Below are 144,179 nucleotides of genomic sequence, written 5' to 3' on the forward strand. Positions count from 1 at the left end.
ACTGTTCTAACTTCCACATTATCCGAGGTCTCATTAAAGGTTCATCTAGGGAAGAAGCCTGTGGGACATTTGAGATATCTGGAAGTGGCTAGGTGTCCTTGCTGTAAACCCAGTCTGTGTCCTCGGGTAGAGCCCTCCCCCATTTCAGTGAGGAGCGGAGTCCTTGCTGAGGGCTTTAGGAATGGACTGTTGTGAGCTTTCCTTCTCACTCCCGTTCCCATCCAGCCCCTTGTGCTCCCATTACCAACCACGTTTCTAAATTTTCATTTGGATTGCTTTATTTCTGATGTAGCTTAGCTAGCCATGAAGCTCTGTCTTATTTACATAATTATGAGATTGATTTTTAAAATATATATATAAGAGAAATATGAGTCTTAAATTTTTCTTAAAAATTTTTTTCTAGCTGTTTGTCCACGTCTCCATGTTTCCATTTTCAGAACAAATTAGTTTTTCTTAAGACATTCTCTGCAGAAACACAACACTGCATACTCAAATTCTTTAATTCATTTAAAGATTGTGTGATTCCAGATAAAGAACTTGTTTTTCTGTTAAGAAATAACTTACCTTAAATGAATTCCTTACTTCTCTTAAAGCAGGGAGGAGCCTGATCTCTAATATAATCTGTGGATGTAACATTCGTTAGAACACAACATGGTTTGCTTTCCACTCTTTCATTTAAAGAGTTTTTTATTAGACCTTGGCCATATATTTGGAGAGGAGGAAGAGAACTGTGATAGAGATATGGCCATGACCATCTAGTTTTCTCAGTGGAAAACTGGATTTGATACAAAAAGACCTCAACTCTGAGCCAACCCAAACCTGTAGTACACTGGGGGATAAAAACACAGAAAAGAGCCAGGCGTGGTGCCTCATGCCTGTAATCCCAGCACTTTGGGAGACCGAGGCGGGTGGATCACGAAGTCAAGATATCAAGACCATCCTGGCCAATATGGTAAAACCCCGTCTCTACTAAAGTACAAAAATACAAAAATTTGCTGGGCGTGGTGATGCGTGCCTGTAGTCCCACCTACTTGGGAGGCTGAGGCAGGAGAATCGCTTGAACCCAGGAGGTGGAGGTTGCAATGAGCCAAGATCGCGCCACTGCACTCCAGCCTGGACGGAGCAAGACTCTGTCTCAAAAAAGAGAAAACAAGCAAACAAACAAAAAAACACAAAGAAAAGAGTTCAGAATGGGACTTACCTGGTTTAGATGTTTAAGTTAGTAAATCCCATGTTTTATGCCTAAAGGCTCAACAGGAAGGAACATAATTAAATATGTTATGATATAAAACAATAGTGTAACTATTAGGAAATTATTAAAATAAGATTTTAAGAGAATATTAATAAAAGCCAAATTTTGAAAGTATGTGTATATATATCTAGTATATGTTTATATGGGTACATATATGTATATTACAGAAGGAAATATACAAAAGTATGAACAGCTGTTACATTTAGCAGTATGATTCTTATATCTCTAATTTTCTTTTATTCTTTCTTTCTTTCTTTTTTTCTTTTTTTAAAGAGTCTTGCTCTGTCACCCAGGCTGGAGTGCAGTCACGCCATCTCAGCTCACTGCAACCTTTGCCTCTCATGTTCAAGCAATTCTTGTGCCTCAGCCTCCCAAGTAACTGGGACTACAGGCATGCACCACCACGCCTGGCTAATTTTGTATTTTTTTGTACAGATGGGATTTCACCATGTTGGCCAGGATGGTCTCGATCTCCTGACCTCCAGTGATCCACCCACCCTGGCCTCCCAAAGTGCTGGAATTACAGGTATGAGCCACCACATCTGGACTCATTTCCTTTTTTTTACAGAAATATATACCCTTTTTCTTAATTTTCTGTAATAACCATATATTACTTCTAAAGTAGAAAATTAAATATATGTTAATGGAAGAGGGTTATTAGCTTAAACATGTTTGAAAATTATAGAGAATAAAGGTTTTTTTGTTTGTTTGTTTGTTTTTTTTTTGAGACGGAGTCTCACTCTGTCGCCCAGGCTGGAGTGCAGTGGCCGGATCTCAGCTCTCTGCAAGCTCTGCCTCCCGGGTTCACGCCAGAGAATAAATGTTTTAAAAACATTCCAGGCTGGGCATGGTGGCTCACGCCTGTAATCCCAGCACTTTGGGAGGCCGAGGCAGGTGGATCACAAGGTCAAGAGATCGACACCATCCTGGCCAACATGATGAAACCCTGCCTCTACTAAAAGTACAAAAATTAGCTGGGTGTGGTGGCACACGCCTGTAGTCCCAGCTACTTGGGAGGCTGAGGCAGGAGAATTGCTTGAACCTGGGAGGTGGAGGTTGCAGTGAGCAGAGATCATGCCATAGCACTCCAGCCTGGCAACAGAGCAAGACTCTGTCTCAAAAGAAAAAACAACAACAACAACAACAACAACAACAAAAAAACCCCACTCCAGATATTTGATAAAGCCACAATGTCTCTACCTAATAAAATTCATTTTTCAAGAATTACTAAACTGGCCAGGTCAGCGGCTCACACCTGTAATCCCAATGCTTTGGGAGGCCAAGGCAGGAGGATTATTTGAGGCCAAGCGTTCTAACCAGCGTGGGTAATGCAGTGAGACTCTGTTTCTATGAACATTTTTTTTTTTTTAATCAGCCAGGCATGTTGACGTGTGCCTATAGTCCTAGTTACTCAAGAGGCTGAGGCAGGAGGATCACTTGAGCCTAGGAGTTTGTGAGGCTACTGTGTAGCCCGGGCAACAGGGTAAGACCCTGTCTCAAAAAAACAAACAAAAACAAACAAACAAAAAAACAAGACAATAAAAAACAAACAATCCGATAATGGGCAAAAGATGTGAATACCCACTTCACTAAAGAAGATATATGAATTGCAAATAAGCACATAAAAAGATGCTCGGTCAGGCGCAGTGGCTCACGTCTGTAATCCCAGCACTTTGGGAGGCCAAGGCGGGCAAATCACGAGCTCAGGAGTTCGAGACCAGCCTGGCCAACATGGTGAAACCCCATCTCTACTAAAAATACAAAAAAGTACCTGGGCGTAGTGGCGGACACCTGTAATCTCAGCTACTGGGGAGGCTGAGGCAGGAGAATTGCTGGAACCCTGGAGGTGGAGATTGCACTGAGCCAAGATCGTGCCACTGTACTCCAGCCTAGGCAACACAGTGAGATCCATCTCAAAAACAAAACAAAACAAAAAGATGCTCAACAGTATTAATAATTCATGAAAAGCAAATTAAAACCACAATAAGATGTCACTACATATCACCAGAATGTCTAAAATCAAAAGAGTGACTAGCATTAGGTGTTGGCGAGGACACTGAGTGACTGAAACTATCAAGCATTGTTGGTGAGGATGGAAAATGATATTGGCACTTTGGAAAAGAGTTTGGAATTTCTTATAATGGTAAACATACTCTTGGCTGATAACTCAGCATTCCCACCCTTAGGCATTTCCTCAAATAAAACAACATATATATTTACCCAAAGACCTGTATACAAATGTTTAGTTTTTAAAATTTGTATTTATGAGCCCCAAACTGGAAACAACTCCAATGTCCTTTAACTGGTAAATGGGTTGTGGCAGTTCATACAATGGAATTCTACCTCATAATAAAAAGGAGGGCATTCCTGGAAAAAAGGATGCCTGGCACAAAGGCTCAAGACAAGAAATAGCTTGGTGTATTGATGTAACTACTAGGATTTCAGGATTGCTGGAAGGTTGTGTAAGGGGGTAAGCCATAGTTAAAACAGACTACATACATTGTAGAGTATGCTAAGACATAGGGCTTGTATTCTTGGTGAAGGGCATAACTTCTACAATGGGATTTGGGCAGAATAAGATAAACAGGCAGACACCGAGATGAACAGAAAAGAAAATATTTGTTCAACGAGCATGAGTTAGCATATTATCAAGGAATCCTAACCTGCACAGGTAGGCTAGGAAGTCAAAGACAGGGAAGGGAACAGTGGCATCCTTCCTAATTTTCCAGAGAGTGTAATTTACATATATACGACAGATAAGCTCTACACGTGTTTCTATGTAATTTCTGCATGTTTGCATTAGATTTACAGTTTCTCTTTCAATGTTCAAGTTAACACATTATTAAAATCAGAGTAGTGACTGTATGGACACTATCAGAAATTCAATACTTTCCAAGTAATCAAAAGACTATTGAGGGAAAAAGAACATAATATTTTCTTCTGTCGATAGAGTTAACAGGGCAAGTGCAGTGGCTCACGCCTGTAATCCCAGCACTTTGGGAAGCCAAGGTGGGCAGATCACTTGAGGTCAGGAGTTCGAGACCAGCCTGGCCAACATGGTGAAACCCCATCTCCACTAAAAGTACAAAAATTAGCTGGGCATGATGGCATGCACCTGTAATCCCAGTTATTTGGGAGGCTGAGGCAAGAGAATTGCTTGATCCCCAAGAGGCAGAGGTTGCAGTGAGCTGAGATTGCACCACTGCATTCCAGCCTGGGTGACACAGCGAGACTCTGTCTCAAGATAAAAATAAAAAATAGTTAATAAAGTTGTAATGCTATTTTAATCCAGGTTTTGGCAATAAAATATGTCTTCATAAGATGAAGCTAAGAAGCATAACGCATTTCTATGTAAATGAATTACACAGAGTTTATAGGCCACCATTCAATTTAAGAAATTTGTTGAACAAATAAAGCCCATTAGGATGGGTTGGCCATAGCTATAGGAGTATCCCAGATAGAAATCTAAAATAGGAAGAAGCTGGATCATGGTCATCAGGGAAAAGCTGGAACTAAAGAAGCAGAGGAGCTAGGGGAAGCAGCCATCAGAGCTGTTCCCAGAAAGACAAGTTATAGTAATGGAGACTTCTTGCTACATGTTGCCTTTACACCAAGTTTCCCTGGCAGTCCTGCGTGCTCTGCATCATGTGAACGGAGTAAACCAGAGGGCCATGCTGGAAGGAAAGAATGCATATCTCAAGGAATGAATAAGTAGGGGACTGAAGAGAGAGTGTAAGACAATGGATCAGTTCCAATGGGCTATACCACTTCTCTAAGAATATTTAACTAATTGGACTCATGTAACTTGTGGCTGTGACATGTATGTCTAAACTTAGCTCAAGCATGGCTTTGTCCACCTTGTGTCCCAATTCTGGTAACTCGGTTTCTATTGCAAGCCAAAACTCTTGTGTCCACTTTTACTTAATTCAGATTTAAAAATAGGTCTGCTTTGTTCCATGTGTCAGTGTCAAATGTATTGGTTTTCCTAACAGTTCAGTCTATTTAGTACTTTCTTGGCTTTTGCTAGTCCTACTCTCATGGAATGGAATTCTGACTCTGAGTAATGAATAATTAAATGTAAATGATTCTGCTAAAGTGGTTTCACTGGCTGTAACTAGATGCCAAATAATAATAAAGGTATTAAGTATTATGCATACCAGTAGTGATTTCAAGTTCAAAGTTCTGGCTTGATCCTTTTGGAAAAAAAATAATTTTACTGTGCCCGAGGAATGATGGTCATTTAGAAACCACATAATATTAGACTAAACTGAGCCAACTATTTCAAGGGGGGGGAAACAAAAAATTCTTTACTTATCACCTTTGTATCCATGATACAAGTAAATGTTATTATAATTAATAGGAAATGATTAATAAATCCAATCAGAACTCCTAAGAAACAATAATATAATGAAAGATTAGAAAGACTTGCAAATATTTAATAAATAAGTGAATTGTAGGTTAACATATCAACACAAGCTGATATTAGAAAGACCTCTTCCTCTCATTACAAAAACATGGATCAAATATAATAATGGAAGATTTGGTTGTAATGTCAAGCTTGAAATTGACAGGAAAATCTCCAAACTAAATTCCCTGCATACAACCAGGAGTAGTAAGGGGCTGACCATCCCATGAAATGGAAGAAGTTCAGCCACTGACCCTGCCTAGAAAACTGCAAGTAAGCTTTGCCCCCTGTCTAAAATATTGGGTGGAAAAGAAGTCACCCACTGGAAGCCAGCACCTCTGCCTGCGGGTAACTGTGGAATGATCCTAAACTGAGATGTTTGCATTGTAACGGGTCCACGTATGGCGAAATCCATCAGCCTAGGCAGGGGCAAATGTAAAACTACCCTATGGTTCAGATTCCACATCCTGAGTACATAACAAGAACGCCCAAATCAAACCCCTGCTGGAGAAGAATTTACAGTTGGAGATTATAATCTGCTTCAGGAAATGAATGAATCACTGTAAGACAGTATTAGCCAGACACAACAAATAGGAAAATCCGTAAGCCAAGGAAGAGAAAGAAGGATATAGTTTAGTTGTAAAGATACTTTGACATAAATATTTGTAAGGAAGGAAAGAATACAATGACAATGAAAGAACAAGGCTGTATGGTAAGAGTAGGCAGATTTGTACAGGAGCCAAATAGAATCCTCCTGCAAATAAAATATATACTCATGAGAAAAAAAAATACTTAAATGGATAGAGTTCAAATCTCTTTTCTTTCATTAGTTTATCTACAGCTCTGGTGGTCTTTTGTTACTTAACTCTGGAGATTAACTCTTACATACATGTTTTTTTAAACAGGAAAGACTAATTTCCCCTGCCACCCTGGAATTGCACATAGAAGACTAGATACGCTTTACACCCTTTTTTGGAAATTGATTGCTAACTCTAGTTTTGAGCGCTGGATGCCACACTAAATTTCCAGCATACTTAGCAAGAGTTTTCATTGAATTCTATTAAATTAACATAAAAATACACACAAGCACATTTCTTAGCAGTCTCCCAAAAAGACACACTTTTCAAACATTCTAGTTATAGTAACAGGTAATTAGTTAATCAAATCATTATTTTAACTGTGTTATGACTGGTACATATTCTAAAACAAAATTTTAAAAATAATTTACATTTATAATTAAAGCTATGATTTCTGGTACTTATAAAATCTGTTTTTAGTCTCAGAACAAGGAAAAATATGGATATTCTAGTAATACTATGTAATTGATAATATCACTGTTACATAAATGAAAATTATCTTATTTTTAAAAGAGTTTCACAATTTAAATACCTTAAAATGCCAAGTTAATAATTACTCTCCTACCATAGAAACATATCAAGAATATAATGGTGGAAATTCATGTTTTCTTTGCAAATAACCTTGTATTTGGTATATTTGGCATTACAGTTCCTTCAATTCTATAGAGAATAAATGCAAAATTGTAGTGGATGTTCAACAGGAATGAGAGTCTTCCAATAAGTCACTGTTACTTGTTAAATACCTCTTGTGACTAATATTCAAATCAAGAAGCCATGTAACAATGAATATACATACTATACATATGCAAGAACTGCTAGGTCATACAAACTTTGATTGACTGGGGAGACTAGTCTTTTAAAATTAAAAGAGAATAAAGGGCAAAATAGCAAAAATATACTTAAATGGAAAAAAATAATATCGGTGTCTTTATAAAAAGCATCCTATTCAGTGGCATAAATTTAAATTCTGAAGACTCTGGGGTGAAATGTGGAAAATGGGTCCCTTTCCAAATATAAGTTTGCATCTTAAAATTTTCCCTGATTTAAAGGACAAATTAGCACTGAAGAAGATGATTAGGTAAAAAGAACATCAAAAATACAAAGAACAGTTTTATTCTTTTTTTTTTTTTTTTTTTTGAGACGGAGTCTCGCTCTGTCTCCCAGGCTGGAGTGCAGTGGCGCAATCTCAGCTCACTGCAACCTCCACTTCCCAGGTTTAAGTGATTCTCCTGCTTCAGCTTCCTGAGTAGCTGGGATTATAGGCATGTGCCAACATGCCCAGCTAATTTTTGTATTTTTAGTAGAGACGGAGTTTCACCATGTTGGCCAGTCTAGTCTCAAACTCCTGGCCTCAAGTCATCCACCCAACTTGGCCTCCCAAAGTGCTCAAAGTGCTGAGATTACAGGCGTGAGCCACCGTGCCCAGCCAAGTTGTATTTATTCTAACTTTTTTTTTAAAAAGATAAAACAGATTAAGGGAAGGTAATGTACTTTGCAAAATACTGATTAGATAGGTTTATACAGCACCAACCATACAGCAATATTTAAATCAAACTCTGATTAAAATAAAATGAAAATAATCAATTTTCCAATGGTGAATATTCTTAATAACTTTGCTAATAAAGGCTGAGAGACTGAATATGCAAATGGACAATGGCCAGAACATACATAAAAATCAAACTTTGACCAACAACCTTTAAAAAACCTGTCCAGGGAAGCAAGCCCCTTATCTACAATAAACAGTCCAGAAAGTCAGTCTGATACAAGTCAGAATTGCAGGAAGCCAGGTTGCTCTCTCTAGTGAAAAACCAGGAAGCTAAACAAAACCATCAGTCCCAAATCGTTAGGACTTGATTAATAACTGACAGCTTCCCTAATTGTTGTCCACACTTCCAACGTAGAATCAACTAGAGAAAGCCGAATATGCACCCTAATCAATCACATAGATGCTTTGCTTCTGGTGTTTGCCTGTATCCAGCACCCCCATGCCAACAGTCTCTGATCAGGGCATCCCAGAAGCTTGTTCGCTCTTTTGCCTGCTTCTGAGTGTCTGCCAAAATGCCAGTGAAAATGGCTGACTCCCTTGCTATAGCAAGCTCAGAATAGCCTTTACTTTTCTCATTTAATTGGTCATCATTTATTTCCACAAATGCATGTAAACAGAAGGTATTACTAAAGTTAGTATTTCATAAAAAGTTAACAATCATTTAGCCATATCATGAATCACGCAATGTATTAAATGTTTTTGTACGAGTTATCTAATTTAATTTCATAATAAATATAAAAATTGTTACTGAAATTGATATATTACTATATTCATTTTACAGATGAGGGTATTGAGGCAGAGAATTGAATAACTTGTTTAATACTGAGATAAGGGTCAGCGCAGTGGCTCACATCTGTTGTAATCCCAGGCCTTTGGGAGGCTGAGGCAGGAGGACTGCTTGAGTCTAGGAATTTGAGACCAGCCTGGGCAACACAGCAAGACCCTGTCGCTATAGAAAAATGAATCAAATAAATAAATAAAATTATAGAAAAAATACTGAGGTTATAAGTAGTAAATCAAGGGTTAAAATCAAGACAATTTGATTCCAAAGGGGATAGCTCTTAACTACTGTAGCAAATTGTACTTGAAATATGGAGATAGGTGCATGTTTTAATTGCTTTCAGAAGAAAATAAAAGCCACAAAATTAACATTTTATTGCATTTCAAGCTCATATGTGGTCACAAAGTACTATATAATAGTAGAGGAAAAAAAATTGGAATTCATTTATATCAACCTCTTTCTTTTATAAATAACCTAAGTGACACTGAGAGGAGTGAAGTACTTTGATCAGTATTATATACCTATTTAAACAGACAACATGAGATTAAAGCCCAGATCTTCTGACAGCCCAGATATCCAGCAGGCTTCACAGGGGTACAGAACATTTGCCTGGTGAGATATATAATTCTTCAAAAAACTTTATGGAAGTGTGTAATGCTAGCACATTCCAAACATATTACATAACATGGGTAAACACTTATCTTTCATGGAAATAATGAATTAATGTTATTTGAGAGGTCACTGAAATTCAGCAAGTATTTATTGAGTGCCCAATCATGTTCGGTATTGTTCTAGATACTTAAAGTTTCATCAGTGAACGAAATGAAAAATACCCGATCATATTTGTTTACATTCTAGTGGGTGGAAACAAACATTACACAATAGGTACAAGAAGTGGGCAAATTCTATGTTAGACACTGATAAGTGCTATGATAAAAAGAAAGTAGAGCAGAGTGAGCTTGGGAGTACCATTTTGGGGCCTGGAGGGCAGGTCAGTCTCACTGAGAAGGTGAGGTAGTTAGCTATGCATATAGGAAGGGAAAGTGTCTCAGGCAGAAGGAACAGCCAATGCAAAATTCTAAGGAGCAAGTTCTCTTCCTTAGAATATCACGTTGAAAATCGTTGACAAAGTGGTTCAATGCTCTAATTGGTTTTGCCCAATTCAACCAATTGTGCAGAAACTGCAGGTGACTTTTTTATTAATGATTTGAATCATGGCACTGAGGTCCCTTCACTAGATTTTCAATTTATTTGGTAGTGGTGGGAGTTGGAAGAAGAGCGTCAAAAGGGGAAGAGGTGGTGCCTGGGCACTGATGTTTTTAAAAGCTCCTTGGGTGATTCTAATATGCAGTCATGGTTGAGAACCACTATTCTGGTATAGGTGAGAAAGACAAGGGTGTTGTTTTTGTTTGTTTGTTTGTTTTTCATTCCTGTTCTTAGTAGTCTGCTCAATATGCTCATCAGGCTTGCTGCTCCAGTTGTCACCGTCTGGAACTTCAAAACCACAAATTCCCTTCACAGAAATCCTGGGACCTCCCGTCAACCCCACTGGAGGTGAAACATAGGAGAGGTCATATTTCTCCTTTATGGCTCCACTTGTGAGTTCCCCATAACACCAACAAACAAGACTGTGTATGGGTGTGAGACGACTGAAAAAGTTGTTAGAGAATGAGAATATAAGAGTAACAGAGAGAAGACGGTAGCAACATGGTTGGCATAAAGTGCCTAGCAAAAAGTTTTAAGAACAAGTCTCTCTAATATTCAATTTTAAATCTGGCACTGTGGTGACAGAAAACATCTCATCTCCCCAAATCTTCAGTAGAGTCATTTCATTTACATGTGTTTGGCACATTTTTGGCATACAGTAAGTGTCTGTTAGATGAAAGAACAAATGAACTCAAGGGGGCTGAATGCAAAAAGCAACAGGCCCCCAAGCCATCCCTTTCCATTCCCTCCAAGGTTGTTTCCGAGAGGCAACCACACTAATCTCATTGTTTTTAGTTACCCTATCTGTAAACAATCTGCTCATGCTGTGAATTTTTGATGTCTCAATCTTAGATGTTGCATACTCACTTCCTGCCAAGAGAGATAAAGATTTAACTACATTAAGCCACCACAAATTTTCCCTACTCATAACAGCTAATAAATTATACCACTAGTTAGCATTCCACTTATTACATTTGCAATTTTAAATAATATAACTAAACTCACAGTTCTTGCTTCAACATAAACAATATCTCTTCACTTTCCCAGATAAGAATTTTGTATCCCTTACCCTTGTCTTCATCTTTGGTTCCTTTATCACACTATCATGCTTCACATTTACAACCTGTTGTGTAACTATAGTTAAACAATTCTTGCTTTGCCTATAGGTGGACGGTATTTTTGAAAATCAGTAAAGGATATTTATGCCACATCTGTGAAAACAGTATTCACTGTCCGGGAAAGTTACCTTCTATGTCTCTACTTGTTTTTTTGGTATAGCTTCTTGTCATATACCCCACTCAACTAAATTATAAATTGCCTTTTTACTTTGTCTTGAATTGTCTTCCTTTATGGCATTAGACTAGGTTCTTCTAACATTTCCAGAATACTAGCAAATCCAGGAATTCCTTTTTTTTCTACAGGCAGTTTTTACAGTGCTGAAGTCTTTCAATCTGTATAGGCAGGCTTCCTGTTGCTAACTATCCTGGAAGTTGCATTCATTGCATTTCTGAATTTGTTCCACTGTTTCACAGACCCAATCCACTCCATTTCCTTCAACAAGTCCCTTGTTTGCTTGGCCTGTATTCTCAAGAAGCATCCTAAAAAAGAATATTAGTGAGGCAAAGCTTTCTCAAAAGTTTGTGTTTCATTTTCTTTTTCATTCTGTCCACATATTTTATCAATAGTTTGGCATGGTATAGAATTCCAAGTTCAGGAGGCGTGGTGGCTCACACCTGTAATCTCAATATTTTGGGAGGCCAAGGAGGGAGGATGGCTTGAACCCAGGAGCTCATGACCAGCCTGTGCAACACAGTGAGACCCTGTCTCTAATTTTTTTTTTTAAGGTGGAGTTGTGCTCGTGTCTCCCAGGCTGGAATGTAATGGTGTGATCTTGGCTCACTGCAACCTCCGTGTCCTGGGTTCAAGTGATTCTCCTGCCTCAGCCTCCCAAGCAGCTGGGATTACAGGTGCCCGCCACCATGCTTGGCTAATTTTTGTATTTTTAATAGAGACGGGGTTTCACCACGTCCACCAGGCTGGTCTCGAACTCCTGACCTCAGATAATCCACCCGCCTCGGCCTCCCAAAGTGCTGGGATTACAGGTGTGAGCCACCATGCCTGGCCCTGTCCCTACAAAAAATAAAAAAATTAGCTGGCATGGTGGCTCACACCTATAGTCCCAGCTACTCAGAAGGCAGAGAGAGAGGGAGGATCACTTAAACCCAGGAGGTCAAGGCTTTAGTGAGCCATGACTGGGCTGTTGTACACCAGCCTGGGCAACAGAGTGAGACCCAGTGTGGACAAAACAAAACAAAACCAAAAAAACAAAACAAAACAAAAAAATGGAATTCTAAGTTTAAAGTCATCTCTCCTAGGAACTTTTAGGGTTTCTTGTATCTTAATACTCACTCAAAAGTTTGTTGCCAGCCTGATTCTCATTCCTTTACGGAGTACTTGAACTTTCTCCCTGGAAGCTTTTAGAATCCTCTCTTCATCCTTGCTATCCTTAAATTTCATGATATATCTATGTATATACATATTTTTCTTTTTTCTGTTCAGTACTCAGTAGGTCTTCTACATTTGCAGAATCATGTCTCCCTTTAGTTCTGAAACTTTTTTCTTATTGAGCAAGTTTCATCCAACCACTTTCTCTTTTCTAACTTTCCGAACTTCTACTTTTCTGATGTTGAAAATGTACATTCTTAGGATTTATCTTTTCTTTCTCTGTTGTTCTCTACTTTTCCTCTTTTCTTTAATCTTGTAGTAATGCAAATTGAGCCTACCAACTGACCTTACAGACTATGAAACAGAGAAATAAATCTCTCATGACTTATGTTTATTCCCTCCATTTAGTTAAAAGGTTTATCCAACATCAGCCCTGCTGGGTTTAGTGGGTGAGTGCTACCTATGATTGTGAGTATTCACTCCTACTACAAGTCAAGATTCATTCTCAGTGCTGTGTATACAGCAGTGAACAAAGAAAAAAATTCCTGACTTCTTGAACTGACTTTGTAGTAGAGGGACACAGACAATAAAAAAATTAAAACGTTGCATGTCCAGTATAATTCTGGAGTCAGCAGCTGTAGCTGCAGCTTTCTGATTTTGTAGGCAGCTTTTTGTTCAGAGACAGGCAGCAGCTTCTTTGGTGGCTTGCTCTTATAGTATGACTCTAGGAATTTTTCTCAGAGTTCTACGTTTCTTCAGCCCTCCTATGATTCAGTAGAATATGTAATACTTGTTGAGAAATTCTTTTTATCCTTAAATTATAGAGCACATAGAGTGATTTCTATGAATTCTATTCTCTGTAACTGAACCTGAACCTGAATGCTACAGTAGTCACAAAAATAAATTGTACTTTTCAGCAAGAAGCCTCCTTGGTATTTTTCTGTCTGTCCTCTGAGACCAAACTGTAGGGGCAAAGCTCATTTAAGTTCCCAGCACAGGCCCTGACCTCAATTTTGTATGGACTCAGGGAAGCTTTCCTACTATTTGCCATCTAGACAGATAATTTAGCTGATGAGAATTCCAAGCTGACAGCTAAATGGAATACTGTACCAAAAAGTATCAATGAGCAATCTGGGAGGCTGGGGCAGGCGGATCACAAGTTCAGGAGATCGAGACCATCTTGGCTAACACGGAGAAACCTCGTCTCTACTAAAACTACAAAAAATTAGCTGGGCGTGGTGGCACACGCCTGTAGTCCCAGCTACTTAGAAGGCTGAGGCAGGAGAATGGTGTGAACCCGGGAGATGGAGCTTGCAATGAGCCTAGATCGCGCCACTGCATTCCAGTCTGGGCGACAGAGCCAGACTCCCTCTCAAAAAAAAAAAAAAAAAAAAAAAAAAAAAGTATCAATGGGCTTGAGGATTATAAATCTGAAAGGCATATGAGCTTCCCAGAGCTTCAGGTTAATAAAGGAGAAATATACAAATGTAACCAGGTTAAGCCTAAAATTTGATACACCCACTTTACCATTTGATCTGAAAATACTGCAAGAACACTCAAAATGAAAATGAAGACATCAAGCAAAAATTTATATATGCTACTTATAAACATTCTGAAAGTGTCAGATATTACGTTTACTAGAACCCGCTGAGTTTTACACTGTCAAATTACGGCCTTTTATGACATGGCCCGTTGACAGATTTGCCTAGAATTTATGAAATACAACAGTTTATCCTGAATAGTTTACATTAGATTTGCTTTTGAAAAATGCATAAACATACCATCTTAGTCACCTCAGGCTGCCATAACAAAATACCCTAGACTGTGAAGCTTAAACAACAGGAATTTATTTACTCACGGTTCTGGAAGCTGGGAAATCCAAGATCAAGGATTGGTTGATTGCCAGCCAATTTGGTTCCTGGTGCGTGCTCTGTTCCAAGAAATGGTCAGTTTGTCCATTTCTTGGAGAGCCAGAGAGAGTGAGCGCTGGTGTTTCTTCATCTTCCTATATGGCACCAACCCTATCAGATTAGGACCCCACCCTTATAGCCTCGTTTAACCTAATTATCACCTTATAGTCCCCATCTGCAACACAGTCGACACTGGGGACTAGGGCATCAACATAAGAATTTTGAAGTAGACACAGTTTAGTGCTCAGCACATACTTTCCAGAATTTTGCTTTTAGAAAATGTACAAACATTTTATAATATTGATAATCGTAAAAATTAACCTTTATTTAGTGATTAACATGAGCCAGGTACTATGATGTCTTATAAATGTTTTCTTATTTAATCTTTACAACCAATGAGATAAATTCTATTATCCTCATTTTACAGATGACGAACTGATGCGCAGAGGTGCTAAGTAACTTAACCAAGATCACATGGCTAGTACAGTAAAGATTCCAACACAGAGGATCCTCTTAGCTACTATGCTATAATTTAACGTATAAAATGCTCTTACATCATATATCAGTAAGAAGAGTTGTTCAGTAAGGATTTTACAACAGGTGACACTGGAGACTGAGAAGGTACCATGAACTGCCTCAGTTGAGTGTGTGAGATAAGCCCTACTGTAAATATACTACTGTGGGCACTGAAAGGAGGACTCAGTTCCTATCATGTAGGTATTGGGAGTTTTAGCTTATATACCAATTTGCACTCTCATCAACAGGATCTGAGTTGTTTCTCTACAATCTCACCAACTCTGGGTTTTATATTTAAATAAGACCTTACCTACAACTTCAAAATAAAAATATGAAAATACCGATATAACCCATCTGCTGTAAGAATAATCCTCTATGTAGTCATTGTGGCCTGTTTTAATCATGTCATTATGAAGTGCAAACCACGACAACAAATTCACAAGGTGAAATGCAAAGCTAAGATTAAGGCTAAAATTTGATATACTCGCTTTATTATTTAACCTGAAAATACTGCAAGAACACTCAAAACGAAAACAAAGACATAATGGAACAATTTATACAAAGGTCTTATAAACACTCTGTAAGTGTCAGATATTATTTAAATTATCTGGATTGGGGAGAAGGTAAAGCAAGATGGCCAGATAGAAGCCTCCACCAATCTTCCTTCCTGCAGGAACACCAAATTGAACTACTACCCCTACAAAAAAGTACTGTCATGAGAAACAAAAATCATGTGAGCGATCACAGTATATGTTTTGAACTTCGTATCACTGAAAGAGGCCGTGAAGAGGGTAGGAAAAACAGTCTTCCATTGCCAACACAACACCTTCCTCATTCCCTAGCAGTGGCCCTATGGTGCCAAGAGAGAACCCATGCACTTGGAGCAGGAAGAGTGCAGTAATTGTGGAAACTGGCATGGGAACACAGTGCTCCCCTGTAACAATGGAAAACACCACCAGGCAGAACTCAGGCAGAACCCATGAAAGGGTCATCTGGACCTGCCCTAGCCAGAGGGCTCAGCCCACCCCAGTGCTCAGAATGCATTCTGGCAGACCTCATACCACAGGCTAAAGTGCTCTGGGGTCCTAAATAAAGTTGAAAGGTGGTCTAGGACATAAGGACTGCCATTCCTGGGCAAGTCCTGGTGCTGTGCTGGGTTTGCAGTCAGTGGACATGGGGGGCACGTGACCTAGTGAGACACCAGCCAGGGCAGCCAATTAGAGTGCCTGCACCACCCCTCCTCATAACCCCAGGCAGCAGAACTCCAAAGAGACACCTTCCTTCTGCCTGAGGAAAGGAGAGGGAAAAATAAATTTAGAGGACATTGTCTTGCATCTTGGACACAAGCTCAGCCACAATAGGACAGGCATCACGCAGAGTCCTGAGGCCCCCATTCCAAGCTCTAGCTCCAGGATGACATTTCTAGATATACCGTGGGCCAGAAGGGAATCTGCTGCCTTGAGGGGAAACACCCAGTCTTGGCAAGATTCATCACCTGCTGACTAAAGAACCCTTGGGCCCTGAAAAACCTGCAGTGGTAACCAGGTAGTACTTGCTGTAGGCCTTGGGTGAGACCCAGTACTATACTAGCTTCAAGTGTGACCAAGCATATTCCCAGGTGTGGTGGCTACAAGGACAGACTATTGCTTGAGAAAAGCAGAAGGAAGAATAAAGGGGTCTCTGTCTTGCAGCTTAGGTACCAGCTCAGCCACAGTGGGGTAGAGCATCATGTGGGCTCTTGGGGGTCTCAGATTCCAGGTCTTGTCTCTTAGATGGCATTTCTGGACCTGCCTTGGGCCAGAGAAAAGTCCAGTGCCCTGATGAAAGAGTCCCAGACCTGGCAGCATTTACCAGATTGACTGAAGAGCCCTTGGGCCTTGAATGAACAACAGCAGGTAGCCAGACAGTACTTGCTGCATGCCTGGGGTGGTGGTGGCCATGGGAGAGACTCCTATGCTTGTGGAAAGGGAAGGGGAGAATGGGAAGAACTTCGTCTTGTGGCTTGGGTGCTAGTTCAGCCACAGTAGAATAGAATACCAGGTAGATTCCTATGGGTTCCAACTCCAGGCTCGGGCTCCTACATGGCATCTCTGAATGCCCTCAGGACCAGGGGGATCTTACTACCCTGAAGGGAAGGATATAGCCTAGCTGGTTTTGCCACCTGTTTATTGTAGAGGCCTACGACCTTGAATGAACCCAAGTGGTAGCCAGGCAGTGATTATTGTGGGCCATGGATGAGACCCAGTGCTGTGCTGGATTTAGGTCTCACCCAGTGCAGTAACAGTGGTAGTAGCCACAGGGGTGCTTGTGCAACACCTCCTGCAGCTCCAGGCAGCTCAGCAGAGAGAGAAAGACTCCATTTGTTTAGGAGAAAGTAAGGGAAAAGAACAAGAGGCTCTGCCTGGCAATCCAGAGAATTCTACCGGATCTTACCCAAGACCAGCAAGGCAGTACCTCTTTGAGTCTGCAAGAGCCATAGTGTTACTGGGCTTGGAATGCCCTCTAATCCAGATACAGCTGTGGTGGGAAAAAAAATTAGATCACAATTCTCAAGTCCTTTTGAATAACTGAAAAGTCTTCCCAAGAAGGGTGAGTACAAACAAGCCCAGACTGCAAAGACTACAATAAATACCTAACTCTTCAATGTCCAGACACTGACGAACATCCACAAGCATCAAGACCATCCAGGAAAACATGACCTCATCAAATGAACTAAATGAGACACCAGTGAAAAATCCCTGTCCCACAAAGACAGAGATATTGCAACCTTTCAAAAGGAATTCAAAACAGGTGTTTTGAGAAATCTCAAAGAAATTCAAGATAACACAGAGAAGACATAGAGAAGGAATTCAAAATCCTATCAGATAAATATAACAAAGAGACTGAAATAAGTAAAAGAAACGAAGCAGAAATTCTGGAGCTGAAAAATGCAACTGACATGCTGAAGACAGCAGAGCCACTTAACATCAGAACTGATCAAGCAGAATTAGTGAGCCTGAAGACAGGCTATTTGAAAATACAGTCAGAGGAGACAAAAGAAAAAAGAATAAAAAACAATGAAGCACACATACAAGATCTAGAAAACAGCCTCAAAAGAGCAAATCTAAGAGTTATTACCCTTAGAGAATAGGTAGAGAGAGAAATAGGCATAGAAAGTTTATTCAAAGGTTGTGCAGGATCTGCATTTTATGCAAAAGAAAAAAAAAGTTTATTCAAAGGGATAACAACATAGAACTTCCCAAACCCAAACTTAGAGAAAGATGTCAATATCCAAGTACAAGAAGGCTACAGAACACTCACAGAATTAACCCAAAGAAGACTACCTCAAAGCATTTAATAATCAAACTCCCGAAGGTCAAGGATAAGGAAAGGATCCTAAAAGCAGCAAGAGAAAACAAACGAATAACATACAATGGAGTTCCCATATGTCTGGCAGCAAACTTTTCGGTGGAAACCTTCCAGGCCAGGAGACAGCGGCACGACACATTTAAAGTGCTGAAGGAAAAAAAAAATTCTACCTTAGCATAGTACATCTAGCATAAATATCCTTCAAACATGAAGAAGAAATAAAGACCTTCACAGGCAAACAAAAGCTGAGGGATTTTATCAACACCAGACCTGTTTTATAGGAAATGCTAAATGGAGTTCTTCAATCTGAAAGAAAAGTATGCTAATGAGCAATAAGAAATCATTTGAAGGTACAAAACTAACAGGTAATAGTAAGCACAGAGAAAACACAGAATATTATAGCACTGTAATTATGGTGTGTAAACTACTAATATGTAGAAAGAGTAAAAGATGATCTAATCAAAATAATAACTACAATTTTTCAAGACATAGATATTACAACAAGATATAAATAGAAATGAAAAAGTTAAAAAGCAGGGAGACTGAATTAAAGGGTAGAGTTTTTATTAGTTTTCTTTTTGTTTGCTTGTTTATGCAATCAGTGTTAAGTTGTCATAAGTTCAAAATAATGGGTAATAAGATATTATTTGCAAGCCTTATGGTAATCTCAAATCAAAACATACAATGGACACACACACAAAAAAACAAAAAGCAAGAAATTAAAACATACCACTAGAGAAAATCACCTTCGCTAAAAGTAAGACAAGAAGGAAGGAAAGAAGGAAGAGAAGACCACAAAGGAACCAGAAAACAAAATGTCAGGGGTGAGACCTTACTTGACAATAGTAACATTGAATGTAAAAGGACTAATATCTCCAATCCAAAGACATACAGGGCTGAATGGATAAAAACAACACCTAACAATCTGTTGTCTACTAGAAACATACTTCACTTATAAAGAAATACATAGGCTGAAAATAAAAGGATTCAAAAAGATATTCCATGAAAATGGAAACCAGAAAAGAGCAGGAATAGATACACTTCTATCAGCCAAAATAGATTTGAAGACAAAAACTACAAAAAGAGACAAAGAAGCTCATTATATAATGATAAAAAAGTCAATTTAACAAGAGGATATAATTTTAAATACATATCACTCAACACTGGAGCAATCAGGTATCTAAAGCAAATATTATTAGTGCTAAAGAGAGATGGACTCCAATAGGATAATAGCTGGGGACATCTCAACACTCTACCTTCAGCACTGAATGAATCATTCAAACAGAAATTCCACAAAGAAATACTGGACTTAATCTGCATGATATAACAAATGGACCTAACAAATATTTACATAACATTTCCTTAAAACATTCAAAAATTTAAAGTATAATAATGTAAAATATCTTCTCAGACCACAGTGGAATACAATTAGAAATTAATAACAGGAGGAATTTTTGAAACTATACAAACACACGGAAATTAACAACATGCTCCTGAATGGCCACTGAGTCAATGAAGAAATTAAGATGAAAACTGGAACTTTTTTTGAAACACATAATGGAAGTTCAAAATACCAAAACCTATGGAATACAGCAAAAGCAGTACTAAGAGGAAAGTTTATAGCTATATACTATTATCAAAAAAAGTAGAAAAACTTCAAATAAACTAATGATTCACTTTAAAGAACTAGAAAAGCAAAAGCAAACCAACTGCAAATTAGTAGAAGAAATAATAAAGATCAGAGCAGAGATCAACGGAATTGAAACGAGGAAAACAATAAACAAGATCAATGAAACAGAATGTTGGTTTTTGAAAAGATAAAATTGACAAATCTTTAGCCAGACTGAGAAAAAAGAGAAGACCCACATAAATAAAATCAAAGACAAAAAAGGAGACATTATAACTAATACTGCAGAAATTCAAAGCATCATTAGTGGTTACTATGAGCAACTATATCCCAATAAATTGGAAAACCTAGAAGAAATGAAAAAATTCCTAGACACATACAACCTACCAGAATTTAACCATGTAGAAATCCAAAAACTGAGCAGACCAATAACAAGTAATGAGATCAAAGCCATAATAAAAAACTCTCCCAGCAAAGAAAAGCCTGGTACCCAATGGCTTCACTGCTGAATTCTGCCAAACATATAAAGAAGAACTAATACCAATCCTACTCAAAGAATTCCGAAAAATAGAAGAGGAGGGAATATTTGCAAACTCACTCTATGAGGCCAGTATTACCCTGTTACCAAAACCAGGCAGACACATCAAAATAAATAAACAAATAAAAATAAAAAATAAACCGCAGTGAATACTGATGCAAAAATCCTCAACACGAAATACTAGCAAAGTGCATTCAACAGCACATTAAAAAGATCATTCATCATGACTAAGTGGGATTTATCCCAGATGCAAGAATGATTCATCATATGCAAAACAATGTGATACATCACATCAACAGAATGAAGGACAAACACCATACGATCATTTTAATTGATGCTGAAAAAGCATTTGATAAAATTCAACATCCTTTCAAAATAAAAACCTTAAAAAAACTGGGTATAAAACTCAACATAATAGAATCTATATACAGCAGATCCACATCTAGTATCATACTGAATGAGGAAAAATTTAAAGCGTTTCCTCTCATACCTGGGACATGACAAAGATGCCCACTTTCATCACTGTTATTCACCATAGTACCGGAAGTTCTAGCTAGAGCAATCAGACGAGAGAAATAAATAAAAGGCATCCAAATTGGAAAGGAAGAAGTCAAATTATCCTTTTCAGATGAGGTGATCTTATCTTTGGAAAAACCTAAAGACTCCACCAAAAAACTATTAGATCTTACAAACAAATTCAGTAAAGTTGCAGATAAAAAATCAACACATAAAAATCAGTAGCATTTGTACTGCCAACAGTGAACAATCTGAAAAAGAAATCGAAGAAGTAATTCCATATACAATACCTAGAAATAAAATTAACTACCCAGAAATTAACCAAAGTGAAAGATCTCTACAGTGAAAATTATAAGAAATTGATGAGGACACAAAAAATGGAAAGATATTCCATGTTCACAAATTGGAAATATCCATATTGTTAAACCATCCATATTATCCAAAGCAATCTACAGAGTAAATGCAATCTCTATCAAAATACCTATGACATTATTCACATAAATAAGAAAAAAAAATCCTAAAACTTATATAGAACCATAAAAGACTCAGAATAGCCAAAGCTATCCTGAGTAAAAAGAACAAAACTGGACGAATCACATTACCAGGCTTCAAATTATACTACAGAGCTACAGTGACCAAAATGACATGGTGTTGGCATAAAAACAAGACATAAAGATCAATGGAAGAGGGCCAGGCACAGCGGCTTATGCCTGTAATCCAAGCACTTTGGGAGGCTGAAGCAGGTGGAACCCTTTGTGTCCGGAATTGATGGGTTCTTGGTCTCACTGACTTCAAGAATGAAGCCGCGGACCCTCGCGGTGAGTGTTACAGTTCTTAAAGATGGTGGATCCGGAGTTTGTTCCTTCAGACATTCAGATGTGTCTGGAGCTTCTTCTTTCTGGTGGGTTCGCGGTCTCGCTATCAGGAGTGAAGCTGCAGACCTTGGCAGTGAGTGTTATAGCTCTTAAAGACAGCGCCTCTAGAGTTGTTCATTCTTCCCAGTGGGTTCCTGGTCTTGCTGGCTTCAGGAGTGAAGCTGCAGACCTTCGCAGTATCACAGCTCTTAAAGGCAGCATGGACCCAAAGAGTGAGCAGCAGTAAGATTTAGTGCAAAGAGCGAAAAAACTAAACTACCACAGCGTGGACATGGACCCCAGTGGGTTGCCACTAGTTGACTCGGGCAGTCTACTTTTATTCCCTTACCTGGCCCCACCCATATCCTGCTGATTGGTCCACTTTAGAGAGAGCTGATTGGACCGTTTTGACAGGGTGCTGATTGGTGCATACAATCCTCTAGCTAGACATAAAAGTTCTCCCAAGTCCCCACTAGGTTAGTTGGATAGAGTACCAATTGGTGTATTTGCAAACCCTGAGCTAGGCACAGAATGCTGATTGGTGTATTTGTGATCCCTTAGCTATACATAAAGGTTCTCCAAGTCCTCACTAGACTCAGCAGCCCAGCTGGTTTCACCTAGTGGATCACGCATGGGCGCTGTAGGCGGACCTGCCCGCCAGTCCCTAGTGGCCCCTGCACTCCTCAACCCTTGAGTGGTTGATGGGACTGGGCGATATGGAGCAGGGGGCGGTGCCGGTCGGGAGGCTCGGGCTGCGGGAGAGCCCACTGCGAGTGGGGGTGGGAGGCTCGGATATGGGGGGCTGTAGGTCTTTAGCCTGCCCTGCCGGGAGGCAGCTGAAACCTGGCGAGAACTCGAGCGCAGTGCTGGTGCGCTGGCACCCTCTGCAGCTGCTGGCCCGGGTGTTAAGCCCCTCACCACCCTGGGCCAGTGGTGCTGGCTGGCTGCTCCGTGTGCAGGGCCCACAGGGCCCGCCAAGCCCATGCCCGCCAGAACTCGCGCTGGCCCACGAGCACCACACGCAGCCCCGGTTCCCTCCCGCGCCTCTCCCTCCACACCTCCCCGCAAGCAGAGGGAGGCGGCTCCAGCCTGGGCCAGCCCAGAGAGGGGCTCCCACAGTGCCGTAGCAGGCTGAAGGGCTCCTCAAGCACTGCCAGAATGGACCCGAGGCCGAGGAGGTGCCGAGAGCCAGGGCTGCTAGCACGTTGCCACCTCTCACCTTGATGTCAGGAGTTCGAGATCAGCTTGGCCAACAGGGTGAAACCCTGTTTCTACTAAAACTACAAAAATTAGCTGGGCATGGTGGCTTACACCAGTATTCCTAGCACTTTGAGCACTTTGGGAGGCTGAGGCAGGCAGATCACTTGAGGCCAGGAGTTTGAGACCAGTCTGGCCAACATGGTGAAACCTTGTCTCTACTACAAATACTAAACTTAGCCAGGGGTGGTGGATGCACTTGTAATCCCAGCTACTTGAGAGGCTGAGGAAGAAGAATCGCTTGAACCCAAGAGGTGGAGGTAAAAGTGGGCCAAGATCTCACCACTGCACTCCAGCCTGGGCGACAGAGGCAGACTCCATCTCAAAAACAAAAACAATGGAACAGAATAGAGAACCTAGAAACAACTCCATACATCTACAGTCATTTTTGACAAAGGTGCCAAGAACATACATTGGAGAAAGGACAGTCTCTTTAATGAACGGAGCTGGGAAAACTGGATAGCTATATGCAGAAGAATGAAACTAGACCTCTATTTCTCACCATACACAAAAATCAAATCAAAACGGATTAAAGACTTAAATCTAAGATCTGAAACTATGAAACTACTAAAAGAAAACATTGAGGAAGCTCTCTAGGACATTGTGCTGGGCAAAAGAGATGTTGAGTAATACCCTAAAAGCACAGGCATTCAAAACAAAAATGGATAAATGTGATCACATCAAGTTAAAAAGCTTCTGCACAGCAAAGGAAACAATCAACAAACAGACAATCCACAGAATGGGAAAAAAATATTTGCAAACTATCCATCTGACAAGGGATTTGTAACCAGTATATATAAGGAGCTTGAACAACTCAATAGGAAAAATTATAATAATCTGAGTTTAAAAAGCACAAAAGGGCCAGGCACAATGGTTCACACCTGTAATCCCAGCACTTTGGGAGGCCAAGGCAAGAGGATCACTTGAGGCCAGGAGTTCAAGACCAGCCTGGGCAACATGGTCAGGCTGTTTTTTTGTAGAAACCCCATCTCTACAAAAAAAGAAAATAAAAAAATAAGAGAAAATTTAGCTGGGTGTGGTGGTGCATACCTCTAGTCCCAGCTATTCAGAAGGCTGAAGTGGGGGGGATTACTTGAGGAGTTTGAAGCTGCAGTGAGCTATGATCAAACCACTGCATTCCAGCCTGGGTGACAGAGCAAGACCCTGTCTTAAAAAAAATTTTTTTTAATGGGCAAAAGATGTGAATAGACATTTATCAAAAGAAGACATACAAATGACAAGTATATGAAAAGCTGCTCAACATCACTCATCACCAGAGAAATGCAAATCAAAACTACAATGAGATATCATTTCATCGCAGTTAAAATGGCCTATATCCAAAAGACAAGCAATAACAAATGCTGATGAGGATGCGGAGAAAAGAGAACCCTTGTACACTGTTGGCAGGAATGTAAATTAGTACAGCCACTATGGAGAATAGTTTGGAGATTCCTCAAAAAACTAAAAATAGAGCTACCACATGATCCAGCAATGCCACTGATAGGTATATACCCCAAAGAAAGGAGATCAGTATATCTAAGATATACTTGCACTCCCATGTTTATTGCAGCACCGTTCACAACAGCCAAGATTTGGAAACAACCTAAGCATCTATCAACAGACAAATAAAGAAAATGTGGTTTATGTACACAACATAGTAGCATTCAGCCATAAAAAAAAATGAGATCCTGTTATTTGCAACAAAATGGATGCAACCGATGTCATTATGTTAAATGAAATAGGCCAGGTACAGAATGACAAACTTTGCATGTTCTCACTTATTTGTGGGAGCTAAAAATTAATTGAACTAGCAGAGATAGAGAGTAGAATGATGGTTACAAGGCTGGGCAGGGTAGTGGGGAATTAAGGAGTGGAGTGGGGATGGTTAATTGGTACAAAAGTATAGACAGAATTGGATCTAGTATTTAACAGCACAAGAGTGACTATAGTCAACGATAATTCATTAAACATTTAAAAATAACTAAGAGTATAATTGGATTGTTTGTAGCACAAAGAAAGGATAAATATTTGAGATGGCTACCCCATGTACCCTGATGTGATTATTATTGTATGCCTGTATCAAAATCTCATGTACCTCATAAATATAAATACCATGTACCCACAAAAAATAAAAATAAAAAAAATTAAACGAATTTTGTGGATTAGATTGGCACAACTTTCAGGAATTTATGTGTTTATTTTTAATTTTTGTGGTTACATAGTAGGTGTATATATTTAAAAATATGGAACCCTTTCACGAATTTGCATGTTACCCTTGGGCAGGGGCCATGCTAATGTCTGTATTGTTCTAATTTTAGTACATGCGCTGCAGAATTAAGCACTGCTTTCAGGAATTTAAGTACTTTATTTTATTATTATTTTTTTTGAGACGGAGTCTCACTTTTTGGCCCAGGCTGAATGCAGTGCCGGATCTCAGCTCACTGCAACCTCCGCCTCCGGGTTGAAGCGATTCTCCTGCCTCAGCCTCCTGAGTAGCTGGGATTAAAGACACGTGCCACCACGCCCGGGGCTAGTTTTTGTATTTTTTAGTAGACACGGGTTTCACCATGTTGGTCAGGCTGGTCTGGAACTTCTGACCTCAGGTGATCGACCAGCCTCGGCCTTCCAAAAGGAATTTAGGTACTTTAAAATGCTGTTATGTATGTTAATGGAAAAGTAACTACATGCTTCATTTTCAGAACCAACCACATTCAAATGAAATGAGCGCGTCGAACCGACAAAAGCTCAAAAAAAAAAAAAAAAAAAGAAAAGAAAAACAGATAATTCTTAAAAGTGGTTAATATACTCTTAGATTGCATAACCCTGGTGGCAGTCTGAGTCCTGATTTTCTTTTAAGCTCCCAAGACTCCAAAATACCTGCTCATTACAAGTCTGTTCAGTGACAACATTCAGTAAAACTTAACATTTGTTTTACAAAATTATATTGAAATATATAAACGAACGTGTATTTTAAGCACAAAAATACGGCTTTTTTGGAAGCGGAGCTAACCATTTCCGTAGAAAAGCAGATGCAATCAATCTCTCCTGGGTTTTGTCCTCCCCACCTCTGATTTTTGACAAACCGAATAAGGACACTCACTACTGAATACTTTTCTGACTCCCTATTGCATCACAAACGCCTGCAGGGGCTTAAAAACCAGCAAGCGTTCCCGCCCTTCCCCACAGACCGGTGCGGTCTGGGGCGGGCCTGAGCACCTGGATTTTCACCCAGCGTGCTGGTAATTCCTACACTTGTGTGTGTTTGAGAGACATAAAGAAGAGAGGATGACCTCTTCCCGGAAGCGGGACTTCCATAAAAGAACCGTCGGGGGCGGGTCCCGGGCACCTGTGGTTTGGTGAGTCCCCCAGGTGACTGTGATGCGGGAGTCAGGGGTGGAGGCACCCGGAAGCTCCCGCGGTCTGCACCCCAGCAGCGCGAGGAAATGCCCAAAGGTGGGTTCTCAGGCGTGGGAAGCTCGACCCTTCCTGGGGTCCTCGGCGAGGTGGCCGAGGACGCGCCTTACGCCAGGACCTCCGCCGGGCCGTCTGGGTGGCCCGAGTTCTCAGCAGCTTCTTTTCCGCTCGTCCCTCGGCCCTCTCGGCGCGCAACCACCAGCCTCACCAAGTCGCACACGGAGGCGCGGCGGGGACCAGACCGAGGTCCAGGTCCCGATTGCTGCCGCTGGGTCCGCGCGGTTTGCCGGCAGACCTCGGCTCCCTGCCCGCGCAGCCTCGGCTCCGTCAGGCCCGGCCCCTCGCCCAGGCCCCGGCTCCACCAATCGCAGACTTCGCCCGCCGCCGCCGCACCTGCGAGGAGGGGCCCGCGCGCCGCCGCCGCCGCCGCCGCCGTCGCAGCGTCCCCGCCCTGCTCCGCCCCTACCGCGGCGCCCGGAGATCACCCGCCTCCGGCGCCTGGCTCCCCACAGGCGAGGAGCGGAAGCCGCTATCTGGAGGCGGACTCCGGCGCCACAGAGCCGGGGCAGCCGCGGCAACGGCGAGGTGCGGGGCAGGGGCGCCCGGCAGACCCCGCGACCCCGAGCGAGCGGGCGCCCGGAGCGGGCAGCCTCGCCGGGGGAGGCGGAGGCGGCCACGGCGGCCGCGCTCGGGCGCCCCTCGCGCAGCGCTCCATGCCCGTGTGGTGCTGCCGCTGCTCCCTGGCCGGTCATTTCAGGTGACTTCCTCGCCGAGGATGGGAGGGGAGCAGGCGGGGATGCAGCGCTCTCGAGCTCTTTGGCCTGGCCGGAGTCGGGACTGGGGTGGAGGGCGAGCGCCGGGACCGCAGCGTCCTACAGCCTCAGCCGTCCTGCTGGGCGTGGGGGTGGTGTGGGGTGCGGTGTGGCGGGGTCCTTGCTCCGGGGAGCCTTGCGCTGTTGTTCCCTTTTCTCGCGCTGGACCGCGCGGGTCACGGGACTGCGGGACTGGCTAGGCCCTGGCTGAGTCGGTTACGGCGAGCTGAGACTTCCCAGTAGTGCAAAGTTTTAGCGAAGGTTTCTACGAAGTGCCTACCTCCCTAAAAAAAATTATTTCTTAAAAAGTCTTCTAAATAATGTAATGAGTGGGAGGAAGGTAGGGAACTACATGTCAGTGTCATCTAGTTACAAATAGATTCTGCCTTGGTTAAGATGTTAGCCATGGTAAGTCGTGTGTGTTGTAGAAATTTAAAGAATGAGGCGATTTTACACTCACCTTATGGAGAAAGTTTTTAGGGATGATAAAAGATAATACGTTTCTAAAATAAAAGTATGTTTTCTAGATCTAGCACATTTGGTCAACACCTCAGTCATTGGTGGAAAGACCAGACATTAGAAACTGATTTTAACCCTGGGGTGAAGAATTGTTAAGCTTAGGGAATACCGTAGTACCTTGCTTTACATATACTGATGTTCCAGAATAATTCTATGTAAGACTTCTTTCCTGGCAAAATATGAAATTCTGATCAAGCGTTCCTAAATTACGGGTTTTCTAGATAGAATTTAGGTAACACATGAACTTAGATGGAAAGAAAGGTATATCATTTCTCTAAATTTTAAAAACTAATATTCAGTTACAAATATAAGCAACAAATCACAGTAGTATGTGACTGTCATCAGTAGAGATCATAAATATGTTTATATCACATTGCAGTTGTAAATACAGAAATGCTGTGTATACTTATTCAAAATTATAGTAACACATTACTGAATTTATTGAATGCAGTGGAGAAGCACATGTACATACATATCACGTTTACTTTTTATGATTGTTTTAATAGAATTGGTTTTCTTGTAAATCCTGTGTATATTTAAGAACAGTATTCAGAGAAGCGGTCAAGAAGCGTCATCCTGTAGTAAAAAAGATGTAAGGCACAGAGAAAGTTCGGAACTTCTTTTGTAATAGTGATAATCCAAGCTTGTCTAACCTCTCAGTGAGTTTAGAATGAGTCTTTTAAGTTGTGGATATTAAGGAAAAATAGTTTCATATAATAAACTGCTTGATTTTAACTTTTAGGTGAATTTGTTGACTACTAAGACAGCGGTTTGAGAGTATCAGATTCTCTATGGAAAGTTTTAGGAAATAGGTTCCCCTAGTGAAACTTGTTAAACTAAATAAAGCCCATGAGAAACTAGCATGCGTTTCAGAAAAATATTGAAAGCTATTTGACACCCTTTGATATACAGTGTAGAATTCATATTGTTTTGACTAACTCTGGGTGGTGAATACCATTTGCTTCCTGCTGTGCACAGAAATTTGGAGTAGGGAGTGAAAACCAAGTATTTGCTATGTTTTGGTCTTGAGGGACAGAAAGGAAAACAAGCTAGCTGCCAAAGATAAACATTATGATTAATAAACCACACTTTTTATTGCAAAAACAGTTCTGTTGTGTCTAAAGTTTTGTTTTTCTTTTTAATTGTTTACCAGCCCCTTCAGGAATATGTTTCTGATTTACCAATGCTATTTCTTGAGCAGTTTCAAGTCAGGAGTTCAGGTCAGCATGGCCAACATGGTAGAAATCCCGTCTCTACTAAAAACACAAAAATTAGCTGGGCATGGCGGTGTGTGCCTGTAATCCCAGCTACTCGGGAGGTTGGGGCAGGAGAATAGCTTGAACCCAGAAGACAGGTTGCAGTGAGCTGAGATCGTACCACTGCACCCCAACTGGGTGACAGAGTGAGACTCTGTCTCAAAAAAAAAAAAAAATACAGATTATAAAACAGATTGTGGCATCTGTATTGTCTAACATCTGAATGGATAAGTAGTGAGAGAACTGTCCTAATTTTCCAACGGAAAAATCTTCTTTTGTGTTCTGGAAGATGAAGAGTGTGACTGACTTCATTTGTGGCTTTAGAACCTTCTTTCCATGTGGTAGTATACATTTGATAAGTTTTAGGATCATGGTTCCAAAGACTATAAAAATTCAGTTAGTAAAACATTTCATTTTAGTTTGGATGATCATTTAAACACGTGCTTCTGCTATAGTATGGGAAAAGTCTTTTTGTTGTCCAGATACTATGTCTACACTCTCCTTTGAAATGTTCTCTGAAACTTTGTGCTGTGATGTTTCAAAAACAAAAAATGGAAGGCCTCTAAAAGCATCTTAAATGTCAAATAGGCTTTTAACTTGCTTCCTAACAATAGAATAACTAATTTTGCATGTAAAGTGCTGTTCTTTAGTAGTTGCTAAATGTAATTGTGCATATTTTCCAATTTTAATTTGTGTCTCAAAGAAAAAGTGGATTTTTATTACTCAAAATAAGTTCTTGTTCTAAATAGAATATCAAATTGGAAATCTAGAGATTAACACTGTTCATAGACTTGTGATATACTGTGCATGTACTATAAAACATGTACAGCAATACTGAGTTTACAACTTAAGCTCTGAATTTTTTAGAAAGAATAATTATTAAAAGTCTTGTTTAATTAATGTTTTTTGTAAAACCAGTGAATCACACTTTCTGTTTTTTGTTTCCTTGTTTTTCTTTGTGTTAAACCACTATCAAATAGTAGGCAGGTTTACTACAAATAGTTTATCACACAGTTTATACCAGTGGCTCCTGAAAAATCAGAGCAAATTACCTATACTGTGTAAATTTAGATAAACTAATGTGTAGGAAATTTGAATAAACTAAACTTTGGCTCTTCATTGCTTGAGGGCTGCACACGCAAAAAACTACTAGACCTAATATATAAATGCAGCGATATTGCAGGATGCAAAATCAACATACAAAAGTGAATTGTATTTCTATACATTAACATTGAACAATCTGAAAATTAACAAAGGAATTTCATTTATATAATAGCATCAAAAAAATGAAATACTTAAGAATAAATTTAATAAAAAATGCAATACTTGTACACTGAAAACTACAAAATGTTGAGAGAAATTCCATGCCTTTGCTATTGTGAATAGTGCTGCAGTGAATGTACACATGCATGTGTCTGTATAATAGAATGATTTATATTCCTTTGGGTATATATCCAGTAATGGGATTTCTGGGTGGAATGGTATTTCTGTCTTTAGGTCTTTGAGGAATCACCACACTGTCTTCCACAATGGCTGAACTAATACACTTCCCCCCAACATATAAGCATTCCCTTTTCTCTGTAACCTTGTCAGCATTTGTTATTTTTTGACTTTTTAATAGCCATTTTGACTGGTGTTAGATGGTGTCTCATTGTGGTTTTGATTTGCGTTTCTCTAATGAGTGATGTTGAAATTTTTTTCGTGATTGTTGGCTGCAGGTATGTCTTCTTTTGAGAAGTGTCTGTTCATGTCCTTTGCCCACTTTTTTATGGGGTTGTTTTTTCTTGTACATTTAAATTCCTTATAGATGCTGGATATTAGACCTTTGTTGGATGCGTAGTTTGCAAACATTTTCTCCCATTCTGTTGGTTGTCTGTTTACTCTGTTGGTAGTTTCTTTTGCCGTGCAGAAGCTCTTTAGGTTAATTAGATGCCATTTGTCAATTTTTTTTTGCTTTTGTTGCAATTGCCTTTGGCGTCTTCCTCATGAAACTTTGCTTGTGCCTGTGTCCTGAATGGTATTGCCTAGGTTGTCTTCCAGGGTTTAGACAGTTTGGGGTTTTATATTTGAGTCTTAAATCCATCTAGGGTTACTTTTTGTATGTGGTATAAGGAAGGTATCTAGTTTAGATCTTCTGCATATGGCTAACTAGTTATCCCAACACTATGTATTGAACAGGGAATCCTTTCCCCATTGCTTATTTTTGTCATGTTTGTCAAAGATCAGATAGTTACAGGTGTGTGGTCTTATTTCTGGGTTTTCTCTTCCATTGGTCTATGTGTCTGTTTTTGTACCAGTACCATGCTGTTTTGGTTACTGTAGCCCTTTAGGATAGTCTGAAGTCAGGTAAGGTGATGCTTCCCGCTTTGTTCTTTTCACTTAGGATTGCCTTGGCTATTTAAGTTCTTTTTTGGTTTCATATGAATTTTAAAATAGTTTTTTCTAGTTCTTTGAAGAATGTCATTGGGAGTTTAATGGGAATAGCAATGTATCTATAAATTGCTTTGGGCAGTTTGTATGAATTTGTATGGCCATTTTAATGATACTGATTCTTCCTACCCATGAATATGGCATGTTTTCCCATTCGTGTTAGCTCTGATTTCTTTGAGCAGTGATTTGTGTCATCTCTGATTTCTTTGAGCAGTGGTTTGGAGGTTTCTGATCAAACTGACTTTGATCAGAAGCCTCCAAAGGTACAGGAGAACCTAACCTTTGCACATACTTTGGAGAAATATCAGAGACAGAGCAGAATATAAAACATGTGAAATGCAGTTGCCAAGAGGTGGAAGCAGGCACAGGCAAGACAGCTGATGCATCTGGATCTGATCAGAGGCAGTAGTTGGAATGAATCAGAAATCGATGGATTGAGCATATAAAACTTCCTCCCAAGGGTAGGCTTGCACTGTGAGAAGGGTTTTCCCCTAGTAGCCATGTCTGATTGGTGTCTGTTTTGGTCAAAAGAGGCTATGTAAGAGGAAACCAAATATTTGGGGTACAGGTCAAGAAAGCTCTCAGTGTGTCCTGAGTAAGTCTGCCCTATCCTAGGGTAGATTGGGAACTCTGAAGTTTATAGGGAAGTAGAAATTCCTGTCTCTGCCTGATTCTTTTCTTTGTGTCAACCTCCTCTGGGATCAGTGAGTTCAATCCTGTGAAATAACTGATCCATCCCATGCTTGTTTATCATTTGAGAGTAGTAATAAACACACCCACTAGTAGGTACTTAATTTAATACTTCCAGACATTGTGGTTGTTGCTGACTGTATGAAGATAAAATTAAGGGATTCTATTCTAAAGTAACTGTAGTATAATGCAGAACATTAGCTGTTCAGGAGATACTCCATGTATCGCATGAAAATGTGAGAATGCTAAAACTAATTTCTAGAGAGCCAATTGAGAAAGAAAAATTGGAAAATAACATTAAGATATAATTTTAATATATTTTTGAAATATATTTAATATATTTTTGGTAACATAGCGAGATCCTGTCTCTACCAAAAAATATTTTTAAAATTAGCCAAGTGTGGTGGCACACCTGTAGCCCCAGCTACTCTGGAGGCTGAAGGAAGAGGATCACATGAGCCCAGGAGGTGGAGGCTGCAGTGAGCCATGCTTGCGCCATTGCACTCCAGCCTGGGTGACAGAGCAAGACCTTGTTTCAAAAAATATATATATATATATACACACACACACACACATAGTATATATATATAGTATATATGTAATACTTTTCTGAGTAAAAATGTATACACCTAATTTCTTATACCAAAATGCACAATTTATAATGTATAAATACCATAACTTTTTCTTAAAATGTGTATGACTATATATTGTCTTTAATGCACTCACCTTTTAAAAAGAAAAATGTAGAGGAGAAACTAGCCCTTTCTAGACTAGTTTCAGAGAATTATGAACTCCCCAACACAATGCTGTCTTTGATCTTGAGAGAGGTGCTTATTTCATAGGGACTTGACTACAAGATACTTGTGAGAGAAAAGCAGCTATTAATATTTGGAATTTTTGAGAAAAGCAGCTATTAATATTGGGGATATGTGGCGTTCAAGTTGGTATAGGTTGACATGTAGCGAAGCTATTAATTTGAAAGCATTAGTCGGAAGGATTTTCTTTCTTTTATGAAACGATTAAAATATTTTATGTCAAAATCAACTCAGAGTAGAGATTGATTTTTGTAAAGGCTATATTGACTATATCTCTTTCTATTCCCTTTTTTTAAAAAAGAAACTATAGTGACACTGAAACTGAAGGAGAGATTTTTAATTCCTTAGTGCAATACTTTGGTGATAATTTGGGGCGAAAAGTTAAAGCGATGCCATTAGTTGAAGAAACTTCTTTACTGGAAGATTCATCAGTGACTTTTCCTGTGGTAATAATAGGTAAGTTATTGTATTTTATCTTTTAGAATTACATTTATGACCCTTAATACTTTTATAAATCTACAGTTAGTACAAGTTCTTAAGATTTTATTGAAAAGTGTTCTTAGGTGGTTTGATATGCTAAAAAACTAATAACCAAATCTTTGGAGAGTAATTGGTTTATCTGATTTTAGCATCTGTGTTAAAATGCAGTGTCTTTTTACTGAAGAACTGATATTACTACATTATTTTAAAATACCTCCTACATTTGTATTAATTATATGACAGTGTCATGGTGATGTGATAATATTATTAGAGCTCTGAAGAGTGTTCTATGTATATTATTGGATAATACCTTACAACTTTGTAGACTTCTGATGTTGGTAGGGCAGATACAGAGAGAGAAACTGACACAGGTATTGAGTAACTTGTGCAAGTTAGTAACTGGTGCTCAATTAGCAATGACATTATAGTACTCTAAGGTGATGTTTATAATTACTTTAACCACAACATTACTATTTTATATCCTTTGTGTCACCTCAACAGATAGGCATATAAGATATTAAAAATTTAACTATTAATACAACCTAGTTCAGATTTAGAAACTTTTATAATTTAGTTTTATTGCATGCATTTAATTACTTGTTATGTATATTTTTCATCTAATATACAAACGCGAGGAATTCAGACAAGGAATATAGGGTGAAGCTAACTAAGACAAAGGAGAGAGTTAAGGAATATAGGTGGCTTGGTGGCTTATGACTTCCTATGTTTCTTTGATAGTTTGTTTCAAAGTTAGTAGGAAGGGGAGAAAATTCATGTCTTCTGGCTTGTGGGAGATACTGTAAAGGAAGGAAAAGAGGAGAGCAAGATTGTTCGTCTATACTAGGTTCTATACTAGATTCTCCTCTACAGTATATGATAGAGATGACAGTTTTTGTAATAGTTCTCAACCAAGAGATATCAAGGACCATAACGTTATGTTTCATTTTCCCCCTTACGTCTAACCTTGGTTTTCTGTCCTGAATGAATGGTGGAGGAACCCTGTCTTCTTGTGTGGCTAGGCTGTGGGAAGCTCAGAAAAGAAAAACTTAACCTTCATTTGCACCTGCCCACTCCACTCCCCACAAAACAGCCTATCCCCGTTTTGCCTCAGCTAGCTGTGAGTAGCTTAACCTCGTGTGTATTTATATAGTGTCATTACTATTGACAATGGCACCACCAGCCTGAGCATAAAGAGCTAATTAATATATGTTTTCTGTTGCTGCTGTAACAAATTACCACAAACCTAGTGGCTTTAAACAATGTGAGTGTGTTGTTCTACTGTTCTGTGGGTCAGGAATTCAACATGGGTCTTCCTGGGCCAAAATCAAGGTGTTGGCAGGACTGTGTTGCTTTCTGGAGGCTCTAGGGAAGAAGGTTTCCTTTTCCTGGCTCCCTTCTGTAGCTTCAAAATCAGCAATGTTGTTTCTTAACCTTCTTTCATTGTCATGTCCCCCTTTCACCACAACTGAGAAAAGTTCTCTATTTTTAAGGACTCTTGTGATTAGATTGGGTCTACCTGGGTAATCTAGGTTACTCTCCATCTCAGGATCCTTAGTCGTATCTACAGATTCCTTTTGCTGTGTAGTAACATTTGCAGGTTCTGGGGGATAGGTCTGGGACATCTCTGGGCGCAGTGGATCAAGCCTGTAATCCCAGAGCTTTGGGAGGCCAAGGTGGGCTGGATCACCTGAGGACAGGAGTTTGAGTCCAGCCTGGCCAACATGGTGAAACGCTGTCTCTACTAAAAATATAAAAATTAGCCAGGTGTGGTGGCGGGCAACTGTAATCCCAGCTACTCGGGAGGCTGAGGCAGGAGAATTGCCTGAACTCAGGAGGTGGAGGTTACAGTGAGCCAATATCGTGAGAACTTGGGCGACAAGTGAAACTCTGTCTCAAAAAAAAAAAAAAGAGGGCTGGGCCTGGTGGTTCACACCTGTAATCCCCAGCATTTTGGGAGGCCGAGGTGGGCAGATCACAAGGTCAGGAGATTGAGACCATCCTGGCTAATAGGGTGAAACCTTGTCTCAACTAAAAATATAAAAAATTAGCTGGGTGTGGTGGCGGGCGCCTGTAGTCCCAGCTACTTGGGAGGCTGAGGCAGGAGAATGGTGTGAACCCGGGAGGCGGAGGTTGCAGTGAGCTGAGATTGCGCCACTGTATTCCAGCCTAGGCAACAGAGCGAGACTGCGTCTCAAAAAAAAAAAAAAAGATTAGTTCTAAATATTTTTTTATTTTTCTTTCAGTCTTTAAGGCTTCCTATTCTAGTATTATAAGTTGAAATCTTCCTCTGCTTTCTCTATTTCTAGTATTCTTATGGTTTTACTTTTCTTACATCTTTGAGTATATTTTATTTGGGGTAACATATTAGGCAAGGAACAGGATTTTTGCTTTGTGGCTAGCGATTCTCTCAGTTGGATTAAATTTTTAAAAGGCAGAGATAATAAAGAAGTGGCAATCCAGAATAAAGGAATTGTTAATTCATAAATGGAAGTAGTTCAAGTAATCCAGTTTGGTTTTAGTTAAAGCATATAAACATATAGGAAGGCGATATCAGCATTTAGGACTGGAAAGATGGTTGAGACTAGAATGTGTGTAATCACCTGCCGGTTTCTTGCCTGTTGCACAGCCAAAACCAGTTCACTGAGATCATGGCATTGTAGTAAAGAGTTTGACACAAGGCCAGCCCATATGAGAGAACTGCAGTTATTCAAATTAGTCTCCTTATAAAACTCCTGATTGGTCGGGTGCAATGGCTCATACCTGTAATCCCAGCACTTACGGAGGCCATGTTGGGTGGATCACGAGGTCAAGAGATCAAGACTGTCCTGGCCAACATGCTGAAACCCCGTCTCTACTAAAAATACAAAAATCAGCTGGGTGTGGTGGCACACGCCTCTAGTCTCAGCTACTTGGGAGGCTGAGGCAGGAGAATTGCTTGAACCCAGGAGGCAGAGGTTGCAGTGAGCTGAGATTGCACCACTGAACTCCAGCCTGGTGACAGAGCAAGACTCCATCTCAAAACAAAACAAAAAACAAAACAAAAAAAATGAAACAAAACTCCTGATTCCTCCTGATGGCTTGGAGGTTAGAATTTTTCAAGGATAGTTGGGTGAACAGGGGACTAGGAAATAGGGTGCTGCTGATTGGTTGGGGATGCCGTGCTAGGGTTTCAAAAATGATTCTCTAGTACTGAGTCCAACTCTGGGTGGGGAGCCACAGGACTGGTTCAGTTGAGTCTTGGGTCTGAGTCTTGAATCTTGGGAAGAGTAGAGTCAGACAGTCATCAGAAATGCAAAAGTCTGAAAAGACATTTCAAAAGGCCAACCTCAGGATCTACAATAGCGATTTTATCTGTAAGAGCAATTAGGGAAGTCACACATCTTGTGACCTCTGGCTACGTGACTCTTCAGCAGTACAGAATTATAGACACTCTGCCTGCATCTTAGCAGAATTCAGGCACCTCTCATAATCCTAACCTTGTGGCCTTTCATTAGTTTTAGAAAGGCAGTTTAATTTTGGGAAGGACTGTTACCATCCTTAAACTATAAATTCCTTCCTTGGTTAGCTTTGCCTATACCTAGGAATGAGTGAAGATAGCCAGCCTTTGAAACTAGAAGCAAGATGGAGTCCACCATGTTAGATTTCTCTCACTGTCATAGTCTTTGCAAAAGTTATTTCAAATGGAGAACACTGGATAGTCAGAAACAAACTATTAAGACCTTTAGAATGGAAGGGTAACATGATGAGGATTGTGTGTTACCAAAACTTATCTGAATGGAGTATGTGAAATGATTGGAAGTGGGTGAATCTCAGGGCAGAGAAACAGTAGGAGACTTGTCTTTTAGGTGAAAGTACAGGAATGAGAATAGCAAAGACAACTGACAGGATATGGGGGGCAAACTAGGTTTAGAACCAGAAACTGATTAACTTAGAAGTTTGCTAGTACCGTATTTTGAGATAGGATAGGGTTAGAAGGAGAGGGCACCTCAGTGAAGGGACTTTTGAGCTTGCTTTTGAGCACATTATGTTTAAGTTATTAGTGGGCCACTCTGTCAGGTAGAGTCAAGAAATAGAATGGAAATGTGGAATATATCCTTGGGAAATAGGTCAATTTAGAGAACTGATTTTGGATGTCAGTAGCATAGAGAGTTGAAGCCTTGAGTAGATGAGATTCCCAAAAGAAAATAAGAGAGAAGGCAAAGGTAAAAATCTCATGAAATATCTGGTTTTAAGAGATTAGAAAAGGAAGAATTGGTGAGGGAAAAGAGCCATTTTCAAAGTAAGAAAAAAGCCAAGGAACGAGAGTATTAAGATGCATGACCTACCCCTTTCCACCTTTTATTTTTAATAGGAAATGGACCCTCAGGAATATGCCTTTCTTATATGTTATCAGGCTACAGACCATATTTATCATCAGAAGCAATACACCCAAATACAATCTTAAATAGTAAATTAGAAGAAGCAAGACATCTTTCCATTGTTGATCAGGTATTATTTCTTACATGTCAATTAAAAAAATTTGTTTATGCTGAAACAAGACTAGTTTTTATTTATATAAGCTTTGTTTCTTAGTTGAAACCCTTTATTCTAAATAACACGTTGTATCATTTTTATTTTAGATTCGTAAATATATTCTGAGTTACTTCTGTTTATTTTCTTGAATTTATTAGAGCAGAGTTTTCTGAATTATTTCCTAGTGGAGATTTAGTAGGTGCTCTGTGGTCAGGTTTGGGAGTACTGCTTTTTATCATTGGAGCATCATGGTAGACATTAGAATATACTATCTGGGAAATGCTGGCTTTTTTCAAACTCTGTCTTCCTTTTGTTCATTCAGGACTTAGAATACTTGTCTGAGGGCCTTGAGGGCCGATCATCCAATCCAGTTGCAGTGCTTTTCGACACACTTCTTCATCCAGATGCTGACTTTGGGTATGATTATCCATCCGTTTTGCATTGGAAATTAGAGCAACATCATTATATCCCTCACTTAGTTCTTGGTAAAGGTCCACCTGGTGGAGCTTGGCATGTGAGTATATTTTTCAGCATTTTAGTGTGTGTGAATTATTTGTCTTGATAAGACCAAGTTGATTCTTAAGCATTATGATAATGTTATAAATGATGTTTATAACATTTTTATTTGAGAAGGATTTTAATGCTGTTCAGTTAGTTAAATATGGGTTTATTACTAGTAGCAGTAAATCAAGCCAAATTTTATTACCGGTACAGTCTTAGAATAAGCATGTCTCTATACTCTCTTACAAGAATTATGTAGAAGACATTTCAAGAATGTTTTGTTTAATAAATATATAAAACTCACTTATTCATTTTAGACTTTACAGAATCTCACGTAGTATTTCAAAGCAGTATCCATTATTTTCTCACATTTGCAGAATCTTAAGTGAAAAACGTAAAGGAGGTTGTATTAGTCTGCTTGTCTGCGATAACAAAATGCCATAGAATTGATGGCTTAAACAACAGACTTCGTTCTCACAGTTCTGGAGGCTGGAAGTCCCAAGATGAAGGTTCCAGCCAGTTCAGTTTCTCATAAAGGCCCTCTTCCTGGCTTTCAGATAGCTGCCTTCTCAGTGTGTCCTCACATAGCAGAGAGAGAGAGAAATTTTCTCTTCTTATGAAGCCAGTAATCCCATTCTGAGGGACCCACCCTCATGACCTCATCTAGCTCTAATTACCTCCCAAAGGCCCTGTCTCCAAAAGCATCACACTGGGGGTCAGGACCTCAACATAAGAATTTTGGGGGTAGATACAATTCAGTTCATAGCAGAGGTTAAACCAGAGAACCAGTGAATTAAAGATTCACTCAGTACATTTCATTAGTGGGCCAGTGAGTAATAATTGTTCATCCTTCCTGTGTTCTTAGCAGTTAACACTGTGTCTAGTGTGTAGTGAGTGTTCATTTGTTATACAAATTGATGTTAAGTAATTTAGTTTGCTATGTTATGAATTATGGACTTCATGGGAACTTTAATATATCACATACCAAATTTGTAGTAGAAACTTCAGTTGGCTATTCGTATATTAGTGCACTTTTGCACATCTGAAAAGTTGTTTATGTTTATAAAATGACTGTTTCAGGATATCGGGACATTCCTAGATTAAATATATCATGGGTTTCTTTTAAAATCTTTATTCTCTTTTTAATAATGAGTAGCAACTACTAAATTATTTGTTGCTTTTAGCTTAAGTTTTATGATGTTTACTTTTTAATATCAACTTTAAGCTTAATTTATTTACAGTAAGCTGCATCCATTTAGAATGTATAATTTGATGAGTTGTGACAAATGCCTGTAACTGTGAAACCACCAATACAAGATAAGAAAGAATTCTGTCATGCCCAAACCTTAAGTGTTTATATTTGCTGTTAATTAGTAGCATTCTTTAAAAAAAAAAAAAAAAAAAAGCCATAATGTATTTGGAGGTGGGGAGGGCATTTAGACTGCCTTCTCTGAATTCCTGAGGTTTTATTTTACTTACATTTTTCTGCTTTGAAGAATATGCAGGCAATAATTGATGTTTCATTTCTTTCACTTATGTATAAAAAAGTTAAAGTATGGATAAACCCTGATTACCAAAAACACATTTTGAGCCAGTGGTAAAAGTTAAAATATACCTAAAAGTTGCTGATTTTTTTCAGGCATGTATTCACTAGAATAGGGCTATAAGTAAGTAGTATTTCAGCTGTGTACCAGTTGTTAGTCATCACCTCTGTGAAGGTTATTGAAGGTCAAGACATAATTACTTGATCCTATCTGCATTCCATATCTTAATCTTACTGTGCTTGCCTGTAGTACTATTTATCTGTTTATGTGACCATCTTCCCTGCTATGGTTTATGTACATCCTAATTAACCTGAGTCATGGCTTAAGATGTAAGCTTCTTGAGTCATCACCCCTCTCTCCTACTTATCTTCATATAGTTCTCTGTTTCTCTTGTGATCTAGTTTCTCATCACTCTTCTCTCTTCCAAACTTTCTGTGGCCCCTTGAACCAATTTAGTGGTAAACAACTTGTTTGCTTTGCCATATCTTTAACCATTCAGTCAGATGCTTCTTCTGCTCTCTTTCTTGAAAGCTTGCTATTTCCTAAAGGTACCATTCCCACTGCAGCCCTCTGAAGTGGAGCCTATTCATTCTCCCATAGCCCCATGTCCTATCAGGTTGGCTAATAAGGTTGGTCTTCTCTTCACACCCCTATGCACTTGTGTAAAAAGCCCTGTTCCATTGAACAGGTCATGCCATTTTCTAGCTTTTCTACCATTCCAGACTGTCTCCAGACTGTGTCCATTTCGGACTTTTTTACCATTCCAGACTGTCTCTAGTTACTGAACCTGTGGCACCTAATTCATGGTCTTCCATTATATCCCAAGTTTTATTATCACCTTGAATAATTTTACCTCTACAAACATGACACAGAACCAAGATCTTAACCTTTTAGTTTCTTGGTCTCCTCATTCTCGACGATGTTGTATTCTTCATTGGCTACTGACTCCAGTGGCTCCATTGTAGATCTTACCTCTCGTAACTACTCAACTTGTAAAAACCTAAATTCTCAAATGTCTTCCTTTCTGATCACAGTTTCCTGTTCTTCAAGCTTATCACCCAGTTATGCACACTATACATAATCTTTGAATGCAGAGCATGCTCCTGGCCGTGATCTTCATATTACTTATCCAGCCCAGCTTCTATAGTCCATTGAGTTAACTATTCTCTTTAATTCCCTTAACCCATTGTCCTTCTATCACATGGGTTTGTCAGATAGGCAGTTCATCTAACTATCCACTTTATCTTTTCTTGAGCAGTCAGACCCCCAGAAAAAAATATATATATACACAACTGTGAAAATATTCTCTACTCTCAGTTGGGGCCAAAACATTACTATAAGCTTTGATATTTCCTTCTTTTCAAACCTTTATCTCTTTTTTCTCTTTCATGCTCAGATAGAAGTGCTCTTGGTTCTTATTTTACAGAGAAAATGTAATCCATTAGGATTGAACTTCCACAGTTTCACGCACAAACCTAAAACTTACACATTAATGCTAATTCTTTTTTTTTATCCCGTTATAACGGAAGAGATATTACTACTATCTAAGGCTCACCTTCCAGCTACATTGTGGATCCCTATCTTCCCAAGAACATTATTTATTTGATTTTCCCCATTTCTTTTATAGCTTCAATTTATCCGCCAGCTTCTATTGGTCAGTATGTAAACATGCTGAAATTATTTCCATCTTTAAAAAAATTTTAGGTGCCAGCTGATCCTCATCCTTTGGTTTCTAACTAACTTCCTGAAAGAGTTGCCTATACATCCTCCTCCCTGCTTTGCCTTCTGCTCCTTAGCTTACTCATTCTACCTTCTGCCACTGGTTTTCCTTTGGAACTATTTTTTCTGAAAGTCAGTAACTTCCTTTTTTGCTTAATTTGATGACGAGTCTCTAAATTTATCTTTTCTGACCTTTGCAGCTTTTGACAGTGTTAATATCTTTCTTAGATTCTCTGAATCTTCAGTCTCCTTGTTTTTCTTCCTGTTTGGTCACTCCTTTTCTGATACCGTTGTGGATTCTTGTCTTTTTTGTTGGTGTTTTTGAGACAGCGTCTCACTCTGTCACGCAGGGTGGAGTATAGTGGTACAGTCATAGCTCACTGCAGCCTTGGACCCCTGAGCTCAAATGACCCTCCTGCCTTAGCCTTCCAGTGCTGGGATTGCAGGCATGTGCCACCACACCCAGCTGACTCTTATTCTTTAACAATGTGCTTCTGTAGACCTTATCCCAAGCCTGGGTCTTTTCTTCATGCTCTTCATTCTCCCTGGGTTATCTTACCTATTTCAGTGGCTTGCATATTGATGTTAATTGATTCCCAAATCAGAATTCCCAAAATCAAAACCAGCCCAGATTGCTGTTTCTCATATATTCCCTTGATTATTCTGCAGGTGTCCTGAGACTTAATGTGCCTAAAGCTAACTATCTTTATCATCAAGTTCCTTCAATTTCCTTGTCATTAAATGACATTCTTATGTAGTTACTCAAGCCAGGAACCTGAGAGTCTTCCTTGATTCTCTTTCTTCAACTCTCATTTCAAATTAATCACCAAATCTTTTTCATTTCTGATTTTTGGGTCCATCTATTTCGTTGCTAATATTGGTCACCACTGTCTTTCACCAGAATTACTGCAAACCCTTTCTAAATAGTTTTCTTACTCATTTTGTCTCCTCCAATCCATTATCCATACCAAAGCCAGACTCATCCTTCTAAATTACCTGAGATGTTACACCAATGCATAAAACTCTTCAGTTGCTCTCCATTCATCTAATATCTAGTATGTAGACTTTGTAATGTATCTCACCATAGTCCGATCTAGCCCTTACTTAGGTTTCTTACCATATTCCTCTTTTTATCTCTGACATTCTGTTCTCTAGCATGCTTTTGTTGGGGAGTCCAAGTTCATTCTCAGACTTGAAGATTCAGTAGGATTCACAGGACTCAGTAAAGATGGTGTACTTGTGGTTAAATTTTACTACAGTGAAAGGATACAGATAACAATCAGCAATGGGAAAAGTCTCATGGGGCAGAGTCCAAGTGTAAGTTTCTAGATACCCAATCATAGTAAAGTCACAGGTGTGGTGTCTAGGGATGTTTTCTGTGGGGTCAGTCATATAGGCCAGCAGCTCCCATGTGACTTACTTCTGCCTCCCAGAGCAAAAACTGATATTCACATAAATCACATTGTTACGATAAACTGTCAGGGTTACATTGGTATAGCATCGCCAAGGCCTTAGGCATGCAAAACCCATGCTCATCAGGTAGAGTATTCAAGGGCTCAGAAGTTATTTCTGAGAAGGTGGCAGCCAAGCTTGGTCCTGAAGACAGGCCGTTCTCGGTAATGTGAAAGGTTGGAACAACGCAGGCCTGCTGAGTTAATCTTATCAGGCACAAGGCTGAATTTCTTTTGTCTTCTTGAAGGACATTCATATTCGCTGTCTTTATTAAGCTGCCGCGTGAATTTTTATTTGGCCTTGAATGTTTTCCCTTTCTATTGGTACACTCCTCAGCCCATTTGTGTCCTTGAAGAACCAGATGCTTTCTGTATGCTCCTACAGTACTTCTATTTAGTTTGCATCCTTTAATACTACAGTCTCCATGACAGCTTGTCATGGCATATAGGTTACATGGGGAAGAAAGAAAGGTAGGAGAAAAGAGATCAAAGCACTAGGGCTCTCAACCAACTGGAAGAATTTGTGCAGTGGGAATAATGTTAAGAAATTGTTGTCAGAAAGTGAAATAGTGGTTTTTTAAGGTTTTAGAGTTACAGGTGACACTCTCAGGTTCCAAATAATCTCCTATAGATAACACATTCTTAACAGCTCCTTTTATGATGATTCCAGGTTCTGAACCTGGTATCAGGGCTAGCCTCCCTCAAAGCAGGGTGGCAGCTTGCTGCATTCTCTTTCTTGGGTGATTTGTATACAGTCACAAATGATGCTTCACAGGGCCTAGCACATAGTAAGTACTCTGTGAATGTCAGTCAGTTATAATAATAATAGTATGTCCTGTTTTCAAACTGGGTGTTATAGAAGCAGGGCAAGAAGTTAGGAGAAAAGAAGCTATTGCCTAAAAGAGTTGATTGAAAGAGATCGTAAAGGTCAAGATATAATAGATAATTGGCCTTTGGGCTTTTCTTGCTTTGTATTGAACAAAGCAGAAATAAGTAGGTCAAAGGAGCTTGATGGCAAGCAGTGCCTTAGCAGTGGGTATGTTTCTCAGGCATCCACTGCCTATTTCTGTATCTTTAAGAAGAGATGCTGCTGTATCCACATCAGCCTAGATTTTAGAATTATAATTGATGGAGGGGGCAAAAGCTTTGTTGCTAATTTTTAAAAAAAGTTAATATTAAAATGAAAAGCCATCTAAAATTTTGGAACTTAATGAACATTTTTCCTTTTGTTCAAAAAGTGAATATAGTGAATTTTTGTTTCCCTGACATAATATTGTACATCTGAATTATGTTGATCATAGACCAAAGTTATCAACATTGTGTAGGCATTGGGTAATATTGTAAATCTGTTTTCTAAATGTGTAACTATATGAAAGAAGGTTGTTGGGATAATATCAAATGATGAAGGCATATGAAAGTTTATTGGAGTAATGTTTTTGAGGTAAGTTATCCAACCATTTAGGACTGTGGGAGCGTACCTTATCCAGAGTCATAATTATTGTAAATGAGATGGATTTGGTTTAAAAATAGACAAACAAACAACAACAACAAAAATGTTACTTCTTGTTTTTTGATTGTACTTTTTTTTCCCCTTTAACTCTAATAGAATATGGAAGGCTCCATGTTGACAATCAGCTTTGGAAGTTGGATGGAGCTACCTGGACTTAAATTTAAGGACTGGGTATCAAGTAAACGAAGGTAAAGATTAAACTGTATTAAAATTCTTTGGTGTACATTGAAAAAGAGAATGTGGAAAAATTTCAAAATATTTGTGATTTTGTCGTGGCTGAAGAATATAAATGTACATGTCTTTCAAATAAAAATGTGTCCTTGAAGCAGTGATTATAATATGCTAGTTTTCATTTAGAGATGTTATAAAACTAAGCACAGAGGTAAGGGATTATTGCAGATTGGTTTCCTGTGACTTTTTGTTAATCATGGATTTATCTACTCTTGTTAAATCACTCTCTGTTTAGTTACTTTCTCATCCATCCATATATTATTTTTCATACTTTATTTTTATGAGTTGATATATAACTTTATGCATATTTCTTATATGAATACCTAAACTCTGCATACCTAAAGTGTTTGACTTTTAGGGTAAAGACTGTATATTGTATGATTGATAATTTAAAATTATGGATAAACTAGAATCTGGCTTATGGATAGCTAATTGGGTATGAAGGGACATATTTAAAAAAAAAAAAGTATAAGAGTAGAACTGAGGGCCTGGCACAGTGGCAGCATTTTGGGAGGCTGAGGTGGGAGGATCACCTGAGGTCAGTTCGAGACCAGCCTAACCAACATGGTGAAACCCCGTCTCTACTAAAAACACAAAATTAGCGGGGCGTGGTGGCACATGCCTGTAATCCCAGCTACTCAGGAGGCTAAGGCAGGAGAACTGCTTGAATCCGGGAGGCAGAAGTTGCAGTGAGCTGAAATCACGCCACTGCACTCCAGCCTGAGCAACAGAGCAAGACTCTGTCTCAAATTAAAAAAAAAGTAGAACTGAGAAGAAATCTCATCTTGGAAAATTATAAATTTATTTATTTTAAGGGAAAGATCCCAAAATTTAAAAAGAAATATGAAAATCCTATCAATCATTTTCAAGGATAGTAAATATTAGAGAAGAATTACTAATACAGAGAATCTACTCTAATTTGACTACTCACAAAAACAATAAGTGAAGCAAGAAGTCACGTAACCTTTGTTAGAACAGGGATGTAACATTTGAGTACTTCAATTCCTGCTAGATAACAACCATGTTAATTCATAGAAATTTTCCTTAATTTGAGGAAATTCAGAGAGAGCAAATTTATATCATCGTGGGTAATTGAGATTAAACCTTTCAAAAAATTCATTTTAGATTTTTCAAAAGAATTGTATATGGGTTTGAAACTTGAAGTAAAATTAGGCAGGTTGTACAGTTCTTGATCTTCGTAAGTTGGCAAGTGAAATTGCTTAACACATTCTTCACTTTGTAAAAGGGTAAGAAAGAGAAAGTTTTATGATTTATGTACCAGAAGCATTTACTTTTCTAAATTATGAATATTGTGTTGAAGTAATATGTGCAGATGAATTTTGTGATAAATTTAGGTTTAGTTGCTGCCTTTGCATAGTGTTGAGAGAAGACTCGTAGGTCTCTAGAGATTGGTGGAGTTTGAGTTCTGACTCTGTGACTTCTAGTGTTGTGATCCTGAACAAATAAACTAGTCAGTTTTCCATTCTGTAAAATGGAGATGATAATACAGCCATGTATTGCTTAATGATGGTGATACGTTCTGAGAATTGAGTCATTAGGTGATTTCATTGGGCAAACATCATAAAGTGTACTTACACAAACCTCCATGGTATAGCCTGCTATACACTTAGGCTATAGGATATATCCTGTTGCTCCTAGGCTACAACCCAGTACAGCATGTTGCTGTACTGAATACTGTAGGCAGTTGTAACACAATTGTGTTTTTGTATCTAAATATAGAAAAAGTACAGCAAAAATATGATATAAAAGATTAAAAATGGTATACTTGTATGAGGTGCCATACCAAAAATGGTATACCTGTATAAGGGCACTTACCATGAATGGAGCTTGGAGGGCCGGAAGTTGCTTTGGGTGAGTCAGTCAGTGGTGAGTGAATGTGAAGGCCTAGCACATTACTGTACACTAAGGTACACTTTATAAACACTGTACACTTAGGGTACACTGAATTTATTTTTAAAAAAGTAATTGTACCACAACTTTAAGATGGCTATGATGTCACCAAGCTGTAGGAGTTTTTCAGCTCCTTTATAATCCTTTATGGGACCATTGTTGTGTATGCTGTCCTTTGTTGATTGAATTATGTGACACATGACTGAAGAAGTAAAAATCGAAAGTTAATACTAAATCTTAATTATAATTATTAAATTTTAAAAGAAAAATTTTTGCAAACTTCCCATTACAAGTTACAAACAGTCCCTGATTAATCATGGTTTGACTTAAGGTTTTTAGACTTTAAGGTGGTACCAAAGTGATGTGCATTTTATACAAACTATACTTTGGGTACCAATACAGCTATTTTGTTTTTCACTTTCAGTATAGAATTCAGTAAGTCACATGAGATATTCAACACTTTATTATAAAATAGGCCTATTGTTAGATGATTTTGCCCAACTGTAGGCTAGTGTAAGTGCTCTGAGCACATTTAAGGCAAGCTAGGCTAAGCTTTGATGTTCAGTAAGCTAGTTATTAAATGCATTTTTGACTTAAAATATTTTCAGCTTACATGATTGGTCTTTCAGGATAAACCCCATTGTAAATTGAGGAGCATCCACATCATGAATTATGTCAAGTAATTTGTTTCTTATCTCTGATTGGGGCAGGGGATTTTGCTTGTTGCTTTGAACTTTGGAAAATGACATATAGACTAATGCAAGTTTTTCATAAAGAACAGTTATGTTTTAGCTCTGCTTATGAGTAGGAAAACACATAGAGTGAAATGTCATCTATTATTTACCTAGATGTAAGATGACTTTGTTTAGCAAAAGACAGATCTGAATTATTTTCAGTTATTAGGAAAACAGCAGTGTATTAAAATTCATTTCAAGATGGTATATTTAATTTTAAGAAGCATAGATATTACAGTTAGACCTGCTCAGTGATTGTCATGAAAATAATTCAGTTGATAGTTATAGATTATAATTGTGAGATAAAGTAGTCCAATTTTCAAATATCCACATTTTAATACCTTCATTTAATGAAAGTTTATCAAGCAGTGTGTTTGAACAGACACTATTCATGGTATTGGGGAAACAAATGCATTAAATATAGTCTCTGCTCTCATGGAACTACTTCTTTTACTAAAAGTAATTCATGAAGATTTTTTACTAAAAATAGAATTTTTTTTTTTTTTTTTTTTTAAGTGTTAGGATAATGTATAGCTAAGACAGTCCAGCGGAATTAAAAAACTATAAAAGCTTACTAGGTAGATAATAATCATCTAGGTAGATAATAATCATGTAAACTGAAAGTAGTATCCTTATAGGATATTTTTCCTTTTCCTTTTTTAGGAACCTAAAAGGGGATCGAGTTATGCCAGAGGAAATAGCTCGCTACTATAAACATTATGTAAAAGTCATGGGTCTTCAGAAGAATTTCAGAGAGAATACTTACATAACTTCCGTATCAAGACTCTACAGAGATCAAGATGATGATGATAGTCAAGACAGAGATATTTCAACAAAGATAGAGAAGTCAAACTTTATCAAGAGAAACTGGGAAATTAGGGGTTATCAGCGAATAGCTGATGGTTCTCATGTTCCCTTCTGCCTCTTTGCTGAGAATGTAGCACTGGCAACTGGAACGTTGGATTCTCCTGCCCATCTGGAAATTGAAGGGGAAGATTTTCCTTTTGTGTTTCATTCAATGCCTGAATTTGGAGCTGCTATAAACAAAGGAAAGTTGCGTGGCAAAGTGGATCCAGTGTTAATTGTAGGTTCTGGGCTTACTGCTGCTGATGCAGTACTGTGTGCTTACAATAGTAATATCCCCGTGATTCATGTGTTTCGCAGACGAGTAACTGATCCAAGCTTAATTTTCAAACAGCTTCCCAAAAAGCTGTATCCTGAATATCATAAAGTTTATCATATGATGTGTACTCAGTCATACTCTGTAGACTCAAGTCTTTTATCTGATTATACCAGCTTTCCTGAGCACCATGTGCTTTCCTTTAAGTCGGACATGAAATGTGTTCTCCAAAGCATTTCTGGATTGAAGAAAATATTTAAGCTGTCTGCAGCAGTAGTATTGATAGGTTCTCATCCTAATCTGTCTTTTCTGAAGGATCAAGGGTGTTACCTAGGCCATAAGTCAAGCCAACCAATCACATGTAAGGGTAATCCTGTGGAAATAGATACATTCACCTATGAGTGTATAAAAGAAGCCAACCTTTTTGCATTGGGTCCTTTGGTTGGAGACAATTTTGTTCGATTTTTAAAGGGAGGGGCACTGGGTGTTACACGCTGTTTAGCTACAAGACAGAAGAAAAAGCAGCATTTGTTTGTTGAAAGAGGAGGAGGAGATGGGATAGCTTAAAGCAAGTTTACAAGTAATTAAAATGGACAGTTTGCTGTTAAAGATTTTTAATAGTGGTTTTGCAGTGTGCTGGCTTGAATTTTCTGGACTTAACTGAAGGAGAGCCTCAAACTATAGTAACTTCATTTTTAAAAGTTACTAGAATTTGGTATCTTGATTTATATTGTAATGTTTCAAAGGTGTCAGTGTCAGACAAATAGAAACACTGCCAACTTGGTGTATCTTAAGCTTTCACTTAACTAAAACATTCTTTTCTTCCAAAACTTACTTTTCGTGATCGTTTTTGGTTATTTATTATACTCGATTCCAAAATAGTACAGCCTTGAATCTATAAAACTGTGCAGTCATTATGCCAGAAATTATCTTAAATATATAATGGGCCACCTTGCTGTTCAAAGGGTGGTGCAAGGTCCTGCAGCATCATCTTCATCTGTAGCTTGTTAGAAATGGGCCCTACAGCTTACTTCCTGCATTTTAACAAGATCCCCAAGGGATATGTATGCTCATAAAAATTTGAGACACACTGTGTGTTAAATGAAAATGATACAAGGTATGTATACTGGGGGTGGGGTGAGGGTAGGAGGCATTTACAACTCAGATTTTATTTATTTTGAAATTATCAATTGTATAAATCTAATTTATTACCAAATAGGGTCTTTTAAAAAATATTTTTATTGTTGAAACCTTGACAGGTAGTTCATATTCTAATAATTTCAACAGTCCAATAATGTGTTATACACTTTGACATCCAAGAACTCACCAAGATATTTTTCAGAGATTTATTCTAGATTTAACTATCATAGCATTTAACGAGTCTGATTTGTAGTTCAATAAATTGTGGGTTGAATTACTTATCCCTGTGTGAACACTGAATTACTTTCTGTCACTGAAACTAAGGTATTTGGGTGTGGTAAGTACTTCTAAAATTGTTATACTGTTTGGGCACTGTCTGAATTATTAAAGGTTAAAATAAAAATAAAGTCAACATTTTTCTTTTCCATTCCAAAGGTGTACTTAGAGATCTATAATAGTATTCATTGGAGATGACACAGCAGCTCATATCATGGTTTATTGGATTTATGTGTTCTAATTATCTTTATATAAGTGTGTTTACTGTCTGTGTTTTCACACAAACCGCTAGAATTTTTAATGTTAAGACAAAAACATCTTCTGAAGTTCTCCATTGCAAATTGAATTTTTCAGTCATTTTCTCTCTTTTTTATTTTTTGGTACAATTACTTCATCTGGAATGTCTTCGTTGAACTTCTCGTTATTCTGTTTTTCTTAGAATTAAAAGTGGATTACGTGTGTTTTTCTGTTCATTTTATTGCAGTATTAAATGCTTAGCTTATTACGACCATAATTCACTATACAAATATTATTGTATAGAATATATTTGCGTCAACTAATTGCTTCAGATGAATTCTTCGACTCTTGATAACATCACACCTAATTTAACTTGATTTTACAAGCTGTACAATCCAGTTTTAGTTTTCTATTGTGATAACTTTTTTCAAACCAGTTTCACATCTTAATGAAATAACATTCTCTGACTGCACTTGCTTCAGTACTCTCTTGCTTGCCTGTTTTTGACCTCTGCATGAGTTGGATTAGATGTTTTTCTTACTGTCACTTCTAAATAGAAAATGACAGTGTTATAAAAAAGGGAAGGATAAAACCTTTGACATCCCCTTGTGTCTCAAAAGTCCACACTTATTCAAACAATGGCTTTTTTGTCATGAGGGTATTTGTTAAAAAAAAAAAAAAAAGAGACTTCGAGAAAAATAAAGGTTCAGTGGAGCTGCAGATAAACCTGGTGAATCATTTCATCTTTGGTAATCTCCCATTTCCTGAGTTCTTCCTCAATCCAGGCTGTCCTGTATGGTATATAACATTCAGGCATTTTCTCTGATGTACTATACTTTCATACTCTATAAATTTCTGTCCCATAATTCCAACACTTTACATTTTTACTTTAGTATCGACTAGCTATTCATGGAAGGGAAAAATCACTAGATACTTGTCTAGTTATAGCATGATGTGAGCATCTGCTCCTTATCCCTCGATGCCTGGCTTGGTGTCTGGCAAACAGTCCATAATTAGCAGATGTTGAAAGACTGTTTACAAAGCAGAATTTATTTGGGGATTTAAAGTGCAATGATACAACAAAAAGATTTAATTACAGCTTCCAGTGTTTTGAGTATGTGAACCATATCCAACTACTTTTTTGAAAATCTAAAGTTTTATGTAATACATTGCTGTGGCATCAAATTTTAGTTGGTTGTATTAGTCAATAGGAAGTGGTGGAAAATTTCTAAATAAATTCAGCTATTAAATAAAAGCAACTTCCACTAAATCTCAGCATTTGGAACACTGGAGAACCCAGAATGGAACAAAATTAGACTGAATGTAAATGTCATTTAAAAATCTTAACAGGCTGGGCACAGTGGCTCACGTCTGTAATCCCAAAACTTTGGGAGGCTGAGGCAGGTGGATCACCTGAGGTTAGGAGTTCAAGACCAGCCCTGCCAACATGGTGAAACCTTATCTGTACTAAAAATACAAAAGTTAGCTGGGCGTGATGGTGGGTGCCTGTAGTCCCAGCTACTTGGGAGGTGAGGCACAAGAATTGCTTGAACCTGGGAAGCAGAGGTTGCAGTGAGCTGAGACTGCACCACTGTACTCCAGCCTGGGCCTCAGAGTGGAACTATCTGAAAAAAAAAATACTAAAAATCTAACTCAGTTACAAAGGCTGCTTGTTGCATAGAGCCATTTTGATCTGATCATACAGTCATTTTAAGTTGTGTACATTCCTTGGCGTGGGGGGATAAAGGGTCCGAGTCCCCTAAGGCTAGTCTGAAGAGTATGTGAAGTAAGGATTAAAGAGATACCCTGATTATTTTGAACAACCCCCTCTCTGCCCCCCGCATGCAGGTTATTCAAGAGAAATGGTGTCTTTGGGGAAGGAACAGGGTAAAAAAGGTAAAGATGATGACTGATAAAGCATAAAAAGAATGAAAACCTTCAAATTAAAAATAAAAGGATGGCATCCTGGTTTTAATCATGATGGAGTAATAAGAATGGGGCTTACCCTTTACTGTAAGAATCAACTACAAAACTCTTGAAAATACATAAAGCAGTGTTTTCACACAGTTGTAGACAGCAGTCCAGGACTGATTTTTAAGAGAAGAAACAAGCGGTGAGCTCCATAATCACCCTGACTTTCTGCTTGAAGGTACTTTGTAAACTAACATAAAGTGGAGTATGTCTGGTTGGAAGAAAATAACACAGTATAGGGTTCCTGCTAGAATTTGCTGAGCAGAGTACTGGGGAGGAGGAAGCTGCAGAGAAGCAGCTGCAGAAATCTGCATAATTTTCTTACATGTGGCACAATACTAAACAGTACAGGGAAAAACCATGGGGCTTTAGGGATTAGCAGCTGTAAGTTAGGGGTTGAGTGGAGACTTTGAAGGTATTCAGTTCTGGAAGACTTTGGAATTCTGGCCAAATAGCAGAGCCACCACCTCAAGCGTTCAGCTGAAACCCCAAAAAGGCCATGCCTTGCGAATAGGGGTACCTTAATTTGCCCCAAACTAAGCCGCAACAGGATCAGGCAGGTCTGTGAGTAAATGAACTGCCTGCCAGCACAAGACTTGACACTCCTCAAGGAAGACAAAATCCAGACTGTAACAACAGCATCAACAATGTCCAGCACACAGTAAAAGATTACTGGGTGTCCAGACAAGAAAATGTGACACAACCAGAAAAAACAAGCAATCAAAACATCTAAGAATTGATACAAATGTTGGAAATCGCAGACAAGTACTTTAAAACAGTTAATATGTTCAAAATATTAAAATGACACTAAAGAAGTGGGGAATCTCAGAAGAAATACTAAGAAGTGAACATTGTATAGCTGAAAAGTACATTCTGAAAAGAAAAATTCACTAGATGAGCTTAACATACAGGATACTGGAGAAGAAAAGATCAATGAACTTGAGGACAGGTTAATATAAACTATCCCAACAAAGCATAAAGAAAACTAAAAAAATAATTGCCAGACTTGATGGGATAATATCAAGTGTCTAACATGTATAGTTGGAATTCAAAAGGAGAGGAAGACTGAGCCAGAAAAAGACGTATTTGGAGAATAAAAAGCAGAAAAATTTCCAAATTTCATTTAAGAAATCTACAACCCATAGATCCAAGAAACTCACACTGCAAACAGGATAAAAAGGAAATCACACCTATGCACCTAACAGATTGCTGAAAAGTAGGAAAGTTTAAAAGCTGTCGGAGAAAAAAGGGAACAATGATAAGAAATACATGACTAGGAAAAATGCAATCAAGAAGACAGTCTTAAATATCTTTGAATTGCTGAAGTAAAAATACTGCCAAACTAAAATTCTATATCCAGTGAAAATATTCTTCAAAACAAAAGTGAAGTAGTCGTTTTTGGATATGTGAAAGTTGAGAAAATATGCTGTCAGAAGACCTGCACTGCAAAAGGTGGAAATTCTTCACACTAAGGTACATGATACCTGCATGTATCTACATGAAAGAAAGAAAAATGCCAGAAATGGTAAATAAAAATTATGTATTTTTCTCATTTCTTAAATTATTCAAAATCCAGTTGACTGTTGAGAATGTGTTTAAGCATAAACAATTTAAACAAAAAGTAAAAAATTGTATGATTTAGGACATGTAGAGTAAAATATACGATAATTATAGCACTGTACAGAAGGACAACGAGAAGTATACTTCCCCCCTCCACGCCCGAGAGAGGGTATCACTCTGTCTCCCAGGCTTGATTGCAGTGGTGCAATCTTGGCTCACTGCAGCCTCAACATCCCAGTCTCAAGCGATCCTCCTGCCTCAGCCTCCCAAGTAGCTGGGACCACAGGCAAGTGCCACCACACACAGCTAATTTTTTGTAGAGATGGGGTTTTGCCATATTTGCCCAGGGTGATCTTAAACTGAGCTCAAGCGATCTGCCTGCCTTAGCCTCCCAAAGTGCTGGGATTACAGGCATGAGCCACTGTATGCGGCAGAAGTATACTTTTATCAGGTGTATACATTATACAATTAGTGGTGTGTTATTCTAGAGAAGAATCCATATCCTTATGGTAACTACTAAAAACAAAAGGTACAACTATAAAGCCAATAGAAGAGATGAAATGGAATACTAAAAAATAACTCAAGGCAGAAAAAGAGAAACAAGGGACAGTGAGAAAATAAGCATGATCATATACTCCAACTCAACCACAGCAATAATTATATTTACATACAAGTGGCTTAAGCACCACACACTTAAAAGCTAAGATCATCAGATTGAATAAAAAGCTTCAACAAGGTTTACAATAGCTTTATCTAAATATAAAGATACCAATAGGTTATAAGTAAAACTGGAAAAAGACATACCATGAAAACACTAATAAAAGACTTCAAGACAAGTATTAGAGATAGATATTTTATCACAAAATGTTTAGTTAATGGAAAACATATCAATTCTAAATGTATATGCACCTAATTACTGAGTTTTAAGATACATAAAAGACAATGGAGAACTAAGGTGAGACAAACAATCATAGTTGGAGATTAAGTAGACAAAATCAAAGGATGTAAGAGATATTCAATGGCATTACCAACCGCTGATCTGACATATATAGAAAAACTACACTCCTAAACTGCAGAATACTCATTCCTTTTACATGCAACCAGAATATTCACCAAAACGGGCCAACAATATGCTTGCCCATAAAACAAGTCTCAAAACATTTAAAAAGATTAAAATATTACTGAATATGATCTCTGACCACAGTGGAATTTTAGAAATAGTAACATATAGAAATAAGTAAGAATTAACTATTATATCTTTTGGTAGATGGAAAAATTATATTTGGAAATTAGTCCATATGTCAGTGAAAAAAAATCACAGGGAAATTGGGACATTTTTTGAGCCAAAAGATCACACAAGTAACCAAATTTATCACATGCAGCTAAAGAGGTGTGTTGAGTGAAATTCTAAATACTCAGTTTTGAAGATGGGTTTAAAATCAATGATCTACAATGGACTAGGGAAAAAGAGCAAATTAACCCTAAGTAAGCCGAAGGAAGGAAAGTGAAAATCAATGAAATAGAAAAACGAGAGGCCGGGCGCAGTGGTTCATGCCTGTAACCCCAGCTACTCAGGAGCCTGAGGCAGGAGAATCGCTTGAACCTGGGAGGCAGAGGTTGCAGTGAGCCAGATCGGGTCACTGCACTCCACCCTGGGTGACAGTGAGACACAGTCTCAATAAATAAATAAGTAAATAAATAAATAATAGAAAAAGGACATACACTAGAGGAAAATTAATGAAATTAAATGTTCTTCAAAAAATTTTAATATAATTTATAAAGCTCTAGCTAGATAAGAACTAAAGAACACAAGATTCAGATAACAAGAGACTCCACGACATATTACAGACATTTTAACACAAATACTATAAACTTTTATACCAATACATTTCACAACTTACTGGAAAATGTGAAGTCCTTAAAAGACACAAACTACTGAAACTACTAGAGGCAGAACATCTATAGCTCCTTGAGAGAAAAAATACAGACATTTAACATTGCATTGATAGCCACTGTAACAGGTAAAAGAGAAGACAAAAACAATTGGAAGGAAGAAGTAAAACTGCCTGTATTCACCAATGACATGACTGTGTACTTAAAATCCTAAGGAATCTGCGGGGAAAAAAAAAAAAAAAATGCCAGAATAGGTGAGTTTAGCAAGTTCACAGGATCCAAATTCTATACACCAAAAGTAATTGTATTTTCATATAGAAGAAATAAATCATTGCAAGATGAACTTTTTGAAAGTATCATTTACAGTACCAAAAAAAATGCTTAGGGACAGATTTAAAACAGATGTCCAAGCCTCTACAGTGAAACTACAAAACAATGTGGAAAGAGTAGATCGATTGAAGTAAATGAATAGACATATTACATGCATGGAATGGAAGATTGAATATTTTTAAGATGTCAGTTCTTCACAAATTGATTTTTAGATTCAGCACAATAATTCTAGCCTATTTTTGGGATAGAAATTGACATGCTCAGAGGACTGATGTTATCAGACTTCTAGACTTCCTACATAGTCCTGACTTACCATTTTTCGACTAGATGGTAGTATAAGAGTGATACACATTCAATAGAAAGCCTACTTTGAATTTTGTTCTTTTCCCTGGCTAGTAATGTGCCCATACAATACTTAATCTTGCAATGCTGGACAGCAGCAGCAAGCCGCAGCTCCCAGTCAGCCACAGCATCAGGAGGGTAAAAACTGATTCTTGCTCTTTGTGAAGAACACTATTCCTGCTAAACCGTCAGTGTCAGTGCCCTTAGTGCCTTCAACCAATGCTTCTACTCAAGCCTAATCAGTAGGGAAATTGATAATCCTGTTGCTGCAGTATTCCCCATCATGCCGCAATTTTAGTGCAATGCTTCAAACATTCTTCAGGCCCAGTGTGCTTTCAGCTGTGTATGTTAATAAGTAGCTATACAATCATTCTGTTTTTTGCTTTCAGTTTAGTATTTAATAAATTAGATGAGCTATTCAGTACTTTACAATGAAACAGTCTTTGTGTTAGATGATTTTGCCCAACTATAGGCTAATGTGTCATGAGTACATTTAAGGTAGGCTAGGTTAAGCTATGATGTAGGTTAAGGTGGATTAAATGCACTTTTGACTTAAAATACAGTATTTTCAACTTACGTTGCGTTTATCCCAACTTAAGGAGCATCTATGCAGCTACAGTAATTCAAGGCAGTGTGGTATGAGTGCAAGGATGGACAAACATTTCAATGTAACAGAACAGAAAGTCCAGAAACAGATCCACCATTATGGTTAACTGATTTTTTACTAAATGGCAATGTAATTTAATGAGGAAGGGATAATTCTTTCAATAAACAGTGTTACAATGACTGGATACTTGTATGGGGGAAAAAAGAACCCTGATCCATAATTCACAACATACATATCAATTCAAGATGGATCACAAATATAAAAAATAAAGTTTATATAATAAAGCAGAATACCTGAAATCTTGGGGTTAAATTGGAGAGAAAAAATATAAAACATAAAAGAAAAAAATAAATTTGACCTTCAAAATTTAAAACTTCTATTCATCAAAAGACATAAAGAAAATAGTCAAGCCACAGACTAGGTGTAACATTCTCAATATATATATCTGACAAGAGACTTGCATCTAGAATGTATAAAGAATTTCTATGACCCAATTATAGTTATCAGGGATATACAAATTAAAACCAAAATGAAACATCACTACACACCCATTGGAATGGTTAAAAGGAAAAATACTGACACCACCAATATTTGTAAAGATAGGAGGTACCAGAATTCTCATTCATTATATTCATAAATTGACAAATATAAAAATTGCTATAGGTAGGGCAGTCTTAGAAAGGGATTGTGGGCATGACAGAGACCAATATTAATCTGTCCATTATATTCCTTAACTGTAAAATGGAGACCATATGTTCCACCAGCTTCACTCGGTAATTATGACACATGGCTATTAACAGACTCAAATGACTCCATTTCATCAATTAATATGCCCTGTCAATTCTACTTCTAAGGTATCCCATGTTCTATCCAATGTCATACCACTATCATAATTTAAGTGTTCATAACTCTCTATAATATTTCTATAATCTAACTGATCTCAATGCATATAGTAGAAATTGCAGACTGACTCACCTAATTTCTGCTCCCTAGGAAGGCTGAGAAGCTTTAAAAAAAAAACTTCATTTCCCTAACTCCCTTGCAGCTGGAGTTCCACCTGCAAGTAGCCAGAACTTGGAAGTAAGTTTAATTTGGTTCTGGCAAGTAGATGCACTTCCACAAGATTTGGAAGGTGAGAGTGATGTAGAGGCCAACCTCTTGTCCCTTTTGTTGCTTCTGTTTACAAGGGAAGTCATGGAAATATGGCCTCCATTCCTCACTGTTCCATTTCTCATTCTCCAGACAACTAAGCAGTTGTAGTGATTCTTGATTGGAGCTTCCTTCTTGCTGGATCACAGGTACATGAATATATTCTCGAACACAAGAGTTGAAAATCACTTGTCAATAAAGTTTGAAAAAAGACATTCGTTGTTTCTTACCATCTCCCTTTAAGGTAGAAAAAGAAAACAATCTCACCATTTCTACTTTTTAAGTAGGAAAACTAGGACTCTATATAAGCTCAAAACAGACACACACCCAGCTCAGTAAGACCATCAAAAATGGATACAGGTCTTTCCATTCTGGTGAAAACTAAACCCATGTTTAATGAAGTCTCCACATGGTATTCAGTTTCTAGTACTAGAACAACATGTAGGTGACATCTGCACCACTGAAGCCATTTTGTTTGGATCACTAGAGTTTAGGTAAGACTACAGCAAAATGGAAAAGAAATAATAATAAAAAATATATTGATATTCCTATAATTTTTAATCTACTAAGTAAAAAAGCAAGGTGTAGAACACTGTATATGTTATGCCATCATTTGTGTAGGAAATTATTTAAAAATAGGAATTTGAATAGGACTCAAAAATCCCAGGAAAGATTCATAAGAAATGAATATCATGAATTTTTTCTCCAGGGAACCAAGTAGCTAGGACAATGGTGGAAGGGTAACTTTAGTTTTTACCTTATGTACATTTAGAATTTTGAACTGTGACTAAATAACTATTTAATAAACAAAACACATTGAAAAATGAAAAAAAAAAAAAGATGCAATGAGAAAGCCTGTAAACAGAGTAACTGTTACACACAAAAGAATCAAAGTTTTGTGCATTTTATTTAATAAATTTAGGCCATAACATATTGTAACTTAAATCTCTTCTATATACTATATATATTCATATAACCTTGTTGGCCTGAAGTAGATGTTTACTAGGAAGTTTTTCCATGGCTTCTTTTTAAAATCCTCAGTTATCTTCTCCTTTTTAAATAAGGATTGTATCTGCAAAGAAAGAAATGGGGTTAAATGATATTTAGATAAGGGATAGTATTTCTTTTAAAGGTAAAGGACTTTCAAACTGTAGTCACACTTTGGCAAATAGGATAGGAATGACAATTTTGTCCTTAGGATCAGATATTAATCACTGACATTTTTATTTTCATTTATCCCTTTGATGTTGCTTTGATGAAAATATGGTAAAAACCAAACAAAAAAATCAACAGTAACAAAAATCCTGTAAAGCTTTAAAATAATTAATGAAAACAGTTTAAAAATGAAGATATGTTTATACTTCTTTCTCTATGGCTTCAAAGATCCCCATTCCTCCCCTTAATGGAAGCAAATCATCTGTATAAAAGAGCATAATCTACTTAAATGTAATTAGCACTTTACAACATTTTCTCCTACAGCAGTTAAACAAATATGGCTGAACAACTTATCTCATTCGACTAATGACAAATCAGTATTGTTTGTTAACCTTTTTTTTCTTTGAGACGGAATCTGGCTCTGGAGTGCAGTGTCATGGTCGCAGCTCACTGCAGCCTCCGCCTCCCGGGTTCAAGCGATTCTCCTGCCTCAACCTCCTGAGTAGCTGGAATTACAGGTGCATGCCACCACGCCTGGCTAATTTTTGTACTTTTAGTAGAGACGGGGTTTCTCCATGTTGGCCAGGCTGGTCTTGAACTCCTGACCTCGTAATCTGCCCACCTCCGCCTCCCAAAGTGCTGGGATTACCCAGCCTGTTTGTCAACATTTTTACCAGCAATTTATACTCTCAAGTATGAAATTAGAGAATCAATCTAATTGGCTGCAAAACAGACTCAAAAAGTATTTCTTCGTTTTGTCTTTAAGTTGGGAAAATATTCCTCTCCCCTACCTGATATCTACCTCTACAGTATTGTATTAGTATTTCAGAGGCAATTATTATAATAGGTTTGTTAGGTCTGCAGGAATGCTGAAAATGTATTAAATCAGAATTAAATTATAATCACATAGTACAACTCTAAAACCTCCCATAAAAAACCTGCTGTGAAACTCTAATCCAGCCTTTTGTTTTTATGCATGTGCCAATTAAAACTAAACAAATAGTCTGGCATTTTACTTGTCTTAATTCAAAACTCAATCATAATTCTACTCAGAGCTGAAAAATCTCACAAATTTACACAACAGTTTCACACAATTCAGGAACCGTCTTTTTGCCTGAATGCCCCCATACAAATTTTAAGTATCTTACAATACGACTTAACCCCAAACCTCAATGCTATATTCAATTAACCCAATCGAGAGGTGCTTAAGTAATAAAAATAAACACTTATGTTAGGTGAAGGGACTAGTTGTCTATGAGGACACAAGAAACAAATTCTTAATTTCTATGAACAGAACTAAATTTTATATACATCTCTCAAAGGTACATGAGAAAGCTGAATCAAACTTTACCTAAAAAGATCATCAGCAAGAGACTCTTCTTTTGCATGTTGATTTTGTACCTGTCAAAATTAACATAATATCAAACATTTGCTCAGTGGTGAATATATAGTTAATGAATTGCTATAGTGATAGGTCACTGTCATCTTAGAGATTTCCACATCCTGGAGGTCACCAAGTCTATGAGTTCTTGCCTCTGCAATATTTCATTTAACGGATCTTCTATATTTTCACTCCATGCTAGTATTATTACGAAAGAGCTCTAATTAAACAGCTTTCTCCCACCAATCTCCACTCAAAGACAACCAATGTATATTGCTAGCTTGCTGAGTTTTTAAACACTCTTTCCAGCAAAACCCTTTTACTAAATGAGATTTCAGTGCTTGGGGATCAGACCACTGATGAGACTAAGAGGGCAACATTTACCCCACCTTCAACTACAGCAGCTCCACAGTTAAAGGGGCTCCTGTGTTCTTGGTCCCAAATCAGGGCTTAGAGGCTGCTGCTAAATTACCTCTCCTCTAAAGTCCTTTTAAATACAAACTCACTAAACTACTACAGCACCTTACAGAGTCAAAATCAAAAAATCCCTGTGCTGAGTGCATCTTCCTGAAGTCCAGCTATGTCCCTATCATATGCCATTTGAAACCCTTCAGTGACTTCTCCCACCTACCAAGGAAAACACAAACCCTTGCATGTGACCCGCTGAAATGTGCAGGGTTCTTCATAACCTGGTTCCATTTTACTTTCCTAATCACTTCTCAACCTCCTCTTCGTGGGCTCTGTATGCCGGTTAAAACTGAATCACACAAAAAAGAAAAAAGCAAAACCAAAACAAAACCCCAGAATCATCTCCTAATAAATATTCTGTGACCTTCTATCTGCTTTTGTTCATGTTTCTCCCTCTGCCAAGGAAGTTAATTCCTCTTTTTCCCTCTTCCCACATGTAATCATCTTTAAAGGTACATTCATTCAATACTTATTTAGTGCCTCTTTAGCAAAGGCTTCCCGATCCCCTTCTTTCAAAAACAATGCCTGCTATGAAGAACTCTCCCAAAACTTCAGCTACAGAATTCCCAAGATGCTTATCAATTTCTACCTTCTGTTTAATTATTTATGTTTGCACCCTATCCTCTCTAAAAGACCAGAAGTTCCTTAAATACAGATAGAGTAAGTCCTGACTTAATGTTTTCGATAGTTTCTTGGAAACTGCAACTGTGAGATGACAAACAGCAGGTCCTTGAATCATGTTGTTTTGTTGTACTCATGAGAAATAATACTGTTTATGTCATTTCGCTTAAAGTTGCAGTTTCCAAGAACCTATTGACAATGTTAAGGACTTACTGTGTTTATTTTTACTGTTACTAACTTACATTTGAACGCTTCCAGATACTATCTTAAACTCTCTCTCTCTCTCTCTCTCTATATATATATATATATGTATATATATAATCTCACTTCATTTTCATGTAACTTCATTACTACTATTATACTATTATCTCAATTTTAACCAATGAGGTAACAGAGACTTAGGTTAGGTAACCTGCAGAAGGTAAGGGAACTCAGATGGAATAGCTGGGATTTGACCAGGTCTACCTTATTAAGAGCACTAGCTCTTAACCAGGCTGCCTCAGGGCTTCTGAATCTCTAGAGCAAGCCTACAAGAGTGACTTGCAGGGATTCGATCTTACAGACTGATTTTTCTATCATACAGTGAAACAAAATTACATCTTATCTTTTCAGATTTTCTAATAGGGATAGCAGAACATAAATGGGAAGACATAGTTTTAATAAAACAGTTGTCAAAATAACTACTGGTATCATTTTTCTAAATATTCTTAGAGGTTTCCTGGGGAATAATTTTAAAGCTGTAGCATAGTAAAGAAAAAACAGTGAGGAGAAAGCAGTTTTTTCACATATATTTTAGTAAAAACATATAAAATAGTATTAAGAAACAGGAATGCCTCATATTACTGGCATTTTTCAGAGGTCTGCAATAACTACTACTCATAGTCTTTCAAATTCAAATCAGGTTGGATACAGTTCAAATAATTTTTGTTTGATGTACACAATGAAAATATCCTAAATTCAAGGGAACTTCAGGAACTGATGCAGTGATTATGAAAACTAAGACTGGTGGGTCTGCAGCAGAGGCAGAGAAAGAAGGGATGAAAAAGAAAAATAGGAAGGGAATATAGAAAAAGAATAGCTGCAGCCAACAGGGAAATGAAATGGCAGTACAGAACATTTACATAAATAAACAGTAGCCACGCAGCAAAAGAAAGTCAAGTCTGTTATAGAGTAAGTCCTACCAATAGCATCTAAAATGACTCTAGCAAAAAGAGAAGTGATTTGGTGAAATCATCTAGAACACAGTCCATCTAATTCCTAATGAAATAAGCAAAAAATAGAAAACAGTCAGCAGATGTATGATGTATCATCATTCTCTCAACTTCTTCCCCATCTAAAATTAATCAAACAAAACTTGACCGTGTTAATTAATGAAGGAAAAGAGTTTAAACCACGTCATACACTTAAAAAGTGCAGTTGTGCAAAGAACCAAATGATTCTGATGCAGCTGATTCCTAATACTGTCCCAATCCATTAAAAGCGCTACAGAACTGGTCAAACCTGAGGGTTCTTACTAATGCCCCAAATTTGGGGAAAAGGTAGCGTCAACAGGGAAAACAATTGCTAGTAGGTTGCTGGGAAGGGACTAATGGTATAGAAGGTGAAGAAGTGGGGCTGACACTGACCAAACACATAGGCTCCAAGGATCTAACAAATTAGGTAAACAACCCAATAATGCTAGGTTATTCTCTTTTAGCTAGGGCACACTCCCTGGTACAGGACATTTAATTAAAATCCCAGGAGACAGCTAGCCCAAGCTGCACACAGCTCCAGCTGAGCCCTTCCTCTCCCAGATTCAATGTCTTCAGACAACAGAAACTAGATGGGACATGCCATGTGCCATTGACTGTTTGAGCATGATGCCATGCTGACAGTGAGGCATGAGGGAATTCTGTTCTTTAATTTTTATTTTATTATTATTATTTTTGAGACGTGGTCTTGCTCTGTCACCCAGGCTGAAGTGCAGGGGCTCCAATCATGGATCACTGCAACACTGACCTTCTAGGCTCAAGCAATTTTCCCACCTCAGCCTCCTGAGTAGCTGGGACTATAGGCACACGCACTACCATGCCCAGCTGATTTGTTGTGTTTTTTTGTTTAATTTTCATTTATTTATTTTTTTTTTGTAGAGACAGGGTCTCAAGATGTTGTGCAGGCTAGTCTTGAACTCCCAGGTTCAAGTGATCCTCCTGCTCCCAAAGTGCTGGGGTTATAGTCATGAGCCACACCATCACGTCTGGCTGAATTCTGTTCTTATGGGCAAGTTAAGAATGTTATAAGTAATTTTGATTATACTCAACTTCTGTCTCACAAACTTGCTTCTGAATGCAATCCCTGCATAAGATGGCATATGATCCTTTATGTAGCAAACAGAGTATCTGGATAAGACATTTCCCTTTACCCAAGTGAAGACAAAAACAGGAAAGGGATACTGGAACAGAACATGCAGAAAACAGATAAAGAACCTAATCTGCAGGAAATAATAATCTATGAATAAAAAGCAAAATAGAAATATGAAAGCAATGAAATAATGACAAAAAATTAGATGTTAACAGAACAATGAAATGAAAAAAGAACAAATGCTAAGTAAAAGAACCATAGTAACAGCCTTTCAGAATTAAATAAATTAGAAATAGCTAACACTCTAACACTTTCCACTGTTATAAATGATTTATATGTAGTATCTGATTTAATCCTCCCTCATATGTCTGTGAAATAAAGGTACTACTATTATTCTCAGTCTGCACAGATGGAAACAGAGACATTAAGTAATTTGCGTAAGGTCACATACTTGGTGAGAAACATTACAGACACACCTGAAATGTAAATTTTTGATACAGTGAAAGAGCCTAAGAAAACCACAGTGAATGCAGAAAAAATAGATGTGGAGGACAAAGGTAATCCAATAAAACGATAGTTATGTCTTAAATGTAGAGAGCCCAGCAAATACAAAATATTTTAAAATATATAATAGAAAAAAGTTTCCTGAGAAAGAGAATTACACCTGCAAATCAAAACAGCATACTATATGTCAGGAAAAACTAATGGAGAATGATCGACACTGAGATGTATTCTGACTGTTACTGGCTTTCAAGCTTAAGAAAGATGGCTGTGGTCATGCAAGTCACCTAAAAAGGGGACAAATAGGACTGGCATAAGGTGAGGGAAGCTAGGTGGGAGGAAGTACTAATAATCTCCTCACTTTTCATTGTAGGGAGCCAACAAATAATTGTATATGTGAAATTAAAAATGAAGTTTAAAACAACTACCAAATCCGACTTAAGTGATTTTTATAGTTTTCTTCCTTAATATTAGACAGATCTCACAAAATATCTTGGAGGGAAGAAACATTTATAGAAATTCAGCAATGCCTTCATTTTAACTTCTTCCTATCAATGTCTCCCTTCCTTCCCAGTCTGTCCCTGCCTCTCAGTACTCCTCAATGAAGAGATATCTGGAATGTTGTTCACTTAACTGTTTAAACAGGTAATTTCTGGGCTTTAGGTTTTCACATCTTCATTCTTTGTGTACTACCATAGTTCTGTGGAATGCACATGTTATAAAATAATAAAGCCAATTTATTCTTTAAAAAAGGAAAGGAGAAAGGATGTGATTTCCATTCTTTCATTTTTTAAAAATAAGCATCCTGAATGACCTTAACAACTCTACTTCATGGGTGACTTTCCTAAATAACCCTTTTTAAAAATAACTGATAGAAAAGTATTTTAAAAAGCGAATTACACTACACCAACTATAAAGCAAAACAAGGAACCCTGAGAGATTAGCAAGGACCACAGTCAGCTTTTGCGTTGCCCTGTGAGTATCTGCAAGTCATGAAAAACCTGAACTCTGCTTTAATGTCTATATGGGGTATGAGTGATACGAAAGAAAACCCAAGATGGTGACTTTAATAAAAGACCCAGCACTAAAGGAAGAAAGAGAAATAAACCTTACAACACAGAAGGAGCTAGCAAAGAAACTTGTCCATCTTCATCCTGGCACTTAGTGAAGGAAAGAAATAAAAATCTCATTTGAAGTTTCTAATGACAAGCTGGCCTTCATTCACTCAGGCTTCTGGTCCAAATATTAATACATACTAACTGTCCGGGTGATTCAAAGAATCACAAGAAGATATTTTAATTTAAAGTGGTCTCATATTGGTAGAAGAAGACTGGAAGATAAAAAACATACCTTTTCTAGGGGAAATAAACCCGAACTTAAGACTCAAGAAAACTTCACAGATTGAGTTCCAAAGAAAACAATCGGTTCATATTCAAAAATCACAAAGCACAAACTTGAAAACAAGGTACTGTAAGAGCAGAAAACAGATCAAACATTTTAGTAATGGTATCATTAGGCAAAGAATATAAAAGGAGAAGCTTGAAAAAGAGCAAGGAACAAGAAGATTTAGAAAGAAATAAAACAGACTTCCAGTAATGAGAAAATGAATGAATGGATGCAATGCCAACTAGAGTTGAAGACAGAAGTAGTAAATTGGAAGATGATCTGCAGCAGTTGCCAAAAATATAACCCAGAGAAACAAAGACATGAAACACACAGGAAAGGCAAATGGAAAAGAAAATTTAACTGACATTAAATTCGAATTCCAGAAGGAGATAATGGGGAAAACAGCAAAAAGGTAACTAATATTCAAGAAAACGAATGAGAAATTTTCAGAATTGTTAAAACACAATCTCCAGATTTAAAAAGGCCAGTCCCTTGACATACTATTTAAGTGATATATTTGTAATATCCTCCACATTCTTTTAGTTTTCCTTAAATTTTTGTGGCTTTTATCTCCCCCTTTTCATTAGGATGTAAACTGAATTTCTTAGGTCTCGCTTTTTTTTTTTTAAACAAAAGTAAATTTAGTATTCCTTTAAAGCAGTGTTACAGAAGGGTATAGATTAACGCTGTGTAACTCAGGAATTTTCCTGAATGAATGACTTTATGTCACGTATTTTAATTTGGTTTTAAGAAGAATTTGCTTGAAGGCCACCATAAGGGACCAAAGTGCAATTTAAACAAGTTTCTGGGCCTCACTTCCTACTAACCTCCATTTCCTGCCTTAGCCAGTCTTCTAGTTCTGTATTCTTTCGAGCATGATGAGGTATTAGATCTGATCCTCCAATGATGTGTGGAAGTTTTCCTGCTCCAGGATATGTGACCTATTGAATAATAAAAGTAGTACGATAAAACATATTAACAACAAAGATGACCATTTTAAAAAAAAGATTAAAAAGCAAAGATGGTAAATCACGCATAAGTGCCAAAGACGTTTATATTCTACAAATAAAAGTTAGAGAGCAATAACTCTCTTCTAAACCCATCTGTTTTCGCCCTTATCTTTTATAGTTATTACTATATACAGATCTGGACATGTCATGGGATTTATGTATTAAAAATAAGTTAACACTTTTAATTTCCAGTTTTTATTTTAAAATGGCCTTACCTTATCATTTAACAATTAAAGCAACTCGAGATGAACACAAACACTACAATTTACAGCACTACTGTATTTTGTTCGAACGACTTCAAAGCTTAAGCTCTTTCTAATATTGATGAAAATTTAAATCTTTTTCAAAACTTTCCAGTTCACTGAGTCCTAGCAGGAGATGTTGGGGATGCCAACAATTTACACTTTCAATTGGTATTTTAATTGTTTACAAGTAAAGAGGTGCTTTAAGAAACGCAAATTCCATGTGAAAATGCCTATCAAGATCATTGTTAATACTTATTAGTTAATACCACTGTTAATAGTAACAGTTCCTTAATATTTGTAACATGCTTTTAAAATTCCAACATATGAAGTAGAAAGAGAATTTTAAATTTATTTTCACCCCTAAGCAGTATTTTAAAAGTTTAAAAAGCACCATATCATTGATTGGGAGGGTTGTTTGAGACAGGGTCTCACTCTGTCATCTAGGCTGGAGAGTGCAGTCTGAGGAGAGAGAAAATCACCTGGTGACCATTGAAAAGACCCCAGAGACAAAACTTCTCTGAGCAATTTAGAAGGGAGCAAAGACCAACTGGTGACCATCAAACAAGCTAACCGGAGGCAAAACTCCTTATGTGGGGAATTTAGAAGTAATCAAACTTCCCCAGTATCTAAAGTCAGCTTCTGATTCCAGGCCTCTTTCAACTTTTATAAGTAACTAAAATTTTTATACATCTCTGGAATGCCATGCTGAAACTCATTTTACAATCCCAAACTCCCACCTTAAGGTCCATAAATGCTCCTAAGGACAATCCGCCATGGTGTGCTCAGTCCTCTCGCTGAGGTGCTGCTCTGTATTCTTCTGCAGTGTTCTTCCTTTCTAATAACCTTTCCTTTTTCAAATCTATACTGTTGTCGGTAAATTCTTTTTACCAACCCATGAGTTGACCACTTCCCAGTGCTGGGGCTCTGATACCTGGCCCAGCACAGTGGTGTAATCTTGGCTCACTGCAACCTCCGCCTCTTGGGCTCAAACGATCCTCCGACTTCAGCCTCCTGAGTACCTGGGACTACAGGCAGACGTCACCACACCTAGCTAATTTTTATATTTTTTTGTAGAGAGAGGGTTTCACCATATTGCCCAGGCTGGTCTCAAACTCCTGGGCTCAAGTCATCCACCTGCCTTGGCCTCCCAAAGTGCTGGCATTACAAGTGTGAGCCACCAGGCCCAGCATGACTCGGAGATACAAAAACTCAGACAAATTCCTGCATTAATATCAATGCAGTTAAACATCCTCCTATGGAAATTTTGAATTGGATTTCTTCTATAGTTTCAGAACAGATTACTTGGTTAAGGATAGCAGTATTTTTAAGCATTTTAAGTATTTCCAAACCACTTTCCAGAAATTTATATCACTTCATACTTCTTCAATTGTTAATACACCACTCTGTGCCAATAGTAAACATTACTGCTGTTTCTTTGTAAAACTATAAAAAAAGTATTTTGAATTTTATGAGATCTTGTAACACAATATTAAACATGAAGTAACCATGTAGTAAGAATGCCTTTGTGCTATTCATGAACATCAGATACAGGGTGAGAAAAAGTGGGTATTAAACAAAAAGCTATCGTGGTGCCATTTAACTAGAAGATATTTCCATTTTCTGCTCTAAGTAGAAGAGATTCTTCCCATCGAATGGAGTTCAGAACCCTTTAGATACTATCATAGTAGGTAGAACTAATTTAACTGTGAAATGTTAATAGTAAATGCTCACAGTAGAGAGAAAAACCTCTACTACCTCACAGTCATGACAAGATCATGTTACAGAGGAAAGCAGTTTTCCACAAAAATTACTTTTGAGTAATTACTGTACTCTGATCAAATGGATAAGTAAAGGTTAGCAGTCAGAAGTAGGTCTGGAGCAAGAAGCAAATGTAAGACAACAAAAGAATACCTACTGGATAGAAGTCTTTTTTTAACCATTACCGAAAAAATAAGTATCAGTTCCTTAATGAGCAGAAACTCAGGTCTGATGATCATACTCAGCATACATATTTATATTGTGTTTTATACGTAAATATAGACTATAGTTTGAATTATTAAATATGTTGTTATTTTAAATACATTTTAATCTTCATAAAGTCCTGAGCTAAAGAACCCTCTTAGGGTAGTTGTAGACCAATATTAGACTAACAAGAGAAGATCCTGTGATTATCAACAAAAACTTTCTGCTTATGGTAGAGAAAACCAGGTAAACAGCAACTTGTAAAGAATTCAATCTTGATGAAATCTATTTCATTCTAGGTGTCCAATATATTCATTAACTGTAAGTTCATGTCCTTCCTAGAAGAATTTTTTCAAGCATTTTAAGCAGAAGAAATAATATCAGTTTTCAACATAAACTGCTTTTATTTTCGTTTAGCATCACTGGTATCTCTAAAAACATTTCAAACACTGACTTGTTGTGATACAGTTGAAATACCTACCTTTTTGAATTTCTTGAAATTGTTAAGTTGACCATAATCATTTATGCCAGATGGATTTCTGGAAGTGGAGTTTTCAATCACCAGTGATCTAAATTCAGTCAATAACAACTTTCTTGGAAGCATCTCACTATCATCCTGAAGTTTGTCATTGTTCTTAGATGGGGTTAAGATGGACAGGTAAGAAAGAGAAGCAATAACAAAGAAAAGTCACTTGTCATTTGGGAATCTATAGAAAAAAGTTCAAATACCTGAAAAAACTAGTAAAAATGTTTTATTTCTCATACCTGAATTTGTATTTGGAATCAAATCATATCTAATTCAAAATCAGAAAATTACTCAAATGCTCTCTAACTTTGGAAACATTTATACTCATCTGTGATAGAAGGCTAAAAACTGTGAAGTATTTTTAACCTAGTAGTTATTCTAATAAATATCATCTCAGTAAATAATTTACCTCCAGATATATATTTTATTGACATAAAATCTCAGCATTGTCTGCTTTTCATTAAAATTGTACACTGAGATTATAAAATACCCTGTTCTACAGATCCTCATCTACTTAAACTTTTGGGATTGTCAACAGTTTGTATTTTTTATTACTCTTAATATCTCAAAAAAGTCAATCATTAATTCTGGACATACTATCTCATTAACTGACAAGCCATTTTTAATTCAAGATTAATGGCTGTTAAATTCGCCTGAAGAGTCCTTCCTGTTATCCTTCAATTGCTGGATGAGATTCTTGGCTTCATGTCATTTACTATTAACTAGTCAGTTACACATCAACATTGTTACAGCTGCTTAAGGCTGACATCTTAGTTCTTTTAACTGCTGTAACTATGTAATTAATATTCAAGTTGCTAATAGGTCTAAGATAAAAGCAGTCAAAAAGGAAAAAAAAATGGGGAAAGTCAGAAGAAAAGGTTCATCTGATAGTGACAGAACGTAAACAGCACATTATTAAGAACAGCCTAAACTTTTAGAAATATTTCCCACCCATCACTCTATCTGATAGAAATCCTGCTAGAAAAGCATCAACCTCATTTTATAGAGTATTTGAGGTTCTTAAATGTGAAAATGACTTGTTCAAGGCCACATATCTAAGGAGTAGAAGGCAGGGAATTAATTATACCCTGGCTTCTCTCTATACTCTTCACTGCATCATGGTTATAATATAATCGATCCAGGCCGGGCACGGTGGTTCACGCCTGTAATCTCAGCACTTTGAGAGGCCAAGGCAGGCGGATCACCTGAGGTCGGGAGTTCGAGACCAGCCTGACCAACATGGAGAAACCCCATTTCTACTAAAAGTACAAAATAAGCCGGGCCTGGTAGCACATGCCTGCAGTCCTAGCTACTTGGGAGGCTGAAGTAGAATAGCTTGAACCCAGGAGGTAGAGGTTGCAGTTAGCTGAGATAACACCTTTGCACTCTAGCCTGGGCAACAAGAGCAAAATTCTATCTCAAAATAAATAAACATAAATAAATAAATGAAAGAAATAATAATATGATCGATCCATTTCCAGGCACAATCATGAAGTATGCCAAAATTAAGAAAGAGAAATAATCCAAAGAATGTAAAATGACAAAAACTGATGAGATGACAGTCTCTGTAAGCCAAATCTGTAAAAAATTAATAAAACGTTTCTCACAGATATTTCTTCTTTAGTTGACCATAGTGATCCTTCCTTGAGTTCATGTTTCTTCCCAATTTCATTTTCTTGCTAAAGAAATAAAATAAAAAATACTGTTCATAGGAGTTATAAAATTGTACCTTTATATCACTTCTTGACCTTTTGAATAAGATGAAGTGTTAAATGGTTCCTTTCTAAAAACTTAAGAGATATTCATGTTATGTATAACCAGGCATTTGGCTTTCAACTGCTTTCCAAAAGAAATTATGAGATGAAAATATATGTTGAAAGAGATACTGTAGTATCAGGGCAAAGAATTGGAAGCAATCTAAATCCACATAAATCACATGCTTAGAGAATATTTAACAGTATGGGAAAATGATTATAAGTAAATTAAAAATGACTACAAAATTTCACTAGTAGTCTGCAAAATAAAATGTAAAGAGAAAATACTAAAATATTAACCATGGTTGTCTGTAGATGGTAGGATTATCAACAAACTGTCAGTTTGTTTTATTTTATACATGTCTGTATGATCGTGTATTACTTTTATAATCAAAAAAGAAACATTTTAAAAGAATTCAAGTTTACAATAGTGTCTTAAATCACACTTAAAGAAGAAACAGGTACTTTAACTGTTTAAGATATTTGTTTGGAATAAAAGTGGACTGCCTTGCATATAGTCACAGTACCTTTCACATTAACATGTCTGGATCATGTTCTGGACGAAACAATATTACATAAATGGGTAATGAAAAATGCTTAACTTGAGATACAATTCTCTTGGATGCAAAGTGGGGGACCTAACATTTTACATCACATTTTCAGTAATACAGCAGTAAGTCATGAAAGTTTTAAAAAGGAAGTTGGAAAGGGCAGAAAAACAAATGTACTTTGTGCTTGCCTACAGAGTAAAGAGGATATTTTAATCAATAGGATTAAATGTATGTTTCAGGCCTATCACGTGCCATTTTACTTAGGCTGAGTACTTTCACATAAAATTTACAGAAAGTTGTTAACACAATCAGAACATTTTACTCCCTTTATACATGAATACAAACTCCCTTTACGCACCTTTTCCCCATCCTGCCCTACTCTCTCAAAGTTGCTCTTCCTCCTGAAGTTTTGATTTTCCAACTCAGAGAATCATAAAACCTACCTAGATACTCAGACTATAAGCTTGGAAATTATCTTTTATCCTTTCCTATCTATTTATTTTCCATATAAGCAAATCACCAAGTCTTGGGGATTCTACCTCAATGCCTATCAAACTTCTCTTCTCAAACTGCCTTTCATGGTAGATGCCCAAAGCCTACAATCATGGAATAACTGAGTGAATTACACAGTGAAAGCTGACAAAAGAACAGTCAAAAGAGCATGGCAGATCTGTGTTTAAGTCCCAGTTGTCAAACCTAGCTATGTGGCCTTGGCAAGTTACTTAATAACTCCCACTGTCAGTTTCCACACGTGTTCAATAGGTGTGTTTAACTACTGCATTGTAGGGTTGCTGTAAATATAATAAAGGTATCCAATAAGTGGTAGCTATTACTACAGGATACTGGAAAATGCTATAGTTTTAAGAATTTACTAATGAGTATTGAAAAAACGCTAAATAAAAATGCTTAACTTGAGATAGGAGGGTGGAATGAAGTGAAGAGGAAATATACTATAGATACAGGGGATGCTGTTAAGAAGAATGTTAAGGATCTTGAGTCAGTTTTGCATTTTATGGAGACTGTGAAACTGAAAGTAAGGCCAAGACACAGCTATCTATGCATAGCTATCATTCATATAAGGATAAAATCCTAGCAGGAATATTAAGCTAATAATTTTCCATTTCAGCTGATAGGAAATCTTACAGACATGCTATAATCTAAATTTAGATCCAAAAACAGAAATGACAGTTCTACCATCAACATCTTTTGGAAAGTGCCTTTCTGAAATATAGCTAAGGATTCCAACACCAAAGAGAAGTATCACAATTTTTGCCTTCAAAAAGTTGCAAAAAAATTAAATTAAAGGATTAAGAAGTATTTTTCTCTTGACAGTCACTTCTGCAGCTAAAAAAATTAAGCACCAATTCCTTTAATCCATGAGATTAACAAGGACTTTCAGACAAATTCTTAAAATAACAAAAATAAAATAATTTAAAACAAACCCACATTGAGTAAGGTTGATGGATTTTATCAATGTCAATTTCCTGGTTGTGATACTGTGCTATAGTTATGCAAGCTGTAACAATCAGGGGAAATTAGGTAAAGGGTTCACTGCATGTGAACAATTATCTCAAAATAAACAGTTTTTAAAAATAACCTTACATTGAAAACAGAAACACTTTTGTACCTATTACAGATTCTTACTAAAAATATTATAGTGCTAGAATACAGTGATTTAACCTGTAGTAGTCAATCCCATGGTATCCCTGGGGAACTGGTTCCATGACTTCCCATGGACACCAAAATCCATGGATGCTCAAGTCTCTGATAAAAAATAGCATAAATTTTGCATATAACATAGGCACATCCTCTCATATACTTTAAATCATCTCTAGAATACTTATAATACCTAATACAATGTAAGTGCTATGTAAATAGTTGTTAGGTAGGAAATAATAATTTTTAAAAAGTTTGTACATGTACAGATGCATTTTCTTTCCCAAATACTTTCAATCACATGCTGATAAAATCAGAGGATGTGGGACCCATGGATACAGACGGCCAACTGTATCTCAATCACAGATACTGCAATTAAACGGCTATTCTCTCTCCAAAAGCCTACTACAACATATTTTGTACTGTAATTTTCATTTAGAATGTCACGAATTCTGAAACAGTAAAATAAAGGAAAAGTGGAATTATGCTATAGGATCACAGGGCAAAATAAAATAATTATATTTCCTGATATCATTATACCTCATATAAACCTTACATATTAAATGAAAGTTCTGGTCTATGAAAGACTGTCTGATGGCTCCCATGTCAAGGGTGTACAGTGCTCAGTTCTTGTGTTTCCCCGTCAGTGCTCTAACGCCCAGTGCCCTGAGTGACATAAGCCCTGGGAGAATGTGCAGTGAAAATAGGTCTTCAGGAAAATTCATTAGCAGTCATCCAGGATGAGCCAAAGAGAGCTGTTGCAAACTAAAACCACAACCATCTCCAGACAGATTTGTGGCCACCGTAGCAGTGGACTAATCTGGGATGGAATTTAAGGGAAAAAAAGGGGGGTGGGGGGAGCTACTTAAAAAAAGATTAAAGTCACTTTGGGAGGCCAAGGCGGGCGGATCACGGTCAGGAGATTGAGACCATCCTGGCTAACATGGTGAAATACTGTCTTTACTAAAAATACAAAAAATTAGCCGGGCGTGGTGGCGGGCACCTGTACTCCCAGCTACTAGGGAGGCTGAGACAGGAGAATGGCATGAACCCGGGAGGCGGAGCTTGCAGTGAGCGGAGATCACGCCACTGCACTCCAGTGTGGGCAACAGAACGAGACCCCATCTCAAAAAACAAAAAAAGATTAAAGTACGTACTAGGACAAGAAGACTAAAGAAAATAAGAACATGTCAGAGAAAATCAGAGGAGAAAAGAGCATAGCAAGGGAAATGCATTTCCAAAGCTGTGGCCAAAGTAATGTACAAAGTGCCTAACTTTCTAAACACTTACCTGTAATATTAAGTAACTGAATACAGATTCTGAAACAGTCTGGAACTAAAGTAATAATGTAAATCCATAATGCAACAGAATAAAGATAGCTTTACAAACATATGCAAATGTATTAAACTTAGCAAATAATGTCTTGTATTTCAACAAATGTCACATTAAACTAATTTACCTAGCTCTCCACCATAGTAGAAATTGATACAGAAGTGACTTATAGAATATATAAATCTCTTGTTTCACTTAGTGCTTCTGTGAAATGAAAGTAGTCTTAAATCCTTCACAATAAAAAAAAAAAAAAAACCCTCTGTCTCCGAAGTTCTCACTCTGGCTGCAAAATGGAATCTGGTAATTCAACATTCATTCTCTCTTTGTTCCTTAAATACAACTCTTTATCAGGGACAGCAATGTGCCAAGTTTAAAACATTTCCAGACTCTTCTAGACTGAGGATAGAGAGTGGCTAAATTATATCCAATTCTGGCCAATAACAAAAGTTATTAAGTTGGGTTTCTGAGAAAGCTCCTTAGAAAACAGGCAAGAATTCAGCTGGAAAGGCCTTTACCCTGTCCCCTCATCATCACATTCTTCCTCCCTGGAAAGTAGACTTGATGGCTGGAGGTATCCTCTCAAAGAGCAGAAAGACAGACACCTAGTAAATTAATACCATGGAAAGCAGCTCTGATAATCTACTTCCAGGCTACTTTTATAGGGGAAAAAAGATTCTATCTCATGGAAGCCACTGATTTTAGAATTTTTAAAAATATCAAAGGAATTCTTAGCTAACACAATGAGGGAACTTATCCTGGGAAGGAAAATCAGATATACTGAATGAAAATCTCTGGAGCTCTGGCCCGGGAATCTATATTTTCAAAAAGCTTACCAGCTGACTCCAATGCAGCTGGTCCACAGAAGGGCATTTAGGATCACTCAGAAGAAGTAACAAATAATGGGGATACCCTTGCCTATATGAAGATAACAATATACAGGCCAAATAGGACATAACGTTCTGTTTTTTGAGGAGTAGTTATAGATTTATAAGGTCCTTGATAAACTCTAGGTTCTCAACTGCTTAGCTAATAAACTATAACTTCCATTCACTTAATCCTATCCTTTCGCCTATTCCTATCCTTATTGTGCAGGTGTTATAGGAGAGGATTACCACAGCCATGAATGAGTGGAGCTAATGAAACCATGTTGGAGATCAGAATATTAAAATTTTACTTCATCAGGTCTGTGCTCTCATCTAAAGAGCTACCAAATCTATAGCCAGATCAACTTACTGATGTATATAAAAAAGAAAATAATCTGAGGTGTTTTCATAGATCAAAATAGGTAAGACAAATTATCCACATTCATGAAAATAGACAAGGATATTAAAAAACCTAAATGAAAATGCAAATTCCTAGTGATGTCATATCCTAAAAATTTATTGAGTAGATACTTAGTTTTACTAACTTCATCTTTCTGTGCCTGTTTCTTATACTGAACCATCTCCTACACTTATCATCACAGCCAAATGTCTTTTATAATAGTATAGCCTAATTTGGAAATCTATTAAAACAATCTTATATGAAAGTTTAATTTGTGGTCATTTATTTTACACTACTGAAAAATCACTGTACTTTTAACATTTACCATTCACCTTATCAACCTACAAATTCCTATAGTACTGAGTGTTAAAAACATTAATGGATGCTCATACTGTCAATACAAAATCAAAAGTACCTTTTAACATTCTAAGCTATGTACTATACCTCTCATTTAAAATGTTACTTACAGATATTTTGCTACTTTCTGGTACTGCTTCATCACTGAAAGTATCATTTGTTTCTATATCCATCCTTGGCCTTTTTCTAATATTGACATCTTCCTCTTGTTTTTGAACTTTCACACCAGTTTCTAATTCTGGTTTTGTGTCCTTGAATAACTGTTCCAATACTTCATCTTCTATGGCCACATCATCCATTTCTCTTTTTTTATTTGATCTTAGCTTTTCTGAAGCATGAGATTTACTGGCAGAATTTTTCACACTGGATTTTAAATCTATATCTGTAAATAAGTTATCATCTGAGTTTGTGTCCACAGGCTCATTCTGAGATAGATGCTGCTCCTTATTTTGCCATAATGAGGGTGTAGCAGGTTGTGTTTGTTCTAAAACAGAACAAGACATTTCTATTCTTGCTGATTTGCATGAAGACATTTCTTGATTTTCTTCATCCCTTTCCCTTAGATTAAAAAAAAAAAAGAAGAAAACAAAACAAGAAAATGAACACAGCTAAGTAATCTTTTAGTTTGGCAAAATTCATCACTCCCTCCATTTAGTTCACAATGTACTCTTGATTTTATTAATTAACACTATTACTGGAAATCAACAAATAGATCTTTGAAAACAGTGCAGAACTCACATTTCTGCTGTTTTGATAGAACTGATGGACCCTGTGGCTAAAGCAGTATGGTGATCGCTATCTTCTCTGCTTAAGTTGCATTAGTTGATAATTACAGGAAAAGGTAGAAAAATATAAAAATACAAAGAACATGTTGCCAGGAAACAGCAGCTTACTTTATAATGTAGTAAGGTTGTGGGCAGGGAAAATCATCCTGGGAATATAACCTGATGGGTTAATGAGAGACGGATTTAAGAAAGTAAGTCGGAGTGACTAAATCTACAATACGGTACTGACTGTATACTGCAAATGCTATGTGAATATATCACTAAAAGTTTCCTACACAATACTGTATCATTCATTCAATAAATACCAAACACTTTATGCAAAGTGCACTAAGCCCATAGAGGACACAAAGACCTGGGACTCTGTTCTCCAGGAGTTTATTGGATTCATGTTGAACTAGAATAGTCAACCCAATGTTCTATTTACATTAATTTAATGCCAAGGTACCGGACAAACCAACCAATCAAGAGGTTTTTGTAATAATTTAGGTGGTCAGAATTTGAACCTGGCAATAGATGGAAATGGAGGGATTGACAGACACTGAAAATAATAATCAAAAACACTGATTTCAGGAGCCAGAGGACAAAGAGTCAAAAATTGTAACAATGTAAGCTATTTTACTAAAAAAAAAAGAAATCACATTGGGTGAGAGGACAGAAAAAGTTTTTAGGTCTATTACTGGGGAAACAGCATGAAACCCCTGTGGAAAAGAAGTAAAGCTTAAAGGAAAACTTAGGGCCAAATATGTTGATTGTCAGTAATAAAGTCTCAAAACCTGAAGGTAGAGTATAAAGAGCAGTAGGGGGAAGAAAAGAAGTCCTCCAAAGTTCATAAAGAAATGGGAGAAATAACATCATCTTTTCTGAGAAGCTTAACAGGGACGGTACAAGACAAAAGGCAGTAGTAGCTAGAGGAAGAAACCAGGTCAAGAGAAGGTTTTCAAAAATAAAGGTGAGATTGAACTTTTGAAAACAGAAGAAAAAAATCTAGGATGATCAATATATTCAAAATATGGAAATTGAGAAAATAATTGATGGAATATGGTATTAGAGGGAGTGAGAGCGGTTCTCAAGGAAAACCAGCAGAAATGTGATTTTAGAACTGAGATGGGAGCTTAGTTCTTATTGAAGAGAATTGCGGCAAGGAAAACAACACATAAGTACACGCATAGAAGGAGATAAAGGAGAATCTGTCTAGTGGCTCTAGTGAAGGAGATCAGGGACATTTCTGAGAGGGAAAGGGGTCAAAAAGCTGCAGCAGAAGAAGCATACTTAATCAGAACAGACTAAAGACAATACCATTCTACAACAGGATAAAAAAACTTTCATATTTTTTTTCCAGAGACATGAGAGAAGTTATCAAAAACAGACCTTTTTTTGGTAGACGGCTGAAAGTAGTTTCTGATGGAGTTGGTCTGCTGCTGCTGAGAAGCCCTATCTTTACTTTTATTTATACTTGGCAATTTAGTTGGTGAAAGCTGATAGTTTGGGATTCTCATCTTAGCTAAAGTATTTGATACCATACTATTATTATTGGAGCTTGTTTTGCAGGATTCCTTTATAGTGGGTGTGTCTTGTGAAAGCATTCTGATTTTTTGTTCCATTTTGGAGACTTTGATTTCTTTCGGCCTTTCACTCAAATCCCTGTAGAAAAAGAAATGAATGCAAGGTAAACAATCTAGTTTACAGCAACTTTAATATAGAAACAAAGATCGTTAAACAGTTCTAATGTAATATAATTTTAAAAGATAATTTTTAGACAAAAATACACTGAATATATTTTACCATCCCAAGAAAGCAATTCCTTTATTACCTGAGCAAAGGATGATACCTTACTCTTCTTTACCCCCTAGAGCACATATTGTTGCTCTACTATAGATGACTGACAAACACACAAAGAATACCAACTGAGGATAGCCTATTATAAGTTAAACTAAGTAATAATCCTAGGCAATTTCCGTTTTGTTTAAAAATTTTTAATTATTCCCACATAAAATCACTATTACTATGGTACTTTCATTATTATTTACTATTATATTATTATAGTACTTTTTTATTAAAAATGGAAAATCAGAATAAAATCACATATAAGATATTCAGGTCACTGTAAATGAACTGATATGATTATATTTCAGTCAGATGGCAGGCTCTAGAATAGAACATAACTCTAGATTACCAGAAAAATATTTTAAACACACATGCACAGAGTATACTTTTACATACTTTTTACTTTTACAAGGTATGGTTAAATTAGACACTGCCATTGCTATTCTTATTTTACAGGAAAAAAAAAAAAAGGTCAGGCTGTCATTCAAGTAACTTCCAAAACCTTAACAATTTCTCTTGAAAAAGTTAAATCTGGCCTCAATATGAGTGTAGCAAAAATTAAAATAAATATGGTTTAATATAGTGGTATCTTAAGTATCTTAATACGAACACTTCATTATGTAATATTTAAAATAAAAAAAACATACTGTTATAAATAGAAAATAACAAATAATATAAAAGCACTAACCCCTTCCATTCAAAAAAACAAAATAAAACCCCTCTTCAGATAAAGAACCATAGAAAAACTATCTTTATGGACAACTATTAACTATTTAAATAGCTAGATAGACACATATAAAGTATCTTCAAAATTACAAGTGATATTCAAATATAGGCAACATCATACAATACAAATACATGTATTTCAAACTTATCTCACCAGTTACAAATAAGTTGAACAACTCTTTCCAGTCATCCATGTACATTTGCAAGGAATAAAAAAACTATCCTAAGACAGGAGTTGCCAAGCTACAGCCTGTAGGCCAAATCTGGTCTGCCACTTATTTTTATAAACACAGTTATTAGAACACAAAACTTTCAATTACAGTCACCGACACCATATAATGATATTTCTGTCAACAATGGACTGCAACATACGATGCTGGTCCCGTAAGATTATAAAGAAGCTAAAAAATTACTATCACCTACTGACAGTACAGTGCAACCCATTAAGTGTCTATGGTGATGTTGGTGTAAACAAACCTATGTTGCCAATCATATAAAAGTATAGCACAGTAGCACATACAATTAGGTACAATACATAATACTTGATAATGATAACAAATGACTATGTTACTGGTTAATGTATTTACTATATTATACTTTTTATCATTAGAATGCACTCCTTCTTTTATATATATATACACACATATATATAAAACTTTAAAACAGTCTCAGGCAGTCCCTTCAGGAGGGATTCCAGAAGACATTGTTATCACAGGAGATGACGGCTCCATGTATGTTAGTGTCCCTGAAGACCTTCCAGTGGGACAGGATGTGGGGGTGGAAGACAGTGATTGTGATGATCCTAACCCCGTGCAGGTCTAAGCTAACATGTATGTTTATGTCTTTGTTTTTAACAAAAAAGTTTAAAAAGTAAAACAAAATATAAAAATTTGAAAACAGAAAAGCTTAATGAATAATATGAAGAAAACATTTTTGCACAGCTATACAATATTTTAAGTGTTTTAAGCTAAGTATTATTAAAGTTTACAGAGTACAAGTTACAGTAAGCTAAGGTTAATTTATTATTGAAGAAAGGTTTTTTGTATATAAATTTAGTGTAGTCTAAATGTAGTGCTAATAAGGCAACAATCATGTATAGTAATGTCCTAGGCCTTCACATTCACTTAGCACTCACTCACTGACTTACCCAGAACAGCTTCCAGTCTCACAAGCTCCATTCACGGTGTCTTCTTACACAGGTATACCATTTTTTATCTTTTATACAATATTTTTTCTGTACCTTTTCTATGTTTAAATACACAAATACTTCCCATTGTGTTACAATTGCCTACAGTATCAATATAGTAACATGCCATATACATGTGTAGCCTAGGAGAAACAGGCTATACCAGCAGTTCCCATCCTTTTTGGCAACAGGACCAGCTTCCTGGTGAGGTTCTGGGTTTACCGGTGTGGGGAGAGGGGGGAAACAGTTTCGGGATAATTCAAGCATATTTATTGTGCACTTTATTTCTATTATTATGATATTGTAATATATAATGAAATAATTATACCACTCACCATAATGTAGAATCAGTGTGAGCCTTAAGCTCGTTTTCCTGCAACTAGACAGTCCCATCTGAGGGTGATGGGAGACAGTGACAGATCATCAGCCATTAGATTATCATCAGAACCTAGATCCCTCACGTGCACAGCTCACAATAGCGTTTGCGCTCCAATGAGAATCTAATGCTGCCGCTGATCTGACAGGAGGTGGAGCTCAGGCAGTAATGCGAGCAATGGCGAGCAGCTGTAAATAAAGATGAAGTTTTGCTAGCTTGCCCGCTGATCACCTACTGCTGTGTGGCCTGGTTCTTAACAGGTCATGGACTGATACTGTGGCTGAGAGATTAGGAACCCCTGGCTATCTATACTATATAGCCTGGCATATAGTACTCTATATACATAAACATAGGTTTATGTCAACACACTGTTCAATGTTCACACAATGCCGAAATTGTGTAAGGAAGCATTTCTTGGAAAGTATCCTTGTCTTTAAGAGACTACGTATTGTCTCTTGACAAAGACCACATATCATTTATGGCCACTTTCATGCTACAATGGCAGAGTTGAGGAGCTGGGATAGAGATCAACAGTCCTCAAAACCGAAAATAACTACTCGCCAATCCTTTACAGAAAACCTGCTGACCCTTGTCCTAAGATATCATTTTCCCGGGGCTCCCACTCTCCCATGCTTTCTCTCTCAAGAGACAACCTGATAAAGGTATTACCTCCTGAATACACTATTAATTTATTGATAGAATAATAACAATAGTTTGGTGACAAAGAAGCTTTACCATGTATCCGCTTGCTCTGATTCTGTGTCAGCTACGCATGTTGTAGTGTTCACTGGGGCGCTTGGCATTAGTTTTTCATCAACTGACAAGCCTTGTGAAAGGCTTGGTCCTGGAGTTGTTGTCTTTAATCCTGTAAATCACACAAATAGGAAGAAATAATCACAACTGCGAGATACAAGATGAACATCTGGTCACTTAAAACTGTTAGACTATGCCATGCTGAGGGGATTAACTAGGGAATACTGCACATGGTTTTCTCCAATGAGTGGCACCAACAAACACAAAACAGTCTATAAGCAGCCTGCTGGCATCTATGACGGGCTTATCTAAACCAAATCATTTTAAAGCTACATCAGACTCTTTGTGCTGAAGCATTATCAACTGAAAGAAAAATAAAATAAGCAAATTCTAATTCAAATTATCTTTTAAGTCAGTGGGCCAAAAAATTACATTTGTTCCCCCACAGAAAGTATACACACCCTACCATCTATATAAATCAGAATCAATGAGTTTTATTTTCATAAGGAATACATTATTTGAAACAAACCATGTAAAACCATCTTAGACATAACCTTTGGCTACTCCAGAAAACCATAATGATTACCTCATCTTTTTATTTACCAGTTCAAGTGCCACCCTTCTGGAATACTTTTTTTTTTTCTTAACACTTTTTAAATGTTTATTATCATTATTATTATTATTATTATTTTTTAGACGGAGTCTCACTCTGTCACCAGCCTGGAGTGCAGTGGCGCGATCTTGGCGCTCACTGCAACCTCTACCTCCCAGGTTCAAGCGATTTTCCTGCCTCAGCCTCCCGAGTAGCTGGGACTACAGGCGTGCACCACCCCGCCCAGCTGTTTTTGTATTTTGTATTTTTAGTATCATCACGTTGGCCAGGGTGGTCTCGATCTCTTGACCTCGTGATCCGCCTGCCTCGGCCTCCCAAAGTGCTGGGATTACAGGCATGAGCCACTGCGCCCGGCCTGGAATACTTTTTTTGAATCTCCCACACTGAATTAAGAGCTCTCCAATTCTGCTTCCATATCACCATGCACATCATTCTATTAACAATTCAAGCCAGGTGCAGTGCTTCATGCCTGTAATCCTAGCATTTTGGGAGGCTGAGACAGGAGGATCACTTGAGCCCAGGAGTGTGAGACCAGCCTGGGCAACACCGGGAGACCCCATCTCTACAAAAAATAAACAAACTCGCCAGGCATGGTGGCACACACCTGCGGTCCAAACTAATTGGGAGGCTAAAGTGGGAGGATCACTTGAGCCCAGGAAGTCAAGGCTGCAGTGAGCCATGATTGTACCATCGCACTCCAGCCTAAGACCCTATCTCAAAAAACAAAAAAACAATAAACAAAATTCACTTATGACTAGCTGGGTGACCTGTGTCAAGTCACTTAACTTCTTTATGCTTCCATTTCTTCATCTATAAAACAAGAATAATTATAACACCCACCTCACAAAGTTGTTTGGAGGGTTAAATAGCCCCTGGAAAAATGCTTGGAACATAGTAAGCACTGGGTCAGCATTAGCTGTTATCATTATCATCACTTTACTTGTTTACTTGCTACTTTCCCTTGTTAGACTGGTGTATCCTTGAGAATAAGGACTAAGTCTTGCATATTTCTATATCACCAGTACCTAGAGTGATATTTGGTATAGAGTAGATGTAAAAAAAGTTTACAGATTAAACTGGTAACTGAAAAAATTTTTAAGTTGATGTTTACTAAATACCTAAGCTAAATTATTCTGTTAGGTCCTTGTGACATAGGATGTGCTTAATAAATATTTATTACTAATTCTAAATTCAGATACTTAAATGACTTCTGCCACTTTCCCGACGTGACCTCTAGAAGCTCACCGGCATCTCCTTTAAGACACATATCTCTAGAATTCATTTTCACTTGCACACAAGTTTGGAAAGAGTAACAATTATAAATGTTTATATAATCACTGAGTAATTTAATATAGGCTTGGCAAGGTGGCTCGCTGCTGCTCAGCACTTTGGGAGGATGAGGCAGGAGGACTGCTTGAGGCCAGGAGTTAGAGACCAGCCTGGTCAACATTGTGAGACTTCACTTCAACAAAAAAATTAAAAACTAGCTGGGCATGGTGGTGCACACCTATAGTCCCAGCTACTCAGGAGGCTGAGGCAGGAGGATTGCTTGCGCCCACGAGTTCAAGGCTGCAGTGAGTTACGATCATGCCACTGTACACCAGCCTGGGTGACGGAGCGAGACTTTATGAAATAATAATAAGCTGATGACCCAAAAATAACGGGTGTTTGTTGACAGATTACTTACAATTTTCTCCTTGTTAAAAATACCATAAAGGCAGGAACTTGGTCTCATCTATTCACCTCTTTATTTCAAATGCTTGCCATAACACAAGTATGTAACAAATGTTCAATAAATATTTGTTGAATAACAAAAGAGTGAATATAAAAACAAAGGAAGGAGGAGAGAGAAGGGAGACGCATTCACTCTGTTCCCCCAAAGAGGTTGTGCTACAAAATTATTTTAGTATCAGAGGACTATGACTTGGAACCCACATAAACCTACCTACGAAAATGTGCTAGTAATACTACTCACAGTGTACTTTTTAATTCACTTTCACGACTCTGTTTCTATATGAAATAACACATTAGAAAAAAGTACTAGTCTGGTAGTCAGAAAATCAAATTTTAGAATTGGCTTGGCCATGAAGTAGTTATAGACCTTAACTTTTCTCAGCCTTGATATACCTTATCTTTTAATAGAATGATTAGATGATCTCTAAGGCCCTTTCATCTATAAACACAATTTCAACAGTGGGTGACAAAATTTTGTTGCTCCACACTGGAAAACATAATCTTGTGTACCAATAGCTTAGTTCAATTATGCAAAATATTTATACCTACTACAAACAAGTACCGTGCTTGCTGCTGTTAGGGGATTCCAAATTAGTAAGAGCCTACAATATATCTAGTGGTTGAAAGACGCGTGCAAACAACTGGTTATATCCAAAGTAGGAAGAAACTCCGGCTGGAATGCGAAAGAGCTACTGAGCATAGAAACAGAATAGTTAAATCTGACTTGGAGGAGTTGGGAGGGAAAACAATTTAGAAGAGCCTCACGAAGGAGGTAATCATTTGTAGAATGAGTCAGATTTTGACGAGCAGTACTGAGCATTCTAGGAATGGAACGTTATGATCAAGGTGAGGAATTGTGGGAACTATAAAAAATATGGCACATGTATTCTGTAGAGAGGCTATGTAAAAAAGGTGAGGATGGGAGGAGGAAGGCTGCAGCTAAACTACTGGGGACTCAGAAGTCTAGACAAAGGGTCTTGGAGATTTATTCTGTGGATAATAAGAGCTAGTTAACGTTTTTCAGAAAAGAGAAGGTAATTTAATAGTGGCATAGTGAAATATCAACTGTAGAGATGAGTTTGGAGTAAGGACCATTACTAGGGCAATTATTAATACAATCAGCTCTCCAGAGAGAAGGATGTAGAGGGTTCAAACAGGGCACTGGCTGGGAGAAGGGGACAGACACAGACCTCTTGAGCAGAACCTGTAGAGTGAGAATTTCAGGTCTTGGTGATAAAACGGAAAAAGAAGAATAAAAAATGACCAAAGTTTCCAGTCTGAGTGCTTCTTCTTTTTATATAAAAGAAGACTCCTCTCTAGTTCATTTCTTCCCAAGATTATTCTAATTTAGTGGTTTCTGGAGTTTGTATCGGAAACAGGAGCTTAAAAATCAAAACAAACCAAAAAACTCAGATGTCTAGGATGCATTTCAGAATGTTCTGAATCATGGAGAATGTACATTTGAATTAAAGATTGCTTCTGAAGCATAATATCTAGTTGAGAATTGATTTGCTAAACAGAGAAACACAGGACAGTGACCCCAAATGGGTGCTGAGACAAGGGGAGCTACTAACTTAGACCTAATCACCATTTTTACATGTCTGTTGTAGTTAAAGCCTAAAATTACTGATACTGGTCTTTTTTCTGTAACAGAACAGAAATCTATCAACAAAATAATATGTACAGCACCTGCTAGTTCTAAGAGTTGGGCATATTTCTAACAGACAAGGAAGGAGTAGTTCCTCCAAGAATATGGCTCTCTTTGGCATCCACATTTAAAAAGTTCCCTTGCCAGGAGTCTGAAGAGTTGGTCTTTAGCTTTTCACTTTATGGATGAATTCTAGGAATTTGGTGAAAATATTAATCATATCACAATTCCACCAAAATAAGTTATTTGGATATATTTAAAACTTCACAAGCACTTAGGACTGTGTGTATTTGAAGGTTACCTATGTGCAGACACAAACATATCTAGTATACTCAATGGGATAGGGTAGAGATAGCACTTGAATAAACATTCCCATCCAAATAATAAAAAAACAGCCTGTCAAATTTTATCAGATGTCTATCCTTTTGCACCAGCTCCCAATCATCCCTACACCACCATTTCTCAAAACGTCACACATTAAAATATAAGCCATTTGCACTGCAATGTAATAATGTCACAACAGCTTTAAGACTCAGTTTGAACCAATTACTTGCTATGTGACCTCCAGCTAATTTCCTAACCTCTCTGTCAGTTCCCTCATCTACCAAAAGTAGATGATGCCCTTCCCTCTATCTTACAAGGATTGTTTTGCAGATTAAAGTTTGATGATGTACATAAAGTGCTTACTCTAGTCTCTGCACACTCCAGAGGCAGCAGTTATTACTACTACTCATGGTTACTAATGATCGACATATCTAATAGCTTCCTGGTCAGTAGGCCTAATGGCTAACTCCTTCCAAAATTTAGCTTAGCACATTCCTTACTTGTTTAAACCAAGGTTGCAGAGCATGAGGAGATACACGGACTGACTCCATAGTGGCCATTCAATGGACTACAGTGAATGGTGCTCCTCAGAGTGTGCAATGCGGTGGTGCTGTTCTCTAACTTGTCTCTTTTTGCCCAAGTTCAATAGCTGCTGATGAAATAACTACAGAACAAATCCAGGAAGCAAATAAATATATATAGGAATACAGAATGGATGCTCTGAGAGTTAGGCAAATTAGAAAAGTTAGTAGAGAGAATAAATGTAAAAATCTCCAAGGTAAAAAAGCAAGAAGAAAATAAAGAAACCATTTTTACAACAGCTTATTAAAAAATTTTTTTAAACTATGGAAATGTGTTTTAAATAATAAAGGGGAAACAGTGACTGTCTCTGAATACATTGGCTTTCGTGATTAACACTGAGATTATTATAACGCACGTTCTTCATCTCAGTAAATGGCACCACCATCCACCCAGTTACTTACGCCAGGAAACTAGGAGTCGTTTCTAACTACTCCACAGGAAAGTCCCACCAGGTCTAGTTCTAAAATATATCCTGAACCTGTTCATTTTTCTGCATCTCTACTACTATCATGCTGGTCCAAGGCACCAGGCTCTTTCACATATAGATTTCCACAACAGCATTCTACTCATATCTCCTCTTACATTGCTGACCCTTAGAATTCTCCACCCAAACCTAAGAGTGATCTGTTCCTTCTATCTGGAATTATCCACCACCCAGATCCTCACAAAGCTGCCTTTTCTCATCATTCAGGACACACAGCTCAATTGTCACCACTTGAGACTTTCCTTGAATACCTATCTAAAACAGCCTACTACCATCACTATTACATATCTCACCTTGTTTTACCTGTCTTTATATTTGGCTCGATCTGAACTTATTACATATGTTTGTTTGCTTGTTTACTAAATCCTGATCTTCAGAACATAAAGTGTACAATAATAAGGATCTTACTTTATTTACCACTTCATAACAGTGTCTGCTACATGGTAGCCAGAAATATTTACAGAATGAATAAATGAAAGTATAAATGGATGAATTTTAAAATATGGTGAATATACTCACCCCTAGCAAGTATATAAGCAACGTATATTTAGCTTATCAATTTACATAATAAAGTTGTTAACAAATCAATAAAATCATGCTTTAATTACCTGTACTGGGATGGCCCCGAGGATCACAGTAATTCTTTGTAGTCATGAAAATCACCGCCAATCCAATTTCTGCTTCAGGAATAGGTCTAAGACCTTGCCTATTAGAATAAAATAGTTGAAGTATGATAATATATTAAAACTAGCAACTTTTATTAAGACAATGTCAAGATAAAGCAACCTCTTTTTTTTTTCCTCCCAAATAATTTTATGGTATAGACAAAATTTCAAATGCAGAGTACTATAATAGCTTACTCGCTGGGGCACTGTTACGTTGACAAGTCTACCATCTTTCAGTAACTCCATTAACTTTACCTGTAAAAGAAGGGGCTAAAGAATATAGATCTTCCCAGCTGTACAATTCTACAATTTTTGGAATAAAAACAGTACTACCCACATTAAACAATAGAACAGGCTTTTATGGCCAGGCATGGTGGCTCACACCTGTAATCCCAGCACTTTGGGAGATTGAGGCGGGTGGATCACCTGAGGTCAGGAGTTTGAGACCAGCCTGGCCAACACGGTAAAACCTCGTCTCTACTAAAAATACAAAAATTAGCTAGGTGTAGTGGTGCACACTTGTAATCCCAGCTACCTGAAAGGCTGAGGCAAGAGAATCGCCTGAACTTGTGAGGTGGAGGTTGCAGTGAGCTGAGATTATGCCACTGCACTCCAGTCTGGATGACAGCATGAGACTCCATCTCAAAAAAAAATAAAAAATAAAAAAAAATAACAACAGGCTTTTACAAACAAATCTATGGATACTATGATCCTAAGATGAAACTTCAAAGAGAAGAAAAAAAGAAGGGAGAGAGGAAGGATGGAGAGAAGTAGATAGAACTATACCTAACGTATATCTGTACATGTGTTACAACTTTAAGTATAGTAAATCAAATCATTTTGCCAAATTTACATGTATTAAGGTATCTTCACATTAAAGGAATCTTATGGTGAACCTATTTTTTGTTGTTCTGTAAGGTCAATGACTGATTTTTATATAAACAAAAATACACCGTTTAATATCATATAAAAATTACACCTCAAATTTTAACAAAGAACTACGACATGTCTTTTAATACTCATTGTAAAGTTGTTGTTGTTGTTGTTGTTGTTGTTGTTTGAGATACAGTCTCGCTCTTTTGCCCAGGCTGGAGTGCAGTGGCACAATCATGGCTCACTGCAACCTCTGCCTCCCAGATTCAGGCAATTCTTGTGCCCTTGGTTTCCCAAGTTGCTAGGACCACAGGTACACACCACCACACCCAGCTAATTTTTGTATTTTTAGTAGAGATGGGGTTTCACTATGTTGGCCAGGCTGGTCTCGAACTCCTGGTCTCAAGTGATCCGCCTTTCTCAGCCTCCCAAAGCGCTGGGGTTACAGGCGTGAACCACCTTGCTCGGTCAAGATATTTTAAATGGTTAGTTTGCAAGGTCTTTTTCAAATGCTTAATGTGTCTTTTTCTGTGTATTGAGCTTACTTAAATAGGATTCAGTTACATGTGCAATTAAAGTATTAGACTAAAAAAATAAAATTTTAAAAAGCTTTATAATCAAGTGATCACATATACCTACCTATAATTCAGATAATTCAAAACTGGTATTTTATTACTCTACTAACTTTTGCAACTATAAATTATACTATGTGAATTAGTTATGAAGAATGGTTACATAAAATAGAAACGTTTTAATACATATTTAATAATGCTCTACAGAAATTACATCACCCTTAATGGAGAAACACTGGAAGCATTTATTTTAAAGTCAACAGTGAGATAAATGTGGACATTATCACCACTTCTAGTCAACACTGTTCTGGAGGTCCCAGTTGGTATGAAACAAAGAGACAGAAAAAAGAGGTATCAGAGAAATAAGGATTAGAAAGGAGGATGGAAACATTCCTTATAGATGATATGATTTATAGAAAAGACTACAGATAAATTATTAGGAAAAAAGAGGAGTCTGGCAAGACGGCTGGATATAAGATGAATATCTGAATGTCAGCTGAATTTCTTTACAGCAGTAGTGAACTAGAAAAAGTAATTAAACTGACAATATTCACTTATAATAATATCAGAGAATATGTACTAGCTAGGAAGAAATACAGTAAGATATTCAAGATCTCTATACACAAAGTATAAAATTCTATTAAGAGATTTCAAGAAAACCTAAATAAATGGAGATACCACATTCAAGGATAAAAATAATTAAAATTTACATAAATTGCTAATTCTCAAGTTTACTTGTAGATTCAGTGCACTTCCTAATCAAAATCCAAACAAACTGTAGCAAAAGATGATTCTAAATGTAAACGAAAAAATAAAGGGTCAAGAATAGCCAGGATGCTTCCGAAGAAGAGCAAAAAAAGACTTGTTCTACCAGCCACGAGGACTTCATGGAAGTTGTACTAATTAAGACAATGAGGTATCGGTACAAAGAAAGGCAGACTGATGAACGAAAAAGAATAAAGTCAAAAACACAGAAGTGCATGTACGTAACTTTTGTGTAAAACAGAATTCCAGATAAGTTAAAAACAAATGTCAAAAACAAAAGATGGTATCGAAATACTAGTAAAAAACATAGGTGAGTATCTTTAAAGCACTGACTAACACAGAAAAGATTTTTACTATATAGCAGGTCCTTGAACAATGTCATTTCATTCAGTGTCATTTCATTATAACATCGGCAAGAAAAAAACTGATTCCTAACCAGGGCCGCTGTCTGTGTGGAGTTTGCGCTCTCCCCCAGTGTCTGTGTGGGTTTTCTGTGTGTACTCTGCTTTACTACCACATTCCAAAGATGTGCACATTAGGTGAACTGGTGTGTCCAAATTGTCCCAGTCTGAGTGACTGTGGGTGGGTGTGTCAGTGTGCTCTGCAATGGAATAGTGTCCTATCCAAGGTTGGTTCCCACCTTGCACCCTGAGCTGCTGACTAGGCTCTGGCCATCCACAACTGTTAACTGGATTCCGGATGACAGTCATTTCACACAGGAGAAAACTGGGCTAGGGGTAACCATGTAAGTTATTTTCAAAGATCTGGCTGGTATTTTAGATGACAGATTTTTTTCAGACACTTACTGTCTGAAAAATAACTAAATAAATAATTGGTGAACAAAATAAATGTGTATTATGCACAGATCAATGATAAGCATGTGTCACAGACCAAGGATTATGATTCATCCAATTCTGTGCAAGGCTGGGGAACAGGTCAGGAAAGAAGGAAAAGCAGGAGATAATAAAGAGAAAATAATTAAATTAATAACAGGAAGAGTTACCAAAATTTGAGCTGAGATACCAGAAAAAGGTCTCAGCAAGAACAAAAATCAGGGTTGTATTGTTCCCCTGGACTTCTAATCTTCTCCAGAAGACACTTAATCTTTACTACAGATTTCCTATACTCACTTCTGACATCTAATCAACAGAGCCATGGCAATCACTGATCACAACGTTGCCCTGTTGAAATTCGGTCAACAGCTGGCTTTACTGGCCACTCTGCTTCATATAATTGCTCCTTCATTGGCTTGAACTAAGTTAACAGGTATTATTTTAAGTGACAGTCTTTCTCAAAATATAATACTGCACTACCTCCAAAAAATGTATTGTGGCCAGGTGCAGTGGCTCACACCTATAACCCCAGCACTTTGGGAGACTGAGGCAGGCAGATCACTTGAGCTCAGGAGTTCAAGACCAGCCTGGGCAACATGGCAAAACCCACTCTCATAATAAAGAAATTAGCAGCAGCGTGGTGGCATCCACCTGTAGTCCCAGTTACTTGGAAGGCTGAGGCAGGAGAATTGCTTGAGCCTGGGAGGCGGAGGCTGCAGTGAGTCAAGATCACACCATTGCACTCCATCCTGGGGCAAGAGAGTAAAACCCTGTCTCAACCCCCACCCCTACCAAAAACCCAAAAAACCGTATCGTAACAGGAGTCAAGTGTCACCTCATGATTAAGGCACCAGCGTCTGAGCTACCTGGTACTCCAGCTACTTTTTTTTTAGCCTCAGGGTGTCAATATATGCTGAAAGTAAAGAGCCTGGACTCCAGAATCCAACTGCCTGGGCTCACATCCTGGCGACCCTGCTCACTGCCTCTGCTATATGCAGACCCCCTTCTGCCTCAGTTCACTCATCTGCACAGTGAGGACCACAACAATAAATAATATATAGGTTGAGGATTAAATGTTTATACATATATAAAGTCTTAGGCCAAGACCTGCTATGTAGGATAATTTTTTCATTATTATTATATATTACTGCTGTTGCTCTGCCTGGCACATTCTTTGTCTGGCTCTTTGAAAAACTGGTCATAGGTAAGACATTGTCTAAAAGAGGCCTTCTCTGTTTAGAGTAAGCTTCTTCCCCACTGCCAGGTTACTGCTTCCTTTATATACATGTGTAATGATTTGTTTACTTGTCTTTCTGTGTCTCTCCCTCTAGACAGTAAGCTCCAGTGATGGCAGGGACCATGACTATCTTGTTTTTCATTACATTTCCAGTGCCTAGAACACAATGGAACTATAGTAAATTTGTGTTGTAGTAGTAAGATAGTATTTTTGTTATACAGTACATCTTTTTTACAGTAGTTAATACATCTCAATTAAGTAAAATATTTATAGGATAGATGACTAAAATTTTACTTTTTATTTCAGCAAGCCTGTAAGAGAAAAAAAGAAAATCCCCATGGTCAGAATGATTCCTGGGACAGGAAAAATGAATCTTTTGTAGGAAGCTGGCTGTGGACTTTTCAGGCATATAAACACTTTAGGACTCACCTACTTTTTGCTACATGAAGAGCAATTTAGTCAGAAGACTGCCAAGCCTGGTATTTCTATAATACATACTGGCCTCAACAACGCTAAGACTATTAATGCAAATTAAGGTCTAAGGAAAATCCTTCAGTTAGCTCTTTTACAGTCTCCCTCCACACTACAAACATCATTTCAACCAATCTGCCTTTTTTTCTGCTTTCCCATAATAGCCTATATAAGGATAGAAACGTTTGTATGTCTTTCTAATGGGTAATAACCATCAAAGGGCAACTACATTTCAACGCTAGGCAACTGCAGAAAACCTTTCACCTTTGAGTTTTAACTTTCTCAAATGCAACATATTCTGTAAAAAAAACTTAACACTACTTTGTTAATTTACAGAGGTAAACTCTACAAATTCTATTAAAATAACAAAAGAGCATAAAATATTTTTGAGTAAAACTGTCATGAATAAAGATATTCTATATCTAATATACCAAGTCACAATTAATTTTCAAGTATACTACACTATAAAACCTTTTATTAATTCTTGTATCAGCCGGGTGCAGTAGCTCACGTCTGTAATCCTAGTACTTTGGGAGGCCGAGGTGGGTGGATCATCTGAGGACAGCAGTTTGAGACCAGTCTGGCCAACATGTTGAAACCCCGTCTCTACTAAAAATACAAAAATTAGCTGGGTGTGGTGGTGCACATCTGCAGTCCCGCTACTAGGGTGGCTGAGGCAGAGGATCGTTTGAACCCAGAAGGCGGAGGTTGCAGTGAGCCTAGATTGTGCCACTGTACTCTAGCCTGGGCAACAGAGTAAGACCCTGTATCAAAAAAATAAAAAATACGCCAGGTGTGGTAGCTCATACCACTAATCTCAGCACTTTCGGAGGCCGAGGCAGGTGGATCACCTGAGGTCAGGAGTTCAAGACCAGCCTGGCCAATGTGGCGAAACCCTGTCTTTACCGAAAGTACAAAAATTAGCTGTGCATGGTGGCGGGCACCTGTAATCTCAGCTACTCAGGAAACTGAGGTAGGAGAATCACTTGAACGCAGGAGGCAGAAGTTGCAGTGAGACAAGATCGCGCCGCTGTACTCCAGCCTGGGCGAGAAGAGCAAAACTCCGTCTCAAAATAAATAAACAAAACAAAACAAAAAATTCTTGTATCTACTTTTCTGTTGTTAGGTGAAAAGCAACAAAAAAGGTTAAACATAAAATCTCCTACTTGCAGTTTTCTACAAATAAAGAATAATTCTATACCTTTGGAGCATATCCATTATCGACTGAATCCATTTCTTCTGAGAGTCAGGAATTAAGGTCTGTGAGTTTGTTATTCCTGTATCAACAACACACGTTTCCGGAGCCAAAAAGAAATTATGTTCTTCTTCATTTTCTTCTGTTATCAACCTAGCTTCCCCACCTCCAAAGACAACTGCAGAACTCAATTTCTTATGCTAAAAATGGACGGAAACATTTTAAAAAGTAAAATGTAATGTCTTGAACACATTCTTATAAGCATTTGATTTGGGAAACATAGAAGTACAATTCAAGAAGACTTGGTGCTACTTCTTGAGTAGGTAATTTCAGCTCCCACTCTGAGAAAGTCCCTAGTTCAACAGGTCTCTGCAGCCCTGGAACTGTTACACTCTCTGTGGTTCCTCATCACACTTCCTAACAGCACTGTAACTGTGGGCTTACCTGCATTTCTCCACTACAACATAAACTCTCGGAAACCCCATTTTGGCACACAGAACATATTCAACAGATTGAACTTCTTTAGTTAGCTTACTACCTAAAGAGGTTTAGCTTACTAACTAAAGAAGTTAAAACTAAGTTTCCTGTCCTCCTGTGTATTTATGAATAGGCCAGTTATCACAGACTTTAAGAAACCCTGTAATCACAGCCATGATCACTGACTGGGCAAGTCTGGTGCCTAGGCGGTTTTTAATTCTACTTCACACTTTCACACAAAATCCCAAAATGAAATACATTAACAACTATTGATAAGAGTTAATAATGTATTCTAGTTTGTAATGTATTCTTTAGGAAAATTTAGCTTATAACATAATTACCTGTTTGGCACTCAAAAATATAAATGTTTTCCCTTTGAAGATTTGTTTTCTTTCCTGTCGTCCTGACAGATCAACATTTTTACTTCCAATAGAAGGTTCATCAAGAGGTGGGTAAAAACTGTAAAAATAATTAAAGTATATTCTAATTACATACTACTATGTTTGCTATTAAATTTGTAAATGGAGTGACTATCTGACACTCAAAAGGCATAATTTCCATAATACCATTATAGTATTTTTTTTTTTCTAAGTAAGAATTTTATCTGGGACAAAATGACAAAAAGCATCTAACTGCCTTTTCTAGAAATACAGTGGCAGGTGACACAAAGAGCTAGAATTGATCATTAATACCTCAAAATAAATAATCCAAGGTAGACAATCATAACAATATGAACATTAAACACACATGACTCAAACAAGGTACTGAATTACAAAAGGTTGAGAGAAACATCATCCATAAAGATCAAACTCTATTAGCATCTTGTGTTTGCTTAGGAGCCAATATCCATTAAAACGCTCATGTTTCAATTCTATTAACACAATCTATTATGAGTGTTTTGTTAGAGTTCTCTTTGGAGAAGTTCAGGAAATTTTTAAACTTACATTATTTACTCAGTTTAAATAAAATTTACAAAACAAGACTAAAGAATATAACATTTTAGCTCTTTAATTTAATGCTATAAGAACATCTTAATCATCCATGAAAATAAAGGAAAACCAGAAAATGGAGAAACATCAACAGCCTCTCATCAGTCTAGAGTTTCAACTTCCTGTATAATCAGATCTTTTGCTACAGCTGTTCATGATTGACCAGCATTTCAACTTCTCTCTCTTCCTTTCAGTAAAAATTACTAACCCATGATGATGATGATAAGGGGACAATGTAGGGAGGGAGAAATGCACAACCTGGACAATCAGTCACAAATCAAGAGTTAACTATCTGCAGAGATCAACATCCAGCGTGGTAAAAACACTGTAGCCATTAAGAGTCACTATCCAGCATTTTAGAACTAATTACCTTACATCTTTCCCCTGGACTTCTCCTTGGAAACACACACGTTTCACAAAGGAAAGCTGAGTTATGATTGAACAGTTACATTACTTTAAAATTTTTTTCATAACTGATGCATGTATTTTAATTTCACTACAATGGATGCTGTAAGTCTATTTTGAAGTAATGATTTCCGGAAGCCGCAATCTCAAATGAGTTATCTGCAGGCAAGAGCAGACTCACTTGGCAGGACAGAATGCAGGCCACTGTGTTAGTTCTGGTTTTTCTAAATAACTAACTTAAAAATTCTATTTATTTTACTTTTAAAATATACAGAGAACAGTGGAAACTATTTTAACTGTTAACAAAAACTAAATCTACAATAAGAGCACTGGAAAGTTAGTAGACATTCGGACACATAAAAAGGATCAATTTTAGTATCTCTTTGAATCTTTTTTATCCCTTATCTCGTAATAAATATTCCCCCATAACTTATACTTCTTTTTTAGTGTAAAACCTAACTAACACTTTACTTATATACAAATAACCAGTTTACCAGTTAGTCCACACAATAATGTAACAACACTAGGACAGATTACAGAGTCAGTTACAGACAAAAACAGTAAGTAAATGTTTAACACATATGACTATGTGTTACAGTCATATACGACTACAACACTATGACTGAGTAGATGTGACATTCTTCCCGCTTTCCCAAAACACTAAAGTTGAATGATTTTTAAATTATCTACCGCTTTATATTATTCACACTGTCATTCTTAATTATGCCATAGATAACAGTTTACAGTAGCCAGGGAGCAGCTAACTGTAGCTTAGTTCAATGAAGTCTGAGCCAGGTTCCTAAACATACGTGTACGGTAGCCTGTTAGGCCTCTCTAACAGCTCCACCAGAGTTCTAACTTTATTAGTGTGATTCTTTAACAGCTGACTCCTCCACTAAGTGCCATGAGGGCAGAAACTGTAACTTTTTTTGGCTCATCATTATATCCTCAAGTCTATCTTGCCTGACATTACAAAATATAAATAAAAATTCAACCTAATAATTGAAAAGTGAATAAAAAGTATAAACATCTTTCAATTCCCTCAAGTATAAATTTGAGTATTAAAATTCCAGAACTTATACAATGTATTTTGGTTTTGTTTTGAGAACACTGATAAATTTGAGCCCCAATACTTGGTAAGATCAATCTTGAACAAAAAAATACAAAACTGTGTTATCTAGAAGCTAACCAAATGCTGGCTATGACACCAACACGGATTATTCTTAGTAATACATATATCTGATATATGATAGATACATTCATACATAGATAATTAATACAGTGATTAAAAAACACTGTGTTCTAGAACTTCAAATACCTACATAAGCCTTTTTCTTTTTACCAGTGTAATGATGAGAATGAGAAAGAAGAGACTAGTGATGAATGTGAAGAGATCATTAAAAAATCAGTATTTCTGAAGCATTACATTCTAGAAGTTTTAAAGCATTTCTGACACTCTAGTAATTTAATAAACTAGTACAAAAACTGGAAAATAGGAAAGTAACCTGTCAGAGACCTAGGCTAGAGGCATATTGACTGAATATAATGACACTACAAATAAAAAGTGATCTCCAATTTCTATCATTAAAAAATTAAAATGTTTTGGGTTCATTTATATAGAAACTTCAAGAGCTACAAATAGTTATGTTTTATTACATAGTAACTAGTACATATTACGAATCATACATTCTATAAAATGTTTAATCTAGAAATTTTGCTTTTTCCCATTTACATTTTCTACTTAAATTCATTACATGATCTTCAATAAATTTCATATAACCTACAGTATATCATCTTCACTTCTGTACCAAGATTTTGCAAATACAGAATTTTTCTGAATCCATGTATAATTCTGGCTCTAGAAACTGTATCCCAAGCCACACATATTTATTTGTCCAATATCTGGACAACTGCTTATTTCATTAGTCCTGCAAGCACATGTTCATAATTTTTAGAACCATTTACTATATGGCTTTATTTATTTATTTTTTTGGTGATCTGGAAAAGGCTAGACTACAGTGACATCCACAATTTGCAAATGTGAGGTTCTATCTCCTGAAAAAAATTACTAATACTAGCTAAATTTCTTGCTTTCGATTTAAATTAACTATGTAAGGTGGCCTCTATAAGCTTCCTAAACTGTCAAACTTTCATTTAATGAGATTATTTCAGGCCAATGTGTCTTTTGGGTCTGAGATTTGACTACCAGCTGATAAGTCAACCTGTTCCTGTTTCAAGGATGCTGGCAGAAGACAAACACTCCTGAGTCACAGCAAAGCAAGCAGCATGAGCCCCAGTATGCTTGCTGCAGGTCTCCTCTCTGACCAGGTGCCATAGGTAAGACGTAGGGGGTACATACAGTGGTGTGTGTTACAGGAGAGAGGAACACTGAACTTGGGAAACCACCAGTATTACAACAGGCCATAAGCAAGCCTACATTTTGTCACAGGAAGGAAACATTACTTCATCCCTCCCTCGAGGTTTCTCACTGCAAACGAGAAATGGTCTGCGTAAAGGAGAGTCAGGCCTTGCATTCTTGGCCTATTCAGCAAATTGCTTATGAATGCAAGGGACCCATGGAGGACTCCACCTCTCAAGAGTATCTCCCTAAAACAATACTTGTTGTTTGAAATAATTAATACACCATCCTACAACATGACTCTGTAAAAACTCAAATAAAAGCCAACTCCCCCTCCTTTCTAGGGGATAATCTCCTTACATTTAGACATATAAATCTCCTCTATTAGACCACAGATTATCAAAATTGAACACTCCTTTTAAATGTATTCTTCTAAAAATGACTTCATCTACTTCAGCTACTTTGATGATAGTCAAGGAAAATGAGATATTGCAAATCATTTTATGTACATGAAGTTATAACTGTCATATCCTGTTTCTTGATAACAGTGCAAAGATGTACACATAGCTGTACTAAATAAGACTGTACATTTTATTGGAAAAAAATATTATAGTATGCCTCCTAATTTAAATCCAGGACTAGCAGTCATACTTTTTTGGAACATTAGAGGTACTTACGTAATCAATGGAGTCACCACAATTTATTTCATATCCCTTTCGTAACCCATTCCTTCTACTAGTTAATGTTTATAAATCGAATCTTTTTTCTGTTAACTGAGTACTCAAATGAGCTCTCAACAAGCACATCAAAATGGATCCAGATGGGTACAGGACTCTATTAAGGCAAATAACTACATACATTTAAAAATTTTATTATCAATTGCCATCATCAAACATGGGCTAATAGAATAAATAACCTGTTCTAGTTAACACCGAATTAGGAGTTATTCAACAATCTCATGGTAGGGATGCTGCATAGTCGTCATGTACATTGATACAATCAAAAACTGAATCTAGAAAAAAATTATGTTGAACTTGATCAAAAACAACCCTAGGTTAAACACAACTGACAATCTGAACAAAAAGAGGAATCAACAACTAATTCTAAAAACTCCAAGACCACAGAATATATCACTAGTAGTGAAAACTTATCAGACTCCTCTACCCTCAAGTATAATCTAGAATTAAGAATAGTTCATTATCTGTAGCCAGAGTCATTATTTACAAGATTTTATGTACTTCCTCAGGGAGACTTATCAAGAGGCTTCAGGGAAAATTGTGATTCTGTTAAAATACTATGCAATTATGTAGTTATGTCGGTGAAGTTTCTTGAGGAGAGACCAGTGCTTTCATCATCTTCTTTTTTTTTTTTTTTTGAGACACAGTTTCACTCTGTCGCCCAGGGTGGAGTGCAGTGGTGGGGTCTTGGCTCGCTGCAACCTCCACTTCCTGGTGTCAAGAGATTCCTATGCCTCAGTCTTCCAAGTAGCTGGGATTACAGGCACCTGCCACCACACCAGGCTAATTTTGTATTTTTAGTAGAGACAGGGTATCTCCATGTTTGTCATGCTGGTCTCGAACTCCTGACCCCAAGTGATCCGCCTATCTTGGCCTCTCAAAGTGCTAGGATTACAGGTGTGAGCCACCAGGCCTGGCCTGCTTTCATATTTGCAGGAGTTCAGTCAGGGTGGTAGGAAAAAATGTAGAGGGATGAAAACCTTGGAAGGCCAGAAGGTTTTACATTTGGAAGCAGCCAAATTCTCTTACACAATGCCTGAAAGCTTAGATTAGATAACAAGGGATGTAAAGAAACTGATCTAGGTAAGTTACTTAGCTCGGAACCTGGCCTTTTATCATTCGTAGGACTGCTCTCTCCGGATGGGAATCATGTTAATTATCCACAACTGCGTAGACTCAAAGCCTTTGTCATTAAATCTATACTGAATAAACGACCACAGCACCAGCTAGTTGGGCTGTGGCTGCTAACTCTACAGCACCCCCCTCAGTGTCTGTGGGTGGCTCAGCCCCGCAGCTCGCTCTTTCACTGGATACCTGTGTTTGAGTGCATTTGTTCATCTGTCGCTGGGTCAGGGTCTGTGGGTCAGACCTGGCACATATTCAGGGGTCTTGGACTCAAAAAACGTTAAGAATCCTCTATTTTAAAATCTGAGCATCTTTTTCCAGAGTCCAAATATATCGCATTATCTGCCAACTGGAGTATAAAATACAAAAAAACTTCCCAGATAAAAATTATAAACAAAGAGAAAAACCTGATTTTTGGTTATTTTTAACAGCTATTATCAGGTATAAACAGTCCCTAAAAAACGAACATTAAGCAAAATAGCTTATAACAGCTCAAAACAGATTAAAATTAGTAGTAAAATTTCTAACTGGCATAACATTTTAATTTTTTTTTTTAATTTTAAGTTCTGGGATACATGTGCAGAACGTGCAGATTTGTTACATAGGTATACATATGCCATGGTGGTTTGCTGCACCTATCAACCTGTCATCTAGGTTTTAAGTCCTGCATGCATTACGTATTTGTCCTAATGCTCTCCCTCCCCTTGTCCCCCACCCCCCGACAGGCCCCGGTGTGTGATGTTTCCCTCCCTGTGGCCACGTGTTCTCACTGTTCAACTCCCACTTATGAGTGAGAACATATGGTGTTTGGTTTTCTGTTCCTGTGTTAGTTTGCTGAGAATGATGGTTTCCAGCTTCATCCATGTCCCTGCAAATGACATGAATTCATTCTTTTTTATGGCTGCATAGTATTCCATGGTGTTTATGTGCATGGGTATGGACATATACCCAGTCTATCATTGATGGGTATTTGGGTTGGTTCCAAGTCTTTGCTATCGTAAATAGTGCTGCAATAAACATATGTGTGCATTTGTCTTTATAGCAGAATGATTTTTAATACTTTGGGTACATACCCAGAAATGGGATTGCTGGGTCAATTGGTATTTCTGGTTCTAGATCCTTAAGGAATCACCACACTGTCTTCCACAATGGTTGAACTAATTTACACTCGCACCAACAGTGTAAAAGCGTTCTTCTTTCTCCACAGCCTCACCAGCATCTGTTGTTTCCTGACTTTTTAACTCGGCTAGGTAGGTATTAGTCTCAATTTTGAAATGAGTAAAATGGAGCTCAGAAAAACTGAGCTACATTCCCAAAGCTATGGTGCTGTTAATATTCTGGACTATGTGGCTCCCAAAGAGAGTTGCTGCACCACACAATTCCAGAGCTAACTGTGGTGTGATGCCCGGACCTGACAGATGTGCTCTTCTGACCATACCTCAGTGCCATTTACTGTCTTTCCATTTTTTTCTTTAAATATTAGCATATATTTAACATTCGTTTCAGAGATACAGAATAATCAACAAAGAAATTTGGGAAACTCTTTCTTTACATACTAACAAAAAATCTTCCATTAATAATACTGAACTATAACAGCAACTATTACATTCTGAAACAACCATTAAAGAGGGAATCAACCTAAATAAAAATCAATGCTATCATATAAGTGATATCTTGTTATATTTAAAATACATAATATACCTTTCAATTTGTGGAGGCTGCTTCTTGGACTGAACTGCTTTCAGGAATTCAGTAAAATATTCTGGCTTTACAATTGGACGTCCACAGATGAGTGCACATATAGTCTAAAATGAAGAAAACATGTGAATATATATATTCATATGCTACCATTTTTTTAAAGAAAAGTTTTAAATTATAAACTACAAAGAGGCTGTTTACATTCATAAAAAACAATGTTTTCCCTTTCATCTCTCTAAATTTATAAAGAAGCCACAATCTATAAAACAGAAGTCAGTCTTTGGTCACTGCATCATTTTAGAACATAAACCACAATATAATCACGCAATTATAAGAAGTCACCAATTACAATACTAATTTTTAAAACTGCTTTTTTGGAAGGGGTGCAACAATATAAAATAAAAGTCAATTTTAAAATGCATTTCCACTTTCAAAGACATTAAAGTGTTAAAAATTATTTAAGAATTGAGAAAATGTAACATCTGCTGCAGGGAAGACAGTATTAGGAGATGAACATGAGATATTTTTAGACTAACTGTCTTTCAAAAAAAGTGTAACTATGCAGTAAAGCCTTTTTGTGAAAGTAAATAAAGAAATCACTTTTGGTAAAAGCACAAAATAAGTATATATAAAGTGGAAAAAAAGAAATTTAAACTCACATGTGAATTAAGCTGTAAGTCTCAAATATGATACATCCAAAAAACATGACAAACATTAGAAAATACTACAGTGGGTAATGAAAATAAAATTCAGAATAATATAAATATGCTTTTTTATTTTTGAGACAGGGTCTCGCTCTGTTGTCCAGGCTAGAGTGCCGTGGCGCGATCCTGGTTCACTGCAGCCTCAACCTCCTGGGCTCAAGCAATCCTCCTGCCTCAGCCTTCTGAGCAGCTGGGACTATAGGCACATGCCACCATACCTAGCTAATTTTAAAAATTTTTTGTAGAGATGGAGTCTCACTATGTTGCCCAGGCTGGGCTCAAATTCCTGGGCTCAAGCAGTCCTCCCACCTTGGCCTCCCAAAGTGCTGGGATTACAGATGCAAGCCACAACACCCAGCCATGAATATGCTTTTAATAACACAGGGTACTTCATTGTCTAAATAGGGGCAAGCAGATTTAGAGTGTCTCTCAAGTATGGAACCTGAAAGATATCACCTTCCAAAGTGAAAGAAATAAACTAGCATGAACCAGTAATGTGCAAATCAACACTGTACTGAGTAATCTCTAATACACATGACTTGGGAAATTAATTAGTCCATGCTTCAGAAAACAAAAGTTGAACTGAAAGGGTTTTTTGTTGTTGTTGTTCTTGTTGTTTTTTTTAAGTAGCTAATAGTAAGAAAAAAGTGGTCTTTGACTTCCTTTTTGGCTCTAACATTCAATGACTTGAAAAATATAAGCTAACTGTACTTTCAGAAAATTTACCAAAAAAATAATATAACAACAAGGTTTTCTATTTTGGCATATGAATGATCAGGAATTTTTTTTTAACAAGTTAATCTGTAAACCATGTTGGTGTGTGTAATAAAGCAATTCACAAGGTGGTCATCAGCATCCCACTCACTGGAAGTGCCAGGTCTGTCACAGACGTAGTAAAATATCTCTCAAGACAATCTAACTACCTTTGATCTTATTTCACACCAACCAAGCAAGTGTATGATTACCTACTCTATTTCTTAAGTAATATCTTAAAGAGGACTGTGCTAGGGCCCACACTTAAATATTCTGGTAAAGGTGCAACCCTTCTGAAAACCATAAATGGACACTTTGATTTGTAAATCTACTATTTGTGAGTTTATATGCATATACTAGTACTCTGGAGGCTAATCACGCTGCTGAATTTATAAAATCAACTTAATAAACTTGCAAAAATAAAAAAACCCTTGATTACAGACAACCCCACCAAAGCACAAGTTGACTTCCAGCTGAGCAGCAAGCCTTTCTCCATGATAACTCTTTAGCTATAAAATATAATTCTAGTTTAATTATATTAAATACTAAAGGATTTTTAATAAAGGAATCTAAGGATTTGTGGTTTTTTACTATAGATATTACTCTAAAAGAATCCCACAAACCTATAGTCAACCTGTTAAAAAGGAGATGAATCACCTGGAGACTGGAGGAAGACAACTTGATAGAAGAGACATGAGATGCTAACTTTGAAGACTGGCAGTTAATCTCTAGTTGCGTTGCTTTAAGACTGAAAACGCAAACTATGCACTGTCATAACCTTCTTGGTGGAAGGACAACAGAATCACTTTTTTAAATGCTAAACAAAATGTGAAATATAATTTTAGTTGCTTTGGCTTGTCTCAGATAATAAACAGGTTATCTGAAAAGCCACTCAAGCCTAAACGGTATACAAAGGGATGGAGTGGGTATATATATATCTACAACTAACAGTTCTGATAGTCTTAAAGTAATTTAAAAAAAAATCTGTGTATAGTGGGTAAGCTTAAATTCAAAGAACTTATTTTAACATAAGAACAAGACATTCAACCTACTTTAATGGTAACTTTCACTGATACCATGACAAGGTGAGTGCATTCTTCTGTCCAATTGTTTACAGTAAATCCTCCAAGTTGCAATATAGCTTGATTTAAAGCAGTTTTCCCAGACACATCTAAACAAGAAGAGCATGCAACCAAAGGCTCATACTCTACTCTGTAAATGAGAATAAGTTAAATAAAGTTATAGTATCATAGTTGCAGAGATGGCAACTTTTAGTACTTTAAAACTTTAAGCTCACATCATATACTGTTATCGTAACTTTTATTTATTGTTACCCTTTGTAACCTATGAAATTATCAATTCCTCATCATTATTAAGCTTTGTAACCTAGAAAATTATCAATTCCTAAGTCCTGAGTCCAAATGAAGAAAAAACAATGACCAAAAGTTAACATACTTTCACCAATGAGGAATCGAAGAAATGTAATTTCCCATGAAGTCCCTCAGGGCCCACTCAAACTCCCATCACCATGACGTACAAAATGCACTAACCACCCCGGCACAGAGTCCAATACTGTGCTAAGTAGGAACTAAATTACACTGTTTTAAATTCATTAATCAGAAATATCATTTTCCTTTAGGATTTGGCTGAAATAAAGCTGTCCATTTTAATATCAATTTAAAAATTTCTTACCTGAATTTACTTTCAAACACTCCAAAAGTAATACTATCCCCCGACTTCAAAGTTCGGGAAAAGCCATTCTGTATTTTTTCCTCATTAACAAAGGTACCATACTTAGAATTATCTTTTAATGTCAATACAGGGATTTCATCTGTTTGACTCTGAAAAGTTAGAAAATAATTTAAAGTCTTTTACCACTCAGTACATTCACTTCTCAGAGAAAAAGGTTTTAAAAGAAAAAACAATAGGCAGGTGGCAAACCTCCCAACACAGCAGAAAATTACTGCTTTCGTTGCCTTGAGAGGAAGATCCCTCAACTAACAATTCATATTTCCCCTTAGGGAAGTTTCTTAACCCAGGATTACCCCTCCCAGAACACACATTTTTTTACTTGTGTACATCAGTGGGGATTTTCCTGACCCCTCACACACATTCCAGAATTTTTTGCTTTGGTGTAGTCTGTTTCATTTAAAACATGACAATTTCATTCTTAGATCTTCTTTTGTTTGTTTTACAGTATCAAAACCACATTGCAAAAATTAGTCCCATGAGAATATGAGGTTATAGGCTAGTGTTTCTGACTTACAGTAACAATTTTACTTTTTCTGCAGAAATTTCAATGTTTTTCTATACCTAAAAGAATAGAAACAAAACCTAAATAAAACTAACAAATTCAGATCACATATATGCAATCTTGGATTAAAATAATGGCTTACCTTTCTTATTCCACCAGCGTTATCATGAGTACAGATATTTATGTATTTTTTTTAGCCCTTTTATCACCCACGGTTGTGATCAAAACAAACTCAAAGCCACTTAAACGAGCTGTGGGCCTAAGTAAGCATTTCCCTAATAAAACAAATGAATTCCCATTGCAAAAACTTGTGTTATATGAGAAATGCCCGTGTCCACACAGCTACATAACCTCTTTAAGAGCCAGAGCCATGAAGAACTGTTCATTGTTCTATTCTCAGGGTTGGCACAGTTACTGACACATAAAAACACATTACTGCTAACGGCAAAAACAGCAATTACTTTTGCATCAAACTAATAGTAAACAATTAATATTTAGTAAGCAAATAAAAATAAATATATCCTACTTCCTCTGAGATTCTAACTAACTAAAACAAAGAGTAAAATACTGAAATAGAAACTTCAAATCTCAAAATAAACAAATACCACTGGTACCACTGCCAAAATATAAGTATTTAATTTTGTTAACATTAAAAAAGTCTACACAGCTCTATAAAATGACAAGTCCTGTGATCTCTCTCTCACATACACACCAAGAGAATATTTTGTGATTTCAACCCCCTTACTGGAAACTAGTGAAACAAAATTAGTAACGTACCAGGTTGGTTACCGAAAAGTTAGCAGTTAACACAGCATGATTTCGGCTGATTGACTGATCATTTTCAATTAGAATGGCACAGTTTTTCCTTCCAACAACGTACTCAACGCCAGTCAAAAGTCTGTATGGCTCTCCTGAGACAAATTTTTTTTAGAAAAAGATAACTTGATAGACACAGACACATGTACACGAACACACACATACATGTAAGTATATATGATATAGGTATGACAAATATTAAATAAAACATCTTTATTGTTATTCAAATGTTACTCAACTTTATATATGTCAAACTTGTGTTTTCAGTAAAGCCTCACTGAAGGATACCAAAGGTTATCTAACTATGGTGTTTCAGAAGTAACAACAACAAAATTTAAAACACAATAAAAAAGAGAAAAAAAAAGGTTATCTAGATAGAAGGCTACATCATTTTTCTAAAGGGAAAGCAATGCTGAAAGAAGTCAATGTTCCCTCAAATTAACTTAAAAACTTAATGTATTACCTAGCAACAATCACAATATTATGTTTGGAACTTGATAAACAAAAATATCTGAAAACTATAAAAAAGATACTCAAGCCTGTAATCCCAGCTACTTGGGAGGCTGAAGCAGGACAATTGGTTGAACCCAGGAGATGGAGGTTGCAGTGAGCCGACACGGTGCCACTGCACTCCAGCCTCGGTGCCAGAGTGAGACTCCGTCTCAAAAAAAACAAAACAAAACAAAGATAGTCAAGACAAATGTGAATAATATTATAGGAGCTTGCCCTACCAGATGGCAAAACATGTCATAAAACTAAAAGTATGGTATTGGACCAGGAGTGAACAACACAGACCAACGCAACAAAGTCCAGACTAAGATGCACGTGTACATTTTTTGCAATTGTGTTTTTATCTTAAAGAGAGCATCTCCAATCAGTGGGAAAGGGTTATCACTTTCTTTTAAAATTGCTGTAAATCATAAGTTGTTGGAGTAACAGTATATACATTGGAGACATGCGGAGTTCCGTCTGGGAGCGTGATTTCTTTACCCAAGTGGCAGAGAGATTAGGGCAGATAAAGAGTAAGGAGTCCAGGAGAGCCAGGTCTCCAGGAACGCCTTGACCTGTGAGTCTTCACAGTATAATATTTATTTAGTTTGGCCGTCTCCACACTCTCTTACCCTGCCAGTCCATTTAGTCTCTACATAGATCTTTGCTAATCATCACGTAAACTTCCCGAGGACAAGACCCTTCACACCCACCACAGGCAACCAATTAACATGTGATCACATTTCACACAGCTGGAAATGAAGGGGAAAAAATCGACTTTTCCCGTTGTTCTGATGACATCGTGGAAAAGGAGTCTGAAACAAAACTGAAAGTAAGCCTTCTCGTGGTAGTCATTTCCCCAAACTGTCCGGTAGTTCTTCACAAAAGTCATGTGTGGCCTCCGTGTGGTCCGCCCATGCTAACTTCCCGCCGGGGGTTCCCACTAGGCGCCGGCTGCCGCTCACCCGCAGGCCATCCAGCCCGGGCGCTGCAACCTTGCCGCGGTGAGGCTGGGAGAAAGGGGGGAGTCGGGGGAGGGGCGCGGAGGACGGCCACCAGGGGGCGCAGCAATCACCCCACCGCCCGCGCTGCATTCCGGCTCACAGCCGCCGCGCCACCGGGAAAACGCGCTTGCCATACAGCGAACTCGCCGCTTCTGCGGCCGCTTCTGCGACCGCTTCCGCAGCGTCCCCGAGCGGGAACGGACGCGACGCAGGAATCATCACCCCCAGGCCCTCCCCCGAGGCAGTCGCTACCGGGAAAATGGGCCCCGAGGCTTCCCTTCCGCCCTTACCTCCTGCCGGACCCGCGACGGGCAGCAGTTTCCACATGGGTCCGGCTCCTCAGGGCTGAGGCCGGCGTGCAACCGCGTAACCTGGGCTGGTAGACGAGCGCGGATACGGCGCCTGCGGTAGGCACGGGCTCCGGGACGTGCGCGCTCCCGGGAGCCACGCAGGCTGCCTTGGATGAGGCGGGAGTGCGACTTGGGCGCTTGGCCGCCACCTGGTGGTTGCAAAAGGAACAGCACAATCGGTATTGAAATGTGCTGCGTTAAAAGGGTACGTTTCTAAGGTGTCGCCGAATATAAGGTTACTACCTTTCCTGATTATGAACGAAAAGAATTTTAAAAACTAATTCCAAAGCAACATAAGGAACGTTTTTAATTAAATGCATTAAAATACTGACCAGTTATGTAGTTTCTTGCATTTGCAATTTCTTAAATTGCAGGTGTTCTTTTGGATTCTAGGGATGGTGATAATAATGACGAAGATAAGGATTTCACCTCAAAGTAAACTCATTATTTTTACTCTTTTCTAAGTTCAAGTCAACTTGTCCTAACATCTTTATTTCATAATGCCGCCGTTTCATCTAATCACATGCTAACTACTGGGCAGTCTCCTGTATTTAATACCCTTCCTTTCCATTTCCACTTGTCTCAAGCTGGTTCAAGCTCTCCTCCTAATTCCAGTAGCTTCCTAACCCATCACCACCCACGTCCCCCATAATGTAGGCTACATCCTGCGCACTACCAAATAAACATCTGAGAGCACACTCCTGATCACATACATTTTGGCTTTCAAAAGCATTCTGTAATAGGGGGGAAATGTCACTTTCAAAAGGCTCGTTGAGGCTCAGCACCGTGGCTCATGCCTTTAATCCCAGCAGTCTGGGAGGCAAAGATGGGAGGATCACTTGAGGCCAGGAGTTTAAGATCAGCATGGGCAACTTGGCAAGACCCTGTCTTTATAAACAAGTTTAAAATTAGCAGGGCATGGTGGCATGCTCCTGTATTCCCAGCTACTCAGGAGGCTGAGGCAGAAGGATCACTTGAGCCCAGGAGTTCAATGCTGCAGTGAGCCATGATCATGTGCCACTGCACTCCAGCCTGGGCAATAAAGCAAGATCCTGTCACACACACACACACACACACACACACACACACACACACAAAAAAGCTGATTTACCAATCTCTTTATCATCATAGATGCAAAATCCTAAACACAGTGTTAGCAAATTGAATCAAGTAGTATCATAAAAAGAATAATCATAACTAAGAGGGATTTATCCAGAAACAAAAGGATGGGTTAACATTGGGGAAAAAAATAAATGTAATTCATCAGAATAATTTTTAAATAGGAGAAAAATCATGATTATCTTGATAGTCGCAAAGAAATTGATAAAATTTAACACCCATTTATGATAAAAACCTCTCTGCAAAGTAGGAATAGAGAAAACATCCATGATCTGATAAAGGACATTTACAAAAAAAACTACAGCTTACGTTATACTTAAGGTAAATTAGCGAACATTTCCCCATGACATCAGTAATGAAACAAGGAGGTACATGCTTTTACCACTTATTTTCAACATGGCTTTAGATGCTCTAGCCAATGCAATAAAGGAGAAAAAGTACCAAAAGACATTAAGTTTGGAAAGGAAGAAATAACAGTCATTATTCACAAATTACATGATTGCCTATATTGAAAATAAAAGACTGTTGGCAAACTATTTTAATTAATAAATCAACTTAATAAGGTTCTAGATATAGTATCTAGATACAAAATTTAATTGTATACTTATATTCCAGAAAATAAATAGAAAATTACATGTATAATTATAATGGCACCAAAATAATCAAGTACTTGGTAATACATCAATCAAAATATGTAATACAAAATATTATTGATTACATAACATTATTGATGGAAAGTTTTTTTTTTTTTTTGAGACGGAGTCTCGCTCTGTCCCCCAGGCTGGAGTGCAGTGGCGCGATCTCGACTCACTGCAAGCTCCGCCTCCCGAGTTCACGCCAGTCTCCTGCCTCAGCCTCCTGAGTAGCTGGGACTACAGGAGCCCGCCACCGCGCCTGGCTAATTTTTTGTATTTTTAGTAGAGACGGGGTTTCATCGTGGTCTCGATCTCCTGACCTTGTGATCCGCCCACCTCAGCCTCCCAAAGTGCTGGGATTACAGGCGTGAGCCACCGCGCCTGGCCGATGGAAAGTTTTAAAAGTCCTAAATAAATGCAAGGATAATGGATCATGTTCACAGATTGTTAAGATGTCATTTCCTCTAAAATTGATCTATAGATTCAATATAACTTCAGTAATGTCTCAAATGCTTTTTTTGAATAGAAATGGATAAGCAGATTCTAAAATTTATATGGAAATGCAAATGCCTAGAATGGCCAAGTCAATTTTGAAAAACAAAGCTGGAGTATTTAAATTATGAAATACCGAGATCTATTATAAAGTTACAGTTATCAAGTTAGTATTTGCTTGGTACAAGGATAGAAAACAGGCAAATGAGTCAGAATAGAGGGACCTAAGAGAAGTGGACACATAAGGTAATTTGATTTTTCAAAGGTGATTACAGGGCAACAAAGGAAAGTCTCATGTGCCCTCACCCCACCCCACAAATTAATGATCCCGTTTATTAACATGACACAAAAAATGTGTTCACATAACACAAGAAATGAAGACTGATCCCCCTAATTCATTTAGATGAATTAGACTTCATCTAAATTCCAGATGAATCATAATTTAAATATGAAAGTAAAACAATAAATATTGGTGGAAGAAAACATGATTTCAAAGTAGGCAGATCTTTCTTAAGTAGGACACACAAAAGTATGCCCTGCATCATCGAATCCCTAAATTTCACTGATTTAGTGAAGCATCAACATTTTGCAGGAATTTTCTTCCACACTCTGAAGTATACATACCTCACCAACGCCTCCAACCTGTTTGCCAAATCCTTGCTCATCCAATCTGGCGAGCATCATACCATCACTGTAGTAGAACAGTGGGATGTTCTGCAGCATGTCCAGACACTTCAGGTCTCTTGGGACTACATTATGCTAGAGGTTAAGGAGATACAACTTAGCTCTGGGTCAACATTGCAAATATTTTCTAGTATTTGTTCTAATTAAATATGAGCACTTTTGGATTCTACTTTCTGATAAAGTTGGGGAAACACATGTCATCATACCAAACACCCCAAAGCTGTTGCCTAAGGTCATGTTGCTCTGCTCTTGTAAAGATTTCACATCTGGTACGGCAGCTCTAATTTTATTACTTTGTTGATTGCAGTAGTCAGCTGTTTATTCTCCAGAAAGTGTCAGGCTTTTGTAGGTCAAGTATGATGAATTAAATGGAGATATAAAGGGAACCAAAAAGAAAGCACTAATATCTATCATTCCTCTATATTGTTTTTGCTCACTGTCATGGCTGTACAATTTCAGAGGCTGCTCCCTGTTGGCCTTGCCCACATTGATAGCTCTTACCCTATAGGCCAAGGAGCTGATGTGAGTATTGTAAGAACTACCAAGGATGTTCATTTCGATTATGTATTTGGGAACTAGGGAAATGACCACCACGTAGGTCTGTGTGTTCAGTGGACCCACTGTGTGCCAGACCTGGACAAGGACTCCCTTAACTCTCTGGCTTCTGAATACCTCTGCTTTAACCAGGAGCCATACTATTTTGGGTTCATGTGTATCAATAATGATCATGTCCCACAGCCCTTCAAGTATGTGGGCATTCTCTTTTCCTCAGTGTATGATTTTCCAAGTGAATGGCTATAGGTCCCTTAAGGGAAAGACTGAGCGTAGGGTAGGGTGCGGGGAGGTTATTACCATATACTCTTGCTATGGGATTGCAGGATCCTTCTTCCTGGCAGTCCTGCCTCTCCACCAGTCAATGGGTTCTGGATTGGTAAAGTGGCTCAGGTCATGAAATTCAGAAAGAGACTGTGACTTTCTGTTGAGGCTGCTTCTCTGAGCCTTGTGTCTTCCATTCTTGTTACCTGTTCACTGAACAGATTGAGTAGATTCTTGGTTAGCTGTCTTTCCCCATAAGCATGCCTTATTCTGTTAAGCATCTTTTAAGCTCGCTCTGGGTCAAGAGCTCTGCTGCCACTTCCATCTTGCCACTCAGGATAATTATACCATTCTGATGGTTTAGTACCAGCAGCTGGCCTCTATTATTTCAGGATTCTATTATCCCCCTTCCTATCTGTGAACTCAGTTCCATAACAGCATCTTTTATCATCAACCATGACCTACAGAGGATACTTACCACTCAGCTTCTCAGTGATGCTGGTGCCCTTCTCACCAGAGAATTCCATGTCTCTTTAATAAATGGCACATCTCAACTGGAATTTTGACATCTGGGGGTTTCCAGCCTTACATGGTATGGCCACTCTAGCATACCCATTTCCCTGAGCAGTTTGATCCCTGCTTCCACCATCTGCCATGGCAGCTGTGGCATTTTTACTTCTCTTAGTGTGGGCCACCACTTTTCCACAAACTCCTAAGAGCTGTCATAGAAGCATGATAGCAATGTTTCCCAGAGTCCTTGCCAGCATGTTCGATACTCTCTCCCTGGAGACTGCTCTCAAATCAATAAACTCTCCCTCATACAAATTTACTTTCCACTCTCCTCTTGTTCAGCCTCCTCAGAAGGCAGCCCCATAAGTACTGTCCTGTTCCAGCTGTTGCATGGTGGCAGGGTTCTACAGCTCCTTCTCGGTAAAGCCACCTCCTTCCTGTATCAGGCCCAGTTCTTCCCGGCTGGGAAACACTATAACTTAGCCCAACTTATTGTCTGATTGTCAGGATGAAAGACGGTAGAGGCAGAGTGATGAAGGAAAACTGAGACCCCACGATTTCTATCTGTTGCTTGGTAACAATGCAGGTCTAATTATCAGAGCCCAGAAAAAAATTGAAAAGAGGAGCATGATGCAAATAGGGTTTGCTTTTAGTAGCAAATTAGTCTGCTTATTACTCCATGCTCCCTGCTGCTTGTACCTTGCTGGCATCTCCTCTCACCTCTGTCATGGTATAAACAAACTCTTCTAAATCTTCAGAGTATTGACAGAGTCTTCCCTTTACATCTTGCCTTAAATGAAACTTTGCTGTCACCCAAGACCACAGCTTCCCATGACAGATTCTAGGCTAGTTTGCTCCAATGCCTCTCCCACTCACATCCACCACAGCTATGGGCCACTAGGGTTACTACTTCCCCCTAAACTTTACCTTCCATTTTAGTGTATTACTCTTCCTGCTTTGCAAAACCTCTCCTCGGTCAGGATCATTTCATGTGACTATCCACCTATAGACCTTCTTTTTCTATTACCTACTGCAGGTATGACCATGTCAGTTGCCCATATTCATTAAGGACACTGTCACGTATGTGAGAGATTTTACTCCATCTCAACTCTTGCCATCACTCTCAACTATGCTGAAAACTCACTCTAGGCTCACCATTCTTCAACTGTCTCAGCTTCTGTGACTTTCACCTCTACTCCACACATACCACCCTCTCAGTTGGCCACACTTTCGATCTTCACATCATCAGAACCTTCTTCACCCTTATTCTCCTGCTTTCTAACTGGAGCTGCCTGGCCTTCCCACTTCTTTGTATGTTCACTTCCATTGCCCCTCTTTTTAGCCTCACCCAGGACTCCAGCCACATGATCCTTCCACTTTACCCAGGTGTCAGTCTCCTTCCATCCTCCTTCTTATCCGGGCTGGACATCAGGATTGATAGCTCAGTAACTTTGCTGTCAGTCAGCTTCTCAGTACTGAGCTGTAGCTCTCAGAAGTACTTTTACTCTGAGATCTCTCAGCTCCATAGCTCACTTGTCTAGAAGCCCTAACAAACTCAGAACTATGAGTCAATCCCACAATAGATTTCTCTACTGAGACACCTGAGTAAAATCTGTCCATCTTCAAAAATACAGAGCCAATGCCAATCCATAAACTCTTATATCAGTTGAACTACAGAATACAATTGATCAGTGTCTTTTCCTGCTTTTAAGAAAATCTATTCTCAATAACTCTGAAGAGCTATTTGACACATTTGCTGAACTCCTCAGATCTGATCATCTCCTGCTTTCCTTCCAAGAAAATGGTATCGTATCTTACTAGAAATTGATGCAAGAACTTCCTTACAATTTCTGACCTTACACTGCTGCTGTTCGTATCACAAGACAAACCTCTTGTCTTTTAAAATCTGTACCCATGCCTTATCCTTGCCTTCTTATTTCTGGTTTAATATGATTTTACTATTCAGTTCAGGATCAATTTCTCCGTGTGCTTACACCCATCTCCTCTCATTTACCCAGGGTTTTGCTTTATCGATTATCCCTTTCTCCTACTTGTTTTCAGTTTCTCCCTTTGGTTCCCTTACCTTACCCTAAAAATATTTACCTTGTCCTCTCCCCCAAAATTCCATTAACCCTGCCATTACTTTCCAACTAATGTTCAGCTAAAGTATAAGTTCGATAGTGCTAGACTTAATTATTTCAAGATCACACAATGGGTAACTAAGAAAGGTAACTCAGTCTCCTCTTATCCATAAGTGGTCTTAAATAATAGCTAGCTTGAAGTGTTATTGTTAGGAATAAATGAGATTATAAATCAAAAAGTCTCTGAGACAAGTCTCAATCAATTTAGAGGTTTATTTTTGCCAAGGTTGAGGACAGGCTTGGTAAAAAGACACAAGCCACAGTAGAATGTGTGGCCTGTAATTTTTCCAAGAATTTTGAGGGCTTCACTATTTAAAGGGGAAAAGTGGTCAGGAGGGGAAAGAGGAAAAAGAAAAAGAGGGAGGGTATGGTCACACTCTTGTGAATCCACACGTTGCACAAGAAAAGGAGGGGAGAGAGGGAACAGTTGATATATTCATATCGTGCTCAATAAATCTGCACTTTACATAAGATAAAGTAAACATAGAAGAAGCAGCAAATATGCATTTGTCTCAGGGTGGGTCGGTTGGGGGGGCGGCGGGATGATTTCTAGTCTCCTCTTGTCCCATACCTGTGAAGATAACGTGTTAATTTACATCATCAGAGGGAGGCCCCCTGTGGACATACATGGCCATCTGTCAGTTTAAGACAAAAGGAAAGGTAGTTTTTTCATGACTCAGTTTCTGAGCTTAACTATTCCCTTTTGGCATAGTGAATTTGGGGTCCTCAGATTTTATTTTCCTTCCACAAGATACTATACTACATACATGGTAGTTGTTAAGCAATTGTGAGTTTCCTTTTCTTCCTTTCTAGTTCCATGAGGGAGGAGGTGGTGTCTAAGACATGTCTGTGTTCCTACTGTCTAAATCACTTTTGTGTCTCATATTTACCATAGTGATGAACACATGGAAGATACCTAACTCTTTGTTAAACTTAATTATTCATTGAACCTCTTCCAACTTTTACTTAGATTGCAACTGTGAAGGTCGTTGGGGTGTGGGGTGTGGGTGAATGAGAAGCATGTGGTGAACAAGTGTTGATTCAAGGTGTATCTTTATTATTATGAATATGTCTGATAGTAAGGTGCAATGAGTTCTATTTTTGTGTCCCAATGCTCATTCTACTTTACTATAATGGCTTTGCTATAATAATTATATATTTTACTAGAATAAATAATTTAACTTCTATGTGTCTTGTTTTATCTTTATATGGGAATATAACAATATATGTATGATTAATCTGTGCATAAGAAATAGAATTGACACATCAGTGGATTACTTGAATCATATTGGCTGTTTGATCATAGTTTTTTTTTTTTTTTTAATTTAAAGATAAAAGAATGTAAGACTCCAAATTGCAGAGTATAAGATTTGGCTTCACTGAATGAGAACAAATAAGTCTGTGTAATGGGATCATGGGCAAGCCTCCCTTGCAGAAGTCATTCCAGAAGCGAATTAACAATTGCAAAGCACTTTGAAACTCTGAAGCTTAATATTTACCTAAAATATGTAAATTAGTCGGAGTATTCAAACACCAGAGATACATAAGAGCTAATATTATATATATATGTTATATATATATTTAAGTTATTTTTATTTTAACAGTATTTCACAATGACCTCCTTAGTACCACACCAGGTTACCTGTAGCAATTCTATCAAATCTAGTTTATTTGCAAAATCACAGATTTTTAGAACTACAAGTGATCTTATAGTTCTATACTTTTCTCATTTATGCAAACACCCTAGTTTTATGAGGAAAATAAAGCTGATAAAAGTTAATTTGTCCGGTAGCAGAAAGCCAATTTGTCACAGAGTTGTGACAAGAACAGTATCATCAGGTGGTTTGCTTCTCATTGCAACTCTCTTTCAATCCCTTCAGCTCCCAAATGGAATAGACTTAGTTCCTGGAGCACAGCACAACTCTTGAGCAATTTCTGTAATGTACAATCTGGGGAGTGAAGGCAGGATCAAAAACCAGAGAGGCCTAGCACAGTGGCTCACATCTGTAATCCCAGCTACTCTGGAGGCTGAGGCAGGAGGATTGCTTGAGCCCAGGAGTTTAAGGCCAGTCTGAGCATCATAGTGAGATCCCATCTCTAGAAAAAAATTAAAAGCAAAAATCCAGAGGGAGGAACATTATTCACTGTAGCTCCCTTTTCCCTGACTCAGACTTGCCCTGTAAGGATGTCAGTGATCACTTGTCTGGCACCTTCCACCAGATGTAAGCATGACTCTCCCTTTCAGGTGGGCCTTACTGATATTCTTCAGTAGTGAGTCAGAAATCAAAGAGTGTCTCAGTCTATTTATTCTATTTCCAAAATAATATGGAGTAACCCTGTGACCATTTCTGAAAGGTGTGGGTCTTCCTCACCGCAGCAGCACAGGCTGGTATAACAACATGGCTTTGGGGCTGGGTGCCAAGGGGTTTACTTGCAGCTTACTGCTGTTGGGGATGTCCAGTTAAACACAACATTTCCTGCCATCCCAGTAGACTCACAGGCAATTGACTAGAGATTGTAAAGACAAAAATAAATCTCACACTTTATATAGACAAGCAGATACAACCATTTCATACATGTTCTTAAGAGGAACAATAATTAGTCCTCAAGTAAGAGGACTTGACAGCACCCTTTGTCACACCTTGTTCATTCCAAATTCACTTGGTAATTAGGGTGATCACCCATATTAACTAATTGGGTTGATTTAAAGGAAAAATTAACTTATTTTATCTTTATGACTGGGGGTAGGTTTCAACTTGAAGCTAGGTAAACAGCTGAAGTTAGGCTCCTACTTTCCCACAGAAATAGGAGATAGGATAGGGGCACTATCTTCTTTGATTATTACTTTGCAAAGGAGTGGCTGTAGGGTCCTTAGACACTGCTGCATTGTAAGGCTGGCAAGAGGCTTACTTAGCCTTAAAAAAAAAAAAGAGATTTGCATACATTTCAAAGAGACAACAAAAGAATTTGCAATGACAAGATTTATAAAGCAAATGCTCTAAGAAAAGGGAGGAGGGGAAACCTCTTCCTTTATTTTCAACAGGGAGAATTAAGCCTCTTATTCTTAATTTGTATTTGCCCTTACATTCCCAACCTCTCTAAGCCTGATCACCCTCTTCAACCTCTTTTCCTGGGGCAGAAGCTGTGAGCCTTAATTTCATTCAAACACAACTCCATTTTGGATACTGCGTGTCTTTTTTTTTTTTTTTTTTTTTTTTTTTTTGACTCTAACAAAAATATTAAACTGCACTGGCCAGACGAGGTGGTTCATGCCTGTAATTCCAGCATTTTGGGAGGCCTAGGCGGGCTAATCGCCTGAGGTCAGCAGTTCGAGACTAGTCTGACCAACATGGTGAAAGCCCATCTCTACTAAAAACACAAAAATTAGCTGGGCTTGGTAGTAGGTACCTGCAATCCCAGCTACTTAGGAGGCTGAGGCAGGAGAACCGCTTGAACTCGGGAGGTGCAGTTTGCCGAGATCACACCACTGCACTCCAGCCAGGGCAACAAGAGCAAAACTCTGTCTTATATATATATGTGTATATATACATATTTGCACTAAGCATAATTTCTAGACACCAATGCTTTCGGTAAGGCCTTTTGTAGGTTTTTTCTTTTTCTCCCTTAGGGTAGTTTACTTCATGGGTAATCATCCTGTTGAATTTGCTTAGTAGTTATAGCTTGTGATTCTGTGAGAAAAGAAAAATCATTACATAGTGGTATCAGGGGTTCTATGCTGATTCTGGGCTAATTACTGGCCATTCTCCATGTGCATGATGATAGTGAGCATTTGCTGGCTGTTTTGTATGTGTCATGTTCTGTTCTAAGTGCTTTAAATATATTATTTCATTTAAATCTGAGTAGAAGCTTTTGAGGTTGGCACCCTTACTATTGTATCTGCATCTCACAGATAAGGGAATCAAATGAGAAAGTTTGTAACTGGTTAAACATTATACATCTAGTGAAACATGTAACTTGGCTTGAACCCCAGAAGTCTGACTCCTGAGGTTCCACCCCACTAGCAAAGAGTAAAAAACAGTGGCTGAAAGCAGGGGCCCTATAGCGTGACAAGGCTGGGTTCAGATTCCATCACCGTTGTTTACTAGCTGGACAGTTTGCCTACCTGTGTTGTGCCTCAGTTTCCCAAATGCTGATAATGATAATATAAGCCTTATAAGTGCTTGTGACAATTAGTGAAATGTGTACACAAACTGTGTGCAGAATCTGACACACAGAAAAAATTAAGAAATACTAGCTTTCATGAGAAATAGATCCTCAGACACTGAAGTTATGTTCCATGGCTCCCCCTCATGGAAATACTGTAACTTAGTGCATTTTGAATGGCCTCTTGGTTTTATGCCCCTTGTTTGTTCCTTAGTAGCGCCTATCACTGCTACACATTCTCCTCTAAATTACTTTTGTGATAATCCCATTAGAAAATGGTAACAGTCTCAGTACCTCATTCAACAAAGTGTTTGAGGGCTCACCATGCACCAAACATTGTGCTAGATATGAGGGACAGAAGGATGGTAAATTTAAAAAGATAGGCACTCCACCCTACAGCCTCTAATATGTAAGAGAAAGACGCAATTGCAATTGTAATAAGAGCCCCAAAAGGGAAATTCAGTGCCCTGTGAAAACATATAGCTAAGGCAAGGGCTGATTTACCTGAAGCTGGTAAATTTCAGGGCCTCTCGCTTGCACAGCTCTTCCAAGGCCCCAGGGCAATTTTTTTTTCCAGTCAAATTCACAAAAGTAAGTTATTTTAACAAAAGGAGTTAAAATAATTATCTTTCCATTCCTATTTCTGTCAAAATTCCTCTCATGTTGGATGATGTTGGAGTGGTCACCAGCAGTTTGAGTGTCTGCTAAATTGAATTGGGGAATTAATTTATTTCTTAGATCAATTCAGAAATACTTGTGTGGTTGGTCGTCACTTCAGTATAGAGTTAATGCTAGTTGTCCCTCGGTGGGGCTGTCTTCCAGCAGACTGGACTATACTTTCTGCCCGCCTTGTGACGTGTACGTGCAGGGCCAGAGGTGGTACTGAAATGTAGAAGTGTCCAGTGGTACCCAGCTCTGGAAGTAAATGGGAATTGGAGGAGAAGCAAAGTTTGAATTGTTTAAAGTGTATGAAGCCATAAGCTAGTACCAAATTACGTAAAACTGTTAGCAGAGGATATGGTTTCATGGATGCAGAGTCAAAACAGAAGTTTGTCCCTGTCATGAATAGTCACAATGTAGTGTTTACTATTATGAATGCACCATGCTTTTTTTGGTATATGATAATAATTGCATGCAACAGAAATTTTTAGAAATTCTTTGTTGGCCAGATACAAATCTGTAGTGGTCCTATGAATGGCAAGTCTAAGTGTGTGTGAGGCATGATTTAGCACTTGAACTCCCTATTCTCTCTATTAAAAATATGCGTATAAAATCTTCAACAAAGGAAGAGGTGATCAAAGAGAATGCAGCCCGGAAATGTAGGTGGAAATTACAAATAGAGGCGTGTTACATATTTAAGTAATTTGAAACATTACCTTATATTTGTGTGAAATTTAGGATACTGTGAATTTTTTGGAATTTGTCATTTGTTATAATTTCTTTTTATATTCTAAGTTAATATTTATTTTTGCATCTAATTTTGTATTCTTTTTCTTAAATGACTTCCCAAAGTTTGTAAGCTTCAGATACCACCAAACTTGGATGCTTCCCTAATGGGAAGACCTGAATTAGTGTAGAAATCAAGGTAACTTTTCCTGAGAAAACAAAATTAAAGCTGACCCCTGATTATGGGGTCAGAGGCAGCCATACTAGGGTGATGATGTGAAAGTGGGGAGAGGAGGCGTGTGTGTGAGGGAAGCAGCCATTGCTGGAGTGTAGGAGTCTGCCAGGCACTAAGGCTGAACCATCAGATAGCAAATCAGAAGAATAGCACCAAAGGGAGAGATCTGTACTCATGATCCAGTCACCTCCCACCAGGACCCAATTCCAACATTGGGGATTACAATTCGACATGAGGTTTGGGTAGGGACACAAATCCAAACCATATCACTAATGTTGCAACTTCTTCTTAGAAACAAGATGAATCCCACTTTTAGGCCTTTGGATTTCAGAAAATATTAAAAATTAAAAATAATGTAATCATTATTTTCTGTTGATATTCAAGACACGCTAGTAGTATCAATGTTCAACCATATATTCAAGGATGAAGGTAATATTTTATTTTATTTCAATTCCATTCTTAGCCCTATTCATCCCTCCATGATTGTGGGAATTGTGAGAAATTCAATCTTAGTCATCTTTAGTGCCCTGTCTCCTTTCTTCCCTTTCGGTATCATAAGAAGGACCCTAAGTCCTATACAGGCCTTTAGGGGAGGCCTCTCTGATTTTCAGTTCCTAGTGGTTATATTTTTCCTAACCAGCTTATTCCTTTGAGGTTCCAACCCTCTGCTTCTGTACCAAGCTTGGGGAACATAGTAAAACAGAACCCAGAGTCCAGGCTGCCTAAGTGTTTTATGTAGCTATTTCCCTCTGACAGATTGTACAGTGTGGGTGATGCAGTTTTGATGTGTGTCCCCACCCAAATCCCATATATTGAAATGTAATCCCTGGTGTTGGAGGTGGAGCCTGGTAGAAGGTGATTAGATCACAGGGGCAGGTTTCTCATGAATAGTTTAGCACTCACTATTCCACTTGGTACTATCTTTGCCATAGTGAGGGAATTCTCCTGAGATCTAGTCATTTAAAAGTGTGCCCCTTTGCCTTCCATGAGTGGAAGCTTCCTCAGGCCTCCCCAGAAGCAGATGCCACAGTGCTTCCTATACCGCCTGCAGAACCATGAGCCAATTAAACCTCTTTTCCTATAAATTACTCAGTCTTCGATATTTATTTATAGGAACGCAAGAATGGACTAATACGGGGGGTCTACCTAAAACTTTTGCAACCTTCTTTTTCATGTCTAGTGTATGGTTGTGGTAGACAGAGTTCTCAGATGGTCCCATGAGTCCAGTCCCTGGTATTCATGCTCTGTGTAATTCCCTTCCCTTGAGTATGGATAGGAACTGTGACTCACTTCTAGTTAACAGTATGTGGCAAAGGTGAAAGAATTTTGCAGATGCAACTAAGATCCTGTGAAAGAAAAACAGAATATAGGGACTCTGCACTCACTATGCCATAAGGAAAGTTAAGCTTGGGAACTCAGTCACCAATACTGTCTTTTTGTTGTTGTTGTTCCCAAACCGATAGCTGTAATTTCATAATCCCAGGACATAACGTCATTTCGTCTACTCCCTCTTTTCACATGTTTATTTTATCTTATGTAAAATGTAGATTTACTGAGGCTAATCAGAGTCTCAAAAGAATGGAACCATCTGCCTCACTGTCTACCCTCTTTTCCTTTTTTTTTTTTTTTTTTCTCCTGCTTGCTCTTTCTTTTTTAAATAAGGAATTTCCCAAAACCCCCTTTGGAAAAAGCATAGGTTACAGATGCTTCTGTGAGTTGCATTTTTTTTCCCCAGACATGTCCTCAACCTTGGCTAAATGATCTCTAACCGACAGAGACCTGCCTCAGTCACTTTGTGGTTTGCAGTCCCAAGTCAGTTGATTTTATTTAATCAAAAGGAGATTAAGACTATTTTCAGTGGGCCTCACTTAATCTGATGATTGTCCTTAAAAGATGGGCTGGGGCCTCCCTGAGGTACAAAATTATCCTTGCTGGCTTGATGTAGCAAGCAGTCTGCTGAGGAAGCCCACATGGGAAGGGATGGAGGTGACTTCGAGAAGCCGAAGGCAACTCCAGCCAACATCCAGCAAAAATCTGGGGCTGTCAGTCATATGGCTATGAGGAAAATAATTCTGCAAACAATCTGGATGAGCTTGGGATCAGATCTTCTCCAGTTGGGACTCCAGATAAAAACAGCCCAGTTGACACCTTGATTGCAGTCTTCTGAGACCCAGAGCCAAGGATTCAGCTAAGCTGTGCTTAGACTCCTGACTCCTGTGAACTGTGAAATAATAAATGATTGTTTTAAGTTACTAATTGTGTTACTCCATTCTCACAATGCTATAAAGACATACCTCATACTGAGTAATTTATAAAGAAACGAGGTTTAATTGACTCACAGTTCTGTAGGCTACACAGAAAGTATGACTGGAGACGCCTCAGGAAACTTACAATCATGGTGGAAGGCGAAGGGGAAGCAGGCTGTCTTACACAGCTGGAGCAGGAAGAACAGAGAGGGTGGGAAGTGCCACACACTTTTAAACAACCAGATTTCCTGAGAACTCTATCAGGAGAATAGCACCAAAGGGAGAAATCTGCCCCCATGATCCAGTCACCTCCCACCAGGCCCCAATTCCAACACTGGGGATTACAATTTGACATGAGGTTTGGGTAGGGACACAAATCCAAACCGTATCACTAATGTTGCAACTTCTTCTTAGAAACAAGATGAACCCCACTTAAAAAATTTGGTTTGGAAGTCAAGAATGACAGTGCCCCTATACATATATCAAGAGCATAGCAAAAGGTTTATTATTGATATATTCTCAAGGTTTTTTTTTTGGGAGGACAGAACAGGCCCCCTAAATTAGTCTAAAAGTTATTTAAGAGAGCAAGTGTTCTGGGCTGAATTGTGTTACTTCTCCTTCTCCCAGCCAAATATATACATTGAACTCTTAACCCCCAATACGTCAGAATGTGACTATATTTGGAGATAGAGTCTTTAGGGATATAATTCCAGTTAAATTAGGTCATTGAGGGTGGGCCTTAATCCAACACGACTGGTGTTCTCATAAGAAGAGGCAATTTAGAAATTGAAACGTGCACAGGAGGATCATGTAAAGACATAGGGAGAAGATGGTCCCACAGTGGCTCCACAAGAAACCAGCTCTGCTAACTTGTGGCCTCCAGAACTGTGAGGAAACAAATTTCCATTTAAGCCACCCAATCTGTGGTAGTTTTGTTCCTGGACCAAACTGAGGGTCAGCTGCTATTTCTTGCTGCCAGTAATGAGATGCCGATGAACTGGGGAGGAAGAAAGTTTTTATTTCTGTAACCAGTTACAGGCTTGGAAATTATCACCAGACCAACTCAAAATTCAAAGTTTTTCAGAGTTTATATACTTTCCAAGCTATATGTCTACATGTAAGTGTACATTCATCTAAAGACATAAGTAATTAACTTCTTTTAATCTATAACTAAGGTCTGAGTACTGAAGACCTTCCTCTGGAGCCTCAGTAAATTTACTTAGTCTAAATGGGTCTAGGTGCTGGGTGATTACCCTTATTTTGTCTCCTGCTAGATTACGGAGGTTTGGGGAGTTCCTTCAGTCCTCCAATAGACTTGTTTGTGGAGGCCTGGGGAGTTTCTTCAGGCCCCCAATAAAACTTGTTTAATCCTGAATGGGTCCTGTTAAGAATCCTTCATTATTTTGTCATGCTTTAAGTTTAAGGCCCAGGAAAGGTCTAGGAAAAACTGCTGATGGGTTTTTGTTACATCCCAGCCTTTGTATAAGGACATTGGGTTTTTTTTTTAGCTTTTAATATTTAACTTATCCACTCAGTCACTACTGAAACAGTTGTGATGGAGGCCTGCGTTAGTGAAACCTGGCCTGCCACACTTTCTCGTGGCAGCCCTAGAAAACTAATATAGCAAGGAAAAAATGTTTTGGGGTTTTTATAATGGTTAGGGGATTGGGCTGGACAAACAGTTTCCACACACAAGAAAGGGCTTGGCTGCCAGAGCCAAAGGAGGGAGCGTCTGGGCTTTCTTATCGACTTGCCCAGATGCGGGAAACAGGGGAAGAACTATCAGCAATCAAACGTCAAAAAAGGGAGTCAGACTTTTACTGCAGCTAAGTTTGTGGTAAACACTATTTCAGGGCACCATCTAACTCCAACGATAGTGTCTGTGTCACTTTTCTTGAGGTCTTTTTCTGAAGCAAGCCCTGATGCTACTGTCACAGGCCAGAGTGCTGGGGAATCAATAGTCCTGGCCCTCAACCGTTGGCGTGAGAGTTTGTGTGCTAATACCCCAGCTTCCTCATCCCTTGGATGGGATTTCTCTGAGGCGTGGGTTCTCCATTTCCACCCAGAGTTTCCCCTGTGGCATTAAGCTCTAGTAGCCCACTGCCAGACGCCTGGATGACTTACCTGGGTTGCCTATCTTCTCTTCCCTGCTAGTGCTTCCCCAGGTTCTCAAATGGGTCACTTGCACTGGATACCAGCCTCAGAGTCTGCTTCAGGAAAATCAACACTGAGACAATGAATTAATACTGCTTTCAGGGCACTGTCGAGGCTTTCCAGCCAAAGATAACCAGGGACAAATCTGCAGTTGACAAATAAACCAGTTGGGTTTATTATTTTTTTGCAGTGAAGGACACATGCCATGAAAAATTATAGGGTGTCTCAGTAAGAGGTGTTAGAATGTTAGAAAGAACTTCTTACAGGGTTTGGATTTCAAATGATTTAGGAGATGGCCTAAGGAAGTTGGGGTTCACTCTAGAATGGATGTTGTCAGAAAGGGCGGGCAATTCTGTGAGAATCTCAATAAATCTTACTTATAGTGAAGGAAGATTAAGTCTATAGGTAGAATGAGGTTAAAGTTGTAATTGGAAAAGAAATAGCAACTCATTTTGGCCAAGAGACATTGTGTTTGGTGTTTTGTGGGTGGCACCATGAGTTGTTTTCGTTGGTGCTTAGAACTATGAAGTTGACTTGCTTTGCCTCACCTTATTATGATCACAGAGCAACGTTGTCTGAATTGGTATTCTGTGTGAAGGTTTAAGTTTAATAGATTAGTATGACCTAGCTGTGAGTCCCGGGCCAGGTTCTGAATATCAAGGGCTGCTTTCTTTATCAGCATTTGGAAAATTCCACCACATAGTAAACACTCAATATCATCTACCACCAGCCTGAGCCTGGGGCCTCACACCCGTCCTCTTTTATCTAAAATCCTGAATTAGCTATGAATATTCACATTTTACGAATGAGGAAAGAAATGTGATCTGAGCTAATGCCTTGTGTCAACAGGTATATTACACTAAGATGGAGAATGATATACTGAATCTGCGTTTGCCTTTAACGTGTGTATAACTTCGAGAAAAAAGCCAAGGTTGGGCGGTCGGAGCCACGCTGCATCTCGGCGACAGGGGGCGGTGTGTCCTGCGAAAAGTCAAAACGCCGGCAGCTGGCCTTGGTGTTTTTCAGGCTCTTAGCCTTACGGAAAGTGAGGCCGTGTTTTACATCCAACATATTATTCTGATAATATGTGACTTGGCGCCACGCGGACTCCGCACTTAAACACGCACTTAATGGATAAACATATACTACTGAAAAAGGTTTTCGCCCTTGGTGGGCAGTGTAGGGGACGCGCAGCTGCAATCTGCAAACCTTTGCAGGGCGCAGGGGTTCGTCCACCCGCTCAAGGACACAGAGACCTCCGTGCTCTGCTATACAAAGCACTCCCGGCCGGACCAGAGAGCAGGAGAGAGCATCGGCCAGGCAGAGCTAGGCGGCGCCCTCGGCCCGAACCTGAAGGTCAGGGCCGCGGGGCGTCCTCGCCGCCTGGGTCCCAGTCCCGGTCCCAGCTCCCGGCAGCCCAGGCAGCGATCCCAGCCGCAAGAACTTTGTTCTTTTTGTCCCGCCCCCTGCGCTGTACCGCCTTCGCTGCCTTCCGGCCCGAGTTCCGGAGAATCAACATGACGCTGCAGGCCAGGGTTTTCTTTGCTCTGGGGTCGCGGCTGCCCTGTGGCCTCGCTCCTCGGCGGGTAAGGCGGCCGGGGTCGCGGGGAGCGAGGACAGGGCGTCCCGACGCGCAAAGAGAGAGGACAGGGCGTCCCGGGGCCTCGGAGAGCGAGGACAAGGCGTCCCGGGCCTCGGGGAGCGAGGACAAGGCGTCCCGGGACGCAAAGAGAGAGGACAGAGCATCCCGGAGCGCGGAAGAGAGGACAGGACGTCTCGGGGCGCAAGAGAAAGGGCAGGAGGTCTTGGGGCACAAAGAGAGGACCCGGCGTCCCAGGGGCTCAGGGAGCTAGGACAGGGCGTTTTGGGGCGCAGAGAGAGGGCCACCAGGTCCCGGGGCGCAGGGCAATGCCAGGAGTGAGCACCGGGGCCCAGGTCGTATTCCACTCTCAGATGAAGCCCTGATGTGTGTAGGGGAATAGGGAAGACACGTGATTTTCGAAGTTTTCACAGTTCTGCAAGTTTCCAACTTGTGTGTAAATAGGTAGGAAGAGGTAGGGAAGAATATGGCCCTCGCCCGTCCGTTAAGGAGTGAGAGAGGGACCAGGCCGAGCGAGCACTGGTCTTTGACGTAGTTATGAGGAAAGCCCATCTATGTGTTATGGAATTAAACACTAATACAAACAAATTCTCATAAAAATGAAACAAAAACAAAACCCCAGCTGTTTATAGACTCACCTTCCCAGATGTATAGCTGGGAGAGGTCTGTCTTACACTGGCTTCCCCCTCTCTCTCGCCTACACTCCTGTCAGCATGTCTCCATTGCACCCATAATGGAAATAAAATACTGCAAGTGAAAACAGGAAGAGGAAAGAGAAACAAAAACAAAAAAAAAACAATATCCAAGACAAGCCCTCCGCACATCTAAATTACAAAATTGTAATAAGTAAACTAAAAAGCACGTTTTCTTTAGCCAGGCAGAAAAATTAATACCTCAACTGTGAAAAAACTTCTTTTGATTTGATAGAATAGACAGCCATGGTGTTCTTTTTCAAAAAATATGGGCAGCAGTAGTTCCAAATAGGAATACAAAGAATTAGTATGATGGTTCCCTCAAGTAAGAGATCTTTCTTTTAAAAAGTGAGATTTGTTCAGGGTTAGGTGTTTGCTGAGTTTTGTTTTTTTTTTTCCTCCCTGTGAAAACTGGGTTATAGATCATTTTAAAGGAAACCTATATTTTCTGATTCTTTCTCAGAGACATTTCTCATTTGAAACCTGCAACAGCTCTGTGATGTCTTCAGAGATTTTATTTTTTAACACACATCATTAGGATTGTAGTAATAAGGTCACACAGACCTTATCCGAGCTCTTCTGACACCATTAGACAATACAGTTTGAGAGGGAGAAAATGAACTCATTTAAAACTTAATTGTAATCTGACAATTTTGAAATTTCTTTGCGGAAAAAAAAGTGGAAGTTTTGAGGATCGAGGTTGGGAGGCAAGAGAGGCACCTGTTAGTGTGGTTTGTCCCCTTCCTAGCACATGTAGCCTCAAGTTTGAATTCCTGGGAGAAGAGAAGTGTTTACATCTGTGAAGTGGGAGGTTGTTCCAGGGAACATCATGTTTTTGTGGGCAAATACAAGTTGTTATAATTAAAACCCCTAATTTGAATATTTTTGTTACCAAGAACCAAGGCAAATGTTTCATTTGTTTTAAAACCTATTTGTGAATTGCTCTATTAAATTGTGCTGCTGACGAGTAGACCTCATTTCAATTTAATAAGTATTTATTGAGGACTGGCTTTGTGTCTGGCCCTGTGCTATACCCTGGGACTCAAGATATAAAAAATATGAGCCCTGCTCTCAACTGCTGTCAAGTTGCTCTCAGTTCTATTGAGGAAAACATTCAGTCGTTCAGTTGTTTATGAGGAAACACTAATTAATTAAGTACCTACTAAGTGTTGGGCATTCTTTGGCAATTTGTGGTTGAAAGACATTCCTACCTTCAATGCAGTATAGTCTCATATATGTTTTTTAAGCCACAAGTAATAACGAATGAGTAGGCCTTAAAATCAATTTAATGGAGCAAAACAGCCCTTTGGGAGGCTGAGGCGGGCAGATCATGAGATCAAGAGATCAAGACCATCCTGGCCAACATGGTGAAACCCTGTCTCTACTAAAAATACAAAAGTTAGCTGGGCGTGGTGGTGTATGACTGTAGTCCCAGCTACTTGGGAGGCTGAGGCAGGAGAATCCCTTGAACCCAGGAGGTGGAGGTTGCAGTGAGCCGAGATTGCACTACTGCACTCCAACCTGACAATAGAGTGAGACTCCATCTCAAAAAAAAAAAAAAATCGGAATAGAATAGGGTATATCTAAATTCATCTCATGTAGTAAGGTTGTTTATTTTGTTTTATATTTTTATATATTATTTTTTATTTTTACATATAGTTTATATATATTTATATAATAAAATATATTTTATTTTATATAGTATTACTTATGTATGTCAAAGAGTGAGACTTCATCTCAAAAAAAAAAAAAAGTAGTAACTATCAAGAATAAAATCACTATTTTTAGAAAAATGGTTCCTGGCCTCTATTATTCAGCAATACAGTTAAAAAAACAAAGTAACATATGACCTCAAACTGGCCACCCAAAATTAACTAGGTTTAACATTTGGTGAACATCATTCCAGGCATCTGTTCTGGTAACAGGATGGATAGGCATAATTTTACTTGGATGTCACATTTTCCCTTAGAGTGTAGTCAACTTTGTTTCATTGCTTTCTCATGATGAATATTGTCTTGGAGCAGTATAAAACCAGCTAGATGTGTTTTCTATATATATTTTTTTAAATCTGGAAGCCTAAGTATTTCTTTATTCAGTGTAAAATTCTGGAATATAAGCTGTATGCAGGCAAATATTTTCATCTGTTTTGTTCACTGTTTATACCTAGAACAGTGCTTGGCATAGAGTAAACATTCATGTATCTGTTACATGAATGAATATGTGTACTGTGTTGCTATGAACATGTGTATGTTGCTATATAAAACAGATTTCTTGCTATGTTTCACAGTCAAAGAAATCTGAAAAATGGTACTCTAGTGAGTCACCAGCAGACATCAATAGACTGTGAAGATGCAGATGTGTATTATAATGCGTATATGACCCAAACTGCATACCTAGAGGAGGCAAGGTAGGCTTCATGGAGGAGGTGGCCCCAGTAGCCTACTGTTAAACCAGGAGATGGAATTTGTGTGGTCCCAATGGCAATACAGACCTAAGGAATAGCATGTATCAAGAAGTGAAGGAGTGGCTTATTTATAAAAATTCAAGTGGTTTGGTATTGTGGAGTTGGTGAAGTATGGGAACAGAGAAGCGTGTGGAGATGAGATCAGTCAGGTTGCTGGGGGACAGGGCATGGTGGGCTTTTCTTATTTATGTAGAAAATTGAGCATTTACTTTTTGCTAGGCACCTTACTAGGGATATGAGGGTGAGAAGAAGAGCTGATCCCTGCTGTCAGGAAGCTTAGAGTCCAATGGTGTTATGGTGTGATGTGCTGCATGTTAGGTTGGGTGTTCTTGCCTTTGGAGGGGATCCCAAATAAATAGCATCCGTTTTTTTCCAGTCTGAAAAATGAGTAAAGGTGGAAGCCAAAGTATCACTTTTATTGTGGTTTGTGAGAGGCAGCTGGGCCCATCAGCTGCATCTCCCAAAGTAGGCAGACTTACATAACTCTGGAGGAAGGCGGAATATTGCCCTCTGAAGGCAGCTGGCTCCCAAGAGGGAGACCAAGGAGGACTGTTCATACCCAACGATCCTGTCAAAATTTACCGGTCATCAACTGTCTCTGCAGGGACAGATTGTACCTCAGTTTGTGTTGTTATAAAGGAACACCTGAGGCTGGGTAATTTATAAAGAAAAAGGTTTGTTTGGCTCATGATTCTGATGCCTGGACAAGTTCAAGACTGAGCATCTGCATCTGGTGATGGCCTAAGGCTGCTTGCACTTGTGGCAGAAGGTGAAGGGGAACTGGAGTTTGCAGAGATGGAAGTGAGAGGGTCTTGGGAGGTGCCAGGTTCTTTCCCAGCCTGCTTTAGTGGGAACTAAGAGTGCAGACTCACTTGCCACTGCCAGGATGAGGATGGTACTATGACATTCGTGATGGATCTGCCCCCATAACCGAGGCACCTCCTATTAGTCCCCACCTCCAACATTGGGGATCACATTTCAGCATGAGGTTTCAAGGGACAAGCATCCAAACGTCCCTAGCAGGTTGACTGGAGTTGTACTACCTGAGCTTCTCTCAGTAGGGAGATGTCAGGACTGGGGAAGAAGCATCTCCTGCTCGTGGGGGAAGTAAGTCCAGTTTTATGAGAGTGTTGTTGTTTGGTATATATCAAAGCTGAGACCTGAAGGATGAGTAGGAGTTAGCCAAAGGGAGAGATGTAAGAATGTTTTAGACAGGAGAGTAGTCTATGTGAAGGCCCAGCATGGAGGTTATCAGTAGAGAGCAGGGAGGCAGGAGGTGAGAGAGAGCTTAGTGAGCAGCCTGTCAGCTGTGTTAAGGAGTTAACACTTTGTCCTGAGGGATGGGAGTGGAGACAAACGGCCAAACCCCGAGTAATCCTCTCATCTGATGAGAGGTGATCGTGACCTCAACAAGGGCGTGCATTGGGTTTGGAGACACTCAAAGTTGAGTGATATTTGGGAGGTAAAATCAGAGGCCTTGGTGATTGGTTGGTGGTGAGGATGCGAGATAGGGCTGAGCTCAGAGTTGACATGTTGCCATCAAAATTGTGAGCAGAAATACAATATCCTCAGGTAAGACTGGAAGTAGGGAGACCAAACATCAAAACACCAGTGATGAGGGTCTGAACTGAGTGTAGCATTAGAGCTACTGGGGACTAAAATGAACTGGGCTTGGTTTGAATGTATGGGGCAAGACGAAGCCCAGATTTCCGTCTTTGGCCCCTGAACTAAGGACAATACCACTCTCTTGAGTGAGGACATTAAGTGGGGACTGGAAGGAGAAGAGGAGTAAGTGACATCATTCTTGAATGTCAGTAGGATCTGGGACTCCTCAAGTGGTATATAGATAATTAAGCTACAGAGGTGGAGGAGAGAATGTTAATTCTCCCTGGGAGTGTTAGGGAAGGCACCAGAGCTGTCACAGCTGGGTTTCAATGATGAATGTTGGGTGACGATAGGGAGCAATTTGTGTAAAGGCAGGGAGGTAGGAAAGAGTTCGTGTTTGGGGAACCCTGAGTACTTTGTTTTCCTGAGTGTAAATTTCAGGGGAGATGAGGCAGGAGAGAGGGGCAGGAGCTAGGTCGTGAAGACATATGCTGTGGGGAGCAAAGGAATCTGGATGTTCTGCAGCTACCAGGAGCCGTTAGAAGACCTTAGGAGAGAAGTAACATGAGCCCGTTGATAGTCATCTGGAGATAAGTTAAAAGATGACATAGAGTAGGCCCTCAATGTTTGTGAATATTGTGAGTTTGGGGTTTGAAATCAGGTGGTGGATAGAGAGGGACACTGGGGAGGTAAAAGGCATGGGGCTTAGAGATGGATGGGATGTATCAGGTGAAGAGGAGGAGAGGGAGTCACCGAGGTGGGGCAGGGCAGGGCAGGTGGTGGGGGTGGCGTTAGTGGATGAATCTTGGCCTTGTAGCTTAAGTATGCATCTGAAGAAATTTCAAACAAACTTCCTGCCCAAACTAAAAAGCTAACTTTATAGTATTACCAAAAAAAATCTAGATCTCAGATATCTCCCAAAGGTCATGATAATGACATCAAAAGAGGAGGGAATTTAAAGTTATCCAGAGTTTCTTATAGCCCATGGTAGAAAGCATGCCATTGATGTTTAGCAACTTTTAGTTTTTGCAGAAAATTCTAGGTAGAAAATGATCAGCATTCTCAGCTGTCCACAGCTCTTTCTAAGTTGATGAATCATTCTGAGATCGAAGTGCCAGGGTAATGATAAATAAGTCTAGAATAAAAAGTCAACTGCACTTTGATCCCTTGCAGTCTGGGAAACTCTCACACTGCATTGTAACATGAAAGCAGTGATAGAACTGTAGGCTTTCATAATTGCTGGAATGATGAAATGATGTTGCCATTTACCTTTAGCCCTGATTTATTCTCTGTGCTTCAAAACTATATTTCCTACTGCAGCTTAGATATCTCTACCTGACTATTCCAGAAGCATCCCAGGTGCAGCATTTCTAATGCAGAACTCATTATCCTCAGTGCTGCAACTTGGTCTTCTCATGCCAACCCAGTCATTTCAGTTACAGCATTACTCTGCATGCAGTCACTTAAAACTGGAACTCAGTTACCTTCCACAGCTCTCACCTTACCAGGTCTGGCTGGTTGGCTTCTGGGTTCAGGCTAATTTACATTTTAAATGTGTGTGGAATGTGTTGTCTTCTCTTAATTTCTGCTGCCCTTAGTGTCTCTCACCTAGACTAATGACTTCTGTCTGATGGGGTCTCCATTTCCTTTTTTCTGGCTCACAGTTAAATCTTAATTTTTCTAGAACACAAAGGCAGTGCAGATGTAACAGGGATATTGAGGTAAAGGTGAGAGGTAGAAAAATCTCTCTCAGTTCTTTTCAGGACTGAGACCTGTTTATATGCTTTTAATGAAATAGGCAAAAATGTGATAAAATAGATGAAGAACAAAAGCCCAAGCTCATGTTGTTGGGCATGAGGCAAGAAGAAATCATGGACCTAGTGGATATCCTGAATACCCTGACTTGATCATTGCACATTCTATGCATGGAATAAAATATCACATGTACCCCACGAATAGGTAAAAATGTTATGTATTAATAAAACCTTAAAAAAAGAAGAAATAATTGGACCAGGCAGTATTAGATACAGTGGTAACTCATTACGTCCTCATTTTTGGGGACCTTTGTTCTTGCAAGTAGTTTTATTTGCTAACTTCCCACCAGTTCACATGATAGCATCCTGGGCTAAGCATCACCATCTCTTGCCTGGCCTGTTACACAAGTGTCCTAATAGTTTCCCTGCTTCCAACCTTGCCCTCTACACTGCATGGCAGCCAGAACCATCCCTTAAAACTTCAGGCAGATCATGTCCCTTCTCTCCTCAAAACTTAGAAGATGTTTCCCACTTGACTCAGAGTAAAAGCCTGAGTCTCCACAGTGGCTGACTCAGCCTGAATGGTCCAGTCCCCTTTACCTCACTGACCTCTTCTCCTGCCCCTGTCTCCCTCCTTCCTTCTTCTGCAGCCACACTAGCTTCCTGACTATGACCCCATCCATAAGCATGCCCCCCTGCTTAGGGCCTTTGCTCCCAATCCCTTTTGCCTAAAACCCTATGATTCATTCTTCTCCTTCACGTCTTTGCTCCAATGTCACCTTCTCAATGAGGCCTTTGCTGATGACTCTATTTAAAGTACCAATGCTCTATCCCTAATGTCTGCCTTATTTTTTCCCCACACCACATACCAACTTTTAATATACTACATATTTAACTTAATTTCTGTATCCCTCATTCCCTCAAGGATAATCTTGCTGAGAATAGAATATTGTGTCTTTTTTTTTTTTTTTTTTTTTTGCTGCTGTACTGCCATGCCTAGAACAGTGCCTGGGGTGTAATATATGCTCAATAGACACTTGCTTAAAATGAATAAATGAATAAACTCTATATCTATCATAATGTCATGTTTATCCCTAATACTTTTTCATGTAAGCAAATTCTCAAAACAAACTCTTTGCAAGAGCAGAGATTCTAATTTTTGGTTTAAAAAAGATTGTCATTATAGTTTTGGTTAACATGCTAGGGGATCAGTAAGAGATGACTTAAATCAGAGGCAGGCAGGAGTGAAGACCCTAGCTGAAAATTTCAAATTGCCTCTTAGCTCTGTGATTTCATCTGTTTTTATTTTGTAGTATCGGGGAAGCATCTGTTCAGTCTGCATCTAACTGCAGACAGATAGGCACTGTAATAAAATGAGATGTACACCCTAGAGCATAGAGCACCGACATTTTCAAGGACTCATGTTCACTGATATAAAATGTATCATTACTCAAAAATGTAATTTCTGTCTTGCTCCTGGCAACTGCATAATTCAGCTTAGCCATTGGAGCTTGGAGTCCAGCTAGGCAGTTTCTTTTATATTTGTTCAGCCTTACCTTCATGTTGCTGTGGCAACAAGATCTGTGCTCTGCAGAAGCTGAGAATATCAGTGGCCTCTGTTCAGTGCCCTGCTATAAGTTAAGGAGCAGGCAGATGTGCTTAAGCAATCTACACAGTCATGGAGCATGAGTTAACAAGGCCTTTGGCAAACCTTCGGTGTGGTAGTCAGTTATTTTAATGTCTGCAGGGCAACTATTGGCATTTGGGGTGAGACAGTTCTTCATTCTGCAAGACTGTCCTTTTCTGCACTGGAACATCCAGTAGAACATTCCACCTAACTATCCCTTGTATTTGCAGATGCCTCCATCTAAGGACCACATACACTCTGCTGAAGTGGCAGTGGTCTGGCCGTTGGAAAGAATGCATGCATGGCACAGAAAAGTGCCTTATAGCAATCGGACAAAATAAATTGGGAAGTAGTTATGGAAGGCTTCCTGTGTTCAGGAAGTACATAAGGTGTTTTGGGAATGCAGATGTACATTTGTCAAACTCATGCTTTGAAAAATACGGTTGTCCAGTGTTTACCATGCTGACATTTTAATATGACAGTTAAGTCCCAGTCTGCAAAACTCTTATGTGAATTTGAGTTGGAGTAAATTTGATCTCAAAAATATTCATTCAGCCTGAACCAACAGATACTTAGAAGCTCTAAGAAAATAGATATGGAAATATTTCATTATTTTTATAAATATAGTTCACACTTTAGTGTTTAATATAGAGTAGTTATGCTTCAAGTAAGGTATATGTCCTTATCATGAAATTGATTCTATGCCATTTTTTTTCTTGCTCTGTTTTCTTCTACGCACTTCTCATATTGTGTGCTTGCCTATATGATTCAATTTTGTGTTAGCTATTGTTAATGGAAAAAAAATTTATGAACATGTTGAACATTCAAGCAATATAAAAGGATATGCAGTGACAGTGTCATAAGGTTATTATTACTATGGTTATTACTATGAATAGTTTCTTGTGGATACTTCTGACGGTTTTTGTGCATATGTCAACATATGTATGAAGATATCCTCATTTTAAAAAACCACACGAATGGGAGCATGTTACATGCATTTCTCTACCTTGAGTTTTACACTTAACACATAATGTCTCACATTGTTGGTATCCAACAAATACTTATTGAATAATTAAAAAATGATACATCTATAGCCATGTTTACAGTCAGCATATACATTCTAGCTCCTTCTTTTGGTAGATAATAGATCCATATAACAGTGTTTTGTAGTATAGATGTGCTCTAATTCATTGGCTATGTCCCCTAAGGAAACACACATAGATTGTTTTGTAGTCTTTCTATTACAAACAATGTTTTATTGAATCTCTTTGGCTATTTTGAGTCTCTTGCATTTTCATACCAATTTTAGGATAAGCTTGTCGACATTCACAAAAAGCTGATTAGGATTTCGATAGGGATTTTGTTGAATCTGTGTATCAATTTAGGAAGTACTGTCCTCTTAACAAAATTAAGCTTTCCAATCCATTAACATAGAATGTCTTTTTATTTACTTAGGTCTTTAATTTCTTAATGATGTTTTGTAGTTTTCAATTTATAAGTCTTGTACTTCTTTTATTAAATGTATTAGTATTCTTTTCAATATGATTATAAACAGAATTGTTAATTTCATTTTCATCTTAATGTATATCTTTGATCATAGCTACTTTTCCCCCTGCTTCTTTCCCAGATGAACGAGTATGTATGTGTTTTAGATAAATTCCTGCATGTGGATTTGCTGGGTCAAAGAGTATTTGTATCTAACATTTAAAAAAGTGTTGCCAGATTGGCCTCCTAAGAAGTTGCCAGAATTCTTATCAACAGGTTGTAAGGGTGACTTTAATCAGCTGTTTCTTGTATTATATATGATAAAATTTGAACCTTACTGGTCTAGTAAGAGAAAAATTGTGTCTCCTTTTGTTTAAATATGCTTATTTAGTTATAAATATGGTTGTATATTTGTTTTTTGTTTGTGTGGAGTACCTTTCTAAGCCCTTTGTCCAGTTTTTCTATTTGCAAGTAACTTAATATTTAACATAGATTGATTTAGATTTTCTTTTCTTTTCTTTTTTTTTTTTTTTTAAGAGGGAGTCTTGCTGTGTTGCCCAGGCTGGAGTGCAGTGGCACGATCTTGGCTCACTGCAACCTCTGCCATCTGGGTTTAAGAAATTCTCCTGCCTCAGCCTCTCGAATAGCTGGGACTACAGGCGCATGCCACCATGCCCGGCTAATTTTTGTATTTTTAGTAGAGATGGGGTTTTACCTTGTTGGCCAGGTTGGTCTCAAACTCCTGACCTCAGGTGGTCCACCTGCCTCAGCCTCCCAAAGTGCTGGGATTACAGGCATTAGCTACCGCGCCCAGCCTGATGATTTAGATTTTCTATTCTTGGGATGGCCAACCAAATGTTACATTCAGTAAGACAAGCATTTACCGAATGCCTAATTGGTGCCAGAAATTGTACTGTAGTGATGAATATAAGGTAGTGTCCCTGGCTTCCTGAGCATCCTGATACGTTGATATGAATTGCGGCAACTCCTTAGCAGGCCAATTTGGAAGCCTTCCATTTGCCTGTTTTTAATAGGGTGCCATTTAAAAAGTGTTGACAGAGATATTGACAATGTTGTCTGGTTTTGAAGGCCAATTCTGCTGGGTTGAGAAAGACAGTGGTTGGTTCAGGTCAATGAGAAAGCAGGAGCAAAGGCCAGAAGGTGAAAGAAGTTGACAAGTTTTTGGAATGCTGAGGGCTTGGTAAGTGTAGAGTTTACTTCTACATGGCAGACCAGTCACGAGGTGGGGCTAGGAAAGTATTAATACATTGGCACCATATTGTCCAGTGGCTTGAATGCCATGCTCAAGAGTTTGATTTTTGTCTTTTTGACTTTGGAAGGCATCCATGTTTTTGAGGAATGGAATTTTAATGTGGAGGACCCATCCATAATGATGATGACGATGATGATGGTGATGATAAATAGCTAAACTAAGTGCTCAAAAGATAATTCATTTAGCCTCACAACTCCCATATGAGAGTCTGTTATTTTATGAATTTTATATATTTGAAACTGGATCTTCTTAATAATGTACCTAGCACATTAAACAATTATTTTTGTAGAAATTTCTTTTACATGAAATTTAGTTATGGTGCCAAAAAAAAAAAAAAAAGCCTTGCCTCTTCTTTCGTTTTTTTTGTTTGTTTGTTTTAGTTTCTTGTGTGGTACTTAGACTAGGCATCTAGGAGTCACATACTCAGATGCCTGAAGTCCTTGAAGGCCCTGTTTATGAAAGGCCACCCAGTGAAAAGGGCTCGCTTTTCCTGTGTGAGTCAGGGCTGGGCAGAGCTCAGGCCTTGTCTCAGCAGGGCTGTCATAGTCGTACTTAATCATGTGGGAAGGTGTGCCCAAGTGGTGGTAGAGCTTCTGACTTTTATGTGAATTCTTCCATTATCTAAATGTTGGCTCAAGTTTTAAAAAATTTGGGCAGGATAACAAAACATATTTGGCCTAGAATCACTAATCTACTTCTGTTTGTGATACTCTAGACATTTTAGATTAGCCAAATTATACCTAAGTAATTTATGTATATATCTCATGGATATACAGTCCTTATCCTCGAGGGGAAGGTGCAGTGTCAAGACTCTCGGAATTGCCATTTTGAAGATTAAAAGTGTGATCATGTCTTATTAGTTTAGATGCTGTAATTTTGGAATACATGAAGGAGGAAGCTATTGTTTATATGATGTGGGAGAGGGATGAGTATGGTGAGGAAGGTGGGTGATAGCTAATTTTTTGTGGGAGAGATTTAGAGCTTGTAACTAAAAAATAATTCTGTATTACCAAAGTTGGAAGACTCTAGAACGTTTTAAGAATTTTAGGTCACTAAAGATCTCCGGAGAAATCAAACTTGATATGAAAGGTATTATTTACATTTTTGAAAAAAACTTATTTCTCTAAAAACCATAAAGCAGGACTTGAAAATCTGTAAAAGCCTGTTTGGTATCCACATTTTATAATTCAAAAAAGCCCAACCAAAATACTGTTTCAGGTTATTAAGGATGCTTCTTTGTAGAAACAGGGGATTGAGTATGATGTGACCCTGTGACATCTGATCATCTCAGTGGGTCTTAATGTTGAAATGAACATCTTCCTTTTAGGCAGAGAAGATGGCTTGAATTTATATTAACACATAATGCTGTGTATTGTTAGGGGGTAATGAGAATTAAAGTAGCTTATCAATTTCTTCACTTTGGTGGGGAAGTGGAATCATAAGGTTAGTATTGATCAGATCATATAAGATAAAAAAGTGCTACGTAATAACCTGTTACATTGTAGACACTAGGAATTATTTTTATCACATGTGACATTTTTACCTTTATATCCTTTTCTCTACCGGTGAGGAGGTTGAGGAAATGTTTTAAAATAAATTTAAAAATAAAGTTTGTGTGCAAATATCTTGTTTAATTATTTTCATGAAGTCCCACATCAAATCCCCTATACACATTAACATTAAAAAGTTAAAAATTATGGTAAAGCCTTCAGAAAATTAGAATACTTTTTTCATTATTATTAATGACAAATTTACCATTCTATTTGAGTAAACTTGTTGATTCATCATCTTAATGTAATAGTTCTGAAGGCAGGTGGCAGCCTTAAGGAAAACTGCCACTTATGTAGAAAAAGATTATTGTGGAGTTGCTTGGATTACTGTGCTTTGGCAAAAGGATATGAAAAGAAAATGCTTTGTCAATATGAAGCTAAAATAAATATGATGACTATGGAGCATAACAAGATTTACAAATGTATCTTCAATTATTTTATACATGATCTCAAATTTTGTCTTTCAGTAACTTTTTTTCTGCTTATAAAGATCTAATCATACTTACTGGATAGATTTGGAAAGTACTAAAAGCCAATCAAACAAACAAACAAAGCAAATAATTATCTATAATCTCATCACTTAGCCATAACTGTAAACTAATGGGTGGACTGTGAAGTCAGATACTGGATTTAAGTCTTTATTCCCCATTATTATTTATTTTTAAAAGTTAGCTACTTGACCTTTCTGTGCTTCAACTTTTTTCATCTATAAAATAGGAGTAACAATAGAATTTACCTTATAGAGCTGTTTTGAGGACTGTGTGGTAAATATTGAATCTACTACTTACTGTTGTTATTTCCTTCTAGTCTTTTTTTCTAAGCATATATTTTTATTTGTAGTTAAAAAATACCGTATATTTGTTTCTTTTTTTTTTTTCATTTAACATCACATTATAAACATTTTCTTGTGCAGTTTCCAGTTGATGAACAGCCTCGTTCTAAATCATTGACCACATTTTCTTATTCTTTCCTTAGGATAAATTTCAAGATATCCTGAATCAACTGATGACAGTCTATTTAGCTTACAGGAATACTCTGGAAGGAAATGGCAGCTTCTGGAGTTTTAACTGGAGTTTTAATCTTGCCACCATAACCTAATGGAATATCACATAACCTCCCTGGTGTGATCATTAAGCTTAGCAGGATCTCAGAGAATAGACAGAGGAATATGTAAGCTGGTTATCAGAGAAGGCTCTGGAGCCTGTCAGTCTGTGTTTTAACCGTGGTTCTGCAACTTTGGCAATATATATATTTTTTATCACTCTGAGCCCTGTCTGTACAACAGGATAAAACTAATACCTATTTCCTGTGGTTGTTGGGAAGATTAAATAGTTTGATATGTAATCCTGGCAGGTGGTAACCACTTAATGAATGTTAGCTCCTATTGTTCATTATATTAAATACCTAAAGTTTGTTTTATGATTAAATGTGAGAGAATGGCAGTGATGTTTGCATGTAATGTAAGTACAAGCTGTTACATATAAAATAGGGCAATACAAATATTTTTGACTCTGAAATGTATTGATTTTTCCCTCCGTTTAAAATAAATAACACAAATATTCTGTTTCATGTTTTGTGGCCAGAAGCTAGCATATGAAGAGGCATTTGATTTAATAAACCTTATAGAGAATTTTTAACAATTTTCTTCAGTGATTCAAAGGTGGAAAGTGATTTTTATCCAGATTATTTTCGTTGAAAGACAAAAATGCTTTATGTTAGTTTTTAAAAAATTAAATTTGGTCGGGTGCAGTGGCTCATACCTGTAATCCCAGCACTTTGGGAGGCCGAGGCAGGCGGATCATGAGGTCAGGAGACTGAGACCATACTGGCCAACAGGGTGAAACCCCGTCTCTACTAAAAATACAAAAATTTAACTGGGCATGGTGGCGCGTGCCTGTAATCCCAGCTACTCTGAGGCAGGAGAATCGCTTGAACCCGGGAGGCGGAGGTTGCAGTGAGCCAAGATCATGCCACTGCACTCCAGCCTGGTGACAGAGCGAGACTCTGTCTCAAAAAAAACAAAAAACCAAAAACCAAACCAAAACACAACAAAATTAAATTTAAGTAAAACACCTGCAGATAATAATGTAAGCATTTGTAGTGTTTACTATATGCTACACACTGCTCTAGGTGCTTTACCTATAATAACTCATATAATCCTCATAATGCCATATGAAGAAATTTATTTTATTGTCCTCATTTTGTAGATGAAGGAACTGAGGCACAGAGAGGTCAAATAACCTGCTGAAGGTTATACAGCTTGGGAGAAATTTCTGTGCTATGTAATCCAGCTCCAGAGCCTGTTCTTTTTAAATCAGAAAGCAAAGAATAATAATTAAGTACAATACCAATATGTTTGCAAAGAGTTTGTGTTAATACAAGAATTTGATTACTATTAAATTCAAGAGCATGTTTTAAAAAATTCATCTGTTTTTTGGAAATATATGTATGCAAATTTCAATTCATTTTTCCCCTTTTAGTTTTTCAGTTATGGGACAAAAATATTATATCAAAACACTGAAGCTTTGCAGTCTAAATTCTTTCCACCCCTTCAAAAAGCGATGCTACCACCTAATAGTTTTCAAGGAAAAGTGGCATTCATTACTGGGGGAGGTACTGGCCTTGGTAAAGGAATGACGGCTCTTCTGTCCAGCCTAGGTGCTCAGTGCGTGATAGCCAGCCGGTAAGTCCCTTACCTTAAGCCTATTGGTGATGCTTTTGAAGAAACTATTCTGTGCCATAGTATTGAAAACACTGTTCGCCTGAGTTGTTTGATTAGCATCTTAATCTTATATGAAATGCTAGAAATATTCTTTAGATTATTTAAATAAATCATTTTGAAAAAGTCAGGTACTATTTGAGATGAAAGAAACAATGAAAACTGTGGAACTGATGTTTGGGTAAACATCCACAATTTTCATTATTTTAATTTCCCCAATTCAGTGGTAGAATATTTCTTTTTCTGTACACAAAGATGAAGTTAAAAAGCTTGACATGCAGCCAGGTGGGGTGGTGTGTGCCTGTAATCCCAGCTACTGGGAAGCTGAGGCAGGAAGATCGCTTGAGGCCCAGAATTTGAGACCAGCTGGGCAACATAGTGAGACCTTGTCTCAGAAGAAACTTTTTTTTTTTTTTTTTTTTTTTAAGCACTACATGGAGGTTGCTTTGTCTTCAGTGGGAATGATTATGGTTACTGCTTTAATTAAACATTAAACCATGAATATATTTTCTTTGTAAAGCTGGCTTATTAAGGAATAATTTAAATCTGTGAGTAGATAATGTTAAAGTAACTGGTTTAAAAGTGACTAATTCAATAAATTAGTATCAAATATATAAAAATGATCTAAATTTGACTTTTAGAAAAAAATTCACGTTGATTTTTGTATATAAATAACATCTATACTTTCTCAGAAATGCTTTTCTTTAAGCTATGGATTCTCTGTATTCTTCAATTTATGAAATTGAAAAATATAATATGAAGTCATACAAGGTGTTTATTTCTAGGAAGATGGATGTTTTGAAAGCTACCGCAGAACAAATTTCTTCTCAAACTGGAAATAAGGTACATTAAAAATCAGTTATTTAATTTAGATTTAGGAATTATAACATGTTCAAATAATTTGTTCATGTGTTTGGTTTAAGAAACCTGGAAAATGTCATTTTCTTTTTGTTATTTTGCAGGTTCATGCAATTCAGTGTGATGTGAGGGATCCTGATATGGTTCAAAACACTGTGTCAGAACTGATCAAAGTTGCAGGACATCCTAATGTAAGTGTAGTGATGACGAAGCCGAACTGCCAGACACTTGATGTTGATAACACCCAAAAACTTGTACAAAGGAAATAAAATGTTGATATTGATGTAGGACAGGCAAGTCCCAGTCTGGGGCTTAGCCTGGGAAGATTCTTGGCTTTACCCAGGAAAGAATTCAAGGATGAGCTGGTGGTAGAAGAGAACAGCTTTTCTGAAGCAGCAGCAGCAGTGGAATGGATTTGTGACTGTTCCTTCAGAGCAGGGCAACCCCATAGTCAATGTGCTGGGCATAGCAGTTGAGAGGCAGTTTTATAGTCATATTTGTACCCACTTTTAATTACATGCAAATTAACTAGGTTTATGCAGAAATTTCTAGAAAAGGGTTGGTAACTTCTGAGTCATCAGTTCGTTGCCATGGAAAGGGCAGTAACTTGCTGGCATTGCCATGGCAATGGTAAACAAACATAGTGCATTGGTGGATATGTCTAAAGAGGGGGTGCTTTCATCTAGGACTTGGTTTAACTAGTCCTCAATCTGGTCCTGTGTTGGAGCTCTGCCTCCAGAATTAGGCCCGCCTCCTACCTCAATATGAGCAAGTGCTGTGTTGAGAAGCACCTATTTTCTGTCCCTCGGAAAATGCCAGTTCTGCTAAAGCAAAGAATGGAGTAGAAAGACCGCTGCACGACTTCCTTTCAGGAATACTTAAAGAATCCATTTATGATTGATCGGAAAACAAACTTGATTTCACTTTATTTAATAAGATTATGAAATAACAAGAGCAGTTATCCAAGAGCACAGCATTGAGTTTAAATGATTGATGCTTTTTGCTTCTGCTAATAACTTTTGATTGTCTTCCTCAGTGGAGAACAATATAAACATGAAAAACTGTAAGAAATTCAAAATTTCTCCTTTTAATACCTGAAATATGCATGAATTTTTTTGCTGTTGCTTGGTATATTTACTGGAGAGAAGCCATTTCTTCCAGTAGTCTCAAAGATAGCACTTTCTATGATAAAGATATTTTCAGAACCAATAACATTGAATCTCCTGTAGAACTAGCCAGAATCTTTATTGATGGTAAATAGATCATCAACCACAAGCTGCTTTGGTTAAGTTAAACTAAAATAACACCAGAAACAAAAAGGCATTTCTTGACATCTTTGAAATAAAATAGAGTCACATGGTAAATATGTTTATCTGTATTAATTTTCTTTTTCTTTTTACCTTTTAAAATTTTATTCATTTATTTTGAGACAGGGTCTTGCTCT

At 38.1% G+C, this 144,179-nt stretch overlaps 3 protein-coding genes and 1 non-coding gene across 7 annotated transcripts in view; 2 read left to right on the forward strand and 2 right to left on the reverse strand.

Moving 5' to 3' along the window:
- Positions 1-25,295: 25,295 nt before the first annotated feature.
- Positions 25,296-25,400, reverse strand: LOC112630827. Its single transcript, XR_003120964.1, has one exon. It is a non-coding gene; the product is annotated as a U6 spliceosomal RNA (small nuclear RNA).
- An 856-nt stretch (positions 25,401-26,256) lies between these two features.
- OSGIN2 (oxidative stress induced growth inhibitor family member 2) lies at positions 26,257-51,630 on the forward strand. 2 transcript variants are annotated; one of them, XM_025395216.1, is made up of 6 exons: positions 26,257-26,511; positions 33,296-33,450; positions 37,826-37,962; positions 38,309-38,500; positions 44,808-44,899; positions 48,251-51,630. In XM_025395216.1, exons 2-6 carry the CDS (start codon positions 33,384-33,386, stop codon positions 49,272-49,274), a joined length of 1,512 nt encoding a protein of 503 aa, XP_025251001.1. In that variant the 5' UTR covers positions 26,257-26,511; positions 33,296-33,383; the 3' UTR covers positions 49,275-51,630. The 2 variants fall into 2 exon arrangements, with proteins under 2 accessions (XP_025251001.1, XP_025251000.1); XM_025395215.1 differs by lacking the exon at positions 26,257-26,511 and adding an exon at positions 26,932-27,229.
- Positions 51,631-57,159: 5,529 nt separating this feature from the next.
- On the reverse strand, positions 57,160-108,658 carry NBN (nibrin). 2 transcript variants are annotated; one of them, XM_025393651.1, is made up of 16 exons: positions 108,467-108,658; positions 106,645-106,778; positions 105,306-105,454; positions 104,666-104,825; positions 102,160-102,263; positions 95,185-95,302; positions 94,373-94,566; positions 88,364-88,461; positions 82,353-82,482; positions 78,874-79,146; positions 76,831-77,278; positions 71,415-71,486; positions 69,763-69,915; positions 66,892-67,005; positions 60,719-60,768; positions 57,160-59,284 (listed from the first exon to the last, which is right to left on the reverse strand). In XM_025393651.1, exons 1-16 carry the CDS (start codon positions 108,501-108,503, stop codon positions 59,254-59,256), a joined length of 2,265 nt encoding a protein of 754 aa, XP_025249436.1. In that variant the 5' UTR covers positions 108,504-108,658; the 3' UTR covers positions 57,160-59,253. The 2 variants fall into 2 exon arrangements, with proteins under 2 accessions (XP_025249436.1, XP_025249437.1); XM_025393652.1 differs by having other exon boundaries at positions 59,101-59,284; positions 60,719-60,746.
- A 17,833-nt stretch (positions 108,659-126,491) lies between these two features.
- DECR1 (2,4-dienoyl-CoA reductase 1) overlaps positions 126,492-144,179 on the forward strand; it is a 51,894-nt gene continuing 34,206 nt past the window's right edge. The window contains exons 1-6 of one of the 2 annotated variants that reach the window (XM_025393654.1): positions 126,610-126,694; positions 130,241-130,633; positions 130,750-130,971; positions 141,639-141,841; positions 142,663-142,720; positions 142,840-142,926. In XM_025393654.1, the coding sequence (XP_025249439.1) occupies positions 130,930-130,971; positions 141,639-141,841; positions 142,663-142,720; positions 142,840-142,926 (390 nt within the window). In that variant the 5' untranslated portion in view covers positions 126,610-126,694; positions 130,241-130,633; positions 130,750-130,929. Of the gene's footprint in view, positions 126,695-130,240; positions 130,634-130,749; positions 130,972-141,638; positions 141,842-142,662; positions 142,721-142,839; positions 142,927-144,179 lie in introns of both variants that reach the window. The other variant, XM_025393653.1, reaches the window with a different exon arrangement.

Source organism: Theropithecus gelada, chromosome 8, assembly GCF_003255815.1.
Source record: "Theropithecus gelada isolate Dixy chromosome 8, Tgel_1.0, whole genome shotgun sequence".
Classification (NCBI taxonomy): Eukaryota; Metazoa; Chordata; class Mammalia; order Primates; family Cercopithecidae; genus Theropithecus; species Theropithecus gelada.

Coding starts and splice junctions, on each gene's coding strand:
- NBN (XM_025393651.1), bottom strand. CDS start 108,503: ATGTGGAAACTGCTGCCCGTCGCGGGTCCGGCAGGAG. Junction 105,455..106,644: donor ACTTTTCGGTAACCAACCTG/GTACGTTACTAA, acceptor CTAACTTTTCAG/AGTCAAACAGATGAAATCCC. Junction 60,769..66,891: donor GGCTAAGGCAGGAAATGGAG/GTTAGTAGGAAG, acceptor TAATTTTGACAG/GTACAAAATCAACATGCAAA.
- OSGIN2 (XM_025395215.1), top strand. CDS start 27,186: ATGCCCGTGTGGTGCTGCCGCTGCTCCCTGGCCGGTCATTTCAG. Junction 33,451..37,825: donor TTTTCCTGTGGTAATAATAG/GTAAGTTATTGT, acceptor TATTTTTAATAG/GAAATGGACCCTCAGGAATA. Junction 37,963..38,308: donor ATCTTTCCATTGTTGATCAG/GTATTATTTCTT, acceptor TTGTTCATTCAG/GACTTAGAATACTTGTCTGA.